General features: G+C 43.7%; 1 protein-coding gene, 2 long non-coding RNA genes and 2 pseudogenes across 5 annotated transcripts; 2 read left to right on the top strand and 3 right to left on the bottom strand.

Moving 5' to 3' along the window:
* Positions 1 to 39068: 39068 nt before the first annotated feature.
* On the top strand, positions 39069 to 39923 carry LOC142846248 (Golgi to ER traffic protein 4 homolog pseudogene; annotated as a pseudogene).
* A 1833-nt stretch (positions 39924 to 41756) lies between these two features.
* LOC142846197 (diacylglycerol O-acyltransferase 2 pseudogene) lies at positions 41757 to 43622 on the bottom strand (annotated as a pseudogene).
* Positions 43623 to 68778: 25156 nt separating this feature from the next.
* Positions 68779 to 77334, bottom strand: Mzt2b (mitotic spindle organizing protein 2B). 2 transcript variants are annotated; one of them, XM_075970879.1, is made up of 4 exons: positions 77168 to 77334; positions 76825 to 76964; positions 76327 to 76395; positions 69075 to 76157 (listed from the first exon to the last, which is right to left on the bottom strand). In XM_075970879.1, the coding sequence occupies exons 1-4, from the start codon at positions 77332 to 77334 to the stop codon at positions 76120 to 76122; spliced, it is 414 nt and encodes a 137-aa protein (XP_075826994.1). In that variant the 3' UTR covers positions 69075 to 76119. The 2 variants fall into 2 exon arrangements, with proteins under 2 accessions (XP_075826991.1, XP_075826994.1); XM_075970876.1 differs by lacking the exons at positions 69075 to 76157; positions 76327 to 76395 and adding an exon at positions 68779 to 69064.
* LOC142848699 (uncharacterized) lies at positions 77233 to 103068 on the top strand. Of its 2 annotated transcripts, XR_012910453.1 has the most exons (8): positions 77233 to 77354; positions 84042 to 84128; positions 95873 to 96147; positions 97011 to 97959; positions 99266 to 99400; positions 99784 to 100004; positions 100890 to 101075; positions 102809 to 103068. It is a non-coding gene; the product is annotated as an uncharacterized LOC142848699 (long non-coding RNA). The 2 variants fall into 2 exon arrangements; XR_012910455.1 differs by lacking the exon at positions 84042 to 84128 and having other exon boundaries at positions 77274 to 77354; positions 102809 to 103034.
* A 6046-nt stretch (positions 103069 to 109114) lies between these two features.
* On the bottom strand, positions 109115 to 127725 carry LOC142839957 (uncharacterized). The gene is made up of 3 exons (XR_012908861.1): positions 127474 to 127725; positions 127005 to 127083; positions 109115 to 109648 (listed from the first exon to the last, which is right to left on the bottom strand). It is a non-coding gene; the product is annotated as an uncharacterized LOC142839957 (long non-coding RNA).
* Positions 127726 to 144179: the final 16454 nt, after the last annotated feature.

The following is a 144179-nucleotide window of genomic DNA, read 5'->3' as shown; positions in this document are numbered from 1 at the left end:
CTATCCACCAAATAAACACAAGACCAGATCTCTGCACCTAAAAATAGAATTATCCTAAATCCAGATGCCTACTTCTGAGTATAAAACACAATTAGTAACTGACAGGACAATATATGTCAACCAACGCCAATAATCCTATATAAGTAAGTCCTGAAAAATGTAATTTGACTGAGAATAGCCATTAGTAATATGTTAGAGATCATTAAAGAAGAAATGTACAAATTCTTAATTGAAATCTATGAAATTACAAAAACTAGAATTGAAGGAAAAGAACAGTTTAAGACTTGTAGATGGAAATAGAATCAGTAAAGAAAAACAAAGTAGGAAAAGTTGAAAATGAAAAATTTAGGACCTAGAACAGGAACTTCAGATGCAACTCTTTTTCAACAGCATTGAAGAGATGGAAGTAAAAACTCAGTCATTGGTGTCAAGGTAGAGGAATGAAATATGTTGATATATGAAAGACCCCCAGAGTTGGGAGACTCTCACTCAAGTCTTGGGATAACATGACCCTCAAGAACTCATGAGAGACGGTCATTGCTGTAATCACATGAGGTTTATTGACAGGAACCAGCGCGCTGGGGCCTAGAATCATCCCACACAGGGGTAGAGAAGTTTGACTCCAAGTAGCTGGGAGAAGGGGTATTTAAGGGAAGAAACCACAACCCAAAGAGGGTAGGGTGGGCATCACTGGAAAATCCAAAAATTCCAGTGATAATCACAAGGGGGTAACTCCCCATTTCTCAAGATTTTTCTCAAAATTATAATCTAACTTTGTGCTTAGCCAGTTCCTAGAACAGAGTTAAGGAACTTTTTAACCTAGATTTTTGGCTCTACTCTTCCCACTAGGGGGTCTGGATTTATCCTGGTCTTTCAGTATAAGAAAATGTTAAGTCTACAAAATCCCAGGTCAAAAAAATAGAGAAAATCTGGTACACCAAGAAAAGAAAAAAATTTATAAATGGGAGAAATAGGAAACAGCGAAGAAACCCAGGACAAGGACACAAAAAAATTGTTTAAACAAATTCATAAAAGAAAATATTCCCAATCTAAAAGTGGATTTACCTATTATGGTACAAAAAACATACAGAACACCAAATAGACTGAGATAGAGAAGAAGTTTCTTTCATCACATAATAATCAAATATTAAGCTCAAGAACAAAAAAAGAATATTAGAAACAGCAAAGAAAAGTTAAAATAACATGAAACATATAATCTCAAACCCGTTAGAATAGTCTTTGGTTTTTCAGTGGGGACTCTAAATGTCAAAAAGGCCTGAACTTACGTTCTACAAACTCTAAGAAACCACACATATCTACCCAGGTGACTATACTCAGTCAAACATTCAATAGTAAGAGATGGAAAAAATCTCATAATAAAACAAAATTTGAGCAAAATCTATCTGCAAATTCAGCCAAACAGAATGAGCTAAAAGGCAGACACTTACCCAAAGAGATTAACAATACCCACAAGTACCAACAGGAAAAAATAAGAGCATATCCAAAGCAAATCAAAAGAAGGGAGAAAAATCTACACCACAACAACAAAATAGCAGGAATCAAGAACTGGGACTCATTGATAATTTGCAACATCAATGTTTGGTTTTACCCAATAAAAGAACATAGACTTAAGAATGGATGTGAAAAAAGATACATCCATCTGCTGCATCTAAGAAACACACTTTAAAACCAGTGATAGGCATCGCCTTTGAGTAAAAGTATAGAAAAAGTTATTCCAAGAAAAGAGACCTAAGAAGCAGTCTAGTAAAGCCATTTTAATATCTCGTGAAATAAACATCAAATGAAAACTAATCAGAAGAAAGGCAAAGACAATGTACTCATCAAAGGAAAAATATACCAGGAGGACATGGCAAATATTAACAGCTATACATTGGACCCAAGAGCTCAATTACCAAAGTTTGTAAAAGATGCTCTACTATAGCTTCAATTCATATCAAATCTCCCACTGTTGGAGAACTGGCTCAGTGGTTAAAAGCACTGTCTGCTCTTCCAAAGGTCCTGAGTTCAATTCTCAGAAACCATGCTCCAGGATATGATTCTGTAAGATATATGCATTTTTCTATGCTGAAGTGAACAGCTTTGATTATTTCAACATTAAATAGAAATATCAGGAATCGATCACATATTATAAAGGCAATCTATCAGTCTCTCTGTCCCATAATCTTTCTTTCTTTGTTTTTCCTTTTACCCTGTCTTTCTCTCTGCTTTCTTGGTTGGATGCTAGCTGTACATAGGTTACACAGTGCCTTTAAAGGCTCAAAGTCAGACTTCAGCAGACTTCAGCTTCAGAAGCAGGATATAGAATGAAAACATAGTCTGCAGTGAAAAGGGAAGAATAAAAATCGAACCTCAGTGGAGCTAGGAAAACAGCCTGGGGGTAAGATCAGAGTTACAGACTTGACTCCAGGTGCAAAAGAAAGAAAACAGGACAAGGTCCAATGAAGGACTAGCCAGACAGATGGACATCAGGTTCTACAAGTGGAAATACAAGAAAATGGCAGTGGATTAAGCTATATCAATGGGAGGAATCACCCAAGCTGAAATTCTAGGGACAGTCATGAGTTCTCCATCTATCAATCCTTGAAAAATACACAGGGTTACCAACCAGAAGTTTCGTATGAAATCTGTTAGATGATAATTTTATGATCTTCCTTCAATTTAGACAGTTTGTGTCCATGCAGAGCAGAGAGGCAGATCATGTCCAATGCCTGGAGAAACCCATATTGGTCATTTGAATGTAATTGGCCCCTACAAGCTCACATGGAGTGGCACTATTAGAAGGTGTGGCTTTCTTAGAGAAGGCATGACATTTTTGGACAAATTATGTCACTGTTGGGTAGGCTTTGAGGTTTCATATATGCCCATACTACACCCAGTGTCTCAGTTTGCTTCCTGCTGCCTTCTGATCAAGATGTAGCTCTCAACATGTCTGCATACACTCTACCAAGTGCCCTGCCATGTTGATAATTAACTGAACCTCTGAGCTATGAGCAGACACCTCAATTAAATGCTTTCTTTTATAAGAGTTTCCATGGTCATGGAATCTCTTCACAGCAATAGAAAATCCTAACTAAGACAGAAGTTGGTACCATGAACTGAGGTATTGCTCTAATAGGGCTGACCATGTTTTTGTTTGGAGTAATGTGGGCTTTGGTCCTTTGGGTTAAGAAAGCAATAGAATACTTTAAGCAGTCTTTAATGGGCCATAGTAGTAAGAGCATGGAAGACAGTGGTGCTATGAGTTATTTGAACTGTCAGGGACTGGCCTGAGAGGATTCAGAAAAGTTTAGAATGATGCCTAGAGATTGTTCTTTTGATATTTTGGTAAAGAATGCAGCTGCATTTTACCATTGTCTGAAGCATCTGCGTGAGTCTAAAGTTAAGAGATTGAATTAATTCCACTGACAGAAGAAATCCCAAAACTTCCTAGTACAGGCTTGGTCCTGTGAATGTGAGAGTTAACACTAATGAAGATTTATAGTAAAAAGGAGCAGGCTGAGGAGGGAAAATTATAAAATGTAAAATTTGAAGGGAAAAGGAACACAGAAAGGGGAATGGAACTACGTCCTGTGTTCAATGAGATAAACAGATTAAAAATGAAACAAAGGATGTGGTGATCAAGGGAAGATTCCACCCAGCTAAGTTTCCAAACTTGTGAAAGGGAACTGAAGAGAAGCTTAGTGCTTCCCAGCACTTGGAAGGCAGAGGCTGGCAGATCTCTCATTTTTGAGGCTGGTCTGTTCTACAGAGTAAGTTCAGGACAGCAAAACATACATAATGAAAGTAACCATTAGAAAAAAAGATGGTGAAGATGTAATTAATAAGGGGATGCTGGGCTCGAGGCCCAGCAAGCAGCAGAACTTGTCAGTTTGGTCACTTGGTTCTTGGTTGAGAGGTAAGGTCAGAAAGAAGAAAGGAGTTATGAAGTGAATCTACTGAGTCAGGCACGTGTCAAGAGTGTCCCTGATGGAGAGAAAGATAGGTCATTGGGTAAAGCAGCAAAGTTGAAGCCTGGACAGCCTTGGAGATTCCAAGATGTTAGAGATGTCAGAGCTGTAGGATATCTGCTGAGGAGAGCTGCTAACAGTTAGTGGAAACAGCCCAGAAAAAAAAAGAAGTATGATATAGTCAACAAAACTGGATGGAATTGAAGATCTGAAGAAAGTTTTGACCTCAGACATGGAGATGTATAGAGTTTAGAAGTTCCCCACAGGGTTTGATCTTGTTTTGGTTCAGTATTTCCTCACTATGCTTGCTCACTTACCTATGTTTTGGAATGGTAATGTATGTACTGTGCCATTATTTATTGGAATTGGTGATCTGCTTTTTTATTTTGATTTTACTGGGGATTACAGTTAACAGATTGCATGAATTGCCAAGCAGTAGTGATGCAAGCCTTTAACCCCAGCACTTGGGAGGCAGGGGCAGGCAAATCTCTATGAGTATGAGGGCAGCCTGGTATACAAGAGCTAGTTCCAGAACAGCCAGGGCTGTCTCACACACACACACACACACACAGAGAGAGAGAGAGAGAGAGAGAGGGAGAGAGAGAGAGAGAGAGAGAGAGAGAGAGAGAGAGAGAGAGAATCTCAGAAGGAACTTTAGACTTTAAACATTATGGAGACTGTGATAAACTGTGGGGACTTTTGAAATTAGACAAAATCCATGTAATATTATGGTGTTGTCATAAGCTTTTGGGGACTTGGGATCGGAATGTGGTGGTAATAAGCTCATAAGTGTGGTACTATTCCGAGGTATAGTTCTGTTAGAATAGGTATGACCTTTTTGGAGAAAGTATTTCACTGTGGGTGTGAGCATGTGGTCTTCCATATGCACATGCCATGCCCAATGGCTAGGTCTACTTCTTGTTTCCTTGTAATCAAGACATAGACAGCACCGTGCCTGCCTACCTGCTTCCAAATGTATCACCATGATGATAATGGTCTGAAGCTCTGAACTGTAACCTGCTACCTCAAAAAGATGATTTCCTTTACAAGAGTTGCTGTGGTCATGGTGTCTCTTCACAGCAGTAGAAATACAAAAGAAAACACTACCTAACAAAGTAAGCAGATTGTAAGCGAAATAAATAAAGGATTGAGTTCATTCCTTCTGTTGAGTAAGCAGGAGACAAAACAGAATTACAAAGAGAAAAAGAAGATAACTTCTATCTTTCATCTCTTGAGAGGTTTGTCCTGACTTCATTTTTGTCAAAATAACAAGAAATCAATTTCCAAAGTGTAGTGATGATGGAAACAAAGAATTTAATCAGAGGGCACGGATGGCATGGCTCCATCACATGACACTAGAAATAAAACTTTTTGTGTAGAGTTGGTGTAGGAGTTCCTTCTGTTTGTGTGTTGCTTTCATTGGCTAATGAATAAAGAAAACTGCTTTGGCCTGATAGGGCAGAACTTAGGTAGGCAGAGAACACAGAACTGAATTCTGGGAGGAAAAAAGCAGAGTAAGAGAGAAGCCATGGTTCCTCCAACTGAGACAGATGCCACCGGTTAGCATCTTTACGGTAAGCCACTGCCACATGGAGATATACAGATTAATAGAAATTGATTAAATCAAAATGTGAGAGGTAGCCAATAAGAGGCTAGAGATAATGGGTTAAGCAATTATTTAATTAATACCATTTCTGTGTGATTATTTCAGGCCTAAGCTAGCCAGGTAGCTGTGATGAACAAATGCCCCCCTTACAAGATATAGTACTCTGAAATGACTAAACTTTCTCATTAATATTGTGACAATCAATCACTATTTTATAAGATCTATGGATTCTGATGGGAAATAAGATCAGGGTTGTAGCACTAATAATAAAAACCTAGAGACAGAAATTGGGGTTCAACCTGAAAAGCAGAAAAACAAGCAACTCACTAAAGAAGTCTTACCTCTACCAAGGCTTGGCAGCCAGAGACTAAGCAGACTAAGCCTCTCTCTCCTCTCACTTTTATGACCTATACTACTGGGATTAAATATGTGACTCCCTAGTACTCGGATTAAAGGTGTGACGCACTCTGTCTCCTTTCATCGCCTGATGAAGGTAATATTCAGAGACAGAGATTCACATTGGAGCACCGGACAGAAATCTCAAGGTCCAAATCAGGACCAGAAGGAGAGAGAGCACGAGCAAGGAACTCAGGACTGCGAGGGGTACACCCACACACTGAGACAATGGGGATGTTCTATTGGGAACTCACCAAGGCTAGCTGGCCTGGGTCTGAAAAAGCATGGGATAAACCGGACTCTCTGAACATAGCAGACAATGAGGACTACTGAAAACTCAAGAACAATGACAATGGGTTTTTGATCCTACTGCACGTACTGGCTTTGTGGGAACCTAGGCAGTTTGGATGCTCACCTTACTAAGCCTGGATGGAGGTGGGTGGTCCTTGGACTTCCCACAGGTCAGGGAACCCTGATTGCTCTTTGAGCTGATGAGGGAGGGGGACTTGATTGGAGGAGGTGGAGGGAAATGGGAGGCGGTTGCGGGGAGGAGGCAGAAATCCTTAATAAATAAATAAATTTAAAAAAAAGGTGTGAGGCACTACTACTTGGAATTGCTTGTGCCTTGGTCTTGTGTAGTCCAGGGTATCATTGAACTCTCAGAGATGTTTAGTCCTCTGAATCCCTAATCCTGAGGTTGTGGGGGAGATGTTTTCCAACATTATTTGAATTTTAGTGGTTTAGCTATGCCTCTGGTCTTCAGGCAAGATTTATTTATTAAAATATAAAAAATATACCTTTGTATTGGTTCTTATGATACAATTATAATAAAGCTTCATCCTCTGAGGCCCACAGAGGTTCCTCACATGGCCTTCGTTGCATTGGAAACATCTTATTACAGCATCTCAGGGCCCACATCTTTTAAATATATCAGTCTAAGTTGAAAGCAAAAGGAATTGAATACTATTGAGTATAGAGATGATGAGGATTGAAAAAACCAAATGTTGATACAGAATTAAAGGTCACAATTCTCTAGGCCATTAAAGAACCCTACATAACTAATCAAAACTAGTCTCCATAACCCAATAAACCAGAAATCTTCCTGATTCTATCGTTTTCTTTCCCCTTATTTATTATTTCCATTGAGGGTAAAAGGTCTTTGTCGTGGGTTGAATTTGATATATCCTCTGCTGTCATATGCTTGATCCCTTGTGCCCCTTAGGCAGTCCTGTTTGAGTAACTAGGGAATTCAGGGATGTATGGCCTGGCTAGAGGTGGTTGGTCTTTAAAATCCCTGGGAAACTATCAATGCAGTGATAACAGTTGCCTCACACTCTCCTGTCAGGGACAGAAGCTGAACCCAACACTTAGCCGATCCTGGCAGTCAGAAAGCATAATACAAAACAACCTCTGCCTCTCGAAGTTGTATTTTGACATAGATTTGGGAGGAGCCATGAAAAGAACTAGAAACGGGTGAAAGATTCTGGCTAGCTGTGATTGGTCCACAGCTTGTATGACCTCACAGGGAGCCACTATGAGGAAAGACAGTCCCCAGCCCATATAAGGGACCAGCTTGGCCTGGACCTTGTCCCTCATACTGCAGTGAAGCTCTTTGTAGGGTACAAAGCAGTGGGACTCAGAATTTTGTTCTGAAACGTTATTTATTAGTAGCCATCTTTGGAATCGAACATCAGTGATCGCCATTGACCTAACACAGTGAGTTTGTTACCTGGCGCACTGGGGTGGAGGAGCAGTTGGTGTTGCGGTATACACTTTGGTTTACTGTTTGTAGTTTTAGATTTACTTTCTGCATTTACTTCAGATTTTCTCTTTTTATTACCAACCATTTTCTACTACATGCCCATTTATCTTAGCCATTTTGTACATTGGTTTATTTCTAAACTTAAAGCTTTTGTCAGTACATATTAACTTTAGAAAATAGTTTGACTATACCATGCACTTGGACCAACACAATAGCTTTGCTACTTCCCACAGCATTTCATTGGCCTTATGAATTCCCTTATCATTGTAAGACTCATCCTCTGGCACCATCCCACTCATAAAATAAAATAAGAGTTTGGACATCTTGAAGAACAACACATTTCCTAATGGCATCACAGTGTTTAGGACGGGATACCATATGACCACGAGGGGTGCACCCACCCACGGAGACAGTGGAGCTGATCTACTGGGAGCTCACCAAGGCCAGCTGGACTGTGACTGAAAAAGCATGGGTTAAAACTGGACTCTCTGAACATGGCGAACAATAAGGGCTGATGAGAAGCCAAGGACAATTGGCACGGGGTTTTGATCCTATGCAATGTGCTGGCTTTGTGGGAGCCTAGCCAGTTTGGATGTTCACCTTCCTAGATATGGACAGAGGGGGGAGGACCTAGGACTTACCACAGGGCAGGGAACCCTGACTGCTCTTTGGACTGGAGAGGGAGGGGGAGAGGAGTGGGAGGAGGGGGAGAAGGGTGGGACGAGGGGTAGAAGGGTGGGAGGAGGGGGAGGGAAATGGGAGGCTGGGAGGTGGTGGAAACTTGTTTTTTTTTTTCTTCCTTTTCTCAATGAAATAAAATCCCTGCGAAACTATCAATGCAGTGATAACAGTTGCCTCACACTCTCCTGTCAGGGACAGAAGCTGAACCCAACACTTAGCCGATCCTGGCAGTCAGAAAGCATAATACAAGACAACCTCTGCCTCTCGAAGTTGTATTTTGACATAGATTTGGGAGGAGCCATAGAAACGGGTGAAGGATTCTGGCTAGCTGTGATTGGTCCACAGCTTGTATGACCTCACAGGGAGCCACTATGAGGAAAGACAGTCCCCAGCCCATATAAGGGACCAGCTTGGCCTGGACCTTGTCCCTCATACTGCAGTGAAGCTCTTTGTAGGGTACAAAGCAGTGGGACTCAGAATTTTGTTCTGAAACGTTATTTATTAGTAGCCATCTTTGGAATCGAACATCAGTGATCGCCACTGACCTAACACAGTGAGTTTGTTACCTGGCGCACTGGGGTGGAGGAGCAGTTGGTGTTGCGGTATACACTTTGGTTTACTGTTTGTAGTTTTAGATTTACTTTCTGCATTTACTTCAGATTTTCTCTTTTTATTACCAACCATTTTCTACTACATGCCCATTTATCTTAGCCATTTTGTACATTGGTTTATTTCTAAACTTAAAGCTTTTGTCAGTACATATTAACTTTAGAAAATAGTTTGACTATACCATGCACTTGGACCAACACAATAGCTTTGCTACTTCCCACAGCATTTCATTGGCCTTATGAATTCCCTTATCATTGTAAGACTCATCCTCTGGCACCATCCCACTCATAAAATAAAATAAGAGTTTGGACATCTTGAAGAACAACACATTTCCTAATGGCATCACAGTGTTTAGGACGGGATACCATATGACCACGAGGGGTGCACCCACCCACGGAGACAGTGGAGCTGATCTACTGGGAGCTCACCAAGGCCAGCTGGACTGTGACTGAAAAAGCATGGGTTAAAACTGGACTCTCTGAACATGGCGAACAATAAGGGCTGATGAGAAGCCAAGGACAATTGGCACGGGGTTTTGATCCTATGCAATGTGCTGGCTTTGTGGGAGCCTAGCCAGTTTGGATGTTCACCTTCCTAGATATGGACAGAGGGGGGAGGACCTAGGACTTACCACAGGGCAGGGAACCCTGACTGCTCTTTGGACTGGGGAGGGAGAGGGAGAGGAGTGGGAGGAGGGGGAGAAGGGTGGGACGAGGGGTAGAAGGGTGGGAGGAGGGGGAGGGAAATGGGAGGCTGGGAGGTGGTGGAAACTTGTTTTTTTTTTCTTCCTTTTCTCAATAAAATAAAATCCCTGCGAAACTATCAATGCAGTGATAACAGTTGCCTCACACTCTCCTGTCAGGGACAGAAGCTGAACCCAACACTTAGCCGATCCTGGCAGTCAGAAAGCATAATACAAGACAACCTCTGCCTCTCGAAGTTGTATTTTGACATAGATTTGGGAGGAGCCATAGAAACGGGTGAAGGATTCTGGCTAGCTGTGATTGGTCCACAGCTTGTATGACCTCACAGGGAGCCACTATGAGGAAAGACAGTCCCCAGCCCATATAAGGGACCAGCTTGGCCTGGACCTTGTCCCTCATACTGCAGTGAAGCTCTTTGTAGGGTACAAAGCAGTGGGACTCAGAATTTTGTTCTGAAACGTTATTTATTAGTAGCCATCTTTGGAATCGAACATCAGTGATCGCCACTGACCTAACACAGTGAGTTTGTTACCTGGCGCACTGGGGTGGAGGAGCAGTTGGTGTTGCGGTATACACTTTGGTTTACTGTTTGTAGTTTTAGATTTACTTTCTGCATTTACTTCAGATTTTCTCTTTTTATTACCAACCATTTTCTACTACATGCCCATTTATCTTAGCCATTTTGTACATTGGTTTATTTCTAAACTTAAAGCTTTTGTCAGTACATATTAACTTTAGAAAATAGTTTGACTATACCATGCACTTGGACCAACACAATAGCTTTGCTACTTCCCACAGCATTTCATTGGCCTTATGAATTCCCTTATCATTGTAAGACTCATCCTCTGGCACCATCCCACTCATAAAATAAAATAAGAGTTTGGACATCTTGAAGAACAACACATTTCCTAATGGCATCACAGTGTTTAGGACGGGATACCATATGACCACGAGGGGTGCACCCACCCACGGAGACAGTGGAGCTGATCTACTGGGAGCTCACCAAGGCCAGCTGGACTGTGACTGAAAAAGCATGGGTTAAAACTGGACTCTCTGAACATGGCGAACAATAAGGGCTGATGAGAAGCCAAGGACAATTGGCACGGGGTTTTGATCCTATGCAATGTGCTGGCTTTGTGGGAGCCTAGCCAGTTTGGATGTTCACCTTCCTAGATATGGACAGAGGGGGGAGGACCTAGGACTTACCACAGGGCAGGGAACCCTGACTGCTCTTTGGACTGGAGAGGGAGGGGGAGAGGAGTGGGAGGAGGGGGAGAAGGGTGGGACGAGGGGTAGAAGGGTGGGAGGAGGGGGAGGGAAATGGGAGGCTGGGAGGTGGTGGAAACTTGTTTTTTTTTTTCTTCCTTTTCTCAATGAAATAAAATCCCTGCGAAACTATCAATGCAGTGATAACAGTTGCCTCACACTCTCCTGTCAGGGACAGAAGCTGAACCCAACACTTAGCCGATCCTGGCAGTCAGAAAGCATAATACAAGACAACCTCTGCCTCTCGAAGTTGTATTTTGACATAGATTTGGGAGGAGCCATAGAAACGGGTGAAGGATTCTGGCTAGCTGTGATTGGTCCACAGCTTGTATGACCTCACAGGGAGCCACTATGAGGAAAGACAGTCCCCAGCCCATATAAGGGACCAGCTTGGCCTGGACCTTGTCCCTCATACTGCAGTGAAGCTCTTTGTAGGGTACAAAGCAGTGGGACTCAGAATTTTGTTCTGAAACGTTATTTATTAGTAGCCATCTTTGGAATCGAACATCAGTGATCGCCACTGACCTAACACAGTGAGTTTGTTACCTGGCGCACTGGGGTGGAGGAGCAGTTGGTGTTGCGGTATACACTTTGGTTTACTGTTTGTAGTTTTAGATTTACTTTCTGCATTTACTTCAGATTTTCTCTTTTTATTACCAACCATTTTCTACTACATGCCCATTTATCTTAGCCATTTTGTACATTGGTTTATTTCTAAACTTAAAGCTTTTGTCAGTACATATTAACTTTAGAAAATAGTTTGACTATACCATGCACTTGGACCAACACAATAGCTTTGCTACTTCCCACAGCATTTCATTGGCCTTATGAATTCCCTTATCATTGTAAGACTCATCCTCTGGCACCATCCCACTCATAAAATAAAATAAGAGTTTGGACATCTTGAAGAACAACACATTTCCTAATGGCATCACAGTGTTTAGGACGGGATACCATATGACCACGAGGGGTGCACCCACCCACGGAGACAGTGGAGCTGATCTACTGGGAGCTCACCAAGGCCAGCTGGACTGTGACTGAAAAAGCATGGGTTAAAACTGGACTCTCTGAACATGGCGAACAATAAGGGCTGATGAGAAGCCAAGGACAATTGGCACGGGGTTTTGATCCTATGCAATGTGCTGGCTTTGTGGGAGCCTAGCCAGTTTGGATGTTCACCTTCCTAGATATGGACAGAGGGGGGAGGACCTAGGACTTACCACAGGGCAGGGAACCCTGACTGCTCTTTGGACTGGAGAGGGAGGGGGAGAGGAGTGGGAGGAGGGGGAGAAGGGTGGGACGAGGGGTAGAAGGGTGGGAGGAGGGGGAGGGAAATGGGAGGCTGGGAGGTGGTGGAAACTTGTTTTTTTTTTCTTCCTTTTCTCAATAAAATAAAATCCCTGCGAAACTATCAATGCAGTGATAACAGTTGCCTCACACTCTCCTGTCAGGGACAGAAGCTGAACCCAACACTTAGCCGATCCTGGCAGTCAGAAAGCATAATACAAGACAACCTCTGCCTCTCGAAGTTGTATTTTGACATAGATTTGGGAGGAGCCATAGAAACGGGTGAAGGATTCTGGCTAGCTGTGATTGGTCCACAGCTTGTATGACCTCACAGGGAGCCACTATGAGGAAAGACAGTCCCCAGCCCATATAAGGGACCAGCTTGGCCTGGACCTTGTCCCTCATACTGCAGTGAAGCTCTTTGTAGGGTACAAAGCAGTGGGACTCAGAATTTTGTTCTGAAACGTTATTTATTAGTAGCCATCTTTGGAATCGAACATCAGTGATCGCCACTGACCTAACACAGTGAGTTTGTTACCTGGCGCACTGGGGTGGAGGAGCAGTTGGTGTTGCGGTATACACTTTGGTTTACTGTTTGTAGTTTTAGATTTACTTTCTGCATTTACTTCAGATTTTCTCTTTTTATTACCAACCATTTTCTACTACATGCCCATTTATCTTAGCCATTTTGTACATTGGTTTATTTCTAAACTTAAAGCTTTTGTCAGTACATATTAACTTTAGAAAATAGTTTGACTATACCATGCACTTGGACCAACACAATAGCTTTGCTACTTCCCACAGCATTTCATTGGCCTTATGAATTCCCTTATCATTGTAAGACTCATCCTCTGGCACCATCCCACTCATAAAATAAAATAAGAGTTTGGACATCTTGAAGAACAACACATTTCCTAATGGCATCACAGTGTTTAGGACGGGATACCATATGACCACGAGGGGTGCACCCACCCACGGAGACAGTGGAGCTGATCTACTGGGAGCTCACCAAGGCCAGCTGGACTGTGACTGAAAAAGCATGGGTTAAAACTGGACTCTCTGAACATGGCGAACAATAAGGGCTGATGAGAAGCCAAGGACAATTGGCACGGGGTTTTGATCCTATGCAATGTGCTGGCTTTGTGGGAGCCTAGCCAGTTTGGATGTTCACCTTCCTAGATATGGACAGAGGGGGGAGGACCTAGGACTTACCACAGGGCAGGGAACCCTGACTGCTCTTTGGACTGGGGAGGGAGAGGGAGAGGAGTGGGAGGAGGGGGAGAAGGGTGGGACGAGGGGTAGAAGGGTGGGAGGAGGGGGAGGGAAATGGGAGGCTGGGAGGTGGTGGAAACTTGTTTTTTTTTTCTTCCTTTTCTCAATAAAATAAAATCCCTGCGAAACTATCAATGCAGTGATAACAGTTGCCTCACACTCTCCTGTCAGGGACAGAAGCTGAACCCAACACTTAGCCGATCCTGGCAGTCAGAAAGCATAATACAAGACAACCTCTGCCTCTCGAAGTTGTATTTTGACATAGATTTGGGAGGAGCCATAGAAACGGGTGAAGGATTCTGGCTAGCTGTGATTGGTCCACAGCTTGTATGACCTCACAGGGAGCCACTATGAGGAAAGACAGTCCCCAGCCCATATAAGGGACCAGCTTGGCCTGGACCTTGTCCCTCATACTGCAGTGAAGCTCTTTGTAGGGTACAAAGCAGTGGGACTCAGAATTTTGTTCTGAAACGTTATTTATTAGTAGCCATCTTTGGAATCGAACATCAGTGATCGCCACTGACCTAACACAGTGAGTTTGTTACCTGGCGCACTGGGGTGGAGGAGCAGTTGGTGTTGCGGTATACACTTTGGTTTACTGTTTGTAGTTTTAGATTTACTTTCTGCATTTACTTCAGATTTTCTCTTTTTATTACCAACCATTTTCTACTACATGCCCATTTATCTTAGCCATTTTGTACATTGGTTTATTTCTAAACCTAAAGCTTTTGTCAGTACATATTAGCTTTAGAAATAGTTTGACTATACCATGCACTTGGACCAACTCAATAGCTTTGCTACTTCCCACAGCATTTCATTGGCCTTATGAATTCCCTTATCATTGTAAGACTCATCCTCTGGCACCATCCCACTCATAAAATAAAATAAGAGTTTGGACATCTTGAAGAACAACACATTTCCTAATGGCATCACAGTGTTTAGGACGGGATATCATATGATTCCCATAACTGGGATTAAATAAAAAAAAGACTGACTTTCATGAATAAAGAAACAAGGAGGTCTGCAGGGGTCAGAGTCACTAGAGAATTTGAGGGTCTAGGTGAAAGCAATATTGACAAAGCCCATGTGTTCACTATCCAGTGAATAACCACATCACTAACTCGGTTCAGCAGGCAGCTCACTGAGTCTATTCTTGGTGTTACTGCTATTCTGCTTATACTCAAAATGTTTTCATTAAAGTTTGTATGACAGAGATTATAACACCATCACATATCTCTGAATTCCTGGTCTCAACAAAGGGGTGATATCTGGGGAAGTTGTGAAACAGCTGGGTGGTAGAAACCAGAAGGTAAAATTGGGTCATTACAGGAAATGAAACCGAGAACAGCCATGCAAGCATGCTTGAGATCCACCTTCCCAAGTCTCCATTCATGCCTTTCCTGTGCATTGTGAGCCAGAGTATGAGTGTAGAACTTATGGAACTGATGTTGCTTCTCAAAACTTTGGTCATGGCCAGGGAGAAAGAAATGCCATACTGGGAGATAGAAGGAGGAAAAATTCTTTGGTTCTGAATAGCATGAGTGCTTCCTTGCAATGACCTCACTGGATACATTGTGAGGTCTTGCAGTCCCCGCCCACTGAAGGCTTTGGCTAGTCTGAGTCTTGTTCTCACACTGCAGAGAAGGTGTTCACTTCTTGGCTTCAGGGAATTTAGATTCAGACTTTGGGTCACATTCACAAGGTTATTATTGATCACCTGGAAACAGACATGTTGATCTGATTAGACCAAAAGAGTTTGTGATTTTTTTCCTGAATTGTAGGTTTTTATCTATATCTTTTGAATGGTGTTTGATTTAATTTGTGCTTTCAAATTAGTTTCTTGTTTTAAACCACGCTTAATTCGCATCTTAAATGAGCATGATACTTTGAGATTTTTAATATATTCTTTTCTGATTTTAAGTATTCCCTACTAGGCGATAATTTCAGAAAGTAAGCCTCACTATGGTGTGCACTGTCAACACCCCCAGTATGATTACATTCTCCAAGCTTTGTTGAGCCCCACATGTCACCTATTCTCTTGATGACCTTCCTGAATAGCCATGTCCCATCCACCACAAAACAAAACCATGCCATCTCAATTAAAGACAACGCACCACACTGCTCTGTTCAATGAGGTCTATCACCATTTAGATCCATCCATACGAATTTAAGGAAAAAAACTGAATATCAGGAGTGAAAAGGTGATGATGTTTATCCTAGTGAGTTCTTAGAGAACTTACAGGCACAGTGAAAAAGCCACTGAAGCAGTTCCAACCACAGTAGTCCAGACTCAAGTCCCTAGTCTAAGTCAGCTCAGAGTTCCTGAGTCTGTCATTCTTTTAACTTGGGGCTTAGCTAAGAGTTGAAAAAAGTCCTCAAGGTTTGATGTGAAAGGCCTTACAATTCCTCATGTGCCTGAATGCTTGGTCTCTAGTATGAAGTGCTGATTAGTTTGGGAAGTCATAAATCAATAAAGCACTAGAGCGACAAGAGGTATTAGGTGACTGGATGCAACAAGGGCCTGCCAAAGCCATGGAACCAGCTGTTTCAGCCGCATCTCCCCCAGGTCAACTTCCCCATCTCCTGCCTCTGCCATGCCTCCGCTGTACTCAGAAGGCATGAGACAAGGAAGTCCTTATGCCCCTTAAGTTGCTTTCTGTTAAGAAAATGTGCACTGCCATGGTATAAATGATGCAGTCCCTGTTATTAGGCAGAGAAACTACCTTGGGTTACTCCTTGCTGTTACTGGTCCAATCTCAGCAGTTACATAACTTGTCCTTTGTGAGAAATGATAGGATTTGTTCCTAAAGGACATTCAGTGGCCTGGGCTTCATCCTGAAGCTGCAGAGAAAGTCATGTTGGATAGAGAGCATTTGTATCTAGCATTGGTCCTGATACACTTGGGATTTCCCAGTCTCACGGACCATGACATTGGGAGATTTCTTCTCTGTTGCCATGAGTTTCATGTTCTGTGCAATCTTTGAAGTCACGGAGTTACTGCTGGTGTCTGAGACATTGATTTCTGCTTGTGCCCATTTGACTTTTTTTCTAAATTTGGTCCCTTTTCTATAATTTTGTTTGGCCATGGGGTACTATAATTTCTTTGGGGGCTTATTGTTTTATTTCAAACCTTAAGTATGAAAAGTAGAAAATATGCCTCAAGACATGTATCCATACATATAGTGAGCAAGGATCATTTTCATCTGCTGTGTTATATTACAAAAGCCCCTGGCATGTGCTTACAGCACTCCCCTTTTAAGATCCACAAACACACCCACGGCTCTACTTAGCCTCGGAACATCTCTGGAGCTTGCACAGTACATCCGAAGCTGTGTCCATGGGTATTTCAGAAAACAAGATTTCATTTGTTGTGGATGAACATGGACTCTTCCCGCTAAACTTGTCTGTTAACTGATGATCAGTTTTTGTGTGGACTAACCCCTTGTACTCCTTGCTGAACATATTGAGAACATGAGGTATCTCTAATGTGTTATTGAACAGTGTTGAATAGGGAAACTCATTTCAGATGATGGGCAACAAGGACATTATATTATACATTTTGACTGTGTGTATTAGAGTGTGCATGTAAGTGTGTCTGTGTCGGGGTTTGTGTTTGTGTGTGAGTATGTAAACCCACAAATGTACACGAATTTGTATGTGTGTGTGTGTGTGTGTGCATTCATTGTTTTGGCATCAGGGTACTTCTGCCATCTTAGAATGTTTTGAACAATCTTTTTTGTCTTGGGTGAAGCAGCTTTTGAGGATCATGAACTCCATTGTATTAAAAGACAGCAGTTATGTTTCTTTATGCAATCTTTGGGCCTGGGCTGTCCTTATAATAAGAGACTTATTCTATTTCAATCTTATACTCATATGGATCTTAGCACATTTCATGAGCTCCTGAATACATCACCATACCCAGGTGCAGCAGTGGGAAGGCAGCTGATGTTCCATTATTCGTTACTATTGTATTTCTTTTTGTGGGGGCTTTGTGAATTTAGCAATCTCTTTAAGAATTGTCAACACAAAATTTTCTCACAGCTTCTAGAGTTCCTATGTATCTTATCATCTCTTTCCAATAATGCATGGCTTCCTTTGGGGGTTCATGTCAAGGGTTTTCAGATTTGTTCATCCTTTCAAAGGACCAGCTCTTTGTTTCAACTGCCAAGTTATCTCTAGCTCTGTTCTTTTTCACACTTTCTCATAACAGTTTTGAGGTTGGAATGTTGTGCTTTGTTTGTTTGGTTTTTTGTATCTTTGACCACTAAGATGCATCATTGTGAGACTTTTGATTTCTTGACGTACAAACTGATAGTTATAACTTTGTCTCCTAGTGCTGATTTTGCTTTTTTTTATTTCTAGCATCTTGTTGCAGAGCCATTCCCCACCAGAAAAGATGGAGGACATAGCAGATAAAGTATTTTCTGTCAATTTCACTGATGACAGTTTGCAAGCATCCCGAAAATCAGCTTCGGAGTACTCCCTTTCAAGTCTTGTAAACGCAACCTGCTCACTCACTCACATAATTGCCGAAGAGAATTTCGACACAATTGTGCCAAATAGATTTTATGAGACCTTAGCCAAAAACGACTTATTGTTTCAGAAACATCATATCTACAGGTGGAAAAGCAAATATCATCCACAGGTCTGCTACTCCAGGAGGCTTTCCCATCGTCTCACCCTCCCTCGATTTCCCCTGAGGCGAAGATGGAGTGAGCTGGCCCTGCCAACTTTCCTGACAGAACCCGAGGTAAAGATAGGCCAGGAGATAAATGAAAAATCTAGCAAGGGCTTCTCTAAGTCCAGCTCCCCTGATTTATACATCAGATCTTAACTCACCTACGAATTCTGCCCCTCAGGATGCTGATATGAAGGCAGAAAATGCTGCAACAAAATCATCTGAATTGGCTAAGATGGAGGACATCACTTACACTAACACAAGGTACATGAGGTATCTCTTATGTGTTCTTAAACAGTGTTGAACAGGTAATCTTATTTCAGATGATGGACATCAAGAACATTACATTATACATTTTGTGAGTGTGTGGAGTAGTGTGTGTGTGTGTCTGTGTATCTGTGTTTGTGTGTTTGCACTCTCAAATGTGCATGTGTGTGTATGTGTGCATTCATTGTTTTGACATCAGGGTACTTCTGCCATCTTAGAATTTTTTTTTCTTTTTTTTATTGAAAAAAAAAATTTCTGCCTCCTCCCAGCCTCCCACTCCTCTCCCCCTTCCCCTTCCCCCACTCCTCTCTCCCTCCCTCTCCAGTCTGAAGAGCAATCAGGGTTCCCTGCCCTGTGGAAAGTCCAAGGTCCTTCCCCCTCCATCCTGGTCTAGTAAAAAAACTGGCTAGGCTCCCACAAAACCAAAACATGAAGTAGGATCAAAACCCAGTGCCATTGTCCTTGGCTTCTCAACAGCCCTCATTGTCCACCATATTCAGAGAGTCCGGTTTTATCCCATGCTTTTTCAGTCCCAGTCCAGCTGGCCTTGGTAAGCTCCCAATAGATCAGCTCCACTGTCTCCGTGGGTAGGTGCACCCCTCGTGGTCCCGACTTCTTTGCTCATGTTCTCCCTCCTTCTGCTCCTCATTGGGACCTTGGGAGCTCAGTCCAGTGCTCCAGTGTGGGTCTCTGTCTCTATCTCCATCCATCACCAGATGAAGGTTCTATGATGATATGCAAGATATTCGTCAGTATCCTCTTGGCTAAGGGAAGTAGACAAAATTGCCGGGGAGAAAATTGGGGTCTTGGGGGTGGGGTGGGATGGGGGTAAGGGGACATGGGGATAGAAAAGGTAGAAGGGAAGGAGGGGGGACATGGAGAAACAGCAGGATTGGGATAAAGGAAGGTTGGATAGGGGAGCACAGAACCACAATTCTTAGTTAAGGGAGTCACTTTAGGGTGGGCAAGAGACTTGACTCTAGAGGGGCTCCCAGGTGCCCAAGCCCAGTTAGTTCCTTGGGCAGCTGAGGATAGAGAACCTGAAATGACCCTATCCTAGAGCAATACTGATGCATATCATCATAGAACCTTCATCTGGTGATGGATGGAGATAGAGACAGAGACCAACACTGGAGCACTGGACTGAGCTCCCAAGGTCCCAATGAGGAGCAGAAGGAGGGAGAACATGAGCAAAGAAGTCGGGACCACGAGGGGTGCACCCACCCACTGAGACAGTGGAGCTGATCTATTGGGAGCTCACCAAGGCCAGCTGGACTGTGACTGAAAAAGCATGGGATAAAACTGGACTCTCTGAACATGGCGAACAATGAGGGCTGATGAGACGCCAAGGACAATGGCACGGGGTTTTGATCCTACTTAATGTGCTGGCTTGGTGGGAGCCTAGCCAGTTTGGATGTTCACCTTCCTAGATATGGACAGAGGGGGGAGGACCTAGGACTTACCACAGGGCAGGGAACCCTGACTGCTCTTTGGACTGGAGAAGGCAAGGGTAGAGGAGTGGTGGGAGGGGGAGGGAAATGGGAGGCTGGGAGGAGGTGGAAATTTGTTTTGTTTTGTTTTTATTCTCCTTTTATCAATAAAAAAAGAAAAAAATAACATTATATTATACATTTTGTGAGTGTGTGTAGTAGTGTGTGTGTATGTGTGTCTGTGTATCTGTGTTTGTGTATTTGCACCATCAAATGTGCATGTGTGTGTATGTGTGCATTCATTGTTTTGGCATCAGGGTACTTCTGCTATCTTAGAATGTTTTGAACGATCTTTTTTGTCTCTGGTGATGCAGCTTGAGGATCATTGATCTCCATTGTTTTTAAAGACAGCAGGTATGTTCCTTTATGCAATCTTTGGTCCTGGGCTGTCCTTATACTAAGAGACTTATTCTCTTTCAATCTTGTGCTCATGTGGATCTTAGCACATTTCATGAGCTCCTCAATTCATCATCATACCCAGGTGCAGCAGTGGGAAGGCAGCTGGTGGTGCATATTTGGTAACGTCTTATATCTCTGTTTGTGTCTGGTCCATGAATTTAGCAATCTCTTTCTTTGAGGATTGTCAACACTTTGGAGTACAAGGTTTTGTCTTAGCTCCTAGAGTTCCCATGGATCTTACTCATCTCTTTCCTGTCTCACATTTCAACAATATGTGTCTTCCTTTGGGGGTTCATGTCAAGGGTTTTCAGATTTGTTCATCCTTTCAAAGGACCAGCTCTTTGTTTCAACTGCCAAGTTATCTCTAGCTCTGTTCTTTTTCACACTTTCTCATAACAGTTTTGAGGTTGGAATGTTGTGCTTTGTTTGTTTGGTTTTTTGTATCTTTGACCACTAAGATGCATCATTGTGAGACTTTTGATTTCTTGACGTACAAACTGATAGTTATAACTTTGTCTCCTAGTGCTGATTTTGCTTTTTTTTATTTCTAGCATCTTGTTGCAGAGCCATTCCCCACCAGAAAAGATGGAGGACATAGCAGATAAAGTATTTTCTGTCAATTTCACTGATGACAGTTTGCAAGCATCCCGAAAATCAGCTTCGGAGTACTCCCTTTCAAGTCTTGTAAACGCAACCTGCTCACTCACTCACATAATTGCCGAAGAGAATTTCGACACAATTGTGCCAAATAGATTTTATGAGACCTTAGCCAAAAACGACTTATTGTTTCAGAAACATCATATCTACAGGTGGAAAAGCAAATATCATCCACAGGTCTGCTACTCCAGGAGGCTTTCCCATCGTCTCACCCTCCCTCGATTTCCCCTGAGGCGAAGATGGAGTGAGCTGGCCCTGCCAACTTTCCTGACAGAACCCGAGGTAAAGATAGGCCAGGAGATAAATGAAAAATCTAGCAAGGGCTTCTCTAAGTCCAGCTCCCCTGATTTATACATCAGATCTTAACTCACCTGCGAATTCTGCCCCTCAGGGTGCTGATATGAAGGCAGAAAATGCTGCAAAAAAATCATCTGAGTCGGCTAAGATGGAGTATATCACTTATACTAACACAAATGTAGATGTGGTCGAGTCCGTGGAAGACATCAGCGAACAAAAAGATCTTGAAGGAGATGTTCCTGACATCACACAGAACAACACCACCAGTTCCGACATCACCAGCCTGAACACACGGGATATCCTTTATGCTGCGGCCCCTCCATCCCCTTCCCAGCATGAAAACGACTATGATATAGTCGAAGACGTTATGAGGAGGGCGTTACCACCAAAATCTCCAGAAGAGCAGCTCCAGAAAGCACCCATAGCTGCCAACAAGCCCACCAGAAGGGGCTGTAAGGGCATGAGAGGGAAAATCAAGAAGCTGTTTGAAAGGATTTCTTGCTGCCTTCCTACCCGAAGCAAGGAATATACAACATCCAGGTAAGGGAAAACAAGGACTGGGAAATGGAGTTCCAAGAAAATGATGTACTTGGACGACAAAATTAGCATTTGTTTTTGATATGCTCTTTGCAAGGCACTTTGCCACAGGCAGGCGTCAGCCATCTGTAGGATATGAACGTTAAGGTATCTGGCAACCTAGAAGAAGCTTTCCCACTGATTTCTGCTCATGAAGAGACTGGGGTGGTTGAGACCGAAGCAGACAGCAGAGTGTGTTGGCAGGGTCTGGGGTGCAGGGAGACAAGAGGGAGGAGTCTTTGTAAAAGAGACAGCAGTTTAGGGAGGAAGAATCTTATGGAGAGCTCTGGTACCACAGAGCAGATTTTTATTTTTTTCTCTTTTCTTGTTTTTCTTTACTTTCTACATTTACCTCAACTTTTCTCTTTTTATTACCAACTATTTTCTACTATCTATGTATTTACCTTTGCCATTTTGTACACTGGTTTATTTTGAAACCTTAAAGCTGTTGTCAGTACATATTAGCTATAAAATTAAAGCATTCAACAACTCACCAGCTGTGTTACTTCCCACAGCATTTCCCTGGTCTGATCAATTCCCTTATCATTGTAAGACTCTTCACCTGCCACCATGCCACACGGGAGACAAAATATGGCTGGAAATCTTGAGAGACAACACGTTTTCTAATGGCATCACAGTGTCCAGGACAGGCTACCATGCCTATGATTCCCATAATTGGGAGTTTAATAAAAAGAGACTGACTATCATGAGTATAGAAACCAGGAGGTCTGCAGCAGCCAGAGTCACTAGAGAATTTGAGGGTCTAGGTGAAAGCAATATTGACGAAGCCCGTGTGTTCGCTCTCCAGTGAATAACACATCTCTTACTCAGGTCAGCAGAAAGCTCATTGAGTGCATTCTTGGTGTTACTGCTGTTTGCTTTAGAGTCAAAATGTTCTCCCAAAAGTTCTAATGATAGAGGTCTAACACTATCTCATCATCTCTGAATTTCTGGTTTCTATAGGGGGTGCTATCTGGGTAAGTTGTGAAAGAGCCGGGTAGTAGAACCCAGAAGGAGAAATTGAGTCATTACAGGAAATGGAACTCGGAGCAGCCATGCAAGCATGCTTGAGATTCACATTCCCAGGTCTCCATTCATGCCTTTCCTGTGCATTGTGAGCCAGAGTGTGAGTGTAGGACTTATGGAACTGATGTTGCTTCTTTTCAAGGATTGGGCCACTGTCAGGAATAAAGAAATGCAGTTTTGGGAGACACAAGGAAAAAAATTCTTTTTGTTCTGAGGAGTATGATTGCGCCATTGCAATGACCTCAATGGACACATTGTTAGGTCTTGCAGACCCTGCCCATTGAAGGCATTGGCCAGTCTGAGTCTTGCCTTACATTGCAGAGAAGGTGTTGCCTTGTTAGCTTTAGGGAATTTGGACTCAGAATTTGCATCATGTTCACATGGTTATTTTTGATCACTTGGAAACAGACATGTTGATCTGATTAGACCAAAAGAGTTTGTGATTCTCTCCTGAATTGTTGATTTTTATCTATATCTTTTGAATGGTGTTTGAATTAATTTGTTCTTTCAAATTAGTCTTGTTTTAAACCACCTCTAATTTTTTTATCTTAAATGAGCATGATTCGTTGACACTTTTAAAATATTAGTAGGAGATAATTGCAGAAAGTAAGCTTCACAATGGTGTGCACTGTGAATATACCCCAGTTTGATTACATCCTCCAAGCTTTGTTGAGCTCCAAATGTCACCTATTTTCTCAATGGCCTTGTTGAATAGCCATGTCCCATCCACCACAAAACAAAACCATGCGATCTCAATTAGGGACAACCCACCACAATGCTATGTTCAATGAGGCTTACCATCTTTTAGAGTCCATCCATGTAACGGTAAGAAAAAAATTGAATATCTGGAGTGGAGAGGTCATGATGTCTATCCTAGAAAGTTCTTAGAGAACTTATAGGCACTGTGAAAAAGCCACTGAAGCACTTCTGACCTTCAGTAGTCCAGTCCCAAGTCCCTAGTCTAGGTCAACTCAGAGTTTCTGATTCTGTCCTTTTCTGACTATGGTGCTAACCAAAGACTGGGGGAATACATCCTCAAGGTTTGATGTGAAAGGCCTCACACTTCCATATGTGCCTGAATGCTTAGTCTGTAGTATGGAGTGCTGATTGGTTTGGGAAGACAGAAAACCTTAAAGCACTGGAGAGCAGCAAGAGGAATTAGGTGACTGGATGCAACAAGGGCCTGCCAAAGCCATGAACCAGCTGCTTCAGCCTCATCTTCTCCAGGCCAACTTCCCGGTTCCTCCATCTGACATGCCTCCCCTATATTCAGAGGGCATGAGACATGGGAGACCTTATGCCTCTTAAGTTGTAATCTGTTAAAGAAATGTGCACTGCCATGGTATAAATGATGCAGTCCCTGTTATTAGACAGAGAAACTACCTTGGGTTACTCCTTGCTGTTACTGGTCCAACCTCGGCAGTTACATAACTTGTCCTTTGTGAGAAATGATAGAATTTGTTCCTAAAGGACATTCAGTGGCCTGGGATTCATCCTGAAGCTGCAGAGAAAGTCATGTTGGATAGAGAGCATTTGTATCTAGCATTGGTCCTGATACACTTGGGATATCCCAGACTCACCGACCTTGACATTGGGAGTTTTCCTCTCTGTTGCCATGAGTTTTATGTTCTGTGCAATCTCTGAAGTCACCGAGTCACTGCTGGTGTCTGAGACATTGATTTCTGCTTGTGCCCATTTGAATTTTTTTCTAAATTTGGTCCCTTCACTATAATTTTATTTGGCCATTTGGTACTATAATTTCTTTGGGGGCTTATTGTTTTATTTCAAACCTTATCTATGAAAAGTAGAAAATATGCCTTGAGACATATATCCATACAAATAGTGAGCAAAAATCATTTTCATCTGCTGTGTTATATTACAAAAGCCCCTGGCATGTGTTTACTGCACTCCCCTTTTAAGAATCCACAAACACATCCATGGCTCTAGTTAGGCTCAGGATATCTCTGGAGCTTGCACAGTACATCCAATGCTGTGTCCATGTGTATTTCAGAAAACTACAACATTTCATTCTTATGGAAGGGCTTGGGTTCTTCCCACTATACTTCTCTGTTAACTGATGAGCCGTTTTTGTGTGGACTAACCCCTAGTGTTCCTTGCTGAAGCCATGAGAACATTAGGTATCGCTTATGTGTTCTTAAACAGTGTTGAACAGGGAATCTTATTTCAGATGATGGACATTAAGAACAATACATTATACATTTTGTGAGTGTGTGTAGTAGTGTGTGTGTATGTGTGTCTGTGTATCGGTGTTTGTGTGTTTGCACCATCAAATGTGCATGTGTGTGTATGTGTGCATTCATTGTTTTGGCATCAGGGTACTTCTGCCATCTTAGAATGTTTTGAACGATCTTTTTTGTCTCTGGTGATGCAGCTTGAGGATCATTGATCTCCATTGTTTTTAAAGACAGCAGGTATGTTCCTTTATGCAATCTTTGGTCCTGGGCTGTCCTTATACTAAGAGACTTATTCTCTTTCAATCTTGTACTCATGTGGATCTTAGCACATTTCATGAGCTCCTCAATTCATCATCATACCCAGGTGCAGCAGTGGGAAGGCAGCTGGTGGTGCATATTTGGTAACGTCTTATATCTCTGTTTGTGTCTGGTCCATGAATTTAGCAATCTCTTTCTTTGAGGATTGTCAACACTTTGGAGTACAAGGTTTTGTCTTAGCTCCTAGAGTTCCCATGGATCTTACTCATCTCTTTCCTGTCTCACATTTCAACAATATGTGTCTTCCTTTGGGGGTTCATGTCAAGGGTTTTCAGATTTGTTCATCCTTTCAAAGGACCAGCTCTTTGTTTCAACTGCCAAGTTATCTCTAGCTCTGTTCTTTTTCACACTTTCTCATAACAGTTTTGAGGTTGGAATGTTGTGCTTTGTTTGTTTGGTTTTTTGTATCTTTGACCACTAAGATGCATCATTGTGAGACTTTTGATTTCTTGACGTACAAACTGATAGTTATAACTTTGTCTCCTAGTGCTGATTTTGCTTTTTTTTTATTTCTAGCATCTTGTTGCAGAGCCATTCCCCACCAGAAAAGATGGAGGACATAGCAGATAAAGTATTTTCTGTCAATTTCACTGATGACAGTTTGCAAGCATCCCGAAAATCAGCTTCGGAGTACTCCCTTTCAAGTCTTGTAAATGCAACCTGCTCACTCACTCACATAATTGCCGAAGAGAATTTCGACACAATTGTGCCAAATAGATTTTATGAGACCTTAGCCAAAAACGACTTATTGTTTCAGAAACATCATATCTACAGGTGGAAAAGCAAATATCATCCACAGGTCTGCTACTCCAGGAGGCTTTCCCATCGTCTCACCCTCCCTCGATTTCCCCTGAGGCGAAGATGGAGTGAGCTGGCCCTGCCAACTTTCCTGACAGAACCCGAGGTAAAGATAGGCCAGGAGATAAATGAAAAATCTAGCAAGGGCTTCTCTAAGTCCAGCTCCCCTGATTTATACATCAGATCTTAACTCACCTGCGAATTCTGCCCCTCAGGGTGCTGATATGAAGGCAGAAAATGCTGCAAAAAAATCATCTGAGTCGGCTAAGATGGAGTATATCACTTATACTAACACAAATGTAGATGTGGTCGAGTCCGTGGAAGACATCAGCGAACAAAAAGATCTTGAAGGAGATGTTCCTGACATCACACAGAACAACACCACCAGTTCCGACATCACCAGCCTGAACACACGGGATATCCTTTATGCTGCGGCCCCTCCATCCCCTTCCCAGCATGAAAACGACTATGATATAGTCGAAGACGTTATGAGGAGGGCGTTACCACCAAAATCTCCAGAAGAGCAGCTCCAGAAAGCACCCATAGCTGCCAACAAGCCCACCAGAAGGGGCTGTAAGGGCATGAGAGGGAAAATCAAGAAGCTGTTTGAAAGGATTTCTTGCTGCCTTCCTACCCGAAGCAAGGAATATACAACATCCAGGTAAGGGAAAACAAGGACTGGGAAATGGAGTTCCAAGAAAATGATGTACTTGGACGACAAAATTAGCATTTGTTTTTGATATGCTCTTTGCAAGGCACTTTGCCACAGGCAGGCGTCAGCCATCTGTAGGATATGAACGTTAAGGTATCTGGCAACCTAGAAGAAGCTTTCCCACTGATTTCTGCTCATGAAGAGACTGGGGTGGTTGAGACCGAAGCAGACAGCAGAGTGTGTTGGCAGGGTCTGGGGTGCAGGGAGACAGGAGGGAGGAGTCTTTGTAAAAGAGACAGCAGTTTAGGGAGGAAGAATCTTATGGAGAGCTCTGGTACCACAGAGCAGATTTTTATTTTTTTCTCTTTTCTTGTTTTTCTTTACTTTCTACATTTACCTCAACTTTTCTCTTTTTATTACCAACTATTTTCTACTATCTATGTATTTACCTTTGCCATTTTGTACACTGGTTTATTTTGAAACCTTAAAGCTGTTGTCAGTACATATTAGCTATAAAATTAAAGCATTCAACAACTCACCAGCTGTGTTACTTCCCACAGCATTTCCCTGGTCTGATCAATTCCCTTATCATTGTAAGACTCTTCACCTGCCACCATGCCACACGGGAGACAAAATATGGCTGGAAATCTTGAGAGACAACACGTTTTCTAATGGCATCACAGTGTCCAGGACAGGCTACCATGCCTATGATTCCCATAATTGGGAGTTTAATAAAAAGAGACTGACTATCATGAGTATAGAAACCAGGAGGTCTGCAGCAGCCAGAGTCACTAGAGAATTTGAGGGTCTAGGTGAAAGCAATATTGACGAAGCCCGTGTGTTCGCTCTCCAGTGAATAACACATCTCTTACTCAGGTCAGCAGAAAGCTCATTGAGTGCATTCTTGGTGTTACTGCTGTTTGCTTTAGAGTCAAAATGTTCTCCCAAAAGTTCTAATGATAGAGGTCTAACACTATCTCATCATCTCTGAATTTCTGGTTTCTATAGGGGGTGCTATCTGGGTAAGTTGTGAAAGAGCCGGGTAGTAGAACCCAGAAGGAGAAATTGAGTCATTACAGGAAATGGAACTCGGAGCAGCCATGCAAGCATGCTTGAGATTCACATTCCCAGGTCTCCATTCATGCCTTTCCTGTGCATTGTGAGCCAGAGTGTGAGTGTAGGACTTATGGAACTGATGTTGCTTCTTTTCAAGGATTGGGCCACTGTCAGGAAGAAAGAAATGCAATTTTGGGAGACACAAGGAAAAAAATTCTTTTTGTTCTGAAGAGCATGATTGAGCCATTGCAATGACCTCAATGGACACATTGTTAGGTCTTGCAGACCCTGCCCATTGAAGGCATTGGCCAGTCTGAGTCTTGCCTTACACTGCAGAGAAGGTGTTCACTTCTTGGCTTCAGGGAATTTAGATTCAGAATTTGGGTCACATTCACAAGGTTATTATTGATCACTTGGAAACAGACATGTTGATCTGATTAGACCAAAAGAGTTTGTGATTCTTTCCTGAATTGTAGGTTTTTATCTATATCTTTTGAATGGTGTTTGATTTAATTTGTGCTTTCAAATTAGTTTCTTATTTTAAACCACGCTTAATTCGCATCTTAAATGAGCATGATACTTTGAGATTTTTAAAATATTCTTTTCTGATTTTAAGTATTCCCTACTAGGAGATAATTTCAGAAAGTAAGCCTCACTATGGTGTGCACTGTCAACACCCCTGTATGATTACATTCTCCAAGCTTTTTTGAGCCCCACATGTCACCTATTCTCTTGATGACCTTCCTGAATAGCCATGTCCCATCCACCACAAAGCAAAACCATGCCATCTCAATTAAAGACAACGCACCACACTGCTCTGTTCAATGAGGTCTATCACCATTTAGATCCATCCATACGAATTTAAGGAAAAAAATTGAATATCAGGAGTGAAAAGGTGATGATGTTTATCCTAGTGAGTTCTTAGAGAACTTACAGGCACAGTGAAAAAGCCACTGAAGCAGTTCCAACCATAGTAGTCCAGACCCAAGTCCCTAGTCTAAGTCAGCTCAGAGTTCCTGAGTCTGTCATTCTTTTAACTTGGGGCTTAGCTAAGAGTTGAAAAAAGTCCTCAAGGTTTGATGTGAAAGGCCTTACAATTCCTCATGTGCCTGAATGCTTGGTCTCTAGTATGGAGTGCTGATTGGTTTGGGAAGTCATAAATCAATAAAGCACTAGAGCGACAAGAGGTATTAGGTGACTGGATGCAACAAGGGCCTGCCAAAGCCATGGAACCAGCTGCTTCAGCCGCATCTTCCCCAGGTCAACTTCCCCATCTCCTGCATCTGCCATGCCTCCGCTGTACTCAGAAGGCATGAGACAAGGAAGTCCTTATGCCCCTTAAGTTGCTTTCTGTTAAGAAAATGTGCACTGCCATGGTATAAATGATGCAGTCCCTGTTATTAGACAGAGAAACTACCTTGGGTTACTCCTTGCTGTTACTGGTCCAACCTCGGCAGTTACATAACTTGTCCTTTGTGAGAAATGATAGGATTTGTTCCTAAAGGACATTCAGTGGCCTGGGCTTCATCCTGAAGCTGCAGAGAAAGTCATGTTGGATAGAGAGCATTTGTATCTAGCATTGGTCCTGATACACTTGGGATTTCCCAGTCTCACGGACCATGACATTGGGAGATTTCTTCTCTGTTGCCATGAGTTTCATGTTCTGTGCAATCTTTGAAGTCACGGAGTTACTGCTGGTGTCTGAGACATTGATTTCTGCTTGTGCCCATTTGACTTTTTTTCTAAATTTGGTCCCTTTTCTATAATTTTGTTTGGCCATGGGGTACTATAATTTCTTTGGGGGCTTATTGTTTTATTTCAAACCTTAAGTATGAAAAGTAGAAAATATGCCTCAAGACATGTATCCATACATATAGTGAGCAAGGATCATTTTCATCTGCTGTGTTATATTACAAAAGCCCCTGGCATGTGCTTACTGCACTCCCCTTTTAAGATCCACAAACACACCCACGGCTCTACTTAGCCTCGGAACATCTCTGGAACTTGCACAGTACATCCGAAGCTGTGTCCATGGGTATTTCAGAAAACAAGATTTCATTCGTTGTGGATGAACATGGACTCTTCCCGCTAAACTTGTCTGTTAACTGATGATCAGTTTTTGTGTGGACTAACCCCTTGTACTCCTTGCTGAACATATTGAGAACATGAGGTATCTCTAATGTGTTATTGAACAGTGTTGAATAGGGAAACTCATTTCAGATGATGGGCAACAAGGACATTATATTATACATTTTGACTGTGTGTTTTAGAGTGTGCATGTAAGTGTGTCTGTGTCAGGGTTTGTGTTTGTGTGTGAGTATGTAAACCCACAAATGTACACGAATTTGTATGTGTGTGTGTGTGTGTTTATGTGTGTGTGTGTGTGTGTGCATTCATTGTTTTGGCATCAGGGTACTTCTGCCATCTTAGAATGTTCTGAACAATCTTTTTTGTCTCGGATGAAGCAGCTTTTGAGGATCATGATCTCCATTGTATTAAAAGACAGCAGTTATGTTTCTTTATGCAGTCTTTGGGCCTGGGCTGTCCTTATACTAAGAGACTTATTCTCTTTCAATCTTGTACTCATATGGATCTTAGCACATTTCATGAGCTCCTGAATACATCACCATACCCAGGTGCAGCAGTGGGAGGCAGCTGATGTTCCATTATTCGTTACTATTGTATTTCTTTTTGTGGGGGCTTTGTGAATTTAGCAATCTTTTTAAGAATTGTCAACACAAAATTTTCTCACAGCTCCTAGAGTTCCTATGTATCTTATCATCTCTTTCTAATAATGCGGTTCTTCCTTTGGGGGTTCATGTCAAGGGTTGTCAGATTTGTTCATCCTTTCAAAGGACCAGCTCTTTGTTTCAACTGCCAAGTTATCTCTAGCTCTGTTCTTTTTCACACTTTCTCATAACAGTTTTGAGGTTGGAATGTTGTGCTTTGTTTGTTTGTTTTTTGTATCTTTGACCACTAAGATGCATCATTGTGAGACTTTTGATATCTTGACATACAAACTGATAGTTATAACTTTGTCTCCTAGTGCTGATTTTGCTTTTTTTTTTATTTCTAGCATCTTGTTGCAGAGCCATTCCCCACCAGAAAAGATGGAGGACATAGCAGATAAAGTATTTTCTGTCAATTTCACTGATGACAGTTTGCATGCATCGCGAAAATCAGCTTCGGAGTACTCCCTTTCAAGTCTTGTAAACGCAACCTGCTCACTCACTCACATAATTGCCGAAGAGAATTTCGACACAATTGTGCCAAATAGATTTTATGAGACCTTAGCCAAAAACGACTTATTGTTTCAGAAACATCATATCTACAGGTGGAAAAGCAAATATCATCCACAGGTCTGCTACTCCAGGAGGCTTTCCCATCGTCTCACCCTCCCTCGATTTCCCCTGAGGCGAAGATGGAGTGAGCTGGCCCTGCCAACTTTCCTGACAGAACCCGAGGTAAAGATAGGCCCGAGATAAATGAAAAATCTAGCAAGGGCTTCTCTAAGTCCAGCTCCCCTGATTTATACATCAGATCTTAACTCACCTGCGAATTCTGCCCCTCAGGGTTCTGATATGAAGGCATTAGAGACACCCGAGACAGCAGAAAATGCTGCAAACTTAACATCTGAGGGGACTTCTGAGAAGGCTAAGGTGAAGGCCAACAGAAACCTTTTTCAAAGGTTTTTCTGCTGCCTCTGCATGCCAAGGACAAAAGATCCAACATCCAGGTGAGTAACAACAAAGAAGGAAAATTCTGTTTTAAGGAAATGGAGTCGGTGAGGCCAGTTAATCATGTATGATTTGAGCTGATTTTTTTTGAAGGCACTTTGCCATGGGCAGGCTTCAGCCATTTACAGGACCCAAACATTAAGGTGTCTGGAACCCCAAAAGGAGCTTTCACACTGAATCCTATTCATGAAGAGTCCAGCATAGTTGTGACAGAAGCAGTCAGCAGAGGTTGCTGGCAGGGCTTGCGGATGCAGGGAAACTGGAGGAAAAAAAAGACTTTCAAAGGGATAACAGTTTAGGAAGGGAAGAAGAAGTCTGTGGAGAACTCTGGTTCCTCAGATCAGCTTTTTGCTAAGTCTTTCTATGTCAATGTCACTAAAACAGTCCTTTGTTTCTTTCTTTTCAAGGGCTGATGATGCGGCCCTGACCCGGGGTTCCTAAACCCCGGATCTGTGTTCGGCCTGGTTGGGGCATAACAGCTTCTGGAGCAAGCCAGGCCAGAACATGAAAGGAGGTGTGCCCCAAACCTCTACCTGATAGACAGCTCCAGCCACCAGGGCATGAGCTCTGTACCCCTCCTCTTGTATTGGGTGCAAGGGTGAACTTCATTTGTCCACAGAAGAAGTAGCTGGACAAAGAATCCTGTCACATCATCCTGGGCGACGACAAGGCATCCACTCGCTCCGAGTCCACATGAGAAAAGTTAAGTGTCCCAGATGACTCTGAGTCCCCATCTCCTTCTCCCCTCACTTCCATCAACAGAATCAATGAGCACATGTAAAGAAGTGCTTTCACGCTTTCCTCTTAGGTGGTAAGGAGGCACAGGAAGAGGAGGGGGAAGGAGGAGTGGGGCAAGTGGGACATGTCAAGGGATAAAAGCAGTGGGAGAGGGTAGAAGAAAGGGCTTGCGTGTGGATGGAGAGGAGGTGATTTATCCAGAGGAAATTCCATTACGAGAGCAGAAAAATAAGGGATGAATGTGTGGGTGGTGACAGGGTCCACAACCAAGAAGGAGAGGAGCAAAATTCCCCTGAAGAGGAGGTTAGGAGCAAATGGTGCATGGGTACCCCGAGAAGCTTGCTCCAAGCTGCAGCAGGAGAGTGCTGCCTGAGGAATCTGCTCTCGTCCTAAGGTGCTCAGACAGGGTGTGGCTACAGAGAAGAGAAGCCACATGTTTTCAGGAGCCTCTTCCTCTTTCTGCTTGACCGAGGCTTGGATTGATCTGGTAATATCTGCTTATGTTCAAGCCTTCATCTTTCATGCCCCAAGGTGCTGTTGTCCCATCCAATGATTATTCAGACAGATGTCCCCATGGGGAATTCCTTGACTTTGAGTAAACAGCAAGATAGGTGTTTGTACTGGAAATGGGTAAACGGTGCTTAAAAGGACTGGGAAACATCACTGCCCAGAAAAAGTCAACAAACTTGGAACATCTTTGAGCCCAGGGCCATCATCAGGCTTTAGTTTAGAAGGAAACCTGATTGCCAAGGAGCTGCAGATGACGGCCAGTGGTATTGTGTGCAGCCTTGTTGAGTGAGCTGCCTGCAGTCTTCTGTCCACCATACATATAGGGAGCATCTTCCTGGGTCACCAGGGGCAAGCCAGCTGACATGCTTTTCAGGGGTCTAATCTTGAGATCAGTCAGGTGTAGTGAATTTGTGTCCAATGTGCATCTCCTTGTGGTAGATGATGAGTTTCTGTATCGTGGCCTTGATCTACACCAACCATCCCAACTGAGCGCTCTCCTCTGCAGAGGCTGATGGTCCTGTCCTGGTCAATAGGAGTATGGTTCTTTGTGACAGCTTATCAATTGTCTGGAATACACTTCATTGGCTACATCATGTAGATGAAATCTTGACCAAGTCCTATATGGTGCCTTGCTCACCCTAGTCATAATGATAGTCAGCATTGGTATGTCAGTCATTTTATTCTAATAATTCCTGCCATTATATGTTACTTGATGTTTTTATTATATCCTTGAACATTCTTTGTTTTGTTGTTGTGATTATATTGTGCCAAGTATGATTTGTTCAATGATCTAGTCTATTTGGAGTTCTGTATGCTTCTTTTACCTTAATAGAAAGCTCAATCTTTAGGTTAGGGAAGTTTTCTTCTATGATTTTATTGGAAACAGTTCCTGTTTCTTTGACCTTGCTTTCTTCTCCTATTCCCCTTAATCATGGATTTGGCCTTTACATAATATCCCAATTTTTCTGGTGCTTTGTGCTTGAAATTTTATTAAATTTAACATTGTTATTGACTGGGAAATCCATTTTCTTCTATCTTGTCTTCAATATCTGAGATTTTTGCTTCCATCTCTTATATTCTGTCAGTAAATCTTACATCTAGGATTCTTGCTCCAGTCTGTTTCCAGTTCTCCCTTGGTTCCGCTTGTCTTCATTGATTCTTTTTTTCACTTGTAGCCTTGACCTGTCTTCTTCATTCAAAACCATTGGTTGTGTTCCAAAGATTTCCATTAACACATTCATTCATGTCCTCCTAAGGTCCTTGACCATTTTCATAATAGCTATTTTGAAGTCCTTGTTCTGTGTGTCAGCTGTTTGCCTTGCTCGGGAACTACTGAAGTCCTACTGATGAACTCTAGTGGAGAAACACTGTTGGGGCTGTTTTGATTCTGTCCTCATGCTGACATCCAGACATCTGGGCTTAGAAGGATTTCACTTCCAGTAGTTGATATCTGGTCTTGCCTGTCTGTTGGGTAGGTTTTTCCTTCTTAGTTTGTGTTGCTCTCTCAGAATTTTTGGAGGGGTGCAGTGGCTGTGGTAGCTTATAGAGAGTGCTCTAAGTCTCTCCCAGGTATGGCCACTGGTGGTTTCAGGTGGGCAGTGTTTCTAGTATTGGGAGATTGCAGGAAAGAGTAGGATGAGCTAGACTGGCAAGTGTCTCAGCAGATACACAAGGAGGGAGAAAAGTTTGGTCAGCCATCTGGAGCTCTAAAGTCCCCAGGAAGTTGGAGAAAGAGGGTGAAATCAAGTCCCTATCCAGCACGTGGTCTGGTACAGGGTTAGGGATGAGACCGAGTGTTTGAAAATGGAGGACAGAAGGAGAGGGAAGATTGCCTATTTGCTTCCATGGTCAGCATGGCCGGCAGGGCTGCAGTGACAGACTGTCTCCAGTGAAGGTGACCAAGACAAAGGATGGGAAGAAGAGAAGGCTGAGAGTGAGGGTTTCTTTACTCTCCCAGGAATGGGGACAGAAAAAAGGAAAGTCCAGAACAGGTGGCCTGCTCTAAGGCTGAGAATAAGACTGGGAACTGGGCTTGGAGGATGGGAAGGAGATTGAAGTTCACCTACCTGATTTCCTGCTCAGCACAGCAAGTGTGTCCAGGGACATAGTGTCTCTGCTGTTGCTGGGTGAGACAAAGTGGTGGGAATTGGGTGCAGTGGTGTAGGAGAAGAATGATGGATTTGAAATTTGTACATCGACTAGCGAAACATACAGACAGTGAAATGAGTGCAGGAATCTCATAAATGAGTGTCTGATCATGTATGGGGCAGACTATTGTATAGGCAAAAAGTGGAGACTGTAGTGCAGTAAATTCATTTGATAGTCACTGGAATATGTTCCCTTAATAATGAATGCTGTGAGGAACCCCAAATATATATCTTCATAGTAAATCACACACCAATGAAATAATCTGATGGTATTCTCTGTGGGAGAGTTAAGAATGTATTATTTCCTTTATTTTTGTAAGAGTGTTAAAGATTTCTTCTGGATGTGGCAATCTTTTCGGAAGATCAAAGGATATGATCTAGTAGAATCCAGCTGGATTCTGAGGGCTGTGTGCTGTGGTGACTGATGATCCTGTCAGAGCTCACCCTGTGCTCACTGAGGAGACTCAGCAGTGCTGTCCTCCTGTCCTGTCAGAGCCCAGGGTGAAAGGAGTCAGCCAGAGCTAGTGATTACTGCTAGGACTCCCCAAAACTGAAAGCCTTCCTAGCTACTCCTCGGGCTACCATGGAAGCCGAGCTTCAGCAGCAGGGCTCACAAGGGTCTTGGCAGCCTCAGTGGAAACATACACAAAGGAAGACCACTTCTCTGCAGGGCTGGGAAAGGAGGCCTGGGACGACCTCGACTCTCCGAGGAGATCTTTGGTCTTGAACTGCTTCTTTCTCACTACAGGGCAGGGACAGGCCTTGGAGCTCTGCTGTCACCCCGGCAGTATCTGCGTCTTAAGCACAGATCACTACTACACTTTACCACAGCATCCCATCTACCATCTGTGCGTCTCTATTACCGCAAGGATCCTTTCCCAGTCCATCCCGCCCTCTGCTTCTAGGCTAACATTGCCTATACCTTGATCATGGAAATCAGTTCCATTGTCCCTAGGGTACAATGAGGCAAAAAAGTCAGATATCTATTCATCATATCTCCTTGGATACCCTTATGAGTCAATAAGAACCAATCCTGTAAGAAATATTAAATGATCATTTTTTCTTGTCAAATACTATAAAACAAATGCTGTTTTTCCTTCAACCCTGAACACTCCTGAGCCTTTTCGACTTTCTTCCTCCATTCCCAATGTCCCATTCTAAATGCCCACTTCTCTGTAAGTGTTAGACATGTTCTTCCAGACAGATGGAACCAATTTCCTTTCCTTTTTTTAAAAAAGAAAACGGAATATCTATACATCCAGTGACCTCCTCTTCTCTCTGCCTTCTTCACTGTTCATAATTCTTTTCCAAACTAGCTAACTGTGCACACACTGTGAAGCTGGACCTCAGATCATCCAAAAGACCACTTTCTTTTCTTTGGTCATGGGTAATAGTGTTGACAGGAATAAAAAGTACAGCTAACTCTCCAGGTATGCTTGCTCTTCCACTTCTGTGAGCATCTACTCTCCTGATTAGAAGTTGCATTGTTAAGATGCTTTAGTGGGAGTGGTGGTCTCTTTCTTTGTGCTCTTAAGACCACTTCTAACAGACTCCAGCTCTTTCTATGAATCTAACTATGCATCAGGTAATATAGGCACCACGCATACCTTTGAGCTGTGGCCTGATGGCAGACCTGGATATTACATTCAAGTCTGGCACAGGTGAGTTTCTCAAGATGAAAAGAGAAGCAGTGCAGGATACTCAACCTCCTGGGCCTCGATCCCTCTCCACATCTGCAACAGTATTTGTCTACACTGCTGCCTTTGTACACAGCTTCTGCTTACAGTATCTTTTATTCATTCACATTCAATGATTCTAAATGATCATAAAATGCAAATAAAACAGACATCAAGGTTATGAATGGTTTACTAATCCAAGTACTTCCCATTGAACCTATTGTTTAAAGGGAATCCCATGGAGTTGGCATTGTTCTCTTAAATATAGAAATATCTGCCTGTGCTTGGTGCATTTTACTAACAGAAAATGATTCTGGAAAGCTCTATGCCTGAATACACTCCTGTTTCCACATTATCATGTCTCATGTAGTTAATATATAACTAACCCCTAAGAGGGCCCTCGAACCTGCTTCATTTCCTAAGTCACAGTCTACGACTCATCTTGTACCCTGCACCATCTCCTCTTTTTGCAACTCCTGCTTACTGCATCACTGCTGCAGCTTCAAGGTCTGTCCCATTTCAGCTGTTGGACTATATCAGCCTTGGGCAAATGCATTCTTCAAGGCCTCTTCTGCGCAAGTTCAGCCCATAACATCTATCAGAGTAGGGTGTCTAATGTCAGAAGAAACAACAGGCAGCATTTTGGTAAAGTATCTCTTGAACACATTAACACGTTTGCCTGAAAGCCACACATGACATCTTGGCATATTGCCTGGTTCTGCCCTCTGCCTGCCAGCTGCAGACGCTGTGTTGGTATTTGATCTGCATTCTAGGCCATGCTGTGTCATCTCCTGTGATGTTTATCAAGGGCTGCTTCACTGCGTGAACCCCCTTTCACACACAGCATCCTGAACAAGTGCCTCCTCCTTTAAAATAAAGACAGATCTAATCATCCTTGATCCATTAAAGGCAACAGATTGTTCATATTGTCAGACTCATTGTCTCTGTTCAGGGTTTGTCATCCTCAGCTCCTGGGTGGGTCCCAAGCTCTCCTGTGTTGACTGCCTGTGTGCTGTCCCTGTCCACATTCATCAGGAAAAGCATCAGCTATGGCTCCACTAGGACACATCACCATGCTCCCTGTAGTTTTCCTTTCATGCGTCTGAAATGTAAGTCTGAAACCCACAGCAGCACTGATACAGTGAACAACTGTGGAAGTGATGGCTGCTCTGGGACTTACAGGAGTGTGCTGAGTCTTTCTGGAGTTTCTGCAGGACAGGTGCCCATGTGCAGTAACCCTAACATACATGGGGGCCATGGCTGACTGAGTCCTCCAATTTGTGAGGAATCAGCAGCTGCTCGCTCTCCCGTGGATCTGAAAGAGGTCTTTGCACACAGGCTTGAGTGTTTTACCATCTACTTTATATTCCACGGGAGAAAGTAATTCACTTCACCTTGCTTGCTCTTTCAGGAGCCCACACTGAACCAACCACTAGGAGGAGCTAGTGAGAACTCATTTGCTTGACTAGCACCTCTTCTATGGGGTCCAGATGATGAGATAATGAGACAGCCCAGACAGAAGACCCTGGTCTGAGAAGAAGGTGTGTTGTGCCTGCCATGGCTTGAACTCCCATCATCTTCATTTTTCCATCTCAATGTACAGGTACGGACAGGCCCAAGAGTCCTGGGGAGAACTTCTAAACTTAGTCAGCCCTTCTGGTTCAGATCCCCAAAATGCTGTACCTCAATTCTGCTGTTCACTGTGGTTTCTGCTTTCGCAGGTTCCTTTTCTCGGACTATATTGACAGAAACACCCTCCTCCTCTGTGCCCTGAGGAGTGACATCGGCATTGGCGATAACAACATTTACTGGTACCAGCAGATGCAGGGGAGCCCTCCCAGGGTTTTCCTGTACTACTGCAAAGACTCAAAGAAGTCACTGGGGCCTAGAATCCCCATTACATTCTCTGAATCCAGAGAAGCCTCAAAAAAATTTTGCAAATTTGCACATCTCTGAACTATAGATGGAGGATGAAACTCAGCACTGCTGTGTTACCTGGGAAAGTAGTGTTTCCCACAGTGATACAAGCAGATGGGGAAGTAGCCATCAATAGTAGCTTCTGCTAAAAAACAAATCAGTTCTGGTAGAGTACATGTAGCGGCCAAAGGGAAGGGAGCAAGGAGGCTCCGCCAACATCGCCTGCTACAGCACCAGTTCTGAACATTGCAGAGGCCCATGGTATTGGTTTTGATCACCCAGAAAGATGCCCCCACCACATAGAGGGCAAATTGCGTACAAGCATCCAGAAGGGCGACTACCACAAGGCACACGAGATGTGCTGAATGCTCTTCTTCAGATACATGTCCAGAAACAAACATTCAGAATCCTGAGATCTCAGGTACTCAGGAGTATTTCTCTTCTTTGGTCATGGCCAGCAGAGCAGTCCAGGCTGACCTGACCCTGCCGATCCTCGAATCCCTGGGGAAGGTAATGGTGTAAATAGCTGATGAACTGTTAAAGAACTGTAGAGCCAGCTACAGTGTTCAGTTTGACGGATCTAAATTCGCAAGAGTAAGTAGTGTTGGTGGCCAGAACTGAAGTGGTCCAGTGGAGGATCTGGGAAACTGGGCCATCCCAGGTTCCACCAGCCCCTCATGCTGTGGGTCTGCAATACAACTGTAAGTCTCAGTATTACTTCCTGCCCCCCACTGAGGGCAAGGGCTGTACCGACATGACGGACAGGTACTCCACTACACAAGGCTTCTGAAGCGGGTGGGTGAGTTCGTGGCCCAGGCTGTGTACAACTGTTCCTCTGTTTGAAAAACAAGAAAGGTACCCAGGTGGTCTTTACAAGGTGCGCACAGAAGGTCCCATCCATCAAGGGGACCTTCTTTCAATCCTTGCTCAACTTCATCTGGTTCCTGCTGCCGGCTGTGGACAAGCTGACTGTGTTCACAGTGAGCACCACCTGCTTCCCTACATGGGGACCCCATGTACAAAGTGTACCTGGACAGGGGAGCTGCCATAACAGACCTCCTCCAGAGAGGGCAACCTGGGAACAAGCTGAGCAGCCTCGTGGACTCCTCAGAGCAGGAGGATGGGGACAAGTGCTAGGATGGCAGAAGCCTCATCAGCCTGCACGGAAGCTGCCTGGCCAGCATGGAGATGCCCATGACCACCACCACTGGGACGGATTCAGTGCCAGGATGGCATGAGGCCCCTTACACAGTAGGTTCCTGTTCAGGGGCTGGAGGGGCGTCTGTGCAGAGTCTGTCCCTATTTATTATGGAGGTCAAGGGCTGTGTGGTAAGGACCAGGAACAAAGCCCAGCTTCTGCTGCCCACCGATGTTCCTCATATCTCCCACAATAAAGCACAAGTCTTGTTACAGCACCCTGTGCCGTCCTTGTCTCTGGTTCCTTGTGGAGGGCTCTAGTGGGACAGGCAGCCTGGTATCAGTAACCTGTATCCCTTCTTGTGTGTCCACTGTTGCCATGGCACGCCAGAGGAGTGGTACTCACTACTGGGGGCCATGCAGGATCCTGAATCCTGAAGATGAGAGCGCTTTTTTGTTTGATTTCTGTTTGGACACAGAGTTGTTTTCTAATCATGATGAGCTTCTCGGAGACAGAATATGCTCTGTGGTGGCCAAGCTCCTTGGAGGTAGAGATCAGTCATTCAAGCTACAGCCATGCTGGTCCCCATGAGCTCCACACTGCTGCTCTGCAGATGTTTTAAAGGGTGTAGTAGGTTTTCATATCTTCATGTTGTAGTATTTTTTTCTGGGTGAGTGATTTTTAGGACTTAATCATTTTAAGAGTCCAGGAGTGAGCAACCAACTCTATTACCACAGATAATGTCCATGCTACCAGTCAGATTATAAAGGGAGACTCCATATTTTTCACAATTAAAATAAATAAAATTTCTGGATTACAACACTCTCAGCTGCTTGGGAAGGAAGCAGATGTGCCCTATTCTCTATAAACTGGGATTTAATGGATGGCTTATGTATCAGTTGATTAGTTCTCAATTTTTTTCTAAAGGTCTGTTTATGTTTTGGATCTATTGGTTTAATTTCTCTGACCCAGATATATCTAGAATTTTACCCCTTTTATTAGGGTTTCCTGCTTCATAGATTTCAGAACTGTCTAGCCTTGTGATTTTTTTTTTGTTCCTGTTTCCGTTTATTAGTCTAGGAATATACAAAAGTGTGACATGGCACAACATTCTCATGGAAAGAAAACAGAATACACAGGAGGGGGCAGCTCTCTTCCCTGGCCCAATGCCTCAGGAAGGCACACATGTGAGGCTTGGGTACGGGGCCTCCTGTCCTGGACCCAGTGTGCTATACCGAAAGCCAGGCCCCTTTTTGAACAGAAGAGAGACCCTTCCTTACACCAAACTTGGGGTGTGGCTCAGGAGAGCTCAGGCGGCTGAAATAACATGCTCCAAGCTACGGCTGAGCTGTGCTGAATCTACGATGCCAGCCTTCAGAGTAAAACCAGCCAACAGCAGCGAGATAACCCAAGACAGTACCTGTGGGACATCCTTGTCCCTAGCACAGTATATAGGCCAACAAAGGCTCAGATTGGAGAAAAGGGGTAGGGTGAGGAGCAGAGAGGAGACTCCAGATGCTATCTGCCACCTTCCCCAAAGGGGCCAACTCTGTTCCCTGCATCCTCCCCTTGGCAAGAAGAACCAGACCTTCAGTCACATGTAGGGTGGTGGGAATGGAGATGTTTGCTAAACACGGCCTCTGCCTCTTGAGAATCCCTGGAGAAAAGAGGATTATCTAAGTGGCCAAGTCATAAGGATTGTCCTTCCCCAGTTCAGCAGGGCCAGCTGTCTGTTGTTTGGGGAACCCTAGAAGGGGTGGATAAGAAACCATCAAGGCCCAGAAATGTCAGCCACCACCTTGTGCACGACATACTAGATGTGAGAACTTAAAATACTGACTCGCCCCTTCTTACAAAAGATCTAACATGGCAATGGTTTAACACATTATAATTTCTTTTAAATAACCCACAGACACCCATGATGCTTCCAAATTTACAGAGCAAGATGCACTTGAGAACTTGGTAGAAAAGGATTCGCAGTCCCTCCTTCCAGGAGCTGGACCCCACAGGCTGGGTCAGTTCACCTCCAGCACCTCCGTCTCCGGAAGGCAGAATTTGGTCTTGTGATTGTCAAAGAGCTTCACCAGGGCCTCCATGTACATGGCGTGGTACATGTCGATGTCCTTCTGGGTCGGGTACTCCAGCTTGGGGATGGTGATGGGCTCACCCACAACAGTAGTGATAGGCTTGGAGTAGGGCACCAGCCCCCAGGTGTCAGAGGAGAAGAGGCCTCGGCCATGGAAGATGCACGGGGCGAAACCAATATACTTCAGGAACTTCTTCTGGACCCAGCGGCCCCAGGAGCCTTCCTCAAAGATCACCTGCTTGTACACCTCATTCTCTCCAAAGGAATAGGTGGGAACCAGATCAGCTCCATGGCGCAGGGCCAGCTTTACAAAGCCCTTGCAGTTCCACAGAGTGACTGCCTTCTTGCCAGGCATGGAACTCAGGGACTCGGCTGCACCTCCCACCACGATAATGATAGCATTCCCACTCCCGTTCTTTGTTTTTTTTAATTTTTTTTATTATTATTATTTTTTAATTTATTTATTTATTAAGGATTTCTGCCTCCTCCCCGCCACCGCCTCCCATTTCCCTCCCCCTCCCCCTATCAAGTCCCCATCCCTCATCTGCTCGAAGAGCAATCAGGGTTCCCTGACTTGTGGGAAGCCCAAGGACCGCCCACCTCTATCCAGGTCTCCTAAGGTGAGCATCCAAACTGCCTAGGCTCCCCCAAAGCCAGTACGTGCAGTAGGATCAAAAACCCACTGCGATTGTTCTTGAGTTCCCATTCTTCCTCATTGTCCGCTATGTTCAGCTAGTCCAAATTTATCCCACGCTTTTTCAGACCCAGGCCAGCTGGCCTTGGTGAGGTCCTGATAGAACATCCCCATTGTCTCGGTGTGTGGGTGCACCCCTCACTGTCCTGAGTTCCTTGCTGAGCAGAAGGAGATGAAGCACTCCCATTCTTTGAAAGCAAGTAGTCTATGGTTTCTTGGTTGGCAGGGCAGATGCCTCCAGACATCAAGTACTCCTGAAGGACAGGCATCCGGAAGTTGCCGGCCAACTTGGCCAAGTTTCCTTATGCCGGGAAACTTCTTGCTAACTTCGGTCGCCTCCGTGCTGAAGTTGCAGAAGGCACCCAGGCCCATGATGCCATGGGGATGGTACCCAAAGATATAGTTCCTGGTGGTCAGCAGGTTGTGCGTCTTCACCAGCTGGATGGGAAAGTAGTCTCGGAAATAGCGCCACACGGCCCAGTTCCGCACCCACTGCGGTCTCCTGCCACCTTTCTTGGGCGTGTTCCAGTCAAAGGCCAGCCAGGTGAAATAGAGCACAGCTAACGGCCAGCAGTCGGTGCAGAAGGTGCACATGAGAATAACACTGCAAGCCACTCCTAGCACCAGGAAGGACAGGACCCACTGTAGGACTGAGATGACCTGGAGCTGCTTTTCCACCTTGGACCTGTTGAGCCAGGAGACAGAAAAGATGTCTTGGAGGGCCGAAAGGATGCTGGAGCCAGTGCCCCATCGCCCAGACCCCTCGCGTGACAGGGCAGATCCTCCATTCTTGTTCTCTCTACGGGCAGCTTCGGCCCGACGCTCACCCTGCAGGACTCCGGAGTCCTGAAGTCGGTGCACATCACGGCCGTGCAGAAAGCCGCCTCACTCCGCGCCCCTGCCCCATGCCCCGGCAGCCCGGGGAGCAGCGCCCAGGCCCTGGCGGCGACCGCACGAGAGCCTAGGCAGGCACCTGCTGCCACCCCAGTTAAGCCTAGAAGCCAGCGAAGCGCGGCCATGGCCTAGCCTTGTGATTTTTTAAAAAATTATTTCTTGAGATTATACTTACATCAATTTCCCTTACCCTTTTTATTTTTTATTTTTTTTATTTATTTTTATTGAGAAAAGGAAGAAAAAAAAACAAGTTTCCACCTCCTCCCAGCCTATCAATTCCCTCCCCCTCCTCCCACCCTTCTCCCCCTTCTCCCACCCTTCTTCCCCTCCTCCCACTCCTCTCCCCCTCCCTCTCCAGTCCAAAGAGCATTCAGGGTTTTCTGCCCTGTGGTAAGTCCTAGGTCCTCCCCCCTCTGTCCATATCTAGGAAGGTGAACATCCAAACTGGCTAGGCTCCCACAAAGCCAGCACATTGCGTAGGATCAAAACCCCGTGCCATTGTCCTTGGCTTCTCATCAGCCCTCATTGTTCGCCATGTTCCGAGAGTCCAGTTTTATCCCATGCTTTTTCAGTCATAGTTCAGCTGGCCTTGGTGAGGTCCCAATAGATCAGCCCCACTGTCTCAGTGGGTGGGTGCACCCCTCGTGGTCCCGACTTCTTTGCTCATGTTCTCCCTCCTTCCACTCCTCATTGGGACCTTGGGAGCTCAGTCCAGTGCTCCAGTGTGGGTCTCTGTCTCTATCTCCATCCATCACCAGATGAAGGTTCTATGATGATATGCATCAGTATTGCTATAGGCTAGGGTCATTTCAGGTTCCCTATCCTCAGCTGCCCAAGGAACTAACTGGGGACCTCGGCTTGGGCTCCTGGGAGCCCCTCTAGGGTCAAGTCTCTTGCCAACCCTAAGGTGGCTCCCTTAACTAAGATTTGTGCTTCCTTGCTCCCCTATCCAACCTTCCTTTATCCCAATCCTCCTTTTTCCCCAAGTTCCCCCCATCCTCCCGTTCTCCCTTTTTCTCCCCATCTCCCCTTACCCCCATCCCACCCCACCCCCAAGATCCCAGTTTTCTCCCCGGCAATTTTGTCTACTTCCCATAGCCAAGAGGGTAACTATATGTTTTTCCTTTGGTTCACCTTCTTACTTAGCTTCTTTAGGATCACCAATTGTAGACTCCATGACCCTTATTTATGGCTAGAAACCAATTATGAGTGAGTACATCCCATATTCATCTTTTTGGGTCTGGGTTACCTCACTCAGAATAATGTTTTCTATTTCCATCCATTTGCATGCAAAATTAGAGAAGTCATTGTTTTTTTACCGCAGCGTAGTAATCTAATGTGTAGATTTTCCACACTTTCTTCATCTATTCTTCCATTGAGGGGCATCTAGGTTGTTTCCAGGTTCTGGCTATTACAAATAATACTGCTATGAACATGGTTGAACAAATGCTCTTGTCATATGATAGGGCATCTCTTGGGTATATTCCCAGGAGTGGTATTGCTGGGTCCAGGGGTAGGTTGATCCCGAATTTCCTGAGAAACCGAAACACTGATTTCCAAAGTGGTTGCACAAGATTGCATTCCCACCAGCAATGGATGAGGGTACCCCGTCCTCCACAGCCTCTCCAGCAAAGGCTATCATTGGAGTTTTTTATTTTAGCCATTCTGACAGGTGTAAGATGATATCTCAAAGTTGTTTTGATTTGCATTTCCCTGATCGCTAAGGAGGTTGAGCATGACCTTAAGTGTCTTTTGGCCATTTGAACTTCCTCTGCTGAGAATTCTCTGTTCAGTTCAGTGCCCCATTTTTTAATTGGGTTAATTAGCATTTTAAAGTCTAGTTTCTTGAGTTCTCTATATATTTTGGAGATCAGACCTTTGTCTGTTGTGGGATTGGTGAAGATCTTCTCCCAGTCAGTAGGTTGCCTTTTTGTCTTGGTGACAGTGTCCTTTGCTTTACAGAAGCTTCTCAGTTTTAGTAGGTCCCATTTATTCAATGTTGCCCTTAATGTCTGAGCTGTTGGGGTTACACATAGGAAGCGATCTCCTGTGCCCATCTGATGTAGGGTACTTCCCACTTTCTCTTCTATCAGGTTCAATGTGTTCTGACTGAAAGTGAGGTCTTTAATCCATTTGGACTTGAGTTTTGTGCATGGTGATAGATATGGGTCTATTTTCATTCTTCTACAGGTTGACATCCAGTTATGCCAGCACCATTTGTTGAAGATGCTTTCTTTCTTCCATTGTATACTTTTGGCTCCTTTATCAAAAATGAGGTGTTTATAGGTTTGTGGGTTAAAATTCGGGTCTTCTATACGATTCCATTGGTCGACCTCTCTGTTTTTATGCCAGTACCACACTGTTTTCATCACTGTAGCTCTGTAATAGAGTTTGAAGTCAGGGATGGTAATGCCTCCAGACAATCCTTTATTGTATAGGATTGTTTTGGCTATCCTGGGTTTTTTGTTTTTCCATATAAAGTTGATTATTGTCCTCTCAAGATCTGTGAAGAATTTTGATGGGACCTTAATGGGGATTGCATTGAATCTATAAATTGCCTTTGGTAGAATTGCCATTGTTGATCCTCCCAATCCAAGAGCAAGGGAGGTCCTTCCATTTTTTGGTATCCTCTTCAATTTATTTCTTCAATGCCTTAAAGTTCTTGTCAAATAGATCTTTCACTTCCTTGATTAGAGTTACCCCAAGATATTTTATGCTGTTTGTGGCTATCGTGAAAGGTGAAGCTTCTCTGATTTCCCTCTCTGCTTCCATATCCTTTGTGTATAAGAGGGCGACTGATTTTTTGGAGTTGATCTTGTATCCTGCCACATTACTAAAGCTGTTTATCAGCTGTAAAAGTTCTTTGGTGGAGTTTTGGGGGTCGCTTATGTACACTATCATATCATCTGCAAATAACGAAAGTTTAACTTCTTCCTTTCCAATTCGAATCCCCTTGATCCCCTTATGTTGTCTTATTGCTATTGCTAGAACTTCAAGCACTATATTAAAGAGGTATGGCGAGACTGGACAGCCTTGTCGTGTTCCTGAGTTTAGTGGGATGGCTTTGAGTTTCTCTCCATTTAATTTGATGTTAGCTGTCGGCTTGCTGTATATAGCTTTTATTATATTTAGGTATGACCCTTGTATCCCTAATCTCTCCAAGACTTTTATCATAAAGGGGTGTTGAATTTTGTCAAATGCTTTTTCAGCATCTAATGAAATGATCATATGGTTTTTTTCTTTCAGTTTATTTATATGATGGATTACATTGATAGATTTTTGTATGTTGAACCAGCCCTGCATCCCTGGGATGAAGCCTACTTGATCATAATGGATAATTTTTCTAATGTGTTCTTGGATTCAGTTTGCCAGTATTTTGTTGAGGATTTTTGCTTCGATGTTCATGAGTAAGATTGGTCTATAATTCTCTTTCTTGGTTGAGTCTTTGTGTGGTTTTGGTATCAGAGTAACTGTAGCTTCATAAAAGGAATTTGGCAATGACTCTTCTGTTTCTAATTTGTGAAATACATTAAGGAGTATAGGTATTAGGTCTTCTTGGAAGTTCTGGTAGAATTCCGCATTGAAACCATCTGGTCCTGGGCTTTTTTTGGTAGGGAGGTTTTTGATAACCTCTTCTAATTCTTCGCAACTAACAGGTCTATTTAGATTGTTCACCTGGTCCTGGTTTAACTTTGGTATATGGTATTTATCTAAAAGAGTGTCCATTTCCTTTACATTTTCCAGTTTTGTGGCATACAGACTTTTGTAGTAAGATCTAACGATTCTCTGAATTTCCTCTGTGTCTGTGGTTATGTCCCCCTTTTCATTTCTGATCTTATTAATTTGCAAATTCCCTCTCTGCCGTTTGATTAGTTTGGATAGGGGTTTGTCAATCTTGTTGATTTTCTCCAGGAACCAGCTTTTTGTTTCATTGATTCTTTGGATTGTTTTCTGTGTTTCTATTTTTGTTGATTTCAGCCCTCAGTTTGATTATTTCCAGTCTTCTACTCCTCCTAGGTGAGTCTGCTTCTTTTGTTTCTAGAGCTGTCAGGTGGGCTGTTAAGTCTCCAATGTGTGCATTCTCTGTTTTCTTTAAGTGGGCACTTAGTGCTATGAACTTTCCTCTTAGGACTGCTTTCATAGTGTCCCATAAGTTTGAGTATGTTGTTTCTTTATTTTCATTGAATTCCAGGAAGACTTTAATTTCTTTCTTTATTTCTTCCTTGATCCAGGTGTGGTTCAATAGTTGACTGTTCAGTTTCCATGAGTTTGTAGGCTTTCTGAAGGTAGCATTGTTGTTGAATTCTAACTTTAATCCATGGTGATCTGATAAGATGCAGGAGGTTACGAATTTTTTTTTGTAATTGTGAAAGTTTGCTTTGTTACCTAGTATGTGGTCAATTTTCGAGAAGGTTCCATAAGCTGCAGAGAAGAAGGTATATTCTTTCCTATTTGGGTGGAATGTTCTATAGATGTCTGTTAAGTCCATTTGATTCATTACCTCCATTAATTCTCTTATTTGTCTGTTAGGTTTCTGTCTGATTGACCTGTCCATTGGTGAGAGAGGAGTGTTGAAGTCTCCTACTATTAGTGTGTGCGGTTTGATGGCTGCCTTGAGTTTTAGCAATGTTTCTTTTGTGTACATGGGTGCTTTTATATTAGGGGCATAGATATTCAGGATTGAGACTTCATCCTGATGAACTGTTCCTGTTATGAGTATAAAATGCCCCTCTCCATCTATTCTGATTTTTTTAAGTTTGAAGTCAACTTTGTTAGAGATTAGTATGGCCACACCTGCTTGTTTCTTAGGCCCATTTGCTTGATAAGCCTTTTCCCATCCCTTTACTCTGAGTAGGTGCCTGTCTTTGTGGTTGAGGTGTGTTTCTTGTAAACAGCAGAATGTTGGATCCTGTTTTCTTATCCAATCTCTTAGCCTGTGCCTTTTTATAGGTGAGTTGAGTCCATTGACATTAAGTGATATTAATGACCAGTGGTTGTTAACTCTGGTCACTTTTTTAGTAGTAGAGTTTGTGTGTTTCCCTTCTTTGAATTGTGCTGGTGAAGGGTCTCTAGATGTTTGAGTTATTGTGGTCATTGTTGGACTCCTTGGTCTGTGGTTTTTTTTCTATTATTTTCTGTAAGGCTGGATTTGTGTCTACGTATTGTTTAAATTTGTTTTTATCCTGGAAAATTTTGTTTTCTTCATTTATAGTGAATGAAAGCTTGGCTGGGTATAGTAGTCTGGGCTTGTATCCATGTTCTCTTAGTTTCTGAAGTACATCTATCTAGGACCTTCTGGCTTTCATTGTTTCCATAGAGAAGTCAGGTGCAAGTCTGATAGGTTTACCTTTATAAGTTACTTGACCTTTTTCCTTTGCAGCTCTTAATATTCTTTCCTTATTCTGTATGTTTTGTGTTTTGATTATTATATGGCGAGGAGATTTTTTTTTTTTTTTGCTCCAGTCTATTCGGTGTTCTGTATGCTTCTTGAACCTTCAAAGGAATATCTTTCTTTAGGTTGGGAAAGTTTTCTTCTATAATTTTATTAAATATATTTTCTGGACCATTGAGGTGCACTTCTTCTCCTTCTTCTATCCCAATTATTCTTAGGTTTGGTCTTTTTATTGTGTTCCAGATTTCCTGAATGTTTTGTGATGAGGATTTGTTGGTTTTGCTGTTTTCTTTGATCAGTGTGTTTATTTTCTCTATGGTATCTTCAGTGTCTGACATTCTTTCTTCTATCTCTTGTAATCTGTTGGTAGTACGAGTCTCTGTAGTTCCTGTTCGTTTACCCAGATTTTCCATCTCCATTCTTCCCTCGGTTTTTGTTTTCTTCATTACTTCCATTTCATTCTTCAAGTCTTGAACCACTTCCCTTACCTGTTTGATTGCTTTTTCTTGTTTCTCTTGGATTTCTTGGGTATCTTTGAGCGATTTATTCATTTCCTCTATCTTTTTGTTTGTAATCTCTAATTGTTTATGGCAGTTTTTCACCTCCTGTTTAAGGTCTTCTATTATTTTCATATAATTAACTTTTGAGTCAATTTCTTTTAATTCTTCTGGAGTAGAGTGTACAATTCTTCTTATTTCGGAATCCCTGGATTCTGGTGATGTCATGTTGCCTTTCAGGTTGTTGGAGGAATTCTTGCATTGGCGCCTTCCCATCTCTTCCTTCAAATGGAGCCAGGAGAGGCCTGGTGTCTTGGTCCAGTCTTTGCTGTGACTGACTCTCTGGGTGTATCTCTTCAGTGTAGAAGCAGGAACCGTCCCGTCCAGATGGAACTCCTCACCCAAACATGGACGCCTGGTAGTCCAATGACCCGCAGACAAAAGGGGGAACTTGGGGGGCAGGGCGGGGACGAGTAGAACCCAGAAGACCCTGCCGCACAAGCTGAAGGTGTGCGTGCTCCCTTTCGGGGGTCCTTGAGGCCTGCCTGGTAGGCAGGCACTCACCGCTCTGGGTGGGTAGCCTTAGTGTAGGAGCAGAAAACTGTTCCTGAGCAAAGGACCTCGCAGAAAACGCAGGCTGGGGTGGGGGGGTCGTGTGTAAGAAAGACAGCCCTGCAGAAGGAGCTGGGGGTGGGGGGTTTGTGCTCTCTTCCGGGACAATCCGCCCCTGGATAGCACACACTCACCCATCCAGATGGAACTCCTCAGCACCTAAACAGGGCTGCCTGGTAGCCCAATGATCCTGGGACAAAAGGAAGAACGTGGCAGGCAGGGCGGGGTCCAGGAGAGCACAGGAGTCCCTGGAGCACAAGCTGAAGGTGCCCAGGCTCCCTTACAGAGGACCTTGAGACCTGCCCAATAGGCAGGCACTCACCACTCTGGGTGGGTAGCCTTAGTGTAGGAGCTTGAAACTGTTCTTGAGCACTGGTCCTAGCATACAGCAGGGCAGGGTTGGGGGGGGGGGTGCTGGGGGGTGGGTCATGCGTAAAAAAGACAGCCCTGAAGAAGGAGCTGGGGGAGGGGGTTTTGTGCTCTCTTCCGGGACAATCCGCCCCTGGATAGCACACACTCACCCGTCCAGATGGAAGTCCTCAGCACCTAAACAGGGCCACACACACACATTTTTAATTATAAGTAAATAGATTCCTCTTTTATACAATGCGGCTCAACCAGTTTCCCCTCCTTCCATTCCTCCCAGCTCCCTCCTCATTTCCCTTCCCCCCCAAGATCCAATTCCCAACCATTTTCTCTTCAGGAAAGAGCATGCTTCCAAGATAGGACAAACAAACAGGACAAAACAAGATACAATATCAAGCCTGGAAAAGACAGCCCAATAGGAGGACAAAAGCCCCAAGAACAGGCGAAAGGGTCAGAGATACATCTCCTCCCACTGTTAACTTGGTATTTATGTGGGACTCCTAGCATCCACAACCTGGTGCAGACCTATGCAGGTCCTGTCCTTACCGCTTCAGTCTTTGTAAGCCACTGTGAGCCCTGCTTGGTTGATTCAGTGAGCCATATTCTCTTGGTATCCTACATCCCCTCTGACTCCTCCATCCCCCGCCCCCTGGATTCTCCAATCTCTAAGAGGAGGGACCTGATGGAGTTCTCCAATAGTCTACACAGATAGACTTCCTATCTGTGTAGTGTCTGCCTGACTGTAGGCCTCTGGACCCACTCCCATCTGCTCTTGGTGGAAGCCTCTCTGATAATGACTGGATACGGAACCAATATAAGAGTATAGCAGAATATCATCAGGAACCATTTTATTGTTTGGGGGTTTTATTCGGTTTGGTTTGGTTTTATTTGTTTGTTTGTTTGTCAGTCATGTTTGGTTCTACTCTAGGACTCTGGGCTGTCCAGTCTCCAGTTCCTGGCCATTCAGGCAATGCAGAGCATGGGCGCCCTCTCATGAAGAGAGCCTCCAGTTAAACCAGACATATATGTATTTCTAAATACATAAATACATCCTGCTCAGTCTCTTAACATCACCTGTATGTATGCTTTCAAAGCTGAACATCTGGTACTGATTGGATAAGCAATTGTTGTGCTCTTCCCTGAGGAAAACTATTTCCTCACTATCAGCATTCTTTACTTGCCTGTGGTACTTTGTGTAGGGTCAAGGCCTCATGGGATTTCCCCATCCAACTTATTGTTGTTGTCCTTGTTCAGCTCATGGTTATACAAACACATTGTTGACAATTTATGTATCTAGCTTCTGACTTTATTAAAAGACACAGTCTCACAGCAAATTTCCTGTTCCTCTGTCTCTTAACAATCTTTCCACCCTCTCTTCTCCAGTGTTCCCTGATCCTTAGATGCAGCATTTTTATTGTGCATGAAGACTGTAATCTACAACTCTATAGTTTGCTTGACTGCATTTTCTATAAGGGTCTCCTGCATCTAAGGCAAAGAAGTTTCTTTGATGAGAGATGAGGACTATTGTTGAGAGAGGTCCTTCCACTCCTCCAGCCAATAGCTGCTAGATACCAGCCCATTGGGGCATGGTCTCTCTCTTTAAAAAAGCGGCCACTTCCCTCCTCTCTCTCTCTTTGCTCCCTGCTCTGTTTCTGGTGACTAGACTCCTTTCTGATTACGCAGAGGGCTGTTGTCTGGGATGGTGATCTGTAAGTTTTTTCCCCTTTAAACAAATATCACCCTATTAATCATAATTCCAAACTGCTGTGGGATTGTTTGTGACTTACGCCTTCATCTGGTGTCCAATGTGGGGCTCGAACCCACAACCCTGAGATTAAGAGTCTCATGCTCTACCAACTGAGCTAGCCGGACGGCCAGGAGCCGGGCTGTGGGAAGAGGCCCGCAGCTCTTACTACAGACTATACTTACCTGTAAATCTAAGGAAAGATAGAGTGTAGTTATGGATTATGCAGCTTAGTAAAGTGATTGTAGGCTGTCCTCCAGGATACCTCATTACACCATCCCTTGGTAGTTGGCTAGGTTTCCTGTACCAGGCTTCCTTCTTGTTGAGTGGGCCTGAAGTCCAATTAGAGAGCTGTTGGTTACTGCTAAGGTGTGCGTGCCACTATTGCATTCCTTGACTTACTGTGCTATGCTGGTCCTTGTGGTTAAGAGGCAACCATTGGTTGCTTCCCTCTTTTGGAAGGTTTCGTGGTTCCTTCTGGTACTGTGTATGAAAGGCAGTATTTAGGTAAGAGGCTTCCTGGTTAGTTCCAGCTCAAAGGCCTCTCTGCCCTGTATCTGAAGTACATGGTGTTCTCAGAAACATAGACTTAGTGTCTGCCTCTGTGGGGAAACCAAAGGCAATAGCAATAATTTATAATGGTTTGAGTCTCTTGAGCAACCCTGACTAGTTTCCTATTCCTGGTGCTGGGGTTTTATTAGGTGGCTGCAGGGGCCATAGAAGTATAAAGCATATGGCAACTGGTGATTCAAGTGTCAACCCACCAGACTCTGGTGGAGATAATCCTGTCTACCAAGGCTTACAGGACCACTGACTCTGAAAACCAACTGCCTGTAATTTGTCTCATGGGCCACTTTATTTCTTCCCTAAGAATAGCTTTGGGTGTATTCCTACTGCTTGTGTGTTTATCTCATGAAAATATTCCATCTGATAGGCATATATATCTGTGGACAGTCAGGAAGATGGCTTTTCAACATTTGTATGTATAATTTTGATATATAGAAAATATACTAGAATACGCTTCATAACTTCTATTGTCCCATGAGGACTGTAGTCACTGAAAAACCTGCCTTGTTCCTTTGCACAGACTAACTGCACACAATTAGCTCACTTTCACCTCAGAGCAAGTTCAAACTAGACTAAAGGCTTTTTGTAAATAGAACACGAGTTTAAAACTTTACAGCTATGCACAGGTCAGAGTTGCAGGTATCCAACCAGGTTGCTACACAAAGCACCCTAAGAGAAGCATGCCAATTCTTCGCTTGCCAGTCTGCTGACAAGAGACCTATGTCTCAAAGTTTGTCACTGGAAACAGTGTCCCCCTCCCGGTCTGGTCACAGTCTTACTCCTGAAACCTTGAAATCCTTGTGTTGCCATGGTAAATCACTCAGCTCCTTATTCACTTACCCTAAGAATGTACTTTTGAGCAATGAGAGGTAACTCTTGTAGTTTTTTTAGTTGCTCCAAGCCTCCTGAAAAGGAAAGTTTTTAGGCTAGAAGAGGAGAAACTAGGAGGAATTAGAATAGAGGCAGAACAATAAATAGACATTACTGGAACAGCATGTAGGTGAGCCTTTCCTTCAGATTAAGAGTGATTCTAAGTTCCCCTTTTCTCTGCTGGGGCTTCTGACCTGAACTCTGGAAGACAGTTTTGGGGAGCAGGCCTCCCAAGCTATCAATAGGTGGCCTTTGGCTCTTGTCCACCAGAAGAGAGAATTTTATTTCAAAAATGTATAAATGTTTATACACAGAATTGCATGTATTATAGATTTTCTAAGGTAAATAGTTAATAGTAAATTTGTTATGGTTTTTCCAGACTTCTTTGCTGATATTTTTACCCTCTGCCATCTTCGTGTTTATCTTCTTCATCCTCCCTAATTGAACTTCCCCTGTGTCTTAGTTAGGGTGACTGTTGCTATAGTGAAATATCATGACCAAAGCAACTTGGGGAGGAAAGGTTTATTCAGCTTATGGTTACACAGCACAGTTCCTCATAAAAGGAAGTCAGGACAGAAACTCAAGCAATGAAGGGGATCTAGAAACAGGAGCTGATTGCAGAGGGCATGGAGAGGTGCTGCTTACTGGTTTGCTCCTCATTGCTCTCTCAGCATGCTTCTTATAAAACCCAGGACCAACAGACCAGGAGGTGGCACCACCCACTAATTTTAAAAATGCCCTACAGGCTTGCCTACAATGCTTCTTATGGAAGCATTCTTTTTCAGTTGAGGGTACATTCTCTCAGATGACTTCAGCCTGTGTCAAGTTGATATAAAATTGGTCAGCACAGCTTGTTTTTCCCGTTTCTCCCATTAGATCAGACGTACCCTGCTATTTCCCTCTCTGCTGCTTCCACCACCCACCACTGTGGAAATGGTCCCTTTGTATTTTGTTTCTTCTGCAGTTATTCCAGGATATGTACTCACATCTGAAGATTTGGAATGAGGAGTCTCCAAAAGAGAGAACGTGTGACATTATCTTTCTATTCTGGGTTAGTTCACTCAATATGATCTTTTCTGGTGCCAATCACTTACCTGCAAAATTTGTGGCTTCATTTTGATTTACAGCTGAAAGGGATCCACTTGTGTGTAAATACCACATTTTTATTTTCCATCTACCAACTGAAGGACATTTAGGTTATTTCCATTTCCTGCCCTGTGAATAGAGCAACAATAAACATGGCTGAACAAGTGTCTGCTGAATAGGATTGCAAGTCCTTTAGGCATAGGAAGTGGCATATCTGGGTCATGGGATATTTTTATTTCTTTGAGAACCGATTTTCACAGTGGCTGCACCAGTTTGAAATGCATGGAGTGAGGGTTCCATTTCCCCTGTATTCCCTCCAGCACTGTTAGCAGTTGTTCTGTTAATTTTTGCCATTCTGACTGACCTAAGATGAAATCTCAAAACTTTTGATTTGCATTTCCCTAATTGGTAAGGACAACGATCATTTTTTGAGGATATTTGTTAGTCTTTGTTCCCCTTCTTTTGATAGCTCTCTGTTCAAGTCCCAGTTTTATTTGTCATGGGCCATCTTTTATTTACTCTTTTTTTTGTGGGTTTTTTTAATTGTTATTGTTTTTGTTTGTTACAGTTCTTTACATATTCTGGTTGTTAATCCTTGGTTAGATGTATACAGCTGGCAAAGACTCATTCCCATTATCTGGTCTTCCTCCTTATTTGATTGTTTCTTCAGCTCTGCAGACACTTTTTACTTTTCTGAGTAAACATTTGGTAAACAACATTTACCAATTGTTGGCCTTCATTGATATATAAATGGAGTCCTATTTTCAGACAGTCATTTCCTATGTCTATATCATGTAGGATTCTGCCTGTGTTTTCTTCTAGAAGTTTCAGTGTTTCTGTTTATAGGCTTAGGTCTTTGGTCCTTTTGGATTTGTGTGTGTGTGTGTGTGTGTGTGTGTGTGTGTGTGTGTGTGTGACGTGGTAGATGAGGTCGATTCCAGTTTTCTGCATGTGGGCATCCAGCTTCCCCAGCACCACAGTTGAAGATGCTTTGTTTTACTCAGCATACGCTTCTGTAATCTTGTCGCATTGGTCTTCGTGTCTGCTTTTGTGCTGTTTTCATTACTGTGGCTCTGTAATACACATAAGACTTGAATGGCAATCCCACCAACATTGTTCTTTTTGCTCAAGATTGCTTTGGTTATTCTGCGATCTTTTGTTCTTCCATATGGAGATTTAGGTTAGTTTCTTTCTTTCTATTTCTGTGAACATTGAGAAATGGAGATGGGATTAATTCTACCAATACAAGAGCATTTTTCATTTTCTAGTGCCTTTCTCTCTTTCTTCAGAAGTTTAAAGTGTTGGTTGTAGAGGTCTTTGTCTTCCTTGGTTAGGGTTATTCATAGATATTCCATTTTCTTTGAGGCTGCTGTGAATAGGAGCAGGGAAGGTTCAACATACACAAGTCAATAAATATCATAAACCACAGAAATAGTCAAATGGACAAAAATCACATGATTATCTCAATAGATGCAGCAAACGCCCTTGACAAAAGGCAAAATGCCTTCAAGACTAAATTCCTGGAGAAAGTGAGATTGGAGGGAGCATACCTTGAGGGAGTGTTTCTGGAATAAGCACTCTAACACCAGTGAGAGAGGAAAGGAGATGTCAGGCTTGGACTGAAGCCAGGATATCATTAAAGTCCTTGAGTCCAGGTCCAGTTTGCACTCTCATTTTATCCCCTAAACCACAGGGGAGGCAGGGAAGAAAGAAAGGTTTTAGAGAAGTCTATGTGGCCACCATCAGGTTGTTAAGGACAATGACCCATTATTTTAGCTATTACTCTCAGTCATTCTGTTCCAGGCAGCAATAAAGTCACACTTGGCAAAGAGGCAATACAAGCAGTGCTTACATAAATCAATAGATCAGTATCTAACAATTGGTCTTTTCTACTTTATTCTATTTTACTTCAATGGAATGGTAAGCTATATATGAGAGACCCTCAGCCAACATTAACCTAACCTGAGAAAAACTAGAAGAAGCTTCACTAAAGTCAGGAGTGAGACAAGGATGACCCTATCCCCAGTTCTTTTCAATATTGTGCATGAAGCACTAGTAGGAGTCAATAAGGTAAAAGCAGATAATTAAAGGGATACCTGTCGGGAAAGAAGTCAAGCTAACACTTCTTACAGATGCACTAGATGCCCCAAATTCATACCAGAAAACTTCTAGAAACAATAAATGCAGCAGTGTGGCGGGATACAGAAGCCACTTGCACAAATCGATAGCTTTTCTATGCATCAACAACAAACATACAGAGAAATCAATCATTTGTCTTTAATTACTTGTTAGGGCACACAGAGAGCGCTTCTATCACACACCATGCTGAAAAACCAGCCCGTTATATTAAGAGCCTCTGGTCCCATGCCGCTTCTTTCCACTGAATTAACTTAAGGAACTCGTGGTGGTTATTCTTGGCTGTCAACTTAACTACATCTCGAATTGACTACAAACCCAAGCACCTGGGCATACCCATGAGGGGCTTTTCTTGATCAGATCACCCACCCTAAATCAAGATCATTTGAGGTAGGAAGATCTGCCTTAAACCCAGATCACTTAGGATTGGAAGACCCATTCTAAATCCGGGTCACACCTTCTCATGGCAGCCTATATAAAGATATGGGAGAAGCTTCTGTCTTCTGCCTGTTTGCTTATCTGCCTGCTGCTGAGGCATCTCTTCACTGGTATGGGAGCCCAATTCTTTGGAATTCTGAAGCATACTGTGACCAGCTGAGACATCATGTTTCATGGACCGAACAGATACTGTATTCTTGGAATTTCTACTGGAAGACAGCCCTTGCTAAACTAGCTGGACCACAGTCTAAAGCCACTCTAATGAATTAATAAATTAATAAATAAAATAATAGATATATAATGAATTACATGAAATTATAGATAAAATATATTTTATGCACATACATACATGCGCACACGTGTGTGTGTGTGTGAAGTGTGTGTAGAGGGAAAGGGAGAGAGAGATTCACTCTCACAGTTATGATCCTCTAGAGAACTGTGACCAACACATTGGCTGGCAGGCATTGGATCAGATCTTATCGAAACTCCCAATTAAGAAGGAGTCTCACATTCCCCAAGTGAGCACTAAAAGCAGGGGTCAGCAATATTTCACCTACTGGCCAAGCTAGATGCAGCTTAAACTAAATGGTTTTTAAGTTACCTAAGAACTGGGTGTGGGAGAATATCTTACAGAGACCATACATAACCCATAAAGCCTAAAAGAATAAATATTATCTGAGCTTTTTTTTTTAACAAAAACAAAACCCAACTGTGGTGACACCTGATTTACACAGTGTGTACTGAAGTAATCGGGTCTGTCATCCCACGTGACTTCCGTATAGACAGTGGGTCTGCCCGTCCGCCTGCAGCCCATCCAGCCCATCCAGCATTCACATGCCCTCCCATATCCTGCCCGGTGCTTCAACGTCTTGGCTTTGGGAGTACCTACCTCTGTTGTCAGAGAGGTAGGGGCTCAGTTTGAGTCATGTTCTTTATTCTTTTCTCCTGCAGGAAAAAGCGTCAAAATAGAGCATGGGAAAAGGCTTGAACTTGGGCACCCAATGGAGAGGAAAACACTGGGAGTCAACAAAAGGAACTTTTCATCAACTCGGAGGCTAAGGATACCGGTCCTGCTGAAGACGTCGGCTCCTGTTCCGGGGTGGGATAAGCATGTGGAAACATAGCATCTTCCCAGATCCAAGTCTCTAAATAAAATAGCTTGATGACAAAAAAAAAATTTTTTTTAAAACTCTTGCTAGACACAACTATGACCCCAGCACTTGGGAGGCTGATGGAGGAGGATGCTAAGTTCAACACCTGCATCTCAGGACAGTGTTGCAAAAACAAAAAAGACTCTGGCACTGCTGTAGGTTTTTGTCAATCCGATAGAAGTCAGAGTCATCGGGGAAGAGGTAGTTTCAGTTGAGAAAACGTTTCCATCAGGCTGACCTGTAGGAGTTTATGGTGAATGGTTTATGTGTGAAGGCCCAGCCAGCCGTGGGCAGTTCCACCCCTGGGCGGTAGGTGGTGCTGCAGCGTATAAAAAAAGCAAGCTGAGCAAGTAAGGGAACAAGCCAGGAAGCAACACTCCTTGGCCTGGGCTTCTGATCCCAGCTGAGGTCCCTGACATCCCTTCTTTTTTTTTTTTTATTGAGAAAAGGAGAAAAAAAAAGTTTCCACCTCCTCCCAGCCTATCAATTCCCTCCCCCTCCTCCCACCCTTCTCCCCCTCCTCCCACCCTTCTCCCCCTCCCCCCACTCCTCTCCCCCTCCCTCTCCAGTCCAAAGAGCAGTCAGGGTTCCCTGCCCTGTGGTAAGTCCTAGGTCCTCCCTCCTCCGTCCATATCTAGGAAGGTGAACATCCAAACTGGCTAGGCTCCCACAAAGCCAGCACATTACGTAGGATCAAAACCCCGTGCCAATGTCCTTGGCGTCTCATCAGCCCTCATTGTTCGCCATGTTCAGAGTCCAGTTTTATCCCATGCTTTTTCAGTCACAGTCCAGCTGGCCTTGGTGAGCTCCCAGTAGATCAGCTCCACTGTCTCAGTGGGTGGGTGCACCCCTCGTGGTCCCGACTTCTTTGCTCTTGTTCTCCCTCCTTCCACTCCTCATTGGGACCTTGGGAGCTCAGTCCAGTGCTCCAGTGTGGTTCTCTGTCTCTATCTCCATCCATCACCAGATGAAGGTTCTATGATGATATGCAAGATATTCGTCAGTATTGCTATAGGCTAGGGTCATTTCAGGTTCCCTATCCCCAGCTGCCCAAGGAACTAACTGGGGACCTCGGCTTGGGCTCCTGGGAGCCCCTCTAGGTTCAAGTCTCTTGCCAACCCTAAGGTGGCTCCCTTAACTAAGAATTGTGCTTCCGTGCTCCCCTACCCAACCTTCTTTTATCCCAATCCTCCTTTTTCCCTTTGAAGAATGAAAGGGATGAGGATGAGTAAGCCAAATTAACCCTTTCTTCCCCGTCCTGCTTTTGGAAAGTGCTTTATCACAGCAGCAGATACAAAACTAGGATTTTGTATTAATTAAGCAATGTTACTCCGGAATGAGACTATGAACCTGAGAAAAGAAGAAAGGCCAGTCAGTGTTCAAGGCAGCATATTCTATCGTAAAAGGAATGAGCCTTTTCTTTGGGTCAAAACCAGCAAGCGTGTACACACACACACACACACACACACACACACACACACACACATACACGACAATGCTGATGGCAGTGTCCTAAACAGAAGGATGCTGACCAGGAAACAGGATTGTCATTAGGTAAACAAAAGCAAACATTCAGCCTTCCTCAGTAATCGTGTAAGACAGGTTTCCGTTTAATAGGAACCTCTCCCAGTGCTCCCCCAGAGGACATCTAGTTCCTGGTTAAACTGAGCATTCTGGTCTTCCGGAAGACCCACTCTGCTGACTGTCATAGAAACAATCCTTGCTTCTTCTCCAGTTTGCTTTTCTCTTTCTCTCTGCCTGCCCAAGAGACAGCTTTAGCAGTTCGATCTGCAACAAACTGTTCTTTCTCCCTGTGAGGTGTCCTAGTTCTGTTTCACTGTGTTCTTGCTTACAATTTTGGGATCCAAAAGAAAATTTAGGTTTCCTTCCTAATACTACCAATAAGGGGCAGTCATGTAATCTCCATGTGTCAGGCAGATTGTTCGAATTACTTGCTCAATATAGATTCTATAGGGGGTCTGACAGGCATCAGTGGAAGGCGGTGCTTTTATATTAAGTTCTATTTTCAAAGTTCCCTGAGCTAGGTGTGGTAACACAGGCCTGTATCACAGAACTTGGGAGTCAGAGGCAGGGAATCATAGATCCAAAGCCAGCTTGGTATACACAGCAAGATACTGTCTCAGAACCACCAAAAAGAAAATAGTATTTGCAATTTCCAGAAGTGAAAACTTCTCTCTCTCTTTCTCTCTCTCTCTCTCTCTCTCTCTCTCTCTCTCTCTCTCTCTCTCTCTCTCTCTCTCCCTCTCTCTCTCTCTCTCTCTCTCTCTCTCTCTCTCTCTCTCTCTCTCTCTCTCTCTCTCTCTCTCTCTCTCTCCTCCCACCCCCTTTCTGCATTGGTTCCTTTGCTTCTCCCTCTGTAAGCGATGCTGTCCTGAGAATCAAAGATCACACCTCCACACTTCTCACCTCTGGGTATGGCACACACCACAGTGCCACAGGTTGATTGTAGAAGGAGCTGCGGGTTGCATTCCTGCCGCCCTGCTCCCAGCCGCCTGGCTAGCTTATGCCCCAAAATAACAACACATACACTGTATTCATTTAAACACTGCCTGGCCCATTAGCTCTAGCTTCTTACTGGCTAATTCTCATATCCTGATCAACCCATCTCTAATAATCTGTGTAGCACCAGTCTTACCCAGAAAGATTCAGCATGTCTGACCTGGTGGCTTGCTTCATCGCATCTGCCCCAGAGAGGAGAGCTATCGAGTCTGAGCTCACTTCCTCTTTCTCCCAGCATTCTGTTCTGTTTACTCCACCCACCAAAAGGCTGGCCTATCAAATGGGCCAAGGCAGTTTCTTTATTAGCCAATGACCTTCCTCCATCAGTTGATCTTTTATCACTACTGGTTCATCATTTTTTCTCTTTTCTTTCTTTCTTTTTTTTGTTTTGTGTTTGTTTGTTTGTTTGCTTGCTTTTTAGACAGAGTTACTCTATAAATTTAGATCCTGTCCTAAAACTCACTCTATAGACCAGGCTGGTCTTGAACTCACATCTTGGGTATCAAAGACAATACAATATAACCGATTAAGATAATTTTTTTGACAAGTTACCCAGGAAACTCTTGCTCCATGTTACAAAGACAGGATGGTTTCAATACTATAGGAATAGGCAAGCCTCTAATGCAGCCATTATCAATCTGTGGGGCGTGACACCTTTGGGGTCACATACCAGATATCCTGCATATCAGATATTTGCAGTATGATCCATAACATAGCAAAATTACAGTATGAATAGAAACAAGATGATTTTATGGTTGGGCCTCACCACATGAGGAACTGCATTAAAGGATCACAGTGTCGGGAAGGCTGAGAACCACTACAATTGCTTAGCTTCTCCCACCGCTTGCATGGACCACCATAGATCACCATGGATCACCAGAAGCCAGGAAGAGTCACACCTCACCAACTTCAACACTCTTTGAGGAACAAAGTAGATGACCCAACATCCATATTGTTCTTAGATGACTCCAGACATGAGCCTCCACCCATTAAGTTTAAAGAATGGAAAAACTCGGATTACCGAAGGAAAAGAAAGGTCCTCCTCCCAGGGAATCATGTCATCTTCTCTGGTGGGCACTCAGGTCCTGTTTTGAGTGCAAAAGCATGTGACTTGGGGACAGTGACAGGAACACCCTGGAAGGAACACCCTGTAACTCCACTAGACATCTCAGAACAATTTCCAGTACACTATATGAAAGACTAGAACCCAGGCTTGCGAGATGTAACCTAGCTTCTGTGTGACCGAACTTCACACAAGCCTGACCTATGTCCAATCCCCATGACTTGTGGTAGAATCTGTCCTTGGTTGGTGTAGGAGGTCTTTCTGTCCATTGCTAGCTAGGTTTATGTCAACTGACACAAGCTAAAGACATCTGAGAGGAAGGAACCTCAATTAAGCAAATGCCTTCTTAAGATCAGGCTTCAGGGAAGCTTGTAGGATATTTTCTTAATTAGTGATTGATGGGGAGATGGGGCAGCCTGTTGTGGGCTCCCATCTATTAGAAAGAAGGCTGAGTGAGCTATTGGGAGCAAGCCAGTAAGCAGGATCCCTCCATGGCCTCTGTATGAGCTGCTGCCTCCAGGTTCCTGACCTGCTTGAGTTCCTGCCCTCAATGCTTTTGATGATGAAATGTTATATAGACCTGTGAGTGAAACAAACCTTTTCCTCTCCAAGTTGCTTTTGGTTATGGTGTTTTATTACAGCAATAGTAACCCTACTTGGTTACAGGGCATACAAACAATAACACTCTTATACACACACACACACACACACACACACTAAACAACAGAAAAAGAAAGATTTTTTTTTTTGGTTTTTCGAGACAGGGTTTCTCTGTGGTTTTGGAGCCTGTCCTGGAACTAGCTCTTGTAGACCAGGCTGGTCTCGAACTCACAGAGATCCGCCTGCCTCTGCCTCCCAAGTACTGGGATTAAAGGCGTGCACCACCACTGCCCAGCAATCAGAAAAAGAAAGATATTTTTAATATTCCTTTTTAAATTGTTTCAATCATGTGCCATGCCAACAGATCTCTCCAATCCCAGCGCCATCAGGTCCTATAGAAGAAACCACTCTGATGGAAACCAAAATCAACAGATGCTTAAATACCTTATGCAAATTGGGTTAATATTTGCTTATCCTATGCACATCTTCCCCTATGTTTTAATTCATCTCTCTATGATTCATAATACCTAATATAATGAACATACTTATTATATTGTATTATCTAGGATATATTTGCCAATAAAGTCTGCACACGTTCAATACAAACTTATTTTTCCCCGGCCATCCCTTCATCTCTGGGATGGAGCCTACATAATCATGGTGGATGAACTTTTTGCTGTGTTCTTGGATTCTGTTTGAAATGATTTTATTGAGTATTTTTGCATCTATGTTCAGAAGGGAAATTGGTCTGTAATTCTCTTTCTTTGTTGGTGTTGTATTTCAGGTGTGGGTGCTTGTTCACTTGGGTTCAATGAAGAAGTACAAAGGCGCCTCAAGGGTGATTTTAGGCTTTCCAGCTACAGGGTGGATTTGTCTCTATGAACTGAACTTCGAACTCAGCTAGTTGGGCTTCTTTACTTTTCTCCAATTTACACTTTTTTAAAAGGTTTTTTGAGACAGGGTTTCTCTGTGTAGCTTTGGAGCCTGTCCTGGAACTTGCTCTGTAGACCAGGCTGGCCTGGAAATCACAGAGATGCGCCTGCCTCTGCCTCCCGAGTGCTGGGATGCAGGTGCCACGCCCGCCCGGCTTCTTCAGTTTACATCTACAGCAAGCTGATTTCCATATCCCCACACATCCTGATGAAGATTCCAAAGGGACAATGCCAACAAATTGAGTGAAGACATCTTGTAAAGACCAGTTGGGATCCCAGGATTCTTATAGAACTTTAAAAACATCAGCACCAGAATCCAATAATCCTTCAATCTCAATCTCATTTAATTTATCTTTATCTTTTAATTTAGGCCTTTTGTCATTGATGACTGTTTGCCAAAATACCTTTTTTTTCAGTGCTTCCAAAACTTCTCGTCGTATTTACTGGAGCTGCTTTGCCTTTTTTAATACAGGCATAATAACAATTGAAAGATTCTATCACCAGATTCCATTTGCATAGTCTTTTTTACACATGCCATAATTTTAATTTTCCATGGTAGTCTTCATCTGTAATTCCTGGATATACAATAAATCCTTGAGTTATTAGACAGCTTCCTCCAAAAATTACCCCTTGGGTAAGGGGACCATACACCCCAGTGGCTGTCTTAGAACAAGGAATTTGTGGAGACAAAGTCAGATGCCTGCCCATTGCCAATTCTAAAGCAAGGCTCCCTGAAGTAGCATGCGTTAATCTCCAGTGCTGAGCCTAGGTTTCTCCAATGGCTCTGTTGATGAGTCGTTCCATTGCTGACAGGAAACTGGTAGCTTGTGTTGTTTGTTCCTGGGCCCACAACTGGGCCTGTCATCCAGTTTCCTGATGGTAAAGGATTACCATGCATATCTTTCTTTGATCTACACTCATTAGTCCACATTTCCCCACATTTCCGACAAATTCCTTAGGGTTGAAGCTTTCTGTTCTGGTTGTTCTCCAAAGAGGTATCCCTTTTTGTAACAGAACAATAACAATCTTTTCTTAAATGTCCCAATTTCCCACAGTGAAAGCATCTTGCACTCTGAGATTTAAGGCCTTTCGCTATAGCTTGTCTAACTATATTAGCATCATAGTCTGTGGATCTGATAGCAGCAGCAGCTGTAATCCATTCCTATAAAGGGTCTCCCTGAGCCTTCAAGGGCCTTATGGCCTTTGACATTCCGTGTTAGCATTCTCAAAAGTCAAAGATTCAATTAAAACATTTCTAGTGTCTGAATCAGCTACTACTCTATATACTGCTGAAGTTAATCTTTGCAAAAAAATTAGAGTAGCTTTCTCCTGCACTTTGTGTGATTTTTGTGAAAGAGATAGATCTTTTCCCTGGCTCCTCAACCTTATCCCAGGACCTTAACGCCACTAGATGACCCTGCACTATAGTGGCATTATCAAACTGTATTTATCTTTGTATATTATCATTCTGTCCCTAATATAGACTCCTAATAATTGGCCCTTTACTATATTCACCCTCTGGCCTGAAGATGTTGTTCCATGGCCTCTGGTCTGATGATGCTGTTCCATAGCCTCTGGTCTGCTGATGCTGTTCTATGGCTGCTACTTCCTTTCTCCACCAAGTAAGCCATTATAATTGAGAACTAGCTTCTAGTATAGCTGCCATGGGGCCCTGCCAGTCTTGTGGAATAACTCTAAGTAGCCCAGTGATTTAAAACCTGTCTTACACAGGGAGAATGCATCTCATATGCCACTACTGCTCCCTTTAATCTTTTCAGATCTGTCACGACCATAGGTCTCCAATTAATCTGAACATAACCTTGAGGACGTTGATAATTTGCAGGCATTTGCTGCGTAGTAATTGGGAACATCTGAGGTGTCCTTATGACCCGAGACAACCATTCATCAAATCCATCAACAGGTGGCGCTGTAGGTCCATAACTGAATGTTTCCCTTTCTTCTACTGGGAAGATTTCCTTTTTTATCTCCTTTCTTTCCCTTTTCTTTACTGGGAAGTTTTCTCTTTCCTTTTTTATTCCTTGTCTCAGGAGCTCTTGCATTTCTAAACGTGCAATAAGCCTTTCGGCCTTTCTGATGTCTAAATCTGTTTCATCAAATGAAGATGGAGGAGAGTCGTCTCCAGCGTCTTGGCTTTCCTCGCCTTCACCATCCTCCAAAACAGTGCTCTTATCGACCTGTGAAAGAACATTCTCCTGTGCTGACTCAATGTCTTTCTTTTTACTTTCCTGTTCTACATCAAATCGAGCCTTAAGTGACTCTTTCTCCCGTCTGCAATGGCTCCAGAACATTTGAAATTGAATTATTTAAAGACCAAATGTTCAGTGGTGTGGGCTCTCCTCTCTGAAGAGCTCTCCTCACAGCTCTCAACCCTTGCTTCCATCCTGTCAGTTTTAACTGGACATGAGGTGTTGCCTGAAGCCAATGCAGTGCTGGTTAGTTAACCCTGACAGCTCTCTCAGCTCTTTGTCTCCTTCACTTTCCCTCCATCTCCTTTAACAGGCATTTTAATAACTGCACATACTGTTGCTCCTGAGATGGGAAGTTTCCCATGACCCTGCCGATCCTGGTGTCCTCTTACCCTGGGAGCGAACTTTCCTCCAGTCCCCAAGATGTCTGGAATCCTCTGTCCTTTCTCAGGCCTCATGTTATTTCTTAATCGAGAATTTACATTTGGCTTTGTCCCTTCGGAAAACTCTCAGGCAAGATTCACATAGAGGGCAACAAGACAAGCAAAGGTAACTGCTAACCAAAAGGTGTACTTACGGCTCGGTGCTAGCTGAACCAGACCAGGTATAGCTCAGCGGGAATTCTCCCATCAGCTGTGTCTTTATGTGGCTTGGCTCTCTGGGAAACTGTGGCCTTGGACAATGAATGGACAACATGCTGTCTGCTTCTATTTTGTGGAATAATTTGAGTATTGGTATTAGCTCTTTTGAAAGTCTAGTAGAATTCTATTCTAAAGCCATCTGGCCCTGGGCTTTTTTGGTTGGGAGAATTTAATAACTAAGGTTTCTGTCACTTCACACCTTTTTCCAGTAGTGGATTACCAAGTCCTGTTCATTCTTTGTGTATTACGAGTGTGGGCCCTGTGCTATGCTTTTTATTCTGCCTTTTGTAGTTCAATAGTCATTGTTTCTGGCAATTTCACTGGAATGAGTTCTTTTTCTGAGATAGGATGTTGGCGCTGTGATACAACTGCCACTGAGGACTCACGATCCTCTCGCGTCAACCTAAGTCGGAGGTTCTCAAGTGGAGGATGGTCAACCAACCCTTTCACAGCTGTCGTTTATAAGATATTTACATTATAATTTGTAACAGTAGCAAGATTACAGCTATGAAGCAGCAATAACGTATTCTATGGCTGCGGGGTCAGCACAGCATAAAGAGCTGCGGTCACAGAATTAGGAAGGTTGAGAATCACTGAGCTAAGAGCTGGGATTGCAGGCCTTAGTTAGCAGCCATGGCCATCTTCCCACACTTTAGGTTTTTAAGGATAGGGTTCCATGTCCATCAGGCTGGTCTTGAACTCTTTGTAATCGGAGATGACCTTGAATTCCTGATCATTCTGTGTTGAAGGAGCTGTGGGCTGTGTTCCTGCCACCTGGCTCCCGGCCGCCTGGCTAGTTTATGCCCCGAAATAATTACATGGAAACTGTATTCATTTAAACACTGCTTGGCCCATTTCTATTAATGTGTGTAGCACCACGAGATGGTGACTTACCAGGAAGATTCTAGCCTAGTCCATCTTGGGTCGGAGCTTCATCATGTCTGACCCGGGGAGGAGCGGCATGGCATCTGCTGCACTTCCCTTCTTCCCAGCATTCTGTTCTGTCTACTCCACCCACCTATGTTCTGACCTATCAGGCCAAGCAGTTTCTTTATTAATTAACCAATGAAATTGTGGCTACTCCTACCTCAGTTTCCCACATGCCAGAATTACAGGTTTTATGCCTGGCTGGCTTTGCAATATATTCTTTTTTTTTTTTTTTTTTTTTTTTTTTTGGTTTTTCGAGACAGGGTTTCTCTGTGGTTTTGGAGCCTGTCCTGGAACTAGCTCTTGTAGACCAGGCTGGTCTCGAACTCACAGAGATCTGCCTGCCTCTGCCTCCCAAGTGCTGGGATTAAAGGCGTGCGCCACCACCGCCTGGCTGCAATATATTCTTACCTAGCAATTTTTCTCTGGGATTATCTTCCCCTGGACATTCAGCTAGTTGCCTAATGTCACACAGATGAGGTTTAGGCTAAACACAACCACAACCAATCATGAAGAGGTTGTGTGTGCTTCCTCAGGACCTTGACAGAGTTAGTTGTGACAAAGTAGTTGCCAAGCTTGGAATTTTAGTACCTTACCCTTTGAGAATACATCTGCTAATCCCTGCTCCATTTGACTCTTGGTACTGCAGCCGAGTGCCTACCCTCAACAGAGAGCAGATCGTCTCTTGTACCATGGCAGTCACAGGAGGGCTGTGGGGCTGGTGATGGACATAATGCTTTCTCCAGAGTGTGGGCAGAACGGGGTCATGGGAGGGTGTCTACGGTGTGTCTTCTCTTTAAGGGAAAGTAGCCACTATTTCTGCACTTGATTCAAGCTTGTGGGGTGCTTTCCTCCCTTCTCGGGAAGGTGAGTAGTAACTACTAGCCCCTCCCAACTACAGTCATGGTGAGACCAGGCCAAGGTGCAGGAAGCTCTGTGCGTGCTTGGCAACATCACAATCATGGCAGAGGCGTGGGCCTCCTGGAGCACGTGTTTGATCATTTCTACACCGATGCGGCATTCTAACGGCAGCAAAAAAGCTTAGCAATAGAGTCCAGTCGGGCATGGTGGTATATAGAGTGTATGGACGTGGACTTTGGTCCCAGAACTCAGGAGGCAGAGGCCAGAGGACACTGAGTGCGAGGCCAGCATGGGTTATATAGGGAGCACTTGTGTCAAAAGAAAAAAATGGAGGATCTAAAACAGATCTGTGTGGGGAGTGTCCCCAAAATCCCTACAACTGGGTTAAATATGAAAGGGGAGGATTCAGGGGTAAAGTCGTGTTACTGATCTAGATGGTGACAGCCCATCCATTTTCCATTCCTGGCTTAGGCTCACTGCTACCAGCACTGTGATGGGTTGGTCTTGTAGGGAACATTTTAAATTCTTGAAAGCATGTTGGCTTGTTAATAAAAAGACCATCCATATACATATTTTCTTAGACCCCAAATAAAGATCCAAAACGGTAAAAACCACTGTTATGTCTCCTGGTTATAGTTTGACTGTAGCAAAAACCAGAACTGCACACAGAATTCACCCTAAATCTTTGTCTTTTATTAGTATCCAAAAGTGGCAGAGAGAGACACTCAGCTTCTAAAGAAAGTACAGAGAGGACGGCATCTGCCTCGACTATGGTCCCATGGACAGACTCTGTTCCAGTCTATGTGCTGCTCCGGGAGTTACTTTTCCCAGGTCCTGCCACTTTGGGCAGCCTAGTAGCACTGGGCTGGCGTGGCATTCTCTGGATGGGTCCATCACGGCTTCCACGTTCTGCCACTATGGGTACACTACCAAGAGTGGGGCCACCTCTGTTTCTTCCTAGAAAGAGAGTGAACACAAGAATTAGGATAGGCAGACTCGAGCTGCAGCACTCACCAGTTGGTTTCCTGGGGGATGTGGTCATCCATCTGCTGTAGCAACCTGTTCCAGCTGCACATACGTGACTGCTCATCTTGGTTGTCACCTGGAATCACTACACCTGGAATCACCTAAAACCCAAGATGCCATGACATCGGTAAGGGATTTTCTTAACTGGATTAGCTGATGTGGGAAGACCAGCGCTAAATCTGGGCCACGCCTTCTGGTGGCAGCCCGCACGAAAGGGCAGGGAAGGAGGAAGCTCTTGTCTTTCACCTGCTTGCGCTCCTTTTCCCTGGTTCATCTATTCCGTTGCTGAAACATTCCTCTGCTAGTGTTAGAATCTACTTCTTTGGGATCCCAACATAGACTGAAGACCAGGAGCTCTGTAGGAAACTTTGGGGACTCTGGCACCAGACTGGAAATGCTACGCCAGCCAATCTTGTAAGCTGAACAATTTCTTGATCCGTGGACTTTCTGTTGGACTGTATCACAGACTTCAGCCTGTAAGTCACTCTCATAAATCCCTTTCAGATATAATAGAATATAGTATTTTAATATATATTTTCATTCAATCAATTGTGTTCCTTTAAGGAACCCTGACTAATACAGACTGGCACCAGGACTGGATCTAGAGAAGTAGAATTTTAAGGATGAACTTTGTATGTATCTGCGACAGGTTTTCCAACTCACCAACAGCTACGGTTTCTGATGTCTCTTCCAGCGGCATGGAGAACTCTACACATCCACAGTGTGTACTATTTAAGCAACTTACACATAAATGCATCTGATTACCCCAATTCACCTATCATAGGGAACAAGTGTAACTGCACACTAGGTGGCAGTGTCTTTATATGTAAAACTGTTGGCAGTTTGTAGGGGAAAAAAATCAGGAAAATAGTGATGCTGGCTGGTTGCCTCTAGCATCTTTGGATGAACTGACAACGTCTAAAGGTGTCTAAGTGAGCCCTGGAAGAGAATCTTCTCTTCAGCAACCACAGAGCTCAAGTTGTAGAAAATCAGATTGAGGCCCTAAGACTGGCTGAGTTACAAAGGAAATCCAAGTCCCAGCCTCAGAGGGCGCTGGCAGTTAAAGGGCACTGATTGGTAAGGAATGGGAACCTGGAACTTAGGATGCAGGTGTGGGAGAGTCCTACTGAGGCTGAGGACTTTGAACCATCAGAATTGGAATGGTTTCTCTCTCAACCCTTAGAGGAGGATGTGTCCCTACCACAACCTGCAGTACTTTCTTTGCCACTTTGTCTAAGGGTATTAAAAGGAAGCAGCAATGAAGACTTTCCCTAAGGCAGTGCCAGGAAGCATAATACTGACGGACTCAGGGCCCACCAACAGTTGCCTTGGTACTTAGAACCAGTTTTAAAGCTAAGCAGGCTCCTAGAGGGGCCATAGAGAGTGAAATCAGTGAAGAGGTCGTGTTATACAACTAAAGAGCTTACAAAGACTCATTTTAGCATAAAGTCTGAGAACTGTGCAGGCATGGGCTTAAGGATGGGGATAGCCATGGAAGGAACAGAAAACTTGATCCGGCTGAGTTTACTGACATGGGACCACTGAGTGGAGAATTCAGGTTTAACACAGAAGCTCCCGCGGTTTGCTTGGTTGGCTGGCATTTGTCAAAAGATGGTCCATTGAAAAGGAGCCCACTACCCCTTGGCTGAGTGTTAACGAAGGGATTTTTAGGCTCAGAGAAATCGCAGTGTTAGAGAGGGTACATGTGTAAAGCCAAACTCTCCACAATGGGGAGGCCCAGAAGACATGCCCTCCAGTGATGCTAGACCACAAAACCATGAGAGGGCACCAGCACATTTAGAGAGCTCTGTTCTTGCTCTGTCCCTCGAGCCAGACCTTAGAGATGCTCACTGAATGCGTGTGATGGTTTTAACTGGGTCCTGCTGCAGGGGGAGCAGGAGACAGCCCAGATCCCACAGAGTCAGGTGAGTGTGGGGATCGTAATGGGAAGGACAGACACAGCGACATCCATAATGGCCTGACCTGCAGCAGGCAGCACAGGCAGCAAATTCTATAGCTAGCCGGCTCCTATGCACCTTCGGTACTGGCTAATCAGTCACAGTGTTTCCAGGAGTGAGGCCTACTGCATCCTGTTTGATTTGTAGAAGCAGGAAAATAAACAAATGGATGTAGCTACACAGACTCCCAGGCCCTAAGCCAATTTCCAAACCAGACAAGTTGCAGACCTTCTAGAACTCTTGGAAGAAAGGGAAGGCCAGGCCCCTATGAGGAAGGACTTTGCTAAAACACCATAGAGTCTTACAGTTAACATTTCTCCCATCTTTCCCCAGAGGGACCCGAGGCCTTTTAGAAGGCCGACTCTACACTGCGGGAAAGGAAACAATCAGACTTTCTGGGATCTACTGGATCCGGGTTCAGACGTGACACTGATTCTGATTAACTCACTTCCCAGCCGGAGAAGTCTGACAGTGGGCCCGAAATCATGAATCCCTGGTCTTACCAAGGTCCCCACCCCTCCCAAACAGCTGCGGTTACAGCACCTACGAGGCAGCAGTGGCCTGGAGGGCTGGTTGGCCAGAGGCAGCACATGCTTTGACTCGGCATCCAATATATGGTATGCTTGCTCCCACAGCCAGGATTCCCGGGGCCAGAAATCTAGGGGTGGAGAGGGGAACAGTCCCACTCGCTATCACTCCTAGTGACCATTAGGAGGCCATTTAGGAAAGGCGAATCAAGCGTGCCCTAGAGAGCTGTGATGGCCCCTAAACAGATGGCAGGAGGGACTCGGTGCCATGCACATTCACACCGGCGTCGTCATCACACCTGCTTCAATCAGGCCCCACGGGCAGGAAGTGTGCAATAGAGGTCTGAAGCCAAGTTCCCGACAGCTTCAGAGACGCTGTGATTTCCCACGTCCCTGGTGCAGCTTGCAACACTCAAGCCTCGGGCTTAGCTACGGATCGTTCTAGAATTCCTTAGAGGCTGAACCTCTGACCACTGAAATCACCCTCAGGGGAAGCTCGCCGACTCACGTGTTTTTTGACTTATAGTTTGCTCATTCTTGCTTTCGTTTTACTTATTTATTAAAAAACGAACAAACAAAATCATAGCCAGAAAGGTGAGCAGGCCCTTGGACCAGAGCTTTCATTTAAAGTGGTGGCTTCTGGGCTCTAGGTACCGATAGTAACTGAAAACCTAGGGAGGACATTAGGGCTAAGTAAGACAGGCTGGGAAGCAGGCTTGCCCAGGGGTCACATTTCCTCCCATGCGGATGGCGCATCCCAGCCTCTGCAAGTGTGGTAAGAGTTGCACTGCAGACTCTAACACATGTCCCCTATTCGCCAAGGGTCCAGGGTCCTTCATTCTTCTCTTTGCTTTACCCTTGCTTGGCTGAAAGCTAAGAGCATGCGGGAGGGAGTCAGTGACCTGGAGGCACGACCCACGTTTTCCACCTTCCACAGGCTTGGAAATAATCTAGGACTGAGACTACTTCTCAATACTGACCGACTTGTTTAGGTGAAATATTATGGCAAAATCCACAGAAACTAGCCCTACCTATAGTCAAGTTCTGTGATCACCCAAATTTCCTCAACCCTCCTGTCAGCTCCATACTCTGAGCCCCTCTCTGCGGACATAGCTAGTGTGTCTTTCTTCCCTGACTCAAGGTGTGTTACAGCTATTCCATACTAAAGTCCCCTAAGCCTTGGGTCACCCAACCTCCCCTTTGTGCTGCTTCTTTTGAATCCCAACTGGCCTCACTGCAGCCTGGTTTGGAGCAGTCTCTTACAGAAACTTCCCTGTTGCTTCTTTTGAGGCAACTCTAGCATTGGGTTCAGCTCTGAAACACCAATTCTTCTTTGGTTTTAGAGACACAAATAACAAGAGGTTCAAGGGGGAAAATAAGAGAAAGAAAAAGGAAAAGAGGAGGCAAAGGAGAAGGAAAAGACAGAAGAGGAGGAGGAGAAATTAAATAAATTAATATTATTTTAATTAGTTCAAATTATCCAGGCTAATCTGCCCTCTATATCCTCTATGGATATGGCTTTTGCATCTATAGATTCAAAAGATTTCAGACTTAAAATGTGATTTATAAAAAGCTAAGTACAGTGATGCATACCTATAATCTTATTTCTTCAGGAGGGTGAAGTTGGACCTAGGACTTCATGGCTAGTCTGTGGCCAGGCCTGGTAGCAGAGGGTATAACCTTAGCTGTGTCTGGAATAGGGGGACTATGGGAAGAATCACAAGGTCAAAGCCTGACAATGACGTAGTGAATTCAAGGCTCATCTGGGTAATTTAGTGAGACCATCTCATTATAGAAATGTTTTAAAAGGGCGGGGGAGAGGGAGCTGGTGGTCAAGTTCACTATTTGTATCCTGGCATATACAAAACCCTCGGTTTGGTTCCCAGCAATGCATAAGCCAGGCCTGGTGGCACAAGACTGTAATCTTACCAGACAAAATACAGAGGGAAGAGATTACAAATTTAAGGTCAATCTTTTCTCAAAGCAGCTACTCCCGGCCCACTTCCACCATGTTGACCAGAATCCCCTCAGTTCTTCCCAGCAGCTCTGAGGACCTTTTCTCCTAACTCCTCTAGTACTCTGTGATTCCCCAGCCCTGAAGAACCTCTCTCTACCAGGGTCTCAAAGCTGCCACGCTAGGCTGAGACTTAAGAAGGGGACCTTCAATTTCCTTCCTGTCCTCCATCCCTGCTTAACTCTTAGTCCTGCTGCAGCCTGCCCACAGGAGCTCCTCCTTCCAGCCTGACCCACCCCCTACAGACTCTACCTCTTGGGGAACAGAGGGTCTCCCTCATCCCTCGCCACCATCCTCTAAACCTTCCCGTCCAGTCCATCTCCATTTCTTTGTGACTCCCCATTGACCTGAAAAACAGCTTCCTACCAGGGACCCCTTAACCAACAAATTTGGCTGGGGCCCAGAACCATTCTCTACCAGGAACCCACAGTCATCACACTTGGCTGTGACTCAAGATCCCACAAAGGCCACAACTGGCTAGGACCTAGATTGGGCAATAGCAACCAAAGAATGGAATACTCGCCCAATAAAGGCAAGACCAGATACATACACCGAGAAACACCTCAAACACTGTAAATCCAGATGCCTAAAAACACAAGCATGAACAACCAAGACAATATGCCTCTTCCAGAAACTGGCAACCCAATTGTGTCAAGCCCCAGGAAAAGCAACTCAGCACAAGACAAAAATTCAAATATAGCAATTATGAATAATAAAAGATCCAAAGGAGGATATGAATAAATAATAAAGACCACAAAAAGCAGGGCAGTGGTGGCTCACGCCTTTAATCCCAGCACTTGGGAGGCAGAGGCAGGCGGATCTCTGTGAGTTCGAGTACAGGCTGATCTACAAACTGAGTTCCAGGATAGCCAGGGCTACACAGAAAAACCCTGCCTCAAAAATCAAAACATAAAAAAAAAACATGAAAACACAGCTGAATGAAATAATAAAAACAATCCATAACATGAAAGCAGAATTTAACAAAGAAACAGAATGGCTAAAGAAAACCCAAACTGAGATAAAACTGGAATGTCAAGCAAAAACCTTAAAGGTAAGCCTCACCAACAGATTAAAAAATGCGGCAAAGAGAATTTCAGGTCTTGAAGTCAAAGCAGAAGATAGTGGATAGCTCAAAGAAAATGTTAAATCAAAACACAGTCAGGCTCAAAACATTAAAAAAAATCCAGGACACTATGAAAAGACCAAACCTACAAATAATAGGTATAAAGGAGAAGAGATTCAGTTCAAAGTCACAGAAAAAAAATATATTTTTTCAGTTTGGGGTTTTTTTTTTTTTGTTTTGTTGTTTTTTTTTTTTTGAGATACGGTTTTTCTGTAACAGCCCTGGCTGTCCTGGAACTCACTTTGTAAACCAAGCTGGCCTCAAACTCACAGGCCTGCCTCTGTCTCCCGAGTGCTAGGATTGAAAGCATGCACCCCACTCACAGAAAACATTCTTAACAAAACCATGAATGAAAATGTCCCAATCTAAATTAGGATGTAGCCCTTGGACGCCAATCTAAATTAGGATGTAGCCCTTGGACACCAAATGGAACCTTACTGGTAAGCTGCAACCATGTGGCTATACACAGATAAATAGAAATGGGTTTATTTAAGATGTAAGAGCTAACTAGAAATATATATAAGCTAATAGGCCATGCAGTATTATAATAATTAAGTGTCTGTGTGATTATTTCAGGTCTGGGCAGCCGGAGAAAAAAACAAGTGGCCTCTAACTACGTTAGGAAGTGCCCACTGAGGAGCAAGAAACAGAATACCAAATACCTAGGATCAGAAAAGAAATTCCCCATGACACATTATACACAAAATGCTAAAACTTAGACAGCAGGGTTCAGCTATCCAGAGGTCCTGCTGTGCTTGCAGCATCTTTTGGACGGATGCTAGAGGCTGAATAGCTGTCGAACTCATGGCCTGGAGCAATACCAATCTAGTCCCTACAGGAAAGCTATGGCAGATCTCAGTGGCTACCAGCTCTGTCGTGACAGGTCATCACCCCCCTCCAGTGGGTCACTTCACCACTGCTGCTACTTCCTCCATCCCATATTTGGTTAATGAAGGGTGGCTGAAAGATCTGTGTGTATGGACGCTAAGACACACCCAAGCCAGAGATCTCTCTATGCAATTCCCAGTAGGAGAGGGCACATCAGCATCAAACGCAGACATGACACAGTAAAAAATGCCTGTGAAAGGAGAAAGCATGCAGCAAGAAAACCAGAGTGAGGCATGGGGGCAGGGAGGCAGGCACGCGGCAGCCGGGCCTTAGAGCAGAGCCGGAAAGGCTGCAGGCCTGAAGAAAAGAATGGCCTCGCTTCTGCTCCTGCCAAAGAAAGGAGGGCCAGAGAGACACAGGTTGAGCAGAAAAAGGGCGGGTCAGTGAGCATGCGTGGGTCTCCAGGCCTGATAATCCCACTGGGCCAGGTCAGCACGTGACCCCATTTGGGTGCCTTCCAGGTTCTTCCTGTGCTTTCAGGCAGGGGTACAGCCTTGGATCTCCATCCACTTGCCTGGGAAAACAAGGTGTATTTCAGAGTGTTCCCACAACCAAAGAGAACAGATGCATCAGACAGGATGTGTAGGTGCAAGGACCTGAGATCCCTCTGGTACACTCTGGCTACCACCATCTCTTATTCACCAACCCAGACAGGACCACAAGAGCAGGGAAGCCCTTCACACCTGAGCAATGGCTCCATCTTTCTGTCAGACTTCTACTCTGTGTCCCAAGGCAGTCAGATGGCTCCAGTCCTGCAACCCAAACAATCCCCAGATGGGAGGCTTGCAGACCTGGCCTGAGATGAAGTGGGGCTAGACATGGGTGTGGGAAGGATAGATAAGGGATTGTCTGCCCTGTACTCTGAGTGCTTCCCTGAGGCTGTGTCAGGGAGATGGACACCAAAGCCATGTTTATTCCAGTACGTGTGGAATGGAGACATGATGAAGAGGTGGGAAGGAGTCAGCCAGAAGGATCCTAGCCTGGTTGGAGCAACCCTTGATCCATCAGTGTGATCCTAAAGGTGGAGCCAACTAAGGTCCCTGGAAGTTGAATTGGTCTGCAGACCGTGGTAGAAGAAACACAGACAGGCTGAGCCATTCCGAGCCAAGCCAGCCTGTGGTTCTTCACCCCTCCCCCCAACCCTGCCACCCTCCACCGGAAGTACCCGGCCCACTTCTAACCTCGGGTCTCTGATGTGGACAGAGATATGGCTACCGAGTCCTGGGGATCACTCGCCAGCCGTTGTCCAGCACACATGGACTTCAGTATCTGGAAGACGGCCAGGGGAGCCACGTTCAGATTCAGCAAGTCCACCAGGATCCTGGGGAAACAAATGTGGTGCTTAGCGAAACCTGAGCCCCTCCGTGCATTCCAGTTCCATGTGTCGAGCCAGCTGGGCCACCGCCATGGAAAGGCGTACAGAGACCGGGAGTTTTCAGAGTAGCGGATCGGGGCCGGAGGGGTCCTGAGGCAGGCTCATCTGCAGGGAGTGTGAGCTCGAAGCCCTGACCCTTGCCTTCTCACTTGAAAACATCCGGGTCGATGACGGTGCCAGCAGCCTGTGCAAGTTCGTACAGCTCCATTTCCTCGGCTTCCAGCGCCTTCTTCCGCCGAAGCGACAACTTTTGCAGCGTCGCCGCCTCCAGGCCCGTGGCTGTGCCCAGTCCGGCACCACCACCCGCTGCCGCCATCAGCGCAGCCTGAAAAAAAGGTGAGCGTTGGGCCCAGGCCGCCAGGAGATTCCACAGCGCCTCCTGCTGGCCACCCGTTTCCATGCAGGGTCCCCGCCGGTCCCTGCCATGCAGCTCCAGCCAGGAGGGCGGGGCGGGGGTAGGGTCGGGAGGAATCTTCCTAGTTGATTGTTTGACTTGTACTGAGTGCCTTGTGTACACAGGGCAGTGTCTTAGGCATGGGGATGGTACGGTGGAAAGCAGCACCCAGAACCGTGCCTGGCAAATACTGGATCTTGGTAAATGCCTGTTAGATCACGGGTATTCATGATTGCATGTAATTATCTCTTCTGCCAAGGGTCCCTAAACAGTTTTTGCTTTTAAGCAGCACACACATGCCTTCCCACTGAAATACGAAAATTTAGACGTAAGAGGGCTCTGACGCCATCACTGCGCACGCGCCTTTGTGGCCAACCGCTGCTCTCCCTACACTCTGAGGCTTTGGGCTGTGCGCCTGCTCCTTTCCCTGGTTGGGAGGCGGTTTTTCAGATACGCCAGAGGCGTGTCTTGATGACAGCGCAGCTAGATACGCCTTTCCCTCCCATACTGTGTGGCTGATAGTGGCTTCGGATTTTGAAGCTAGGTGAACCCACACAAAGATCAGAGATGAAGTCAGTAAGTCAGTTTGACCTGTGTGATGAGAATGGTAAATGTTTGACCCGCCACCGTGAGACAAATGTCACTGCCGTCCGTGCAGGGTGGACCTGAGAAGCCCGCGCAGGGGGAAGGGGACCAGGAGGGACATTTTAGATTTGTGCAGTGGCATCTGGGAGATGATTTGTCTCATAATGCTTTGGACATTTTTAAATGTCTTTTGCTTATATATTATGGTTTCCATTTATGTGTTTTCATGGGTTTTTGTGTCTGTGTTTCTGTGTGTGTATCTTGTGCTTTATCTTTGTTTTTTTCTCTGTGTTTTATTTTGGCTTTTTTTTTTTCAGTGTGCCTGTTTGTTTGCTAGAGGGAGAGAAAAGTGTTGGGTTGAGTAGGTGGGGAAGTAGAGAGGATCAGGGAAGAGATGAGGGAGGAGAAACCAGGATCGGATTATAGGGTATGAAATTATATTCAGTAAAAATAGATATATGGGATAAATAGTCTCCATTTTTAGAAAACATTGTCCATTGCTGAGAGTTTAGAGCATCTATTCAGTACTCAGCCTGTCTTCTTTATTCCCTGCACTGGGCACAGAAACCCTGGTTCTGCTGGTCCTCATTGCTTCTCACCACCTACACTTTGTGAGCCTCTGGCCAGTCACCAGGGTCCAGACCTCAGGACTAAACCCTGGGGTGGATTTGCAGTCCTGGCACTCTAGGCTGCAGACATGGCTTTCCATGTTGAATGTGGCATCTGTCACAAATGAGGATCATGGTGACAGGAAGCTGCTGGTGACTGTGAAGAGCCAGTGCTGGGCTGTGGGGAATGAGTTTGGCTCCAGGAACAGACATTACAGGATGCATGTGCATCTGGTCCAGCACCTGCTTCCCAGGGCCGAACATCCAGATACTTGCTTGCAGAATTCCATAACATTTCCTCAGGATTTGTGCAGAGCTATGGCCATGATGTACCTGTAGGTCCTGTCTCTTCATTTCTCATGGGGCTGATGGGCTTGCATGGGTGGAGGTGGTGGCTCCAGGATCCAACTCCTATTGCTCAAAGCCCCCAATACTTCTAACAGGAGGTGAATCCCGATGTTGTACAGCCCTATCCTAGCATAAGAGCTGTTATCTCTATGAGATCCGCTATGATTGTTTGTAAGAGTGTATCTCCTCAGCCTGCAGACGGCTGTAATCTTCATAGAAGTGAGGGCAAGGTAGGGTCATTGGACCCTCACTTAGTTGCTCCACCTGGCCCTTTGCTTACAGTTCTGCCCTGATCATGCATAGCTTCAACTCCAGGCAATGCCAGAGCGCTAGTGCCTTATTGAGGTTTCTGTTACTGCAGGGAAACACCATGACCATGAAGCATGTTGGGGAGGAAAGGTTAAATTGGGTTACACTTCAACATCACTGTTCATCACTGAAGGAAATCAGGACAGAAACGCAAACAGGTTAGGTCCCAGAGGCAGGAGCTGTTGCAGCCATGGAGGGGTACTTACTGGCTTGCTTCTGATGGTTTGCTCAGTCCTTTTTTTTTTTTTCAATTTTTTGAGACAGGGTTTCTCTGTAGCTTTTTGGAGCTTCTGTCCTGGAACTCACTCTGTAGACCAGGCTGGCCTCAAACTCATAGAGATCCCCCTGCATCTGCCTCCCAAATGCTGGGATTAAAGGTGTTCGCCACTACTGCCCAGTGAACCCTCCTTATACTTATAGTAGTACCCAGGACCATCAGTTCAGGATGGCACCACCCACCCGGGGCCGGACCCTCCCACGTTGATCACTAAATGAGAAAATATAGCTGGATCTCATGCAGGCATTCATTCCCTCCATGGAGACCCCTTCCTCTGATGACTCTAACTTGTGTCAAGTTGACACACAAAACCCAGCTGGATCGTAAAGGCTGAGGCAGGGGGATTGAGGGCTCTGGTACTAATGCACATTTACACACTCCCTCACACACATTATCAGCTCGCACGTATCACACACACGTAATCTCAACACACACATGTACATTGTATTGGCTAGTGTTTTGTCAATATGACACACAATAGAATCATTTGGGAAGAGAGAACATCAGTTGAAAAAAATGTCCCCTTCGGACTGACCAGTGGGCAAACCCGTGTTCCATTTTTTTTCTCTTTCTTTCCTTTTTTCTTTTCTTTCTTTTCTTTCTTTTCTTTTTTTTTTTTTTTGATGATTTATATCGAAATGCCCAGCTGACTATGGGCGGTACCAAACCTGGACAGTTGGTCCTGGATGGAATAATAGAGCAGGCTGAACAAGCCATGGGAAACAGCCAGTAAGCAGCTCTTCTCCAAGGGCTATGAATCAGTTCCTGCCTCTGTGTTCCTGCCTTGAGTCCACCCCTGACTTCCCCAGATGATGGAGCATAACCTACAAGTTAAAGTAAACCCTTTCCTCCCCAAGTGGATTTTGGTCATGGATTTTATCACAGGGATGGAGACCTTAGCTAAGACACACGTCTTTCCACATTCTTTTACACTTAGAAATGGACACTTCTACTCCAGAATCCTCACGTATACTTACACTGTATTGTACACTCAGGATTATTCTCACACACCTGCATACTTAAGTGAACACAGTGTTAAACACAGTCTCACACAGACAGGCTTAAAGATGTAAACATGGTTGTCTGTATACACAATCACACGGTCATACCTTTACACGTTCTTCATACATCCTTGCACATACTTACATACTCTGTGTTAGTTAGTTTTGTCAGCTTAATGCAAACCTAGACATTAACTGAGAAAAAGAAATCTCAATGGAGGAGCTGTCTCTGTCAGTTTGGCCTGTGGCCATATCTGTGTGACATTTCTTAATTACTGCCAATGAAGGAAGACCCAATCCACTGTGGGTGGTGAGATTCTTTTTATTATTATTATTCATTTTACATTCCAACCACAGTTCTGTCTTCCACCCCTCCCTTGTCTCCCCCACCCCACTCCCCCATCCACTCCTCCCAAAGGGTGAGGCCTCCTGTGGGGAGTTGACAAAGCCTGGCACATTAAGTTGAGGCAGGACCAAGCCTCCCGCTTGCATTAAGGCTGAGCACAGCATCCCACAATAGGGAATGGGCTCCAAAAAGGTATCTCGTGCACCAGGGATAGACCCTGGTCCCACTGCCAGGGGCCTCTCAATTGACCAAGCTACACAACTGTCTCCCACACGTAGAGGACCTAGTTTGGTCCCATGCAGGCTCCATAGCTGTCCGTCTAGTGTGTGAGTTCCCACGAGCTTGGTTCAGCTGTCTCTGTGGGTTTCCCTGTCATGCTCTTGACCTCCCTTGCTCTTATTATCCCTCTTCCCTCACTTCGACTGGATTCCGGAGCTTGGCCTGGTGCTTGCCTGTGGATCTCTGCATCTGGTTCCATCAGTTACTGGATGAAGGCTCTGTGATGACAATTAGGGTAGTCACCAATATGATTACAGGAGAAGGCCAGTTCAGGCACCCTCTACACTATTGCTTGGGGTCTTAGCTGGGATCATCCTTGTAGATATTTGGGGATTTCCCTAGCACTAGGCTTCTCCTTAATTCCATAATGGCTCCCTCTGTCAAACTCTCTTTTATTGCTCTCCCATTCAGTCCCTCCCCCAACTCCACCATCCCATTCCTTCATGTTCTCATCTCCCACCTCCCACTCCCTGTCCCCCACCCCCACTTCCACTTTACCCAGGAGATCTCATCTAATGCTTCTTCCCAGGGAGATCCATGCATCTCTCTCAGGGTCCTCCTTGTCACCTAGCTTCTCTGGAGCTGTGGATCACAGTCCAGTTATTCTCGCTTTACATCTAGTATCCACTAAGGAGTGAGCACATACCATGTTTGTCTTTCTGAGTCTGGGTTATTTTTTTTTTTCTAATTCTATCCATTTGCCTACAAATTTCATGATGTCACTGTTTTTTGTTTGTTTGCTGAGTAATACTTCATTGTGTAAATGTACCATTTTTTATCCATTCTTTAATTGAGGGGCATCTCAGCTGTTTCCAGGTTCTGGCTATTATGAATAATGCTGCTATGAATATGGCTGAGCATCCTTTGGGTATATATACAAAAGTGGTATTGCTGGGCCTTAAGTTAGATTGATTCCAAATGTTCTGAGAAGTCACCGTACTGATTTCCAAAGTGGCTGTACAAGTTTGCACTCCCACCAGCAGTGAAGGAGTGTTCCTCTTACTCCACATCTGGGGAATCTGCTGAATGCTCAGAACATAATGGACCATTTTAGTTGTGTTTTGTAAGAAATGCAGACAGTGGAAGCCTGTCTTGTGAGATTTCAGAAGGGAACAAGAACTGTAGCGGGAACTGAATTAGAAACTATTGCTGTTGCGTTTTGCCTAAGAACCTGTGTGTGATGGTTCTGCTTGGGCTGAAGAGGACCTGCACTTGCCATAGAGATCAGTACCACCAAAGTGGAACCACTTATGCTCCAGTGGACAATAAGAAAGGACTTCTAAGTTGTGCCCTGAGTGGTCCAGGCTACATAAGAGGAGAACTCAGCAATATAACAATTATCGGCCTGGGCCTGGTTTTGAAGGTATAAAGTGGTCATGGAGAACACCCAAGACTTGACATTTGTAGAAGGTCAGAGTTACTCTAAAGATACACTAAGAATTCCCAGGTGCACCGAAGGCCCCAGAATGTTGGAGATGCCAGGACTGTGGCATCTGTGGAGGAGAGCTGTAAGTGTGGGCTAGAACCAACCAGCACAGATGAAAGCTCTGTGTGCTGCGGATGGATGAGGTGGACTGTTTACCTGTCTGGGGACCACACTGTAAGTCCCATGTACCGGACACTGAGCTTGAGAATTTGATCTTACACTGCGAGCTTTTGGTTTCTCTTTAGTTTGACTTTCTTTCTTCTGTATTTTCCTTTTGGAATAAGTATGTTTAGGTATGTAACTTGTTTTCTATTTTCTAAGAGTCCACACTGAAAAAGACTTTGGACTTTTGAAATGTTGGGGTTTTTGAAGACTTCAGGAGCCTTCTGGAGTTGGTCTTATTTTATATCATGATATTAACATGAGACTTTTGAGACAATGGATGGATTATGACTTAGAGTGATGTGTTTGCGTATGAGTTGACAAGGACTGGCTGGATTGTGCAGTTAGATTTAACTCAGTTTGACAACTTGGAATCACCTAGGAGAAGTCTCGGTGATGAGTTTTTTAAGTTAATTCGCAGGGGCTGTCTTTGAAGGGTAGTATTGATTCTTAACCGAGGCAGGAATATCCAGTGTGAGTGTGGGAGGCACAGTTTCGTGGAGTGGGTCCTGAACTGGAGAAGAGTGAAGAAAGCAGCAGGCATGCCAGGATGCGCATATTCTCTTTTGTTTCTGTCTGTGGAGGTCATGTTCTAGCTGCTCAAATTCTTGTCTGGACTTGGCTGCAATAATGGATGGAAACGTGAAGCTGTAAGCCAAAGAAACCCTTTCCTTTCCTAACTGGCTTTTTGTCAAGAGGTTTAATCTCAACAAAAAAAAAAAATGAAACTAGTTCATTCACCCACACTTGTTTTTGTTGATAGTTACAGAATTGCATCATTGTAATGTATTCCCTGTGCTCCTCACACTCAGTCAAAGATAACTATGACTTGGCAGTGAGCTTACTAGTGCCCGAGCAGCAGGCTACTGCTCCCCAGCTCCTCAGCTCTTTGTCTGTTATTTATAGGTGTGTCTGTCCCATCACATGGTAGAATCTTCCCACTTCCCTAATATACTTTCTGAAAGTTTTGCAAAGAGCCAGTCTGGAGTCAAAGAGGGGGCTTATACAATCTCAAGAATGAGAAATATTTGCATAAAACACCCCCACATTAATGGCAGCTAAGAATAAGAAGGGTCAGCAGCCAGCATCGGGTCTCGCAGAGAAGAGCGGGAAGCAGAGGTTGTAGCATCTTCCTGTGAACTGGGCTAAACTGCTTCTCACTCCCTTGCTCACTGCAAAGGGACTTTTAGATGACTTTTGGAAGACAATTGGCTACCCCTTGGATGGTATCCTCTCGTTCAGCCTTGGTTCTGGATGGTCCTAATTGGTGTTGCTCATTTCGTCAAAGACTGTGGACCAAGTTGGCGCCAACTCAGCCTCACATCGTTTCAAAGTCTCCGGTTCCTGGAGCAGCAGCGATCTCGGGAGCTACTTTGTGAGCAGGATCAGCACTGGGATGGTACCCCAGCTGTTGTATTCTATAAAACTTTATTAATAGACTATCTGGGGTTCCTAATCAGTTCTCTGGCTCCATTGACAGCTCCTCCGACTCAGCCTCTCTGACCGTAGCTGATCGGAAGACCGAGGATGAGGCTGGTTATTGTGTCTGTCATGTGATAGCAGCAGTAGTCAGAGGGGGTTGGGATGTAAGACAAAAACTCCCCCAGATAGCCCACCCTGGGTCAGTGCTACAGCTGTCTCAAACAGGGAAGATTAATCCCTGTCTCCTCAAGATCAGTCCTCAAGACAAGATCAACTGTGTCTCCTCTTCTCATGCTGGGATGTCAAATCATGGCTTCCACTGTACTAGATTCTCTTTCTATGTATTGATGGCTGATCGCATGCATTTATTATAGGGCCAACCCTTGTCAGAGATGTAGTTGAAAGCAGAAATTTTGAGCACCTATACAGTTCTTTCTAATTGAAATTAGATTCTTCTCTCGTGCAGTACATCCAGACCATAATTTCACTTCCTCCCACTTCTCCTAGCCTCTCCCCACCTCCCCTCTCCACCAGATCCACTCCCTCTCCATCTCCCATTAGAAAAGAGCAGGCCTCCAAGACATAACAATCAAATACAGTACGACAAAGCACAAGCCCTCACACCAAAGCTGGGCAAGGCAACCCAACAGGAGGAAAAGAGGCCCAAGAGAAGGCGAAAGGGTCAGAAACTGTTAGAAGTCCCACAAAAACACCAAGCTAACAGCCAAGATATATACTCAGAGGACCTGGTGCAAACACATGCAGACCCCATGCTTGCCACTTCAGGCTCTGTGAGCCCATCTGCACCCTGCTCCGTTGATTCAGAGGGACAGGAAGTGTCTTCCTGCTCTCCCCCCACAACCTTTCCTCCCCTGCTTCCACGGAATTTCCAGAACTCCGAGGAGAGGAACTCGTTGGAGATCTCAAATATAGGGTCTCTCTGTCTATATAATGCCAGACTGTGGGTCTCTATAGTTGCTGCTGGAGGAAGCCTCTCTGATAACAACTTGATAAGGCTCTGATCTATGAGTATAACAGAATACCATTAGGAATCGTTTGATTGATTTTTTTTTCTTTTTGCCGTCTTGTTTGTTTCTAGTCTAGGTCTGTGGGCTATCCCGTCTCCGGTTCCTGCCACCCAACCAGTGGCAGCTCCCTCTCATGGCCCAGGCCTCAAATTAAAACAGAAGTTGGTTGGCCACTCCCATGAGCTCTGCACCACCACGGCCCCAGCACATTTGCGTCAGGGTGCAGATGGGCTCACAGAGCCTGAAGTGGCAAGCAAAATTAGTTACAAAGTAGCAATAATTTTATGGTTGGGGTCACTACAGTATGAGTAACTGTATTAACTAGTGACAGCATTAGGAAGGTTGAGAAGCGCTGCTCTAGAGGCTTCAGCTATAAAATACCCAAATCGTTGTGTGCTGACTGGGTGCGCTCTCAGACTGGACCGTGTGCTGCCCCAGGAGCTAGGCTCCTATTCAGACTCTCTGGCCCTCTAAATTTATATACTGTGCTCGTTTTGTGTGTGCCCTGCCTCAGTGACCTGGGCCAGCCCTCAATGACCTCCTAGCTGGCTGATAATCCCCCAAGGTCACGGCCCCAGGCTAATCCAATCTGGGTACTCCTCCCAGCCAGTTAGCACACGACTGTTTCGTGACAATTTCTTTTGTTGTAAGGTGAGCAGGGTCCTGTTTGCCACCATTTTGTTTTTGGTTTTCATTTGTTTTTCTGACATAGTGTCCCACTCTGCCCAAGCTGTCCTGGAACATATTATGTAGATCCCGCTAGCCTCCAACTCACAGCAATGCTCCTGCCTCAGCCTCCCCTGTCCTAGGATGTAGGAATGAGTCCCCATACTCAGAATGTGTTCCTGTTTTTTGAAACCCCTGGCAACATATGGCTGAGTCAGTGCCCTCAGTGCCCTGGCTGCAGCCTTGGGCTGATACCTGATGAAGCTTTGTGGGCACACAGCTTAGTGCGGTAGACAGTTTCTGTGGTTAAATCAACCTGAGATTGGTCCTTGGAACCTAATGATGGAAACAAAGAAATGACTCCCACGAGTTACATGTATGTGTGCAAGGGCTCAAGTGTGCGGGCACACACACACACACATGCACACTCATATTCACACACACTAAACAATTTAACACATTTTACATCTTGTTTTTCATCTGCAGCACAGCGGTTGCACCTAGTCCTACCACTGCGCCTCAGCTGCGGTCTGCTTCTCTGCAGCCAAAGCCTCACGGGACCCAATGACCCAATGCGGGGTCAGCAACCCCGCAGCCTGGGGAGCCTTCACATCCGGCTGCCGCCACCTCAGCCCCCTTCACTCCTCCACATAGGGAGGCAAATGTGGTTTTAACTAGGTCGCTATCTTTTTACTTTACCTATGGAGACGTAGGAGCCAGATGCTGGAGTGAAAACCTGCTAGCTCAGACAGGCAGAGTCGGCAGCTGGCTGCCCTTCCTCCTCTGCCATCATCTCAGAAAGAGGACTCTCTCCTGGGCTGTCTGAAACAAAACTCCTCCAACCGGATGTCCCTTCCGTCTACTTCCTGTGCCCCCCCATGTTCCAACTTCTCGCTTTCTATGGTTACTTCCAGTCATCTGGCTGCTTCTCTGTGTCTTGACCTATGATTGGTTTTATTTGAATAATACAATCTCGGGGTTCACAGTGTGATCGAACATCCTGCAACAGTGAATCTTTGAGGCTAACGGGATTCAATGAAGTTAGTTCTTTTAGACAGCCCACACGTGTTAGGTGGTAATGTGCTTCCTCTGCCCACACAGAAATTTAGTTATGGCCATTAAATTAAATCAAGCCTGTCTGTTTGCTGTTGGTAATTTTACTAGATTATCAGTTCTTTCAGTGAGGTATTTATTCATCAATTCTCTGTGTATCAAATAGCTACTAATCGTTCTCTCAATTTCTTTTAACTACTAGAAACCAAGTTGTTGGAGGCAACTATATTTGATATTTTTCTGTTGCTTTTATAAAACACTAGAATCAAGGCAACTTTTAGAAGAATTTTTAGAAGAGTTTGTGTTTTCAGTTCCAGAGGGGTAAAAGTCCCTGACAGCGGAGCAAAGGCTCCAGCAGCTACGAGCGCCCAGCTTGCACCACGCAAGAGCATAGAGAGCAAACAGGAATAGCACGAGTCTGCACTCTCAACATCTGTCTCCTGTAGCACACTTCCTCCAGCAAGGCCACACCTCCTACGGCTCCCCAAACTGTGCCTTCAACTGAGGACTGAATATTCAGTGCAGAGACTTTGGGGGGAAATCCTCATTCAGACTACACAGGCCTTATCCTGATAGGATATTAATACACATTGTTTCCTTGCAGTCTCAACTGGCCCCATAGCCTTGGAGGGTGGCACTCTTTCAACACCAGTGGTGTTGTGTGGGTGGTGCTGACGGATGCCCTTGCTATGTGTCCCCCTGGAATATGTTCATCCTCCCGTCTCAAGATGAAGTCAAACCTGTTTGTAAATTGGAGTCGTTCAGAGCAAGAAAACAAAACCAAAAAATCATAGCAATTGTTTTATGCAATAGCAGGATGCAGGCTTACTCTGTGACAAGATGAAACCGCCTCATGGGCAAAGGACATTTTGAAGCAGAGCAAAGAAGTGATGACGTAAGAGCTTCAGATTGAGGCCTCTTCCTGGGCTCCTAGGAGATACAGGCGGGGAACACATCACATCTCTGGAGGCTCTAGTTATTAATCAGCTAATACGTTAAGGAAATGCCCAAATGGGCACAGCTAGCAAGTGGAGTCTCTGTGTCTAGAGCCAGGCTGTCTGACGCCAGCCTGTGCCCCGTTCTGAAATACAGACATGGTCCAAATTTGGTTAATGTGTCCAGCACAGCTGCAGATGCCTCTCTGCCACTGGCGTCAGAAGCCGAGCGCACACTAATAAGACCCTTGGAAAGTTCTGTGTCAGCCATACCGTACTTTGTGTCGTAAGTCCTGGTGGCTTGGTTCCCTGTGAGGTCTGTACTGCAGGATTTTAAAACAGAAAAGTAAAAATTTTCTTTTGTCCCGAAAGTACATTTCATTCTCAGGGAGGAGACCACGTCACGTGTTTGTGCACACTCCTCGCCCCTCTACTTCCCCGATGTCTTCATTCATGTGTGACCGACCATTTGTGCGTCCTTAATTCATTTTATCGTGTATGAACATTTTGCTACCCTGTTATTTACACAACCATTTGACTGGTTGCCTGTCATATTAAACAAATCTCAAATGTTTAGCTATATAAGGCCTATATTTTATATAAATATTTGAGAAGAACTTGTAGGAAAGTATTTTTGGGGATTAAAAAGACACAAGTGACATTCATTTCATTTTTTTTTTGAGGGAGTTGGGGGGAAATTGATTTTGTTTTTTCCAGACAGGGTTTATCTGTTTAGCTCTGGCTGGCCTGGAGCTCACTCTGTAGACTGAGCAGGCTGGCCTCAGACTCACAGAGCTCCATCTGTCTCTGCTTCCCGAGTGCTGAGATTAAAGGCATGAGCTCACTTCAGTTCTTAGCCTTCTTGTCTGCACGCAATCAGGCTGCATCTTGTCTGAGAGTAGCTCAAGGCAGTGTTCGTCTGCCTCAAGTGTCTGGAGGCTTCGTCATATGCTCTTCCTCCTGTTCACCCCGAGAAGAGCTTGAGCAAATAGGGAGCCGAAGACCTGGTGTACTGAGGATTCAGCGTGTTCTAGTGGGTGTGGTTTAGTCCCTGGAGTGATCAGAGGAGGGAAGGTGCTGGATCCCCTGGACGGGGTTATAGAGCTTGGGAGCCACTTACATCCACTTGGGTCCTGGAAACCAAACTTTGGCCTTCTGAAGAGATGTAAGAAACTGCTAAGCCGTCTCTAACCCTTGCTTCCCTCTCTTTAAATACTCTAGTCTGAATCATTCGCTTTCAGATGGGTAGAAGAGGAGGACATACAGTGGGCATGGAGTTCTGCCGATGGCCCTAAGTGCCGTCTGTGCTTCTGAACGGTTCTGACCATTCCAGCTGGCCGTGCTCATGTCACATTCTTAAGAGGATTCTCCACGTCCTGGTGAAGTGGTGCTGCAGGAGAGGAGGCAGTCTCGGGTACTCCAGGGCATCCCAGGCTCTTGTGCACACAGTAAATTGGACAGGGACATGGGGATAGTTGTAAAAGCACGGTTGCTTCCAGGTGTGTCACGGGGTGTGAGAAAAGCGTAGAAGAGCACAGGCTAGGGACGTGGCTCAGTGGTCATATTAGTTACTTCTATTGCTGTGATGAGATCACAACTCAGGCAATTATAGAAGTGTTTATTGGGACATGTAGTTTCAGAGGATAAGTCCGTGACCACCAGGACAGGGAGCATGGCAGCATGAGGGCACCTGGAGTGTGAGAGACCGTTCCCTTTTCTGGGGAGACATCCTTGAAATGGGAGCGACAGAGAGACTCAACCGCGTACACGACTTTGGAGAGGCCTGGAGGGAAGAGAGCCCCCGGAGGAATGCCAGCAATAAGGAGGATTCTGGCTTTAATGGATTTTCAAGACAATGGCTGGAAATTCCAGGGCACATGATTCAGTGTACCGTAGCCTATGTGCCAACTGATACCCTTGGCAGGGATCAGGGCCGTAAACTTCACCTGCAGTCTTGAGGGGAAAGGCTTCAAGGCCAGAGCCTGTCACAGTTTCTTAACTGGATGGGCAATGGGTGTGGGAGGGCTGGATAATCAGCTCCAGGGGTGTGACTGGATTTCTAGGAGAGGGAAGGAGACGTCTGGAAGGTCTTTAAGCTGGAAAACAAATCCATAGCATGTCGCGAGGACAGTCACTGTGAATGGTCCCCAGCCCCAAATCACTGGGAAATAAACTCCAGTCTTTTGCCATTGGCCTTCTAGTGTAATTCCGTCTCTTTCACTCTATCTCTTCTCCCTTGCTCTCTTTCCATCCAACTTCTATTTCTCTCCTTCCATCTCTTTCTGTTTCTATCTCTGTCCCCTCCCTCTGTGAGTGAGAGAGTCTGTGTGTGAGAGTGTGTGTGTGTTTGCTGCATGCATGTCTGCTAAGTGTGCAGAGTATACCTGACCGTGCGGAGGTCAGAGGTTGGCACTGGCTGTCTTCTGTTGACTTCTAGTTTATTATTTGAAGCAGGGACTGTCACTGAAGGCCGCACAGCATGCTCTGAGGATCCACTGTGTCTTACCTGGATTTACAGGCAAATGTCACCATGCCTGGTGTTGTATGTGAATTCTAGGTTCGAACTCAAGTCCTTGTTCAGCAAGTTCTTTATCAATTGTGGTAGTTTGGATGAGAATGGCCCCTAAGTGTTGAATACTGTGTCCTCCTTTGTGGAAGCTTTGGGAAGGAGAAGCTTTGTTGAAGGAAGTGTGTCACTGACATGGATGTTGAGTGTTAAGAATTCTGAACCATTCCAAGTCAGCTCCCTCTCCAGACTGTGCTCAGGGATCAGGATGAAGCTCTCGGCTACTGTTCCACCATGCCTGCCTTCCTACTACCCTGCCCCCTCTCAGGACGCTGACCTCTGACCTTTTATTCACACACTGTGAAATTCCTGAGAGGTGGCCTGTGCAACACACCTTGCAAGGTGTGTCATTCCTGCATATCTTCCCTCCACTCATTCATGAATACTTTCTGCTCTCTGCTTCAACCTAACCCTCAGGCCAACACCAAGACTCAGAATGACTGAACTCCTACCTTCTTCTTTTTCCCAATGTGGACACTTGAATAAATCTCCCTTTACTGTTTTTCTCTATTTATTTATTTGATTTTTTTTCCCCTGAGGTGGGGATTCTCTATGTGACAGCCCTGGCTGACCTGGAATTCTGGAGACCAGGCTGGACTCAAACTCACCAGAGAGCCGTCTGCCTCTGCCTCCCAAGTACTGGTATTGAAGGTGGGCAACACCACCTAGCTGTTTTTCACTCTTAATTTATTTTTCAGACTGTCTTATTGAGGACAGGTAGCTGAACCTCGAGTGTTAGAGATACAGGGTCCAGATCTGCCCCCAGTACTTCTGACCACGGGCTGAGCTGGCAAGCCATTACAAGGAGCGTTAGAGAGGGGATAGTGAGTGACCGAATCTGCCTCCAGGACAGCCACAATGTCTGTGTTCCATTCCAGCAATTTATAGAGAGACTGAGGTGCCTGCTGGATTTTTACCCTGCTGTGAGTCCACATCTAGAAACTCACTCCAAATATACACTTCTCCCATTTCCACAATTTCACTTAACTTCAGTCATGGTGGCTTGACTATGAGACGTGTGTGAAACTTTCCAGAAAGGCAAACTCCCCGAGTGTGCAGTCACACACTCTTCTGCCGTCCATTACCATGCCGCCTCGGGTGAGCAGCCCTTCACCTCGTGTCTGTACAGCCGAGGCTCCTGCTCATTGTCCCCTCAGTCACATCCTTGGTATTCAGTAGACTCACTGGGTGCTTCCGAACCTGTGTTCAGTTCCCTGTGTTTACTCCATAGTGATCCTGAAGTTGACACCCACGGACGTCACTTTTCAGGTCTGCTGAAGAGAAGGTGTACTGCTCTTCCTTCAGTGGAAAGTGAACCTGTGTTCAGTTCCCTGTGTTTACTCCATAGTGATCCTGAAGTTGACACCCACGGACGTCACTTTTCAGGTCTGCTGAAGAGAAGGTGTACTGCTCTTCCTTCAGTGGAAAGTGGACCTGTGTTCAGTTCCCTGTGTTTACTCCATAGTGATCCTGAAGTTGACACCCACGGACGTCACTTTTCAGGTCTGCTGAAGAGAAGGTGTACTGCTCTTCCTTCAGTGGAAAGTGAACCTGTGTTCAGTTCCCTGTGTTTACTCCATAGTGATCCTGAAGTTGACACCCATGGACGTCACTTTTCAGGTCTGCTGAAGAGAAGGTGTACTGCTCTTCCTTCAGTGGAAAGTGGGGCAGTTCACTAATAAAACAAAAGGAAAGAAGGTGCTGCAGGTCGCTAACTCCTGTAGACAATGTAAAACATGATTTATACCAGGCTGGGCACACTGACTTCAGACAGTTCTGGGGCTGTGGATGAGAGAAGAGCTGTGCTATGTCATAGGCCCTCCAAGTGTCTCCCCCTTCTCAGAATACAGCATGTGCCCTGTTCCCCACAGCTGTCTCTGAGACACAGAGTTGGTGAGAAACCAGCCTTCCCGTGGGCTTGCATGTTTCCATTTTCTTATCATTAGCAGAATACTCTCATAGACCTACCTTGTCACCACTCTCTTGGTGTGTGCAGCTAGTTCACGTGGTGTGATATAGAAACTAATACCTCAATCCTTCTGACTTCATTAAGCCCACCAAGTGAGAGTAAAGACCATTACCCTAATTCTATAGTCAAAACAACCAAGCTTTATTTTCTGTCAAGACAGGGCTATCTCCCTAAAGCAGGAGTTGAAAACAAAATAGCATCAAATACAGGAGAAGGTGGAGTTTGCATTGTCCAAAAAAACCGCAAGGCTAGGGGCTTTTCAAGGGTTGGGAGATTTCCAGAGAAATTTTGCTCATGTAGGAACTTGGTTGAACATTTTAAAATTATTTTGCAGAACATCTTATCAGGATATAATTCATGGTATGAGTCAAACTCCCCTGTGTTGGGAGCATGTCAAATTCAGAAGCAAGTTAAAACATGGTCGGCAGATTTTGCAGCAAACAGAAGTCAACTTGTTGTGACCTTATAGGAAAATGGCTTCCGTCCTCAAGATGGAGTCAGTCTGGTCCATCAACTTCTGCAATATTGTATGTGATAACTGTCCAGTCTGGTTCAGCTTTGGGTCGGGGGGGGGGCTTTATCATTTCTCCATCTTCCTTCATTATCCCACATTCTGTCTGTTAAAATGCTCATTTTCCTAGTGCACCTCCTGTCCAGGTTCTAGAGGGAAGCTTCCCATTCCTCCTCTGTCTCACTCTTGCCCCCTCCCTTCCTGCCTAGACCCCATCATGTTGCCTCTGGCATAGCTTTCCATTTCTTCTCTTTCCCTTCTTCAAGGCCTGAACATGAGCTTAGCTGCCAATGTTCCTCTGACTCTCTTTCCTATAAAGCTCATCTTAGGGGAAATTCATCTCAGTTTCTTTCTGCAAACCTATTTTTGCGTGAGTTTCTCTCACAGGTTTGACTCCAGCATCGCGAATGTGCAGATAAGGGCACTGATGGCTCTTCCTGACAAAATATAACTTATTCACAAGTTTCTGAGAATTTTGATTTTACACTTTTGTTTTTCCACTAGCAATCCGTCTGTTTGCCCAGTCAAAATCCAGCTTGCCATGAGCCCAGACTGTCATTTTGGGCCTGGGGGCCGGTCTCAGCTAGGGTTAGTATAGCTTTAATGGAACACTATAACCAAAGCAACTTGGGAGGAAAGCGTTTATTCATCTTCCTCTTCTACATCACAGTGGATAATCAATGGAATCCAGAACGGGAACTTAAGCATGGCAGGCAGCTGGAGACAGAAGATGATGCAGAAACCATGGAGCATGCTGCTTATTGGATTGCTCCGCATGGCTTGCTCAGCCTGCTTTGTTATACAAACCCAGGACCACCAGTCCCAGGATGGCACCATCCATACTGGGCTGGGCTCTTCCCCATAAATTATTAGTTAAGATCTTACCCTTTAAGCCTGCCTACAGCTGGATCTTATGGAGGTATTTTCTCAGTTGAGGCTCCCTCCTCTCTGATGATTCCAGATTGTGTCAAATTGACATTAAACCAACTGGTACAGTTTCCCACTTTGGACCTGACGGTGACATGGTACTTCCTGGCAAGTCTGATGGCAAAAGTTCACATCCACATGGACACAGGAGCGACTCCTTCAGTTGTCCTCAGACAGCCACATATATGCCATGGTATGAGTTCAGAAATAAATGTAAAAACCAAACCAAAACCAAAGGGAAGTGAAGCACATCTGGTCAAAGCTGCAAGTTCCAAGAGAGAGCGCTCTGTGCCTGTCACCTTGGCTCAACTCAGCTGTGGGCTACAACTTCCCTTCTAGTATGTGTCTCCATAGGACATGCTTTTAGGATAGCTCCCTGGTGGGAAAAAGAGGGAGGAGGGGAGTAGTGCCCTGTGAAGCCTGCACACATCCCAGGAGTCACCTACTAAACGTGACCCAGGTGATAGTGTAAAGGGACTTGGCACAGTTTACAGGTCATTTTCCTAAGAAATGGCCCAAACTGAGATGTCTTGGTGGGCCTGACTTGGTCAAGTGGAAAGTCTATAAATTAAAGTTTGGATTACTCTGATTCAAAGCAACAATGAAGTCTGAAGCTGCCCTTCCTTCTGCATTCTTCTTGCATTTTTTCCTATGGTCATGTTCAGATCATCCCTGTTGGTGATGAAGCACCCCCACCCCGACTTCAGGTTTTACTAAATAGTTGACCACGTTGGGTGCCAGTTGTTATAGGGAGATGATCTTTAGGCAAGCTTTATTTAAACATAAATAAAATATTGCAATAACAACCATGGTTTTGGAAATGTATTAGCTGGAAATGCATAGGCAGTGTGTCTGCAGGAGCCTAGCGAGACCTGTGAAAGAGGAAGGTCTTCAGCAGGTACTAAGTAAGGCCTTAGCAGCAGCAGCAGTCAGGCATGGACTCTACTGGAACAGATTGCACCCTAAATGTGAGCCCAAATGGACCCTGCTTGCATTGCTCTCGTCATTAACAGAAAAAGTAACTTGATTATACTTCCCAAATATGTAAGTGGTCAAGGTGTACTTTGTGTCTATTGGTGTTTGATGTACAGCATCCTTGGGTTGTTCTCTGGCTCTGACATTCTTATTTTTTCACCAGTAGGAGGTGTTAGCCCAGATATTAACGCTGACAGTTAAAGGCTAGTGTCTTTGTCACACTTCTTATCAAAGAAAACACTCAATTGAAATAAGGAAATTTGACGTGTCCCACCAAAGAAACTAGGTAGGACTCAGGGGCCACAGAAATGGAAGCTACAAGCCCAGGACCTGCATGGGTCTGCCCCAGGTTCTCTGTGTAGATGTTACGGGTTGTTATCTTGGTATTTTGGGGGGACTCCTAATAGTAGGAGCTTGTGTTTTTCTGACTTTTATGCCTGCTCTTGAGACTCTTTTCCTCACATTGGGTTGCCTTTTTCTCCTTCACAGGAGGCCTTTGTCTTGTCTCCTTGTATCTTTCTTTGTCATGCTTTGCTTTTATCTCTTGGAGACCCTGCTCTTTTCTGAGGAGGAAATGGAGGGGAATTGGGTCTGGCAGAGAAGGGAGGTGGTGGTGGAGCTAGGATCATTTGAAGAAAAAGAATAGTGAACAGCTGTATGCCAAGGTTCAGCTCAGCTGAGTGGAAGGTGTCCCCAGAAAATTATACACCCCTAAAAAGAGGGTGTGTCCTAAGCATACTTTGTCACACACACAAAGGAACACTGCGTCTTTCCACTATGCCAGAATTTACCGAATAACAAATTGACAAGGATGTTCCAAAGGCAGAGATGCATCAGTCTCACTTTCCTTAAAACCTCTGCTTCGGTGAACATCTTCAGTTATCCCGACTTTAGACAGGAATAGTAGTGATCCATCACAAATTACACAGTAAATCTACCAGTCTCTCTCTCTCTCTCTCTCTCTCTCTTTCCACACACACACACTTACCATTAAGGGTAAGAGGTCTTTGTCATGGGTTGAATATGACATATACTGTCCCATGTGCTTGATCCCTTGGTCTCCTTAGGTGGTCCTGTTTGAGCAATTAAGAAACTCTTCGATGTATGGCCTGGCTGGAGGTGGTTGGTCCTTAAGAGACCAGGGAAGACTATCAGTGCAGTGATAACAGTTGCCTCACTGTGAGGAAAGAGTCCCCAACCCATGTAAGGGACCAGCTTGGCCTGGACCTTGTCCTTATACTGCAGTGAAGCCGTGGGACTCAGAATTTTGTTCTGGGAGTGTTAATTTGTTAGTATCCATCTTTGGAATTGGACATCAGTGATCGCCATTGACCTGAACACAGTGAGTTTATTTCCTGGGGGCGGAGGGGATGGGGGGGCAGGTAGTATTGGGGCATAGATTTTGGTTTACTGTTTGTAGTTTGGGATTTACTTTGTGCATTTGCTTCAGTTATTTTTGTTATCATCCATATTTGTATTGCTGTCTATTCCTTTATCTTTGACATGTTGTGCATTGCTTTATTTCTAAACCTAAAGCTTTTGTCAGTACATATTAGCTTTAGAAAATAGTTTGACTATACCATGCACTTGGACCCAACTCAATAGCTTTGCTACTTCCCACAGCATTTCCCCAGGCTTATCAATTCCCTTATCATTGTAAGACTCTTCCTCTGCCACCATGCCACTCGTGAGACAAAACATGCTCAGAGGGATCTTGGGGCAGAGGGAAGGCAGCAGCCGGTACATGTTTGGTAACCTCTTACATCAATGTTGGCGTCCTTTTGTGAATTGAGCAATCTCTTTGAGGATTGTCAACACTTTGGAGTACAAGGTTTTCTCGCAGCTCCTAGAGTTTCCATGGATCATACTCGTCTCTTTCCTGTCTCACATTCAGTAATTTGTATCTTCCTTTGGGTGGCTCACATCAAGGGTTGTCAGATTTGTTGGTTCTTTCAAAGGACCAGCTCTTTGTTTCTCTGACCTTTGTTTAACCAGCCAAGTGTCCAGTTATTTCCAGCTCTGATCTTCCTTTTCCTTTCTCATAACTGCTTTGGGGTTTGGGTTGGGTTTTTTTTTTCTTTTTAACTTTGACCCCAAGATGCCTCATTAGGATGCTGGAGAGGCCTTTGATTTTCATGACTACAAATTGGTAGCCATAACCTTGACTCCTGGAGCTGATTTTGTTTTGTTTTGTTTTGTTTCTAGCATTTTGTGGTGATGCCATTCTCCTCCTGATAAGGTAGAGAAAATATCATGGAATCTCAGTAATACCAATTTATCACCAGCGTCCAGACAAATAGGTTCAAGTTGGTATGTCTCCACCCTGGTGAGCATTGTGTTCCTGAGCCACATGGCAGAGGACAACTTTGAAAACTACTGGAACAAAGAGATTTTTTTGAGTTCCTGTCCCAAAATGATATCCTGTACCAGAGAAAAATTTCCATCCTTGGGCGAATAGAACATCAGCAAAAGATCTACTCCATCAGGAAGCCTGCACATCACCTCATCCTCCCTCCCTTTCCCTTAAAGAGGAGATGCCATGAGCTGACTCTACCAGAGTTCATGGCATCAGCAAAAGGCAACAAAGTGCAGGAAGTCAATGAAAAAGGTACCAAGGGCTTCTCTAGAGGTCCAGCTCATCTGACTTATACATCAGATATTAACTCACCTGTGAATTCTGCCCCCACGGGGTGATTGTTTGAAGGCATTAAGCAAGTCTGAGGAGACAGAAAATGCTGGCCCATTTGGTGACACATGCAAGGGGACACGTGGAGGCTGAGATGGACGAGACTGGCAGTACCGTCGCTTTTGTGCTCACGACTCGGGATGTCTTAGGGTTCTCGGAGGGTACCCACTACCAAAAGGACCTTGGACCAGAGGATGTTACTGACATTAGAGAGAACAACATCACCAGTACAGAACGTTATCAGCCAGACGGCGTGGGATCACATATATGATATGTCCCCTCCCTGTCATGGAAACGACCAACATGAAATAGTCAAAGACATGCTTCAGCATCTGCAAATGAGCAGCCCCAGGAGGCACCCAGAGACTCCAAGAAGCACAGCAGAAGGGACTGGAAGGAGATTAGGAACCTGTTTAGAAGGTTTTGTTGCTGTTTCCTCACCCCAAGGACAAAAGACACAGCATCCAGGTAAGGGATAACAAGGAATGGAAGATGGAGTGGGCGGGGCCAGAAAATTCACATATGTATTTAATATTTCTTTTTTCAAAGGCACTTTGCCACTACCAAGCTGCAGCCCTTTATGAGACACAAACCTTAAGGTGTCTGGAGCCCCCAAAGGAGCTTCACACTGAATCCTGCTCATGAGGGGTCTGGGGAAGTTGAACCAGTAGCAGACAGCAGAGGGTGTTAGCAGGGGTTGGGGATGGAGGGAGACAGGAGGAAGGAGGGCTTTGTCAAAGGGACAACAGTTTAGGAGGGGAAGAAGCCTGTGGAGAGCTGTGGTATCACAAGGCAGCTCTTTGCCAAGTCCTTCTATGTCAAAGTCACTAACAGTCCTTTGTTGTGTCTTTCAAGGGCTAAAGAGTCCAAGGCCCATGGCTCCTAAACCATTGGTCCGTGTTCAGCCTGGTGTGACTTAACAGCCCCGGAGAAGCCAGGCCAGAACTTCAAAGGAGGTGTACCCAAACCTGTTGTTACCTGCCAGACACCTCTAGCAACCAGGTCGCCTTCTCTGTACCTTCCTCTCCTGCAGAGTATGAGCAACCATCTCCCCACTGTTTACGAGCATTGTTCCTCCAGCACTAGTGACTGGACAGAGAAGCCAGCCACATTGTTATTAACACCTTAATAACTTCTTAATAACACCTTGTTATTAAGAGGCAGCCATCCCTCCTCTGTAGTCCATATGACAGAAGTAAGTGCCCCATATGACTCTGGGTCCCCATCTCATTCTCCCCTCATTTCCATCAACAGAATCAATGAGCACATGTAAAGAAGTGCTTGCACGCTTTCCTCTTAGGTGGTAAGGAGGCACAGGAAGAGGAGGGGGAAAGAGGAGTGGGGCAAGTGGGACATGTCAAGGGATAAAAGCAGTGAGAGAGGGCAGAAGAAAGGGCTTGCGTCTGGATGGGGAAGAGGTGATTTATCCAGAGGAAATTCCATTCTGAGAGCAGAAAAGTAAGGGATGAATGTGTGGGTGGTGACAGGGTCCACAACCAAGAAGGAGAGGAGCAGAATTTCCCTGAAGAGGAGATTAGGGAGCAGGTGATGCATGGGTACCCCAAGAAGAAGACCCTGTCTTCCTCATGGGTTCCAGCTTATTCCAAGCTGCAGCAGGTGAGTGCTGCCTGAGAAATCTGCTCTGGACCTGAGATGCTCAGACAGGGTGTGGCTGCAGAGAAGAGAAGCCACATACTTCCCAGAAGCCTCTTCCTCTTTCTGCTTGACCCAGGCTTGGATTGATCTGGTGACATCTGTGTCTTTGTCTTCTCAGCCTCCTTCCTTCAGACCCCAAGGTGCTGCTGTCCCATCCAAGGAGTATTCGCACAGATAAATTTCATGTCCCCGTGGGGGATTCCTTGGCTTTAATTGAGTGAAGGTCTACGATCGTTCTGTCTGCTGTGAATGGGTAAGTAGTGCTTGACAGCGTGTGGAGCATCACTGCCCAGGCAAGGCCGGCATCCATGGGACTTCTTTGATCCCAGTGTCCACCTTCAGGGTCAAGAATAGAAGGACACCTAATTGCCTCAGAGCTGCCGTAGTGTGTGTGCAGCCTTACTGGGTGAGGTGTCTGCAATGTCCCCCTGGCACCTTTAAGGTAGGGGGCAGCTTTCTGGGTCAGCAGGAAGTGCTGGCAACAGGAATGTAAGTGCCTAATCTATGGAGACCACTCAGATGAAGTGGTTTGACTTCACTAAGAGATACTTATATCTCTTTGTGGTGCAAGATAAGATTCTGCTATCTGATCTTGCCATAAACACAGCAATGAAATTGACCTTTGTTCCTCTGCAGAGGCTGCTGGCCTTGGTCACTGGGAATGCGGACCTCTGTGCAAGCTCAGCAATTTCTCTGGAAAAAGAGTTCCTGAACCATACCTGTAGCCAAGACCAAGCTGCTATGACAGTCTACACTGCTCCACCTGTGGCGATGATGACGCAGTGTGTCCTCATAATGAGGACTGGACTCCCTGAAACCTTTCCCAGCTGCTCTCGGGCCCAGGAGACAGGAACGAGGTGCAGAAAGGCGCAAAATGCTTTCTCTTCCAGCATCTGCTTACTGAATTGGCCTTTTCCCGCATTGCCCGTTTGTTTGTTTCAGCTCATGGCTGTGACAACACTATGACCCAGACAACTTACAAGAGAAAGCGTGTTATGTGTGGTCGACATTTCTGAAGGCTTAGAATATGTGACCACTTACAAGAGAAAGCGTGTTATGTGTGGTCGACATTTCTGAAGGCTTAGAATATGTGACCACTTACAAGAGAAAGCGTGTTATGTGTGGTCGACATTTCTGAAGGCTTAGAATATGTGACCACTTACAAGAGAAAGCGTGTTATGTGTGGTCGACATTTCTGAAGGCTTAGAAAGCGTGTTATGTGTGGTCGACATTTCTGAAGGCTTAGAAAGCGTGTTATGTGTGGTCGACATTTCTGAAGGCTTAGAATATGTGACCGTTGTAGGAAAGGCAATATAGTGATAGGCAGGCTGTCATTTTGTTAGAGCAGTCACTGATAGTTTACATCTGGTTCTCACGCATAGTCTGAGAGAGAGAGACAGACAGACAGACAGACAGACAGAGACAGATTTGTAGAGAGAGAGCTTACTTGGAATGGTTTTGGCTTTTGAATCCTTAATGCTTTTTAACTCCCTAGTGACACACCTCCTCCAACCAACCTTCTGATCCTTCCCAAAGTGTTTCACAATCTGTGGGCTAAGTATCCAAATATGTGCATCTATGGGGTCCATCCTCATTCAAAATAATACCGCAGATTATCTAAGCACTTCACAAGGTCCCTTGGGGTAACAGTACACTGTGTTCTGACTGGTGAAATCGCCCCCCTGTGCTCTGATGGCATTTTCAGGGTGCAGAAGTGTCACTGTGTCTCTCTTCCCCACCAGGTGTTCTAGGAAACATCCTCAATGTTTTCCAGCCTTGTCCCTCGTGATCATCTCAGGAAGATATGAGAAGAGGCGATTGCGATCCATTTCTTTCCCTCAGAAACTTTTTGGAGGAAGCGGCATTCACACCGGCCCCATGTTTGGCTCCCTGAACCCGTGTTGGATGTCTCATGACCACCACACAAGGTCAGAACAGGCTAGATCCTGAGACTGTGTCTCTGGAAAAGAACAAATAACAAGCAGACCCCACAATTCTCATTGAGAGACACTCACTACCAGTGGTCTGCCGTGTGTGACAATGGAAATCTGACCCCAGTGGCAGCCTGTCAACCCTCCCATGCCATGCGGAACCTGGCCCAAAGACATGGGAGAGTCAGCGTCAGTGAACCCTGGCCCCGACATAGTATCCAAGACATACTAGGTCCATGCAAGCAAAAGTCATGGCCAAGTGCAGGGTACCATGGTGTTTAGGGAATATTCTGTCAGTGAGCTTCTTGGATTGGGAAAGTCTTCTTAGCAAGCAATGAAAGATTTTCACAACCTTCCTCGTGAGGCTTTGGGTTTTTTTGTTTGTTTGTTTGTTTTGTTTGTTTGTTTGTTTGTTTTTTGGATTTTTGAGACAGGGTTTCTCCGTAGCTTTTGGTTCCTGTCCTGGAACTAGCTCTTGTAGACCAGGCTGGCCTTGAACTCACAGAGATCCGCCTGCCTCTGCCTCCCGAGTGCTGGGATTAAAGGCGTGCGCCACCACCCGGCCCCTCGTGAGGCTTTGGAAGAAGTGGTAGAAATGGTAAACTCTGGGCAAACACCACCTCATCAATTATTTCTGTCATGGTTGAATAGCACTGGGAACCAGGGTGTTCAGACTGAACACTCGGTTACAGTGAGAACCTAAGGCATAGGTCTGGCCATCTCCCCTCGAGGCAAAGGCTACCTAACCTCAGGCAATGTGAAGGAAATGTGTTCCTGACAGACAAAGTTATCGAGTCCATTAGAGTCACCACCCAATAGGCCAGGTTACTTCCTTTCAATGGATCTAAGACACCAGGCCTCATCTTCCTTGGGGACTTTGCTCATCACAGGAGAGGAACACTTGTGTGCCCCTTTGAGTCAGCAAAACCACAGTGCAGATTTTAATACAAGTCCCGGCATACTTTTTCTACCTAACCTCCCTGGTTCTGCAAGCTGCTCACCATGGAAGGAAACTGATGAAAACCAATGGGGAATCTCAGTTTGTATGTTCCCTCAAGTGCTTCAAACCCCACAGTGCAGGGACTAGACTCCGTCCAGGGACAGAGCTGCAGCATGGGATCGACCACCACAAAGGTCTATGATCCATATGCTGCCTGTACTGTACATAATACACGCTCATGAGAGATATGACATGAGAACCTAGCCATCAACACTTCCCTTCTTGTTCCAGGAATGATAGCTCAACTATACTGACTGTTGGTTCTGCAAATATGAGGACCTGGGCTCAGATGTGGCAACACATGAAAGCCTTGCACGACAGTGAGAGCCTATAGTGTCATGCCAGTGGAGACAGAAGGAGACAGACTCCTTGGGATTCCCCTGCACAGGGTTGGGCCACATTTCTCACCTCCAGCTTCAGGGCAAAGTTCTCAGAAAACAAGGACGATAGGACAGTTGAGACTCCTCAGTATTCACTCCTGAGCCAACACATGCACACGCTCCAGAACACACTCATGAGGTCAGGCAGCCCTATCTAGACTTGACACCCAAGACAGGATGTATGGGAAGGGGAAATAGAGAAAACCATTAGTGGGCATTTCATGGTTCACCAGTGATGGTTCTGCTGTGTGAGATCTGTTTCTCAACCTGCTAACGTGTTTTTTGTTAAGCAACATTCTAGTGAATGGCTCATGCATAAATGTGTGTGAATTTGATTTTTGTCTCATCAGATGTGTCTGCTGAAGAGCATTATTGAGTGTCTGGAATCTGAAGAACAGCTCTCTTGAATGTCTGGCTGGGAGGGACACAGCCCAGCAGCCCTTGGCTTCTTGTGGGAGACTTGACCACAATACGTCAGAGCTTTGGACCCCGTGTATTCAAACACAGGTCACTTGAAGATACTTTAACAGTGTAATTATCTCTATAATTTAAACAAGATTTCTACAGGCCTGGTGTGGAAATTATTTTATTAAATGTTTACTTGATTATTATCCTGGCCATTGCTTCTCCTTGAAAGAAACCCATGACATCCAAACACAAGCGAAGAGAAATATCGGGTCACTTGCTTCTCAGTCATGATCTTCTGGCCCTATGTACTCTTCATCATGGCGTGCACTTTCTGAGCTATTCCAGCACACAGCTTTGGCACTGACGCTTCTAGCTGCTCTTTGACGAAGGCACATTTGTCTTTCTTACTGGTAACCGGTTCTGAAGCTCTGACATGTCATGTCTGCAGCATGGTCTCAGGGCTGTTGGTGAGCCTGTGTGCAAACACCTGACAGTGTCAGAATCCAGCACCCTGTCTTAAATCAATTTTTCTTGAGGATCCAGGAAAGTCAGATTATTGTCCAAGGCTGAATGCAGAGAGCAGCATAGAGCAGCATCTGCCCTGACAGGTGTCAGTCAAGGCTGTCAGTTTTCATCCTTTTCTTCCTCTGACCGGGTCCTCATCACCACCGCATCCCTTCTGCAACCTCACAGAAAGATTCACATCTTAACCTTTCATCAGGTGTGTGTGTCTGTCACTGACCTGAGACTGCTCCAAGATCCTGTGCAATATTCGTTTCCACATGTGCTGCATTAGCAATATCAGCCAGTCAAACTCAGCTTCATGTTCTTGAGATGCAAAATAGGAGCATTGCATTGTCTTCTAAGTCCTCCATTAGCTCCCAGACATTCCTTTGAGCATCCCCAAACTCTCCAGACAACTGATGAGTTATAAATAACCAGGGAGAACAAATTTCAGGACAATGGGCCTGGCCGGCACAGCATATGGTTATGAGTGCAAATCTCCCCCTCTAGTTCATCAAGAAGAGTTCCTTCTGGGCTGTGAGCCATCTTGAGTTGCTGATGCAAAGGCCTTCTTCTCTGCAGGGGTCAGGCCAACTCCTAGCTGGGCCGACTCCATGCATTCAAAGATGCTAGAAGCTATAGTAGCAGAATTGCATCACCAGGCAACTGTTCCCCTCTTCCGATGATCCACAAATCATTGGTTATTAGTTTTTATAACCAAACCAACTGAACGGACATGTATCAAATGACATGGGAACCCGGCAATTGGCTTCTTGACTGGACTAACATGAATAGTACAGGAAGGAGCTAAAGAAAGCCTCGTATGCTTAGGGTCACAAAGTCACAGAGCTTTGGTTGGTGGGAACAAACATATTTTCTGGGAGGGGCAAATGAAAAAGATACCCCAAGGGATATAAAGCTGCCAACCCCAGAGGGAAATATTTACAGGTCAGTGAAACAACAGAGGCCAGAGAAGGCAGCTTAGTTCCGATGTCCCTGCTCCAGCTTCTCAACAGTCTGCACAGACATGCTTCAGGAATCGGGGAGACACAAGAAGATGCAGGGAAACTGGGGGGAAGGTAGAAAAGGAAAGCTTGCAAGGGCCTTGTCTGTAATGTGCTAGGTGGGCAAGCATGAGGCCTTGACGTCCCTCCCCGCCAACAAACACCTGTGGTGCTGTGCGTGTTATCTCACCACTTCCAAAGTGGAGATCTGCCGCTTCTTGAGGCTCACAGTCCAGCCAGGCAGCCGAGCTGAGTCACTGAGACCTTAACACAGATGAGAAACCCTGTCGGCAAAAAAACAGGGTGAATATATCTGAGGATCAAACACTGAGGAAATCCTGGTGCTTCTGCATGCACATACATGGAATGAACGTATGTGTAAGCAAGTGCATCTGCACACACTGAGAGGCCAACACACACACACACACACACACACACACACACACACACACACATGAGTGATTAGGAGAAACTGATCCTTCCACTTTTGTGGCGCAATTTGTGTCCCTCGGGACAATTTTATGTTTGGTTTATTTGATTTTGATTTTTTTTTTGACTCAGGCCTGTATTCCAGTCCAAAGGTGAGTGAATCTGTTATGTATCTAAGAGTGACTTCAAACTTCTGCTGCCTCCACCTCCTATGTGTTTAGATGAATTTTATTGGCCTTTTATATCTGTACAGTGCTAAATCTAACTCAGAACATGGTCTATGCTGGGCCATCACTCTACAACTGAGCTATATATATACCCTGAACCTATTCTCCAAAATTTATATGGAAACTCGGTCTTTTGTAATGGTAGATGGTAGAACCTCTGGATCTAGGATCGCTGTGGATGATCTCAACTTACAGTGTGCCCCCTTGGTTCCATCCCATGGCATCTCATTAAGAGAGTTTCTCAAGGACAACTATACACAGAAATGGATCCATAGATGAAAACACACAAACACACAGAAGACACAGAAAGGGAGAGAGAGAGAGAGAGAGAGAGAGAGAGAGAGAGAGAGAGAGAGAGAGAGAGAGAGAGAGAGAGAAGAGTAAAGGAGAAAGAAACATGCTTGAAATGGTCTCAGCAGCTAGCCAGAATGGAACTGTGGCTTCAGTAGATTCTGTCAGCCACCTAAACATGGTGTCTGTGTTCACAGTGGTCACTTATAAGATCTTTGAAGAAAGAAATTGAAGAAGATATCAGAAGATGGAAAGATCTTACCAAAAGCAATCTAAAAATTCAATGCAATTCCCATCAAAATTCCAACACAATTCTTTATAGACCTTGAAAGGACAATTCTCAACTTCATGTGGAAAAACAAAATATCCAGGATAGCAAAAACAATAATAATAGAATAATATATAATAAAATAATAATCCTGAACAATGAATGAATAGCTTAAGGTGTTGTACCCAGAGTCTGGACTCCCAAAGACTACCAAGAGACCAGATCCAATGCAAAAAACAAAGAGTCTTTTTAATTGTGAATTTGAACCCGGTTTCCCATCTGTCCGGCACAGCAGTGGAGTAAGAGACACCCAGGCAGCAGGAGAACAAAGCTTATATAGGGGTCAGCAAGTTGCATAGTAACAGTCTCAAGATTAGTGCATCTTTGGGGTGGGGTACTTATCCTGTGTTAATTGGTCAGCTGTAGCTGTGGAAAGGTTGTTACATTTGGAGGACATCTGGGGAACATTACTATGGTTACTGTATTTTCTCCCTTATCACTAAGGCACATCCTGCCCTAACTTCTGACTGGTTCGTTACCATGTGGAGCATATCAGGTAGTTGACCCCCAATAGGAAGGGCAAGGTCCGGGTCACTATACATCCTGCTATATCCTGCTGGGTCTTTTCTGTAGGCTGTCATGGCAGGGCTTTGGGCAAGAACCTGGGCTCTTCAAAGGTATCACCATCCCGGATTTCAAACTGTGTTGATCTATAGTCATAAAAACAACTGCCAAATAGGCGTCGAAGCAGACAGGGTAATCAATGGAATCGAATTGAAGACTAGGAATAAATTCACACAGCTATAGAAAGCTTCTTCAACAAATGGTGTTGGTCTGACTGGATGTCTTGCATGAGAAAAATGTAAATAGATCCACACTCATCACCATGCACAAAACCAAGTGGTTCAAAGACTCAATATGAAGCCAGACAAACTGAATCTGATAGAAGAAACAGTGGGGAATGGCGGTAAACGCACTGGTCCAGGAGACAACTTTCTGAACAGAACACAAATAGTGGAGACAATAATGTCAACAATAACCTCATAAAACTGAAAAGCTTCTGTAAGCAAAGGACATTGTTAATAGGACAAAGAGGCAGCCTATGGGATGGGAATTTTTTTTACCAATTCCATATTTGGTAGAGGTCTAATATCCAAAATATATAAAGAACTCAAGAAATTAGATATCAAAAACCAAATAATCCAATTAAAAATGGGGTACAGAGAAATATTTAAAGAAATGCTCAACATCCTTAGCCATCAGGGAAATGCAAATCAAAACTACTTTGAGATACCATCTTACACCTGTCAGAATTGCTAAGATCAATAACAAAAATGTCAACTTATGCTGTTGAGGATGTAGAACAAGGGGAACACTCCTCTTTTGCTGGTGGGAGTGCAAAAGTGTGCAGACATTATGGAGGTCAATATGGTGGTTCCTCAGAAAACCGGGAAGCAATCTATCCAAGACCCAGCTATGCCAATGTTGAGCATATACCCAAAATACGTTCCATCCTACCACAAGGACAAGTTCCTGATGACTTTATTCATAATATTCAGAAACTGGAAACAACCTAGATGTCCCTCAACTGAAGAATGGATAAAGAAAAATGTGGTTCATTTACACAATGGAGTATTTACTACTCAGCTGTTAAAAGTAATGACATCATGAAATTTTCAGGCAAATGGGTGCAATTAGAAAAAAAATTATCCTGAGTGAGGTAGCCTAGACCCAGGAAGACAAATAGGTATATTTTTGCTTATAAGCGGATATCAGCTATTAAGTAAATAATAATCAGGCTACAATCCACAGACCCAGAGAAGTTAGGTTAAAAAGGAGGGCTCTAGGGAGGGACACAGGAACCTCCTTGGGAAAGGGACCTAGAATAAATTTTGCAGGTGGACTAGGGGTGGATGGATTTAGGAGCAGGAAGGATCAGGTTGAAGGGAAGATAGAATAAAGAGAGGAGAGGGAGAGACAGCTGGAATTGGGGAGCATCAGAGGAGCAATGTGGAAACCTAGTGCAGTGGAATCTTCCTGAAATTTATGAGGGTGACCCTAGTGAGGACTCCTAGTAATGGAGGATATAGAGTACTAGGGGCCAGGTGGTGGTGGCACATGCCTTTAATCCCAGGACTAGGGAGGCAGAGGCAGGCGGATCTCTGTGAGTTCGAGGCCATCCTGGTCTACAAGAGCTAGTTCCAGGACAGGCTCCAACGCAACAGAGAAACCCTGTCTCGAAAAACCAAAAAAAAAAAAAAAAAAATATGCCTGAGTGGTCCTCTCTGGTGGACTTCCCATAACAGTGTGTCTTAAGATAGGGACTTTTATTATTTTCATTTATTAATTTACTTATTTTAAGCTCTTGTGGCAGAGTCTGTAAGCCCACTGAGAGTTTCCATTTTTTTTTATTAACCAATTGAGATTGGCAAGTTATTGAGCCTCAACTTTTTCTTATTTAAGAGACTTGGGTAAATAAGTTTGTTTTTAAAGTTCTCAGATTTGTATCACCAGCAACAACATGCCCATCCTTTGCATCCAAATTTATTCTGACGCCAGAATGTTTTTAAGATGAAAGGAGACTGTTTTGCCGTGGATGGAATGGCCAGGCATCCCGGAGGCCTGTTTCTGCTGTAGCAGCAGATGACAGGGTTGCTGAACTGTCTGACGAAGATAGGGCCTGGAACAGGAGTCCTACAGGAGTGCATGCCCACACAGACATGCATGGGTTGCCTAGAGATGAACGTTTACAGGCTTGTTGTAGGGGACATAGTTTGGAATCTCTGGGCACTCCTGTGAAGTCTGTTTTGACCCTTTCCTCAGCACTTTCTATACTTTAAAAATATTTCTTTTTTAATCTTAAATTACTATAATCTGGACTAAAGTCTTCATATGGTGACTGTTGAGGGAGGACAAGAAATTTTAATTTCCCCAGCAGTTTCCTAGCCACTGGAGGGAGACTTAGAGGTGCTTGTCTTATAGGTCCTCCAAGACAACAGCACCAGCACTCCAAATACAAAAGAATTTTACAAGAATTGGTTCAGCTTGCTCAAGTTTTCATTTTATGATTCTTCCTATTCTCTGTCAAGTCTCAGAAGCTAATGTTTCCCCTTCTGAAAACCACGGATTTAGGCTCAATATTAGTGTCTAAACATTGATCTAAATTGTCTTTATTAATTTTAATTTCCCTTAGCCCCAACACTACTCAGTAAGGAGACATAATGCTTCTGGACACTCTCAGATTTCCTCATACTATGAATATTTATCAGTTGTGAGCTAGTGTGTTCCCAGGTTCATGCACTCCTTTGTGGAACCAAAGCTGCTTTGGCTTCAGGGACCTGGAAAGAAGGTCATTGGTAGAAAGAGACAGGATTCTGGGATCACTTCAAGAATAGACAATTTTTTATTTTTCCCACTACTGCTTGAATATATCGTTGCAAGCAGAGCTCGAGCAAACTGTATCTCTGACTGTTTACTTGAGTTCCTCAGCACTCCTCTGCCCTAGTGGCATTCTTTTGATCTTTTATCTCATGCCTGCAGTTTTCTGAAGTTACATGCCGTATATGGGTCAGGGTTTGTGCTGGAGAAAGGAACCACAGACTATCTGGAGCCCAACAAGGAAGACCTGTTCATCCAGGTGAATCTGAATTCCTCAAGGGAAACAGCACTCGGAACACTGGGACTGTTTCCCCAGACAAAAGGAAGCCAGGGTTGCCAAGAGTCCAGCAATCTGATTCTGTCCAGAGTCTAAGATGGCAGATGAGAAGTGTGACCTTTAGGGAAGGTTTGTCCCATCTGCAATGAAATGGAGGAAGAGAAATAGAGAAGTCTTGGGTTGGAGTTGCCCTCTCCCTGCTCTGACCCCAGTCCACTGGATGGATATATCCAGTCTGTTAGCGAGGAGCAGTGTCACCGGAAAAGGGGGGTGAGGACACGAGTCAAATAACACAAGCCAACTCCAAAAGATTCCAGTTATAATTCTCACGGAATGTGAGAGGGGATGTTGTCTTCTAGAAATGCTTCCAGCTGTCATGGGAGTGATGTTCTTTCTATGGGATCCTGTAAAAGTAAAGCGATGGTTAAGTTTCAAGATTACTGGATAGTATAATTGCAAATGATTTCTGAGTAGTCGATAGAGTTTCTCTAAAGTTCTTATTTGGAGCTCTGGCCAGAATGTTATGAGAAGGTGCACCATGTCAGCAGTTGATACCCAACAACCAATCTTGTAGTAGCACTATCGGCATCATGATGCCATCTCAACCAGGTGGAGTCGTTGCTGTGGGGCCCCATCTTCTTCTTGATAACTTCAAAGATTACTGCAGGAAAGGGATTTATAGAAAAATCTACTGTTCATTGTGGAAAACTTAAACACTATTCATATAGACATATATTCAATGAAAATATGATATAGACAAAATAGGCATGGCGAAAGTAAAAAATTCCTAAATTCTTTCTTCTTTATGTTCCATACCAGATGGCACCTGACATGAGACAAAAACTCTGAATGTTTCATTAAACAACATGCTTGGATTTAGAGGATAGCCACTGTCCAACTCCAAAACCAGTTATATACATAGATCACCTGTCCTCATAAGTCATATTACTTTTTGCTTGATGATCCTTTCTGGATAATTATATTTTACTCTTTCAGCATCCAAATGTCCAGGATCTCTTGACTTTTGAAGATGTGTATTTTCCTGCAAAGACAAGAACAGAACCCTGCCCAACCCTATATGAGGTTTCCTTACCACCTGTATGGTTGTCACCTCTGTGGATAAGCTGTCACTTTTCTTTCTCAAGAAGTTTCTCTTTTTCAAAGCGAATCTTTATTAATTTTGATGGTATCCATAGTTTTTTTTCTTCTATGGAAACAAGAGCAAAACCCCTTCCCCAACGTAGTACATCTCCTGGTTTCCATTGTGAGGCCAACACATCCTTGGAATACACTGGCTGATTTAATTCAAAAGTTTTTTTTCTATTATCCAATAGAAATTGTGTTGTTCCTTTCTCGTTGGCATTAAGAAAATTCAAGATTAATAAAGCATTATGCAATCTATTTCTGGTATTTTCCATCCCTTTCCGTTTGTCTAGCAACCCTTTATAGTTTTATTTGACCTTACTATAACTGCCTGACCTGTAGGATTATTTGGTATACGTGTAATGTGCTTTATATTATAACAAGCAAAAATCTGTTTCATTTCCTTAGATACATATGCTGGATCATTGTCTGTCTTTATTTGTGCAGGAATACCCATGATGACCATAACTTCTAATAAATGTGTGATTATTGAATCAGCCTTTTCTGAGCCAAAAACAGTTGCCCATTGGAAACCTAAATAAGTGTCAATGGTGTGGTGTAAATATTTTAATTTTCCAAATGCCATAAAGTGGAACACATCCATCTGCCAGATCTCAATCCTTTGAGTACCTTTTGGGTTACTCCCTGCAGGTAACGGTATCTGGTTTTAGAAGGAACGAGTAATCTCCTTAGCTTGTTGTCATGTAATAATAAGTTCTTTCTTTAAACCTTTGCTATTGACATGATGTTTTTCATGAAATTCTGAGGCCCTTAGCATGCTTCCAATCAAAAATCGATCAATTTCTATATTACCTTGTACTAGAGAACCTGGCAGACCTGTATGGGTTCGGATGTGTGTTATGTATATAGGACAAAGCCTATTCCTGATTATGTCTTGAACGTGAAAGACTAATTAAGTCAATTCTGCATCATCTGGTATAAATTCAGTGGTTTCAATATGCAAGACAACTCCTTCTGCATATTGCAAATCAGTAACTATATTGAGAGGTTCTTTAAAAGCCCTTAGTACCATGAGAATATAATATAACTCTGCCTTCTGAACAGAATTATAAGGGCTTTGTTCCACCTTACTTAATTCTTCTGATTTGTAACCTGTCTCTCCTGATTTATTTGCATCAGTATAAAATGTATGGGCTCCAGTTATTGGTGCATCACATACAATTAGGGAAGGAATCCAAGTAGTTTTCTTTATACGGTTAAATCTAACGCTTTTGGGATCATTGTTATTAATCTCTATCAACCACAATTAATAAAAACTCAGAAACAGAAATTGGTGTTCAACCTGAAGATCCGAAAAGCAAAGCAGTCAGCCACTGGCTCTTACCTCGACATCAGTCTGAAAATGAGATCCTGCCTCCAGGAATCTCAGAATGAGACTGAGACTGAGAGCTGTCTCCTCCCGTTCTATAATCCTCTCTAGTTCTGGAATTAAATGCATGCACCACTGTGATTAAAGGGATATACCACCCAGTTTCTACGGCAAACTAGCATGGCTACTGGGATTAAAGATATGTGTTACCACTGCCTGGTCTGTAAGGCTGCCCCGTCAGACTGTTTTACTTTCTAATCTTCAGGCAAGCTTTATTTATGAAATATCACTACACCAAGAGGAAAGAATCAGGACACAGTTATAACCAGAAATATATCAGCGTCCAATGTCCAGGGCCTATTCACAATCATCTGGGCTCCAAAGGGCTATTTCTCAAGCTCTGCCCCCACAGCACACATAGTTCATCTCATAGGCTCAACTCAGCCCCACATCACAGCTGCTGCTGTCCTTGGAGGTTATCCCACAGTCCTGCCATTTCCTGTAGCTTTTATGCCACCCAAGTCAGTACCAGGTGAGGGACTTATACATGACTAACTTAGGCTGACAGCACAAGATGGAGCTTTGGCCTCTCTGGACCACAGCCTTTGTATATTGACCCTAAAGAAATCATTCCCAGAAGATTCAACTAAATGACACTGGTCTCTTATTAGACATAACTGAGTCTTCAGCCCCAGCTCATCAGGATCTATTGTCCCAGGAAGGCAAAGGTTTCACGTCAGTTTGGGTCTGGTTTCTTCTAAGAATTAGCTGATTCTTCAGCTACATCTGATCACAGCCCTGATAGAGTCTTTAAGGGACTCTCCAACTTCTGGGCCTTCACAAGCCAGGCCTACTAGCTCCTTATCAGCTGCAGCAGACAGGCAGTTTTCAAGTCTGCTTCTGGTATCCATCATACTTCTATCCCCAGATGAGCAGGCTGGAGGCCTTTTGAAAAGACAACTTTTGGTTGCCTCCCAAGTAAGTAAATTACATGCAGCTATGGGTCATTTCAGTCTATATTATTCAACAATAAAGGACCATTAACATGTTACTACATTACAAGACAATCTCATTAATGAACACAGAAGAAAACGTTTACTCAAATCATTACCAACTATATTCTACATTAACCTGATAATTAATTTTTCATTGTAACCAGTAAGAGGGATCAGGATATAGGTTTTTAGTCTTTATATCATGAAATCCCTAAACTTTGGGGGAGAGCAGAATTACAAGGATCTGGTCCATGTATCTGATGAGCCAGTTAAGGGCAGAATCTCTGAGTCTTCAGTTGCAGTCACTAGACAGCATGCCACGATGCTCAATGCTACTCTAGTATGGCAGCATACATGACCATGGTCCTTCAAAGATGGCCCAATTGCCAGTACCACATCAGAGTTACACTGAAATCTACCCTTTCTTGGTTTGACATTGTGGTGGCCTCTGTTGCTATGACTTATTCTTCAACATGCAGAATCTCAAACCATTCAACATTGCTTCCCAGTTGCTTCTCAGACATTTCCTGAAGGGGATTTTTTTCAGTCCTATGGTGCCTTGGGTGTGCCATAGACAGTCTGTAGGATACCACCAAGATATCTCCAGAATCCAGGTCCTGGCTGTTGAGTATAACATTTTGTCTACTCATTATCAGATTTGTAATTGATGAGGTTTCTTTCATCTGTATCATATGGAAATGCTACTTCCTACTAGACTGTATCTCATTCTTTGCAGAATCTTGTGTAGATTTACAGAAGTTTTTACTTTTACAAACTTCAATTATCTGGTCTTCATTTAAGTCTTAGTCTTAACACTCATTTTCAAATTCTGTACACATAAAAATACACTTAATCTGAAGTTAAGGTGCATTTTTGTTTCATATATAATGTAATTGAATAAAAAACATTCTTCCTGTAACTGACAAAAATTAAACTGAAAAATTGGTGTTCATCCCTGTACAAAGGGAAAATATTAATTCATTCTCATTCCGGAATTGCAAATAAATTGTGTTCGATACCTTTTGCACTTTAAAAAATACATTTCTGTAATTTGTGTTTTAAAGTCCCAAGACATACGTTTTATTGAAGCTGTGAAGTTGAAGCCTGGATTGCCTTGGAGAACCTAAGTGTTAGAGAAGCCAGAATTGTGGGATACCTGCCGAGGAGAGCTGCTAACTGGGAGTGGAACAGGCCCAAGGGAAAGTGTGTTGCAGTCAAGAAAGCTGAACAGAACTGGAGATCTGAAGAGTACTTTGACATCAGACATGGAGACAGAGAGTTGGAGTTTGCACAACTGGTATTTGGTCCTGCTTTGGTCCAGTATTTCCTCACTGTGCTCCCTTCCATATATTTTAGAATGATGATGTATATTCTGTGCCATTATATGTTGGAGGTATGTAATTCTTTTTTAATTTTTACTTTTACAGGGGATTACAATTAAGAGATTGCATGAATCTCAGAAGAGACTTTCAACTTTGGACCTTAAAACATCATTGAGACTGTGATAGACTATGGGGACTTTTGAAGTTGGACTAAATGCATTGCGCATTACAATATTGTTAGAAGCTTATGGGGACCAGGGAAAAGAATGTGGTAGTTTAATGCAATTGAACCCCACTTCTGCTTGCATGCTAACATGCTCCCTGCCATGATGATAAAGGACTGAACCTCTGAAACTGTAAGTGACCCCTCTCAATTAAATGGTTTCCTTATAAGAGTTGCCATGGTTATGGTGTCTCTTCACAGCAATAGTCCGTGACAAACCCTAAGACAACATGTAAAGCCCAACATTCCTTGAGTGCCAAACATAAAGTCCCTAACACTTTTCTCCTGTGCTCTTCCCTCATCCAGCCCATAGCTGCCTCTGAGTATCCAACCATCTAATGTTTGAAATCCAGGACAAGGATCTCAGTGTCTGTTAGCCATCAGGTTCTTCAGGAAGTCAGCCACAGTCACTGGGATCAGACAGCAACATTATCATCAGTTAAGACGCAGCTTGACAACAGCACCTGAGACATGTTCCCAGACTCCAGATCCTCAAGAATATCCGTGAGTCAGGGAAGAGACTTTCTCTGGCTCCTGGTCTTGCGATTTGGCCTCTCAGACCATCTCTGGACTCTGTCCCAAGAACAACACTATTATTATTATTTATTACAGGGCAACAAAACTGAAAGCATGCATTTTGTTAGAGGCCCACAGGGAGCTGAGATTTTTTTTTTTAAATGAGATTTCTTGAGAAGTTTTTTTACACTATACATAGCAGTTCATTGCAAGAATATGTGAGTGCTTTGGTAGAAATATTTAAAGAAGGACTTGTTTAAGCTGCAACCCATTATACAACTCAATAAAGCCAGTTAACCTCATCCAACATTTAAATTCAGCTCAGTTTTAAACCCACTAATATCTGTTTGTGGGTTGTTCACATATTAATGAAAATAATAAAGTAGGCTATGTATGTTTACTTTTCCTCTGAATTATTTTACTAACACAATAAAAGCAATAACAGCCTGGCATAGATGAACTCACCCACTTCTTCCTCGCAATCTTTCAGTTTCATGTAATTTTCCATTTTCTGGGTTATTAACCATTATAATACATATTTCCCCGTTCTGACATCATCCCTGTCTCTCTGATACAGATACTTCACACCTCATGGGAAGAGTGAGGAACGCACTGGGAGTAAACTGAGGCAATAGTGAAATGAGTGGAATCAGGCGAAACGTGTAATTACTTATGTGCAAACATGTCCTGCTGAAGCTGCGACAGTGAAGAAGAAGAAAACATCAGTTTGGGAGACAAGAAGACTTGGAGAAGAACTGTCTGCTAGCAGAGCAACGGGACACAGCTGAGATGACTGAACTCTCACAGGGCATCGTGCATGGGCAATGGAACCCTGATTTGATTAAATACTTAGAACAACTTAGATGATTATATAAACAGCAGAAAGTATCGTAGGTATGTTTCAAGCAAATAGAAAATGCTCTACTTTTGTCCGTGTTGGACATGCAGATTGCTGAAACAGTGTTTGCGGCACAGAGGATCAGAAGGCAGATGATACTCGCGCACTGTTGGATTCTCCGGGGAAGAAAGCTGACAGTTTGGAAAGCAGTTGTCCTGTGAGCTGGCGTAGAGCTGGAGAGAAGAAGAGAAAAGATAAGAGCAGGGGAAATGAGCAGCAGGGAGGGGAGGAAAGACTTTAAAACTGAACAGAGAAGGTGGGAATGCTTTGAGTGAGTGGAGGGCAGGATGAGTCCAGCTGCAGAGAGTAGGAACCAAGCTAAAGGCAGAGCCCGAGGAAATCTGCACTAGACTTTGAGGCAGCACGCAAATCATTTCAGAGAGACAGCACTACAGAGACAAAGGCCCTTCCCTGCATCGTCCACTCTGTAAACCCAAGTGTCTGGTGATGCATGCTGAGATGGTCTGCAGGACTATGAAGGGCTCTATACAACAGGAAGCCTCAGCAAGGCTCTTAGCAGGGAAAATCTAGACTCTCCACAGAGGACGAGGGAGTTTGCAGTTGGTGTTTAGAGGAATGGAGACACAGAATTGCAATGTCTTGCCACAAGTTTGGAAAATAGAATCGGCTGCTGCCTGCCTAGGCAAAAGACACTCACTCTCTCTAATCCCAGAGATAGAAAGAACAGAGGAAAAAGAACTGCCCAGAGTCCACAAACCACACCCTCTGTGGAGAGGACAAGAGGTTCTTGTCACACAGATAAGCACTTGAGAAATCAGGAAAGCTAAACATGCATGCTTACCTTCAAAAGAAGATGTCGCCTGCCCTTCTTGCAGAACACTGGGAAAGGACACAGCTTACAACCTGGGGATCCTTTGCAAACTGTAGGGCCAGGCTCACCCTTATGACCTAGAACTTAAGTTCAGTTTATCCCAGACACTTTCCCCTAAATCTTGAGCTTTGCTTCTAGGCCACAGAATCCAACCAGGTGAGAGACGGCACTTGTATTTTACAACAGTCTAAGTGACTTCTATGTCATATTTGGTCCAGGCCAATCCTGACTCTGATAAGCATTATGTTTAGCTCAGTCATTCTCTCTAGACCCTAAATCTTGAGCACTGCTTATGAGTCAACAGTACCCATCTTTGAGAGAAGCCAAATGTATTTTGTAAACATGTCTTAAGTTTGCTACACTCATGGGACTGAGTTAATTGTCATTAGAAAACTATTTCTCTAAGATTGTGCTGTGCTTAAATATGACTAAAATAAACAAACAGATCTTGATTGAACACCCACCTTTTCTATTTCTTGCACCAACCCAAGCCCATACACATTCCTAAGTCTCAGCTCCAAAAATGTAGAAATACATTTTATCTGGAACTCCCAGTGGCCAGACCTATCAGGACTCCAGAAGATTTTCCTATGGGCAACACACAGCCACCACAGTCTCCTAGAAACGAAAGAGGAAACAGAAACCAAAGAACAAAACACTCACCCAACAAAAATAAAACCAGACATCAAACACCTAGAATTGCAATCTCCCAGAAGCCTAGACACCACTGTAAAAACACAATAACAAACAGATCAATATGCCTCCATTAGAACCAAACAACACTACCAAGGCAGGCTCTCAAAAGTCCAATATAACTAAAGCACAAAAGAAAGACCTTAAAACAGCCTTTATGTATATGATAGAAGTCCTTAAAGAGAAAACGTTTAAGTCCCTTTTAAAAATTATGAAAATACAAACCATAGTGGAAGAAAATTACTAAAACAAATCAAGACCTGAAAATAGAAATAGAATCAATAAAAAACCCAAACTGAGGGAAATCTGGAAATGAAGACTTTAGGAACTGAAACAGAAACCTCAGAGGCAAGCATCACCAAAAGGATACATGAGATGAAAGAGAGAATCTCAGACACTGAAGACATGATAGAAGAAATGGATACATCAGCCAAAGAAAATGTTAAATATAAATATCTCTTGGCACAAAAGATCACAGGAAATCTGGGATACTATAAGACCAAATCTAAAACTAACAGGAATAGAGGAAGAAGAGACACAAATCAAAGGCACAGAAAATATTTCCAACAAAATCATAGAAGAAAATTTCCCTAATATAAAGGAGGTGCCTAACAAAATACAAAAGACATACAGTATACCAAATAGACTGAACCAGAAAAGAAAGTTCTCTTGACACATAATAATCTAAATTTACAGAAAAAAAAGAAAGAATATTAAAAACTGCAAGGGAGAAAGACCAAGTAACATAAAGGCAGACCTATTAGAATTACATCTAACCTCAATGAAAACTTGAAAAGTCAGAAAGGTCTGAATAGCTGCAAGCTCTAGGAGACCACAGATTCCAGCCCAGACCTGTATACCCAGAAAACTTTCAATCACCATAGATGGATAAAATACAACATTCCATGATCAAACCAAATTCAAACTATTTATCTACAAATCCAGCCCTACAGAAGTTGCTAGAAGGTAAATTCCAACATAAATATGTTAGCTACATACAAGAAAACACAGGGGATAGATAATTTCGGAGCAGTCAAGTCAAAAGAAGGAAAGATCGTGCACTTGCACAGACACACACATACACAATAACAACAGCAACATAACAGACATCAACACTTATTGGTCATTGATATCTCTTAATCTCTACAATCACAATTCCCAAATAAAAAGACTGACAGAATGTATCTGTAAACAGGATCCATCCTTCTGCTGCATTCAAGAAACATACCTTCACGTCAAGGACAGACTTCACCTCAGAGTAAAGGGTTGTAAAAAGATATTCCGTGCAAATGGACTTAAAAAATAAGCTGATGAAACCATTTTAATGTCTGACCAAACAGACTTCAAACCAAAACTAATCAGAAGAGAAAGGGAAGAAAACTAAATACTTATCAAAGGAAAAAAACCCATCCAGATGACATTTCAGTTCTTACCATCTGTGCCCCAAATACAAGGGCACCCAGGTTTTTAAAAGAAACACAACTGCAGTTAAATCACATATTGACCCTTACATATTGATAGTGGGAGACTTCAATACCCCACTCTCACCAAAGGACAAGCCATCCAGACAAAAACTGAACACAAAATACTAGAGCTAACAGATGTTATAAATAAAATAGATACAACAAAAACAAAACATTGCACATAAACACAAAAGAATATACCTTCTCAGCATCTCATGGAACTTTCTCCAAAACTGATCACATACTCAGTCACAAAAGCAAGTCTCGTGAGATACAAAAGTCAAAACAACATCCTGCATCCTATCTAACTACCAAGAATTAAAGCTGGATTTCAACAACATAAACAACAGAAACCTCACAAACTCAAGGAAAATGAACAACTCTTTAATGAACAACAACAAAAAAATGAATTAAGACAGAAGTTAAGAAAGAACTCAAAGACTTTCTAAAATAAAAGTGAATAAACAACATACCCAAATGTGTGGGACACAATGAAGGCTGTTCTAAGAGGCAAGTTCATAGCACTAAGTGCTTACATTAAAAAAAATGGAGAGATCTCATATTGGTAACTTTTTTTCTTTTTTTTTCTCTTTTTTTTCAAGACAGGGTTTCTCTGTGGTTTTGGAGCCTGTCCTGGAACTAGCTCTTGTAGACCAGGCTGGTCTCGAACCCACAGAGATCCGCCTGCCTCTGCCTTCAGAGTGCTGGGATTAAAGGCATGCGCCACCACCACCTGGCTCATATTGGTAACTTAACAGAACACCTAAAAGCTTACTACAAAAAGAAGAAATTACGCTCCAAAGGTGTAGACAGCAAGAAATAATCAACCTCATGACTGAAGTCAGTAAAATAGAAGTGAGCAAATGTTGGGGTGTTTCATTTGTTGGTTGGTCAAAGAAAGTGGTCACTTCAAGATGAAATCTTAAGGCCTGTAATGGACTGAACCCTGAACAGCCATACAAAGGCATATTTATTGATTGTTACACTAAGTTGGTGTTTGGATAAAGTATTTACTCATACCAAGGTACCTAATCTAATCTGTATGTCTCTCTAAAAAAAAGTATCACATGTCCTCATGACTTCAGTTCTTTATTGTGTATCACTTGCAATACACAATAATCTCAAATGTGCCAGAGGCATCTTGTGACCAAACAAGAAATTCTACAAATGACAGAAAACAATCACTGTTCTCTACAAAGATTCCTTGCTGTTTGCCCAAATGATACTTTTTAGAAAACAACTATTCACTCTGAATGTCTACACTAGGTCCAGTGACTGCTAAATTCCTACAACAAACTAACAATGACAAAGCAAAAACAATACGAAGAATCAATGAAACAAAGAGTTGGTTTTTGCAGAAGATCAATAAGATAGGCAAACCCCTATTAAAATTAACAAGAAGGCAGAGACAGAATATCCAAACCAACAACATTAGAAACGAAAAGGGTGACATAAGAACAGATGCTGAGGAAATCTAGAGAATCGTAAGGACATACTTTAAAAACCTAATTGGAAAATATAGAAGAAATGGATAATTTTTTGATACATACCACTTATTACAATTAAATCAAGATGAGATAAGCAATTTAAACAGATCTAAAACCTCTAGTAAAATAGAAACAATCACTACAAGTCTTCCAACCAAAAAAGTTCAGGGATAGATGGCCTTAGATCCATCTACCAGATTTTCAAAGAAAAGATATAAAACTCCTTAAATTATTCCATAAAATAGACACAGAAGGAATATTGTCCAATTTGTTTTATAGGGCCACAGTTATACTGATACCCAAACCACATAAAGACCCAACCAAAAAAATAGAATTACATATCAATTTCATGTACAAACATATATTCAAAAATTCTCAATAAAATACTTACAAATTGAATTCAAGAACATATCAAAAAGATTATTTACCATGATCAGGTAGGCTTTATCCAAGAGCTGAAAGGTAGGGTTCAACATATACAAGTAGATAAATACAATTCACCATAAACAAACTGAAAAACAAAAACCACAAGGTCATCTCATTAGATGCAGAAAAGGCCTTTGACAAAACCCAATATCCCTTCGTGATAAAAAAAAAAACAAGTCATAGAGATTAGGGATACAAGAAACACAACATAATAAAGGCAGTTTACAGCAAATCTGTAAAAGGAAAGTAAAGGGAAAGAAACTCAAAACAATTCCACTAAAATTGGAAGCATAACAAGGTTGTGAACTCTCTCCATACCCGTTCAGTTGAGTAATTGAAGTCTTAGCTAGAACAATAAGGCAACTAAAAGAGATCAAGGTGTTACAAGTTAGAAATAAATAAATAAATAAATAATAAATAAATGTATCTTTATTTCCAGATGATATGATAGTATACATAAGTGACCCTAAAAATTCCACTTGCAAACTCCTACAGCTGATAAACACTTGGAATGAAGTAGCTGGATACACAGCTCACAAAAATTGGTAGACCTCCTATATTCAAATGACCAATGGACTGAGAATGAAATTAGGGAAGAGCACCTTTCAAAATAGCTTCCAAGAATATAAAACATTAATGAATCAAGTGAAAGACCTGCACTATAAAGCTTCAAGTGTTTGAAGAAAGAAATTGAAAAAGATATCAGAAGATGGAAAGGTCTCCCATGCTCATTGATCAATAGGCTTAACGTAGTAAGAATAGCTATCCTACCAAAAGCAATCTCCAGATTTAATGCAGTCCCTATTAAAATTCCAACACAATTCTTCCCATATTATGAAAGGATAATTCTCAGCTTCATATGGAAACACAAAACTCCAGATAGCTAAAACAGTCCTGAAAAATAAAAGAACTGCTGGAGGCATCACCATCCCTGATTTCGAGTTGTACTATAAAGTTATACTAATAAAAACAGCACAGTATTGGCACAAAACAAACAATCAATGGAACAGACCTGAAACTGCAGACATAAGTCTACACACACATGGGCAACTGATTTTTTGATAAAGAAGCCATAAATACACAGTGAAGAAAGGATACCAGCTTCAGCAAATGGTGCTGGTCAAGCTGAACGGTTTTGTATAAAAGAACCCAAATAGATCCATATGTGCCACTCTGCTCAAAACCCAACTCTTAATGGATCAAAGATCTCAGCTTAAAACTCGATACACCGAAGATGTTAGAATAGAAAGTGGGGAATAACCTTGAAATTATTGACACAGGAGTCAACTTCCTGAACAGAACACTGATAACACAGGCACTAAGATCAGCAAATAATAAAAGGGACCTCATGAAACTGAGAGGCTTCTATATAGCAAAGGACACCATCATTAGAATAAAGCAGCCAGCCGGGTGGTGGTGGCGCACGCCTTTAATCCCCGCACTCGGGAGGCAGAGGCAGGAGGATCTCTGTGAGTTCGAGACCAGCCTGGTCAACAAGAGCTAGTTCCAGGACAGGCTCCAAAACCACAGGGAAACCCTGTCTCGAAAAACAAACAAACAAACAAACAAACAAATAAATAAATAATAAAATAAAGCAGCCACCTACAGAATAGGATAAGATTTTTACCAACTACAACATCTGATAGAGGACCAACATCCAAGATACATAAGGAACTCAAGAAGTTAGATATCAGGGAAACAAATAACACAATTAAAAATGGAGTGCAGATCTAAACAGAGAGTTCTCAAGAGAAGAATCACAAAGGCCTGAGAAACACTTAAAGAAATGTTCAGTACCCTTAGCCATCATAGAAACAAAAATCAAAACTTTTTGAGATTTTATCCTACAGGTGTCAGCATGGCTAAGATCAACAAAACAAGTGACCACTCAGATGATACAGATGTGGAGTAAGAGGAATACTCATTCATCCACTGCTGGTTGAGGTGGAAACTAATACAGTCACTAGGAAATCAATATGGTGCTTCCTCAGAAAGATGGAAGCCCATCTGCCTCAAGACACAACCATGCCACTCTTGAGCACATAGCCAAAGGATATTTCATCCTATCACAGAGATGCTTTCTCAACCATGTTTATTGAAGCTCTCTTCACAAGAACCAGAAGTTGGAAGTAACCTATATGGCCCTCACCAGATGAATAAGTAAAGACAATGTGGTACATTTACACAATATATCATTATTTAGCTGTTTAAAAATGACAGCATGAAATTTGGAGGCAACGGATGGAACTAGAATAAAATCATCCTGAGTGTGGTATCCCAGACCCTGGAAGATAAATATGGTATGTATTTGCTTATATGTGGAAATTAGCTGTTAAGTCAATGACAACCAAGCTATAATCCATAGAACCACAGAGGACGATAAAGAGTAAGAGACTAGAGGGAACAGATAGATCTCATTAGGAAGGAAAATGAAGGATGAGGGGTCTGGGATGAGAGGATCAAGTGGGGAGTTGGATAAAGATAGTAGGTAGGAATACAGGAAAAGACAGCTAAAATTAAGGGGAATTTTATAGTTAGTATAAAACCCTAATGCAGTAGAAGCTTCTTAAAATATATGCATATATGTAGGCAACTGCTGTAGGAAAATCCTTCAGCCTTTAAGTTACCAACCCACTTGGGCGTGGTCCCTTATATTATAAATGCCCTTGTAAAGCACACACTTCCTCTCTCTTCTGCTGCTAGATTCCCCGTTTGAGCAGAGGACTGTGATCCATGAGTCTACCCCTAAAAAAATGACCTTTTATTATATTCAATTCTGACCTAGTGTGGGATTTTTTTTTAGTGTTCCTCTTCAGGTAACTAAATGAAATCATCAAATATTGGGCGAGACAGAGTCACAACTGGCCATCTCTTGTCGCCCAAAAGGAGATTTCAGTAACAGGAATGGGTTAAATCTAATTGAGCTGTTGGCAAAAGGGGCCCCAGAGGAACCTCAAACATCCCAGGCTGCTGCCAAGGCTATAGGTTGCTCTCCACAAACTGACAGCCAGACCCCTTTGCTGAAGACAACACATACAACCGTTCATTGACCATGAAGATGTAGAGCCTCCACCCCTGAGTTCCAGTGTCTTTGTTACAGGAAGGTGCTCTGCATGCTATAAAAGAGAAACGTAAACACCAAGTCAGCCTCTACCCCTTTCCTACAATGGTGTGCTATCAGCAAGATATGCTAGGGCAGTAGTGGCACAAAACTTGTGGGGGTAACTAACCAATAACTGATCAGACTTAAGGGTACTTCAAGAGATGGAACCCATACTCCACACTGCTTGGCTTACTGAGAACCTGAGACTAGATAGCACAGGGACCTAGGGCAAAACCAAATAATACTAGCCTAAAATAAGAAAAAGAAAGGGAGAAGAGGAGAAGAGCACAGAGGCAGAGAGAGAGAGAGAGAGAGAGAGAGAGACAGACAGACAGACAGACAGACAGACAGACAGACAGACAGAGACAGAGAAGGGAGAGACAGAAATGGTAGGGACTCAAGGCTAGAAGCTGAAGATTGCCTTGCCTCAGCAGACAAGGGAGTGAGCTGGCTTGTCTCTTAAAGGGACAGGACAGATCATTACAACAATGGAATACTACCAAGCCAACATCAAGAGAAATTCTATAGTAGACACAAACCCATAGAGATTAAACAACACAGTATTGAATGATGAATGGGTCTTTGGCCAAACAAAGGAATGATAAAATCCTAGAATAGAGTGAAAAACCAAAATCCAAAATCCAAGCCTATGAGATACAATGAAAACAGGCCTAATCCTTGCCCCACTATCACATTGATATTTATCTCGAATATCACCATAGAATCTTCGTCAGGCGATGGATGGAGATCAGGCCTAATCCTTGCCCCACTATCACATTGATATTTATCTCGAATATCACCATAGAATCTTCGTCAGGCAACGGATGGAGATAGAGACAGAGACCCTCATCAGAGGAACAGACTGAGCTCCCAAGGTCCAGTTGAAAGGCAGAAGGAGGGAGAAAAGAAACAAGGAAGTCAGGACCGTGAGGGGTTGGTCCACCAACTGAGGCAGTGTGCCTGTTCTAATGGGAGCTCACCAAATCCAGCTGGACCGGGTCTGAATGAGCATGTGATCAAACCAGACTCTCAAATTGTGGCTGACAATGGGGGCTGACTGAGAAGCCATTGATAATGGGACTTGTTTTTACCGCATATTTTGGCTTTTTGGGACCCTAGTCTATATGGATGCACTGCTCCCTAGGCCTGGATGTAGAGGGGAGGGCCTTGGACTTCCCACAGGGCAGGGTTCCCTGCTGTCTCTCAAGCAGGGTGGGAAAGGGAGGAGTGGGTGTGGGGGAGCAGGAAGGGATTGGGAGAAGGGAAGGAAGTGTGAATAATTGATTGGAAAAATAAATAAATAAAAATTAAAAAAAAAAAGAAAACAGGTCTAAGAAGACAGTTTACAGCTTTAAGTTCCTACACTAATGAACCAAAGAGGCTGGGCAGATGACTCAGTGGATGAGGACATCCGCTCTGCAAACATGGAGACTTGAGGGAAGATACCAAGCACCAAACAAAAGGAGTATGGCTGTGAGGGCCTGTAACCTCAGCAATGGGGGGCAGAGGTATACAGCTGATCCCTAGAGCTTGCTGACCAGCCCGTCTAGCGTAAACTGTGAGCTTCTGGTTCAATGAAAGTGACCTTAAAAATACCCTAAGTCCCCTCTGTCCTCTGCACAGGCACCTGTTGACTCACGTTCTCACATCTCCACACATGTACAAAATCAGAGAGATCTCAGATAAATATCTTAATGATGCACCTTAACTCTCTGGCAGGAAAATGAGCCAAATATTGTATCAGTAGATAGAAATTATTAAGCTCTGGCCAGCTCAAGTGTGGCAAGAACAGCTCTGGCAGGCCTTGCCCTTCTCTCCCATTCCGCCTGCCTTGCTAAAAACTGTTAGAGCACACTCTTAAAGCTGGTCACCAAGATCTAGTTCCTTATTTGGCTACTTCCTTCTCCTGAGACTGACTACCAAGGTCTGGCTATCAAATATTGAAATCCAGCAATCAAAAGCCCCCCCCGACTCATCTAATTAAGGCACCCAATTAAAATTAAATGCCTCATCTTAACATAGGGTTCCCCCACCCTTTCTTTTTATAAACTGCCATTTTCCTATGTGCCATGTCTGTCTCCTCTCTATCCAGAGGCAGTCCTCTTGTCTCTCTGGACAAGTACCCCAGCCCCTTTCCATTGCCCCCTTCCCCTTCTCCCTCATCCTCTTTCTCCTGTGTTTGTCTCTTATTCCCTGCCCTCTATCCCTCCGGAGAAATAAATCTCCTTTGTGCTGAGAACTTGGCCTTGGGAGTAGCCCACACTTTATCTTTCAACGGGAAACGCGGGAAACACGAGATACAAAAAGTCAACAAAACAAGAACTTGATTCTTTGAAAAGACAGAGTGCAAACTTTTAGCTAGACTTAAAAAGAGAGAAGAGTTAAATTTATAAAATTAAAAAAGGAAAGGAGCCATGATGATAGACAGCATTGAAATTCAGCAAGTCACTGTTTTGTCTTGAAAACATTTGTTCCTGCCAGGCAGCGATGGTGGCTCACACCTTTAATTCTAGCACTTGGGTGTCAGAGGCAGGAGGATATCTGAGTTCAAACCCATCCTGGTCCACAGAGCAAATTCCAGGACAGATGGAGTGTTGTTACACAGAGAAACCCTGTCTTGAGAAAACAAGCCAAACCAAAAAAAAAAAAAAATATTCCATTAATTGGAAAGAATATAAAAGAAATAAATCAATCTCTAGGTGCATATGACCTACCAATATGTAACCAAGAGGAGGTGAAATTTTAGAAGCTATATAATAAGCAGTGAGATAGAAGCAGTAATTAAAAATCTCCCAGCTGAAAACAGTCCTGTCTGTCCCCCACCGACTCACTTCCATTGTTGTATTTGAGACCTAGAACCCCCAAGAAGACCACCAGGGAACCACACTTTAGAATGCAAAAGCAAGGTCCTCTGCCTCACAGTCTGGCACAGTAGATGGACAGAGAAGAACCTTGCCTACTATAGTAATGGGTTTATAAAGACAAAAACCAAGACAGTCACAAGGTTATAGTCTCAAAGTACAAAATTACTTATCCTATACCATAATTGGCTAGAGGTTAGGTAAAGCTCAGCTGTTAGTTCCTGATAGGCTAATATTATCTAAGGGGGATAGCAACAGTCCCCTGGTCACGTCCTCCAGACATCTGCTGACCACAGGGACTGTTTGGAATGCTATCTGATTGGTTCATTATTACTCAGCTGATAAGGGAAGTTAGGTGGTCAATATTCTCTGTATGACTACAGGTAGGGGAATGGGCTGCATTCAGCAACTTTGTGTAACTTAGGTTTTTCCATTAACTGATACTTCCTTTAAAGAGGGGTCCCATACCTTCAGCTTTTCCTGGGGACTGGGGTACTGTTCAAAGTTCCAAAAGGGTCCAGCACAGAAATGAAATCTTTTCCGGCCTCTCACCATAAAATAGGAAAGGAAGGAAAGTTATTAAATTCTTCTCTTTTATTTTTTAGTACAATTTGTTATTTATTTATTTTTTTAAAATTTCATTCTACATTCCATCTGCAGTTTTCCCCCCACCTCTCCTCCCATTTTCCCTTGCCACCCCCCCCCAAGTCCACCCCTTATCCACTTCTCCCAACAGGTAAGAACTCCCATGGGGAGTCATCAAAGTCTGGCATATGATGTTGAGGCAGGACCAAGCCCCTCTCCCCTGCATCACGGCTGAGCATGGCACCCCACCATAGGAAATGGTCTTCAAAAAGATAGCTAATGGGCCAGGGATAGATCTGATCTTACTGCCAGGGGCCTCTCAGATAGACCAGGCTACATCACTCCCACCTACTTCAGTCCATGGAGGCTCCACAGCTTCTGGTCTAGAGTCCATGAGTTCCCAGGAGCTTGGCTCAGCTGTTTCTGCAGACTTCTCCATCATGATCTTGACCTCCCCTGCTCATGTATTCCCTCTTCTCTATGAAGCTAGTTTTATCCTGTTATGAAAACTAGACAAAATAACAAGGAAAATTACAGACTCTCTGATGAATATAGACATAAAATTGTGATCAATTTAGCTTTACTCCAGAGTGTTAGATAGCAGTTTCTCTGAGACTGAAACATTCTATCCTACAGGAGAGCTCGCTAAGACAAAAAGTAAACAACTCGAAATAGCTTCAGAAAGTCCCCGAAACTGACCAGATACACTGCGCCCTCCCTCCCAAGACTATATAAATAGAAAGGCCCTCAGGGAGTCAGTCTCAGAGAAGCCAGCTAGCAGAGAGGAGCCTGAGACACCCTGGAAGAAGCAGAGACCAAGCAAACTGCCTAGAAGAAAGAGTTGCATTATTGTTCTAGCTAAGACTTTTTACTCAACTGAATAGGTATGGAGAGAGTGGAGTCATGCTCCTAATTTTCGTGGAATTGTGTTGAGTTTCTTTGCATTTAATTTGATGTTGGCAATAGCTTTGCTGTAAACTGCTTTTATTATGTTAAATTGTGTTTCTTGTATCCCTAATCTCTCCAAGGTTTTTTTTTTTATCATGATTTTTATCATGGATTTTGTCAAAGGCCTTTTCTGCATCTAATGAGATGGCCTTGTGGTTTTTTTTCCGTTGGTTTATGGTGGATTGCATTTACCTGTTTGTGTATGTTGAACCCTCCCTGCTTCTCTTGGATGAAACCTGCCTGATCATGATAGATGATCTATTTGATGTGTTCTTGAATTCAATTTACAAGTATTTTGTTGAGAATTTTTTGCATCTATTTCATAAGGGAAATTCTGTAAATATCTATTAATTCCATTTAGTTTATGATGTCAGTTAACTCCTAAGTTTCTGTTTAGTTTTTGTCTGGATGACCTGCCCTGCATATTGGCATTAGTGAGTTTGGTGGTTTGAATAGGAATAACCCCAGAGACTCACGTGCTTCAAATCTTGTCTGGTGGGGGAAGGACAGTTTAAGAGGTGTGGCCTTGTTGGAGTAGGTGTGACCTTGCTGTAGGAAGTGTGTTAGTGGGGGTGGGGTTTGTGGTCTCAGAGCTCGAGTCCCTGCTTCCTATGGAACAAGATGTACACAACTCTAAGATCCTTCTCCAGCACCATACCTGCCTGCATGCCCCCCATGCTTCCTGCAAGACAATAATGGACTAAAACTCTGCAACTGTAAGCAAATGCCAATCACATGTTTTCCTTTCTAAGAGTTGTCGTGGTCATGGTGTCTCTTCACAGCAGTAAAACAAACCCTAACTAAGACAGTGGGGTGGTGAAGTCTCTACTATTTATTGTGTGAGGATCAATATGTTACTTAAGCTGTGTTTGTGTTTCTTTTATGAACTTGGGTGCTCTTGCGTTTGGTGCATAGATTTTAAGAATGCCATGTCATGTTGGTGAATTTTTCCTTTGATGAGTATATAGTGTCTTCCCTTATCTCTTCTGATTGATTTTGGATCGAAGTCTGTTTTGTCAGATATTAAAATGCCTAGAGCAGCTTGCTTCGTAAGTCCACTTGCTTGGAATATCTTTTTCTATCTTTTTACCCTGAAATAATGTCTATCCTTAACATTTAAGTGTGTTTCTTGGATACAACAGAGAGGATAGATCCTATTTTTGCATCCATTTTTGTTAGTCTGTGTCTTTTTATTTGGGAATAGAAACCATCGATGTTGAGAGATATCAACAATGATTTTGATATTGGGCAGTGTTTGTTGATTCCTGTTCTTTTGTATGTGTGGTGTGTGTGTGCAGTGCAGGCATGTGTTGTGTGTGGTTTGTGTGAGTGTGTTGTATGTGTTATGTGGTGTGTGTTTGTTAACTATGTGGTGTGTTTTCCTCTTTTCATTTGCTGATCTGGGATTATTTCTTCTTTTTTTTTTTGTTTTGTGTGGTTAACCTCTTTAGATTTGAGTTTTTCTTATAGCACCTTTTGTACACCTGGATTTGTAGATAGATAATGCTCAAATTTGCTTTTTTAAATTGTGGAATCTATTATTTTCTCCATCTGTTGTGATTGAAAGTTTTCTGGGTATTTTATTACGGGATGGCATCTGTGGTCTCTTAGCTTTAGTAGGATATCTGTTGAGCTCCTTCTGGCTTTTAGAGTCTCTATGAGAAGTCAGTTGTTATTTTAATACACCTACCTTTTTATGTTACTTGGTCTTTTCCCCTTGTAGCTTTTAATATTTTTCTTTGTTCTGTATGTTTAATGTTTTTGCTGAAGGGTATTTCTTTTCTGGTAGACTCTATTTGGTGTTTTGTATGTTACTTGTAACGTTGAGACATAGCTCTTTCTTTAGGTTATAGAAATTTTCTTCGATGATTTTGTTGAAAATATTTTCTGCACCTTTGACCTGGGTTTCTTCTCCTGCCTCTATTCCTGTTATTTTTAGATTGAGTCTTTTCATAGACTCCAAATTTCCTGAATGTTTTATGACACAATTTTTTAGATTTAATATTTTTATGACCAAGGTATCCATTTTTTTCTATCTTGTTTTCAATGCTTGAGATTCTCTTTTATTTCTGGTATTCTGATTGTGAGGCTTGTCTCTGTGGGGCCTGTTTGAGTGTCTAAATTTTTTATTTTTAATTTTCTGTCTGTTTTGGTTATCTTTATTGAGTCTATCTCCATTTTCAGATATTGAATTGTTTTATTCATTTCCTTCCCTAATTTGTGTTTTCAAAATTCTTTAAGGGATTTATTTTTTTTTCTTTAAGGAACTCTATCATACTCATAAAGCTGTTTTAAGGACTTTGTCTTGTGCTTCAGGAATGTTGCAATACTCAGGCCTTGTGGTATAGGGTTCCTGGGCTCTAGTGGAGGCAGATCGTCCTGGCTGTTACTGATTGTGTTTTTACATTGATGTCTAGGCTCTAGTGGAGGCAGATTGTCCTGGCTGTTACTGATTGTGTTTTTACATTGATGTCTAGGCATCTGCCTTTGAGAAGACTGCAATTCTAGAAGCTGATATCTGGTCTTGTCTTTGTTGGATAGGCATTGTGTTTCTTTGTTTCTGCTGCCCGCTCTGGTTATTAGGAGAGTGTGGTGTTGTGTTTGGCCGGGTAGGCAATTCTTCTGGGACTCTGTTAGGTGTGGCCCCGGGAGTTCTGGGTAGAATGTGTTTCTAGGTATTGAGAGTTGGCACTTTAGAATGGGGATGGACTGGGGAGCACTTAGGGGGTTCACTATAGAGAAGATAGGATGTTCCAATAGGATCTGCTTAGTCACCTGGGAATAGGGGCAGAAAACAAGGAGAGGCTACAAGAGGTAGTCTGTTTCAGAGCTGGGGGTGAGCCTGGGGACTGGATTTGGAGGACTGGAGGGAGAGTGAAAATCTGAAGTTTGCCTACATGCTTCACTGGTCGACTTGCTTCTCTGGCAGTCTTGGCTGGAAGTTTCCAGAGAGTGCCTGCTAGAGTGTGGCTGGCATCATAGGATGTGGGGAGGAAGGATGGAGAAGGTCTGCAGGGGCAGCTGGAGGTGGGGACTGAGAGAATGGAGCGGCTGCAGCAGGGGGTCTGCTACAGAGTTGGGGGTGACGCGGGAGCGTTGGATTTGGAGGAGAGAAGGCAGAGGGGGAGATGCAGTTAGGTTACCTCCTCCCCTGGGAGGAGTGTCTTGTCAGTTTCCAGGGAGTGTCTGCTGGAGTTGGGGGCTGGAATGACGGGCTGTGTGGAGGGAAAGAAGGTTGACATCTTTCTAGGGAAGATCTCTCTTGGGAGCCACTGGAGATGGGGACCGAGAAGATGGGGACCACAGCGGATGGCCTGCTACTATGCTGGGGTACACAGGCCTTGGTGTTGAAGGAGAGCAGAGAGAGGGAGATCTGCAGCCAGCCCACCTGCTCTTCGGGACAGAGTTGAATACAGGTTTTTTGTTTGTTTGTTTGTTTGTTTGTTTGTTTGTTTGTTTGAGACAGGGCTTCTCTGTGTAGCCCTGGCTGTTCTGGAACTTTCTGTACAGTCCAGGCCTTGAGCTCACAGAGATCTGCCTGCCTTTACCTCCTGAGTGCTGGGATTAAAAGCGTGCACCGCCACCACCCAGCCGAATATAGATTCTTAAAGTATCTTTTGTAATTTTCTGAATTTCCTCTGATGGAATGTTCCTCTTTGCATCTCCAATTTTATGGGTTTGGATAATTTCTTAATTCCTTTTGGTCAATTTGGCAAGTGGTTTGCCAATCCTGTTAATATTTTCAGAGCATCAGCTCTTTGTTTCATTGTTGTTTTTGTAATGTTTCCTTTTTTCTTCTTTTTCCTGGTCTTGGACATCTCTTTCTACCTGCTCCTTTTAAATGTTCATTATTCCACTTTTTCTTGGGACTTCAGATGAACCATTATTAATCTGGGATTGCTCAAATTTCTTGACATAGACACATAGTGCTATAAATTTCCATGTTATGACTGCTTTAATTGTTTATCATAGAATTTTGTATGTTGTATTTTCATTTTCATTCAATTCTAGGAATTTTCAATTTCCTTCTTGACTTTTTCCTTCACTTAATTTTGAGAGTTTAGTTTTTCTGTATTTATGTGCTGTCTGTCTTTTGTGTTGATTATCTTTAATGTATGTAGAATGCAGGGTGTGATTTCGGATTTCCTGTATTTGCTGAGGCTTCCTTGTGGGGGGCCAGCCTGGATAAAAATGCCTTTCTTCCAGAGCTGAGGTGTGGGAATTTAGAAATATAGTAAAGAACACGAAGACGCGAATGAAAATAATAAAACGCAGAAACATATAGGATAGTGTCGGGAGGGAATATCAGTGAGTACTGAAAATTCACGCGTGTTTAATTTCCAACTGGTTAATATACCCCTGACCCCCAAACGTAAGAGTTTAATATACCCCTGACCCCCAAACATAAGAGTAAGACAAAAGGCTGCATTAACATACAGATTGAGGGCTAGAGAGATGGCTCAGTGATTAAGAGCACACTGGCTGCTCTTCCAAAGGTCCTGAGTTCAATTCCCAGCAACCACATGGTGGATCACAACCATCTATAAGGAGATCTGGCGCCCTCCTCTGGCATGGGGGCATACATGGAGGCAGAATGTTGTATACATAATAACTAAATAAATCTTTAAAAAAAAACATACAGATTGAAAGTCCACAGGCTACTAGCACTCATTGCTCATGCCCCTGACTCATGCCCTAGACCAAACACTCTGTCAGCAAACCACTCCCTGGGTGGAATCCCAAGTTATTCCCATAAAGGGAACTGGAACTTAGTTGGATCCTTGGACTTTTGTTTTAGGTAGGACCCAACTACTTCCCTATTTCAGGAGCACAAGGTCTGGCAACTAGCCACACCTGTTGACAATAGCCTTGAGAGAGCAGAACTCTGATTTACATATAGGTGGGACCTTCTTGCTTGAGTTAGAAGCACAATAACCTGAAGGAACTGAAAACAAGTCCCAAACTCTCTGACCTTTGGCCTCTTTGGGACTCCACACTTTCTTTGTGTCCTAAGGTGTCATCTATTTTAGAGAAGGTTCAAAGGGCCTCTGAAAATGTATGTTCTTTATTGTTTTTTTTGTGTGGAATGTTCTGTAAATGAGTATCTCCTAGGTCCATTTGACTCGGGAACATTATTTAATTCCAGAGCTTTTCTATTTAACTTTTTTCCTGCTTTACTGAATCACCTCCATCCTTGTGCTGGTGCAGATCTGTGGTTTTAATTCCAAGCATTTCTTTAATGAAGATGGTGCATATATGTTTAGGACTATTACATCTTGTTTGGTTTCTCCTTTCCCAAGGAGAAAGTGTCTCTCCTCTCTTCTGATCAGTTGTGGTTTGAGGTTGATTTCGTCTGATATTAGAATAGCTCCTCCTAATTGTTTCTTGGTTCCATTTCCTTGGAGTAATTTTTCATTCCTTTATCCTAAGGTGGTGTCTACCACTGCCTGTGGGGTATCTTTGGAGGCAGTGAAATGAAGGCTCTTGTTATCTTACCCAATCTATTAGTCTCTGTCTCTTTATCACAGAGCTGAGAGCATTAATATTTAGAGTTGTTATTGAACAATGGGCATTAATCTGTGCCATTTCAATATTTTAATGATGTTCTGTTAGATTCCTTTTGATTCACTGTTCTGGGATTGTTTATTTGTCCTTTCACCTCAATATCCCTCCAGTATCTTCTGCATAGATGCCTTAGGGTTGTACATTTCCCAAATCCATTTTAATTGTGAAAACTTTTCTTCCCCCTTCAATTATGGCTGATAGTTTTTCTGTAGTCTGGATGAGCACTGTAGTCTTTCGTAACTCAGAGACCACAGTGCGCTAGTGTCTGCTGTGATTCTAATGGGCGTCCTTTGTATATAATCTGATCACCCTCTCTTGCTGCTTTCAGTGCCCTTTGCTACACTCATTCATTCTTCTGACTAATATGTGACACAAGGAGTTTCTTTTCTGGTCCATTTGGTGTTCTATGTGTCTCTTGAACGTCAATAGGCATGTCTTTTGTCGGATTAGGGAAGTTTTCTTCAATGATTTTGTTGAAATATTTTCTGTACCTTTGATCTGAATCTCTTCTCCATCTTCTATATTTATTATTCATTTTTATTGTTATTTGTTAGAGTGTCCCAGAGTTCTACATATTCTGTTCTTAGGGTATTTTCTGCATGTTCTGTTCTCGAGGTATTTTGAATTTGACACTTGTCTTTAACTGAGTGGTCCAGTGTATCTCCCTTGTCATTAAGACCTGGCATTCTTTCCTCCACTTATGTCCAATCTGTTGGGGATGTTTTCTTCTGAAGTTTCTGTTTGAATATCTGAAAGTTTTATTTTTTTTGACTATTGTAAAAACTTGATAGATTTATTAAATTCTGTTTTCAGATCTTGGACTTTGTATTATTTCATTCATTTGATTGTTCTCACAGACTTCATTTCAGCACTCTCCATATCTCTTTCAGTTCTTTCATCATGTTTGTTATTCTTTCTTTAAAACCATCGTGTTGACATCATCTGAGTCACTTTTCTTAGGGGCCATTTCTATGGGAGCACACGGTTTTGATGGAGACTTGGTTTTGGTTATTCGTGTTTGTGTATTTGATATAAAACATTTGACTCCCCTTTGTTGAATAGATGTTTGAAGTTTTGTTTCCTGTTATTTCAACTTGCTCATTGGCTAACCAAATATAGGTCTTTGATTTAGTATTGATGTGTGAGTGGGGCTTCAGGAGTAAACTCAGTTCAGTTTTAGCTAAGTGAGGTTTCTAAGCCAAGGAGCAGAATCTTTGTAGAATTAGTGGAGTCTGGTGGTGGTAGTGGGGTGTTCAAGAAAGGGTACTGGTAGAGTTGGTGATATGGTTCTGATATGGTTCTGGGATTGTGTACCTAAAGAAGAGGGCCATGAAGGATAGTCAGAAGGCAGATGTGGGGTGTGTGGTCCTCAGATCAGTTGTGGGGAGGTGAATAGAGTTCCTAATGAAGGTCTAGTGCCCTTCCCTGGAAAGGGATAGTCCCCATGTCTAGGAAGTAGATGTAGTTGATGTGAGTCTAGTGTTTGCCAGAGAAGGGACTGGATGTATGAAGCTTGGATGGGTAGAGTAGGTGAGGGCGTGTGAATTGGAGTTCAACAGGGAGTCTAGTCTTCCTGTCTAGGAATAAGGGAAAGACATTCGGGCATGGGTGGATGGGGATATCAGTTCAGGTTCGGGCTCTCTGAAAGGTGTATGTGGAAAGGGACTTGGAAAGGCAAGTAAACATGTGTAAAGAGCAGATGAAATGCTGAATGGTTGTGCATTATTGGCATGGGCACAGGAGTGGGTAGAGTTGCTGGTTTGGGTCTAGTGTTCCCTATCGCTGAAGAGGTTGTTCCTCAGATCAATGGGATAGGTGTAGTTGGCTGTGCCTGTCTGTGTCTGCTCAGAGAAGGGATCAGGTGTGTGCACTGGGAATGAGTGGAGTTGAGTTGGAGAGAGTCTATGTTCTCTGTCTAGAGATGGAGAAGAAACTCTGGTAGGAGTGGATGGAGTTAGAAGCATGGGTTGGGGGTCTTTATTTGATGGGAATATACAGAGAGGGATGCAAAAGTTGCATCTGTATTGTCAGACATATAGCATAATCATGAGCACTGTACTTGGACAATAGTAAAGCTGCCCAAGACTCCATTTTGTGAAAAATGTAAATTAATTTAAAGAAGAGCACCTAAATTGGAATGATACTGAAAGCCTCCCTGCTCAAAAATAACCCCCTAGGAAAATGCTTCCCCATGGCCCACAAATAAAAGCCAATATAAGTGTAGTCTAAGGGGAACAGGTTCTATTCCTATTAGATGGCAGAACCAGAGCAATGTCTTCATGGTACTCATTTTATAGGCAAGAAAGACACAGTAGGGGCTGGAGTGATGGTTCAGCAGTTAAGAACATTGCCTGCTCTTCCAAAGGTCCTGAGTTCAATTCCCAGCAAACACATGGTGGCTCACAACCATCTATAATAAAGTCTGGTACCCTCTTCTGGCCTGCAGGCATACACACAGACAGAATATTGTATACATAATAAATAAAAAAATATTAAAAAGAAAGACATAGAATTGAGGAAGCCATGGTTTCATAGAGCCTGCAAGATTAGGCAATATGTGGCAGGGCCAGAGTCACTGCATGGAGATTCCAAGAGGCCACTGCATGAAGTCATAAAGAGGAAGCCTAAGTTTTAATGACAAATCTGCAATGTTGGCGGTACCGGTGCCATGGGATGGGTACTGAGGAAATGTGAAGGCAAAGAGAGTGAAGCTGGATTAAGAGAGAGATGACATGTTGAAGGTAGCATAGGTAGAGGGCTAGGGCTGCCCAAGCCCTTTGGAAGCCAGGTGATTCCACCATTAGATCTAAATGCCAGACATGGACACAGAGCTGCAAGATTAATGTTTGCCTAGTTAGATTTGAGTTTTCCTTTGGTCCAGTATGCTCTTGCTATGCCCTACTCTTTCCTTTTGGAATGGAAATCTGTATTCTGTTTATTAAAATTATGTCACTTTTTTTTCTGATTTCATAGATGCTCAGTAGAGAAATTGCCCTGAATCTCAGATGAGACTGATTTGAGATTATTTTCTCCTCTTTTTCCGTTTCTTTGGATTTTTAAGCAGCACTAGAATTGTTAAAGACTACAAGTACTTTTGAAGTTAGACTGTATGGATTTGACCATTAAAGAGAGAAATAGAGAAATACCAAGTATTGTGTTCAGTTTGGCTTGATCCTGGAAACCCGAGAATGGGTAGTGAGGGAATGAAGAAATGTCAGACATACACACTCAAGGATTTCTTCTGATATTTTCCCCACCTCACCTGTGGGGGGGCTGGAAAGGTCACACAGGAATGCTTGGCCCAATAAGTATTTTAGCTTGACTTGATCTGGCTTACTGCATCAGTGGAGAAACTTATTACTGGGGTATTGAAACCTTTCATCCATTAGTGATGAATGAAGAATAAATGTGGTATATTTAAATAATGGAATTGTTCAGCTGTCTAAAAAGTGAAATTATGAGATTCTCAGGTAAATGGATGGGATTGGAAATAAGCATTCTGAGTGAGGTAACCCACACCCAGATAGACAAATGCCATATGGTTTCTCTCAGTTGTGGATGTTATCTTTAAGTCTTCATATGTGTGTGTTCCATTAGAATACCCACAGAGGTCAGGTAATTATTAAGGAGCAATGGGGGAGAAGATAGAACATAGTATGAAGGGAGCAGGAAAGGTTAACTGGAGACGGAGCTGGGAGCGTAGGCATGGGGGTTAGCATAACTAGTTATATAGGGGAGGATAACACTAAAGACAGGTCAAAAATCATATGCAAACTACTACTATAGAAGGTCTGTATGTGCATATAACACATATAAAAAGAGTGTAAATGAAGTCACCCTATAGCTGGCCAACAGTGTGTCTCCTAGATACCACAGGATAAGAAGTAAACATCCCAGTGGCAGGAATGGATTACAGCTTTCGGAGTCATTGAAAAATGAAGTCCCATGCATCCCAGAATAGTATAAGCTATTGCCAATGTTCTTGGTTACCCTCCCGAGTGTGACAGTAAGACCCTGGACTCTGAGTGGTAAAGAACAGAGAAATCAAACTTGTACTTAGCAATAAACTTCATACCCACTAGCTAGCTCTCATAGTGCCAGAAAGTGGTATGCATGCCACCAGATGAGGAAGAGAAGCACAGTCTTACTTAACTGTGAAGTCTGAAAACACAACAATAAATGGCCTGGTAAGACATGCCGGTTGGTGCAGGAATATCACAAATGCAATGCAAGTGACCAAACACTTTCTTAGTTAAAGCCCGTATTTGGCACTGTTCTTGGGATGAAGAACTTGTGCCTACACTGGGCATAGGCCATGGATAGAAATTCTTTCTACTACTTTGCAAAATGGATGCAGTTTTAAACTGGATTTACAGTTATGCTTGTAGCTTAGAGCATCTCTTAGCACTTATCAGAGAAGCTTCCTTTTGAAGTAGAGGGCAATTAACAGAGATCCACAATGGATCAAGGTACAGCAAGTAAGAGACTGGCGTTCCTCAGGTCTAAATAAAATGCCTATATCACACCGTATGCTCCCAACACTCAGGTCATTGTGGAAGGGAGCCAGAGGTAGGTAATGGGTACAAGAAAAGAGTTTTCTGGTCACAGTGGGAAGCTGCACGTATGAATTCACAGAAGCTGAAATAGGATGCACAAGACCTGTGCAAGCTCAAAGCAGACAAAAGCCCAGCATGGAGAGGGGCATGAATACAAAGTCGCACTTCCAGTGAAAGATCTGTTGGCCATTGACAATTACTGATGAGAAGTAAACTGGTTTTCTTCTGGAAGGGTGCAGCCTCCAGTGAGTTGGCAACTACTGTATAACAAAGGAAACTATCGGGCCAGAGGATGGTTCAGAGATTAAGGGCACTGGCTACTCTTCCAGAGGTCCTGAGTTCAATTCCCAGCAACCACATAGTGGCTCACAACCATCTGTAATGAGATCTGGTGCCCTCTTCTGGTCTGCAGGCAGACATGCGGGCAGAACACTGTCTACATAATAAATAGGTAAATCTTAAAAAAATACCAGTGTAGTAAAACATAACCTACACAATTTCAAAAACAAAATATAAGCCAAAAATGGGCAAATGAAATGACTATATAATTCTCAAAACAAGAAATACAGGGGCTGGCTCAGTGGTTAAGAGCACTGGTTGCTCTTCCAGAGAATCTGGGTTCAGTTCCTAGCACCCACAATGCAACTCATAACCTTTTGTTACCACAGTCCTAGGGGAGTCAGTGCCCACTTTTGGTCTCTGTGGGCACTAGGCATGCACTTGGTACACAGACATGCATACAGACAAACCCATACACAAAAATAAATACAAAAACCAGGAAATGCAAATGGTCAATGGGTGTTTGAGAAAGTGTTCAAAATTCTTTAGCCATGTTGATTAGTTTTTGCAAACTTGATTGAAATTAGGGTCACTTGGGAAGGGAGAGCCTTAGCTGAAGAATTGCCTCCATCAGACTGGCCTGTGTGTAACACAATCCTAATTAGTCTTATTAAATCAAAATCCAGAGTCGAACATTAGGGGCTGAAAGCTGAAAGAGAAGCCAGGCAGTCAGTCACTAGAGTTCTTGCCTCTCCAAATGCTCTGATCAAAGAGCAAGATCCTGTCTCTACCAATCCTAAAACTGAATGCACTGAGCTCCCATCTCCTCCTGCCTTATATTCCTCTCTCCACCCAGCCAATCCCTTCATCTCTCTACCTTCCTAGTGCTGGGATTAAAGGCATCTGACTCCCAAGTACTAGGATTAGAGGTGTGTGCCACCACTGCCTGGCCTCTGTGGCTAACTAATAGCTAGCTCTGCACTCTGATCTTCAGGCAGGCTTTATTTGTTAGATCATAAACAAAATATCACCACACCTGTGGGCATGTCTGCAGGAATTTTGTTGATTAATGATTGATAGGTGAGGACCCAGCCCAGCGTGGGTAGTGCCGCCCTTGTGCATGTGGTCTTGGGTTATATAAAAATGCAAGCTGAGCAAGGCACGGGGAGCAAGCCAGTAAGCAGCATTCCTCTATGGTTTCTGCTTTTGTGCCTGCTTGGGTTTCTGCCCTGACTTCCCTTCATGATGAACTGCGACTGGAATGTGAAAACTTTCTTCTCCCCAAGTTGCTTTTGGTCATGGTGTTTATCACAGCAATAGAAATCAAGTTGGGACGTCAGCCACTAGGGACACACAAATTAAAATGGCCTTGAAAGTCTATCTCATCCCAGTCAGGATGACCGTCATCAAGAGAACAAAGAACAAATGTGGCTGACTATGTGGAGAACAAAGTGTCACTACACATTTCTGGTGGTGACAATGTAGGAGAACAGTGGCAGAAGAAAGGGAATTGGCCAGGGCAAGGAATGACAGAAAGAGTACAGCAATGTGTTAATGACCCGTATGCATGGAATTGTCTTAAGGAAATGCATTACTTCAGACATTTCAGTCTCCAAGTACAGAACACAAGCAAACTAGTCATAAAGACCTTTATTTATTTCTATTTTGTGTGTATGGGTATTTTGACTGCATGTAGATAAGTGTATCACATATGTGTAGTATCCATAGAGGCTGGAATGGTGTTGGCCTCCCAGAACTGGAGTTATAGGTAGTTTTGAGTGCCATGTAGGAGCTGGGAATTGAACCTGGATCCTCTGAGAGAACAGTAAGTGCTCTTTAACTATTGAGTTATCTCTCCAGGCCCGTTAGCACCAATTCTTTATGAATTCAAGTATTTTGTTATAGTAACAGAGGATGGAATATGATGAAGATGATTTTTTTAAGATTTATTTTATTTATATGACTGTTTTGTCTGCATGCCTAAGGCAAATTATGAAAGAAAAGTTTATTCTGAGTGTGTTAAACTATAACACAGAGGGTGAGTCCATGACCACCAAAGTGGGGAATATGGCACAGGCAGACAGTCAGGCATGGCACTGAAGCAGTAGCTAAGAGCTCATACATTGAGAAAACAACAGCAAGGGATGCTGGGGTGGGAGAGATAACTGGGGATGGCATGGGTTTTTGAAGCCTCAAAGCCCTTCCTCAGCCACACACCTCTCCATCAACCTCCCAATGCTTTACAAACAGTTCCACTGACTGTGAACCGAGTACTCAAATATATGAGCCTTTGGGGGCCATTCTTATTCAAACCACCACACATCACCTGCGTGCCTGTAGGGGTCAGAAGAAGACATCGGATCCCCTGAACCTGGAGTTTCACATGGCTGTGAGTCACCATGTAGATGCTTGGGACCTGAAACTGGGTCCTCTCCAAGAACAGGAAGTGCCTCTAGTTACTCAGTCATCTCTCCAACCCCAACACACACACACACACACACACACACACACACACACACACACACACACGGCAGGGTCTCTCTATGTAGCTCTGGCTGTCATGGAACTCATTATATAACCCAGACTGGCCTCAAACCCACAGAGATGTGCCTGCCTATGCCTCAAGAGTGCTGGGATTAGAGGTGTGTGCCATCACACCTGGCTTCCAACATATAATTTTTGTACATTAGAAAATATAAACAATCAGTTCAAAGACTTAAAATGCCCCAGTCCAGCTTTATATGTTAATTTCTGAGAAAATGGATGACTCCTCTTCACCATGGTCTGCAGTGTTCGAATCCTTTGGCAGTCGAAGCGGCAGCTAGAAGGAAAGGTAGCCTTTCGTACGGTAGATCAGAGCTCACACGCTAGAAGCCACCTCACCTTCCTCCTCTCTATTTCTTCCTTTTCTTTTGTGAAGAATTTCTGTATTAAATTTAATAGCAGTCTGGCATTAAATTCATAATCATTCTACTTCAGCCTTGTAAGTGAGGAACTGTAGGCAGGAGCCACAGCAGCTCCCCAATCAAAGTTTCTCTGCCTGAGCTACATCCCTGCTTCTACAACGGCAGTTTAAATTTTGTCTATTTACCCAAGAAACACTATAAAGGGTTCGGTTAGTATTTAGAATTGTCTTGGTCACAGAATAGGGTCTAAACACCTATTTATTGTGCTTATCAATCTTTTGGTATCCAATACATTTCTCATTTAATAAGTATCAATGAGTTAGTGCAAAATTTCCTGTTAGCTATATTAACAAAATGTTATGTTAAAACTATGTATCTAAGATAATAGTCAATGTTTTTATACCTTAGCCAAATATAACTTGATATAAAATAAAATCCCATTGATTCCATTAGTTTAGTGTGGTAAAATACAGTCACCAAAACAAAGCCCTTTAGAACTGGTTCCTATAGATAGATAAGGTGGGGTACTCCTTTAATCCCAGCAGTAGAGAAATGCAGGCAGGAGGATTGTTGCAAATTTCAGGCCAAGCTGAACTGCACAGTGAATTCAAAGCCAGACTGGCCTATATGTAAAGATTCTGTCATAAAAATATGATTTATATTAAAATAATAACCAGCAGCATATCATTATGTACATGATATATGAAGTTTGTGTTAGGTCAATTCCTAGTGAAGTTTTAAAACATTCCGTCTCAGTTTTCTATCTCTGGAAAAAGACACCATGACCACAGCACCCTTCCAAAGAACACGTTTCATTGGGGTGGCTCACTTACAGTTTCAGAGGCTCTGTCCATTATCATTACGGCAGGAAGCATGGTGGCGTGCAGGTAGACACAGTGCTGGAGCTGAGAGACTCAGAGGCAACAGGAAGTTGACTGACAGTCATACTGAGTGAAGCTTGAGCCAAAGAGACCTTAAAGCCCGCCCCCTCAGTGACATGCTTCCTCCAACAAGGCCACACCTCCTAATAGTGCCATTCCATTTGGGGTCATTTTCTTTCAAATCTTCACACTTTCCATGTGAAAACACTGACATGCATTGATGTCAATGTATATCGGTAAATGTGAACAATCTGGATCAAGAATCAGAAATATAGATAAGGGTTTGAAAATCTTCAAGGTGGTGGTGGCACACACATTTAATCACAACACTTGGGAGGGAGAGGCAGATGGATCTCTGAGTTCAAGACTAGCCTCATGAAGACAGCCAAGACTATACAGAGAAACCCTGTCTTCAGATACCAAAAAGAAAAAAAAAGGAAAGAAAAGGAAATCTTCAAATGAGGTAGCTTGGAACATTGTTCCAAATACCTATATTAAAATTCCTCTTTGCCCCCCCACCGATGTGTTTACTGTTAATCCCAAAATTTAAGAGAAAAAAAGGACCAAGTCCACAACTGTCCAAATTAAAGTAAGCTGTATTTGGGTGGACCTGAGGCTGGCCACCCTATCTCCTCCTAAGTCCAAGTTTTGAGAGCACTGGGCTCTCAAAGTTCCTTTTATAGGAGAGATAAGGTATTCACAGGAGGGTCAATGGGTTGGTGGCTATCTATTGTTAAAAGGACACCGTAATTTTTAGCTGTAGGCCTAGCCTTTAACCGCTGAGCCATCCCTCCAACCCATACAATAAAAAAAAAGGGAAGGAACAAAGGCAAAGATAAACACCAAAGGCAAGAACACTATCAAGTGAATGAAGTTACCGTCAGTTTACATCAGACCTGGAACTTATTCCTGATTACAAATAGAAGTCTTCATTGGCCGGGACTTGACAGAGGACATATCTCTTAGCTAGGAACAGACAGGAACTGTTTTGGCTATAAACAGAACTCTTAACTTGCAAGGCACATTTTTGGTTTGACATTAACCTGTTAGGTATATTTTTGGTTACAATTTTACATTTATTACAGAAAGAGAATTATTTGCTAAGAAAAAAATGTTTTGTTTGGTAACTCATTTCTGAAAAGAAGCTTGCCAGCCTCTTCCCACTTGAAAACAAACTGCACTGCATGCACTATTATTAAATGCAACAATACCTTTCTGTTGAACACAGTGACATATGACAAGTTTGCATTTGAATTATAGGTAATTTATACATAAGGAGTCTTAAGTATTTTCCGACCCACAAACCTCTCTGCTGACACAAGAATCCCAACCAGACCAAATTAAAAGATGTCCAGGTTTAATGGACACCCGCACTCCCAGGTGACCCCCCTGGGAAAACAGGAGGGGAGGTGGGAGAACCGAAATGATCACAGGAGAGGGAAAGGGAGAGACCACCTGTTCATTCTCTGGGGAACAGTTTAAATAGCCTGTGGAGTGGTCTTGACCTTTCCAGGGAGGGGTCACTGGTTGGCGGGCTTTCTCGGAGGTGGAGTTTGGACTGAGGTAACTCCCAGGACAGGGAGCTTTGAAATGGAACTTTCCACCCAATATTTCAAGATGGATGCCAGGGACCTGGGGTGAAGCCCCCCAATCAAACATTCCAGACATTTTTGGATAAGGATGTTAGGGGCTGAGGTGATGCTTTTAACCAAAGAAGGAGGCAAAAGCTCTTTGCGCATTACTTGGTTTTGTTGTGCTAGAGATGGTACCCAGGGTCTTGGACACACTAGGCAAGAATTCCACCACTGAGCAATATTTCTAGCCCTCAGGAAAATATTTGTTTGTGGAGACAGAATCTTGGTAAGTGACCAGGCTGACCTTGACCGTGCTCTGCAGCCCAGGCTGACTTTGAGCTGTGACCAC

This window comes from Microtus pennsylvanicus, chromosome 1 (assembly GCF_037038515.1).
Source record: "Microtus pennsylvanicus isolate mMicPen1 chromosome 1, mMicPen1.hap1, whole genome shotgun sequence".
In the NCBI taxonomy this organism is placed as follows: Eukaryota; Metazoa; Chordata; class Mammalia; order Rodentia; family Cricetidae; genus Microtus; species Microtus pennsylvanicus.
The sequence above is the reverse complement of the archived record's forward strand: the minus strand, read 5'-3'. Positions and strand labels throughout refer to the sequence as shown.

Coding starts and splice junctions, on each gene's coding strand:
- Mzt2b (XM_075970876.1), bottom strand. CDS start 77,334: ATGGCGGCAGCGGGTGGTGGTGCCGGACTGGGCACAGCCACGGGCCTG. Junction 76,965..77,167: donor ATCGACCCGGATGTTTTCAA/GTGAGAAGGCAA, acceptor TTGTTTCCCCAG/GATCCTGGTGGACTTGCTGA. Junction 69,065..76,824: donor GTCCACATCAGAGACCCGAG/GTTAGAAGTGGG, acceptor CTCTCTTTCTAG/GAAGAAACAGAGGTGGCCCC.